The sequence below is a fragment of the Lepidochelys olivacea genome (genome assembly GCF_965140295.1).
Source record: "Lepidochelys olivacea isolate rLepOli2 genome assembly, chromosome: 2".
Taxonomy (NCBI): domain Eukaryota; kingdom Metazoa; phylum Chordata; order Testudines; family Cheloniidae; genus Lepidochelys; species Lepidochelys olivacea.
Window position 1 is genome coordinate 158,853,649 of NC_140412.1, and position 144,179 is coordinate 158,997,827.

A 144,179-nucleotide genomic window follows, 5' to 3' on the forward strand; every position below is an offset into this window, starting at 1 on the left:
GGTGGGCCCATTTTAGCGTTAAGGTGCCCGCTATTTGTGTCTTTTAAACCGTAGGTTTAGCCCGAGATCGTCACTAGATGAGGAGTCAGCAGGTTGGACGGTCCACTGTTCTGCTGACGAGGGGGCGGGTACTGCCTTCAGACAAGAGTGATGGATCCAGTTCTTGTGTCCCTCGATCTTTGCCGCTGTATGGGAGACCAGCAGGACGGTATAGGGTCCTTTCCACTTTTCCTGGCTAGGCTCGTCTTTCCAGGTATGAACAAGCACAGAGTCACCGGGCTGTAAGGAGTGGACGGGAGAGTCCAAGGGGAGAGGCTGGGAATCCTTGGTATACCTGTGAAGAGACAAGAGAATAGCAGACAGGTAACACATATACTGTGACAAAAAACAATTACCCAGCTCCCATTCCCCTGACAGAACCGGGGTGCCATTCATAGGCCATGCCCTTTCAAACATAATTTTAAAGGGACTAAGCCCTAATCTACCCTTACGGAGAACGCGGATACGCAGTAGGACGAGGGGCAAAGCATCAGGCCATCACAGTGAGGCTTCTTGGCACACTTTTGAGAGATGCCGTTTAAGGGTCTGATTGGTACGCTCCACTACACCACTGGCTTGCGGTCTCCAGGGCGTATGGAGTTTCCAGGGGATCTGTAAGGCATGTGAGATGCTTTGAATGATTTTTGACGTGAAATGTGTCCCGTTGTCAGATTCCATCCACAGGGGGAGTCCAAAGCGAGGAATGATCTCCTTAACAAACTTGAGGGCCACTGTTCTGGCCGTGCAATTACGGCATGGGAAGGCTTCTGGCCATCCGCTGAACCGATCCACTATGACAAGGAGATATTTGAACCCTTGGGTCCGGGGAAACTCAGTAAAGTCTATTTGCCACACTTGTCCGGGGCCTGGAGTGGGTTTTAGGCAGCTGGTGGCACAGGATGTCCCGGTCGGGGGTTATTCTTTTGGCAGACTAAGCAGTCCGCTTGTACCTGGGCAGCCAGGGGTCGGAGTCCGGAAGTGATAAAGTATTTTCCCATTAGCTGGATAAGTGCTTCCCTGCCAGCATGAGTGGTTTGATGTAGTTTCTGCAGCACCGGCCGGATCAGGCCGTTTGGTAGGAGGACCTTCCCTTGCGGGGAATGGAGCTATCCCTCCTTTTCCTGGAGACCAAGTTTGTCAGTTAGCTGTCTTTCCTCCCCAGAGTACTGAGGGGTTGGAAGCTCCCCTGCTGATGGGATAAGGGCATGCATATGGGCGTTCTCAGTCTGAGGGGATGGCAGGGTGGCAGCATGCTTAGCCTCTCTATCTGCCCGGGTGTTACCTCTGGCCACATCTTGATCTTTCCTTTGATGGGCTTTACAGTGCACCACCGCCACTTCCGAGGGAAGTTGTACGGCTTCTAGGAGCCAGAGGATTTGGGGCCCGTATTTGACTGGGGAGCCTTGGGCTGTCAGCATTCCCCTTTGCTTCCATAGGCCAGCATGAGCATGCAGCACACCAAAAGCATACTTTGAATCGGTAAAAACGTTGACCCGCTTTCCTTTTGACAGTTCAAGTGCACGGGTCAGGGCTATTAGTTCGGCAAGCTGGGCAGAGGTCCCAGCAGGCAAACCTTCAGCTTCCACAGTGTCATGGAGGGTCACAACAGCATAACCCGCCCTCCTTTGCCCATCTATTACAGTACTGCTACCATCAGTGTACCACTCATAATCTGCATTTGGGAGGGGTACATCCTTTAAATCCGGACGGCTGGAGTACTGGGCATCTATGATCTCTAAACAGTCATGTTTCTGTTCCTCTGTTTCTGGCAAGAGAGTGGTTGGGTTAAGGGAGGGGCAAGGCTGTAAGGTGACTTCAGAGTTCTCTAACAGCTTAGCCTGATACCGAGCAATCCGAGCCTGGGTGAGCCAAAGCCCTCCCTTTGCATCCAATAAGGCTCGGACCATATGGGGAGTATAGATTTGCATAACCCCTCCCAATGTTAGCTTCTCGGCTTCCTCAAGCACTAGGGCAGTAGCTGCAACCACCCGTAAACATGCCGGCCAACCCTTTGCAACCTGATCCAGTTGCTTAGAAAAATAAGCCACGGGACGTCTCCATGCTCCTAACAGCTGTGTGAACACTCCTAGGGACACCCCCTTTCGTTGTACATACAACTGAAACGGCTTAGAGAGATCCGGCAGGCCCAGAGTCGGGGCTTCCATCAATTTTCTTTTCAGGATTTTAAATGCCCTGTTAGCCTCTGGGGTCCAATAGAAGGGGTCATGATTTGCTCCTTTTACATAGTCGTACAGGGGTTTAGCCCACAGTCCAAACTCTGGGATCCATATCCTGCAAAAGCCTGCCATACCCAGAAATGCCCTGAGCCGCTTACGATTACTTGGGGTAGGAACTTGACAGATAGCTTCCTTTCTTTCGCTTGAAAGCTGACGCTCCCCTTGCCTTAGCTGTAACCTGATCCCTCTACCTCAGACAACAGAGTTCTCAGGAGGATATTACAGTTGTCCCAATCCGGCTTATGACTATTGAGGCACTCCTCAAAGACTGAAATAAACCGGTTTGGGTTCGTTGAGAATTCCCAAGCCTGTGTTTTAAAAGCTGCTAGGTCTATTGGATTGAATGGCACATGGGTGTAAACTTGCATGGTGGTAGCCTGACGTCTGTCTGCCCCTGGGCAAGCCACCACAGTCTCGGTAAGCAAAGGATAGAGTCCCACCGAGGGGGCAATCCCTGTAACCTGAGGCATCCTACCCTTATAAGGTGGGGGTGTGGGGGCCATTACCTAGTGGCCATGCCCCAGTGTCCCCAACAGCAACACTCTTTCCTTCCAAACAAGCAATTCTTGCCCATCATTACTCTGCCTTATATTTACAATCACATATTGATCAGTGCCAGGCCTATTTGTAGTGAAATAAAGAGAAGAGTAGAACAAGGGGAGCATACATTCAATCATGAGCCATTAGTAAGGTTAAGATTTTTGTCATGGTTATTTTTAGTAAAAGTCATAGACAGGTCACAGGCAATCAACAGCAATTCATGGAAGCCTGTGACCTGCCTGTGACTTTCACTAAAAATAGTGCGGGGGAGCTAATGGAGGGATGACTGAAGGCCGAGCCCTGCTTGGGGGGGATGAAAGCCTGAGCCCTGCTGCAGGGGTGAGGGTCCAGCACCCGCCCCACAGCAGCTGATGGCTCCAGGGCTCCCATGGGGCACAGGACCAGCAGCTCGGAGCTCTGGGGCCCCTGTTGGCTGACTGTACCAACCCTGCCACCCTGGGGCTGAAGCAGAAAATATCACTGAGGTCTCTGAAAGTCACGGAATCTGTGACCTCCATGACAGAATCTTATCCTTAACCATTAGGAATCAATGGTGGCCAGCTCCACAAAAGTGTACAAAGAGGAGCGGGAGAGGAAGCAAGAGCTTTTTTCCTCTATCCCAAAGCTGACCTTAGCATGTTTGTGCAGGCCTACAAACCAATGTTAAATCACCAGAGCTGAATCCCAGGTGTTAGGAGGCTTATTCCTTCACCCACTTACTTCCCTGGTCCTTCTCGCATGAACAGAGAGCAACAATACCCAAAGTCCAAAGATGCAAACAATTCAATGTTTATTGGGGTGAACTTCCAGCAAGCATGATTCCAGTTTCCTTCCTTAGTGTTTCCCTTCCCAGCTCTGACGCCACAGAGCCTTATCTGTGTCCCTGTTCCCATTTCCCCCCCTTAGCAAAACATGATTCCAATTCCCCACTCCCATTCCCTGTTCCCATTCCCCCCCCCCAACTTCCTGACTGACTGCAGACTATATAGTAAAACTTGAGTTCTGCTTAGCTATACCTTAACCAATCATTTTACTGAAATTTAACGAACCAATCCTAACATATTGTAACATGATTATTTAACCAATTATATCCCACCACCTTAATTAGTTTACACCCAGCAAAATTAATTATACAGCAGACAGAAACAATCACAGAACCAGACAGAGATTATACAGACAAACAATAGGGAAATGGGAACTACAATGATAGAACAACACAGAAATAAGGATTTCACATCCCAGCTATTGATAAGTGAGTTCTTGCCAGACAGGATGCTATCAGACTAAGTTTCCTTTTACATTTTCTAGGCACTTCCCTGTCTCTGGAGGTGATAGGCATTATCAGGACAGGATTGTATTCCTAACAGCCCAATAGCACCTTCTTTCAATGTGACTAGTTTGGAATGTGAGGAGGTGACCGGTCGCTTCCCAGCTTATGGCTGCCTTTGCTGCTTAGCCAAAGGCCTTAGTCTAAGCACATGGCCTCAGACTGTCGCAGTAAGAGAAGGCCCTTACACCGGCAGACAGTGATTTTGATTCTTTCTTTTATTCCTCTATAACTAGCTAAGTGATAAGAATACACCTAAATTCTTAGAGTATAGGCCTTTACAGCAGGCCTGAATATCTATATCCTAACAGCAGGCACTGTGATCACTTCACTGCACACAGATACTGCCTGAGGGGGATATGCAGAAAGATGGTGCTTGGAGAGACATCCCAAACCTAATTGATTAATTTTACATTAAAAAAAAATATAAAGGGGGAAGGTAGAATGTCTAGTTTAGAGCCGGTTGGAAAATGGGTTTCTTTTCCCATGGAAAATTTTGACTTTTCTGCGAAGAACTGAGGAAAATCCAAATAGCCAAGCCAAAAATTGAAATAGTTTAGTATGGAAATGCAGCACGGGTGCCTTTTGCTCCAATTCTCCTCTAGAGATTCCGTGGTCAGACTACATCTCCTATGATGCACAATGGTCTCTGCCTCTTCCTGAGGGGAGGCAGTGCATCATGGGAGTTTCTGGCTGTGGTGCATCATGGGATTTGAAGTCTTGCTGGGGAGGCCAGCCCACAGAGGAGTATTGAGACATGAGACAACCAAACAACAACTCCCATAAGGCACTGTGGTGATATCTCTGTCAAAATATTTCAGTTTTTGGCCTTTTGATTTTTTTTTATTTTTAAAAAAATAGAAACATTCTGTGCAATGCAGACATTTCTCATGAAAATTTTCATTGTCAAAACCCCCAATTTTGCAACAAAACCCAGTTTTGATTGAAAACTTTCAACCAGTCCTAGTTCCCCCTCCTATCAGCTGCCTGCTGCAGAAGTGCAGCCCGATTGCTTTTGCTGAGGCCTGGACCTATGCATAGTTGCCAGTGTTTTATGGAGTTTTCCAAGGTACATTTGTTCAAATAAGCTGGAGGCCTGGGTCTGCCAGGCCCCAGACATGGGAGGGCTGTGTGCACTTTTGGGTGAATTGAAGCACATATATAGTGCTTTACAAACATTAGCTATTTAATCATCAAACCATTCCCTGTCAAGTAAGCAAGCAAGCATTTTACAGATGGGGAAAACCAAAGCAGAAATGTCATGTGATTTGACTATAGCAACAGAGGTAGTCAGTGTCAGAGCCTGAATTGGTAACCCTAGTTGCTCAGCAGAGGTGCTGGTAGGCTTTCAGCACTCCTGTTGCAGTCAGTACTAGCCTGGGAGGCTTTGCTCCCCTACCTGCAGAGCTGTGAAGTAATCGGGGGTCCTCTGAAAGATGGGACACCTGTAGCAATGGCTTTCTCTGACCTCAAAAGCCAGCCTTGTGCTACCTTAGGGAGACACCCTGAGCCCCGGTGCATCCTGTAGAGAATGGGGAGGGGCAGAGGGTGGTGGGCTCTGGGAAATACTCTATGACAGTATTCTTCATTGCAAGGCCTGTGAGCCAGTGGCGGCTCCCATTGACTCTAAGTGCAGATCCCTAAATTCCCTCTAAGCGCTGCACGCAGCAGGCTATAAATAGCTGTACAGCAGCTCTAAAGGGCCACGCAGCAGGGACCTGGAGAGGAGAGAGGTAGGGACTGGGCAGGAACTGGGGAAGGGAGAAAGTTGGGGCTTGCAGGGCTGCTGTGTGCCTCTCCCCCGGCCCAGGAGCTTCTGTGCTGCCTGCCGGTAGGGAGAGGGCTTCGGGGAGTCCTCTGGCCCCAGCCCTGAGCCCCCTCCCACACCCCAAACCCCTCATCCCCAGCTCCACCCTAGAGCCCTCACCCCCAGCCAGAGCCCTCACCCCCACACCCCACCCTCTGCCCTACCCTGGGCCATCTCCCACACGCTGAACCCCTTGGCCCCGCCCCATGTGGCTCTCACATTGAAGATTTTTTGCCAAAGTGGGCTTCACTTCAAAAGCTGCTCTATGAGATTTTAAGCCCGGTTAACAGTAGCACTCATTACATAGTTATTTTATTGTTAAGCACTGACAATAACAAGTTGTACCTATATAGCTGCAATATTGTAACTTGGAAGAGGTGCGAGGTATCAATGGATTAAAGCTCTGCACTAATGAAACAAGTTTGTTTTTCAGCTATTCCTATTATTGATCAGTGTCACTTCATTTACCTTGCTGTGCAATACAGTTCACAATGGGATGGTATTGTTCTCCACTCTGCTCAAAGGACCATGCTGAACATCTCTGTGTAATCCTTAAACACTTTTTCTTGAAAGGACTTTGATTGCCAGAAAGGAAATCAGCACTTAGACCAAGCCCTGGTCTACACTAGGACTTTAGGTCGAATTTAGCAGCGTTAAATTGATGTAAACCTGCACCGGTCCACACAATGAAGCCCTTTATTTCGACTTAAAGGGCTCTTAAAATCGATTTCCTTACTCCACCCCTGACAAGTGGATTAGCGCTTAAATCGACGTTGCCGGCTCGAATTTGGGGTACTGTGGACACAATTCGATGGTATTGGCCTCCGGGAGCTATCCCAGAGTGCTCCATTATGACCGCTCTGGACAGCACTCTCAACTCAGATGCACTGGCCAGGTAGACAGGAAAAGAACCGCGAACTTTTGAATCTCATTTCCTGTTTGGCCAGCGTGGCAAGCTGCAGGTGACCATGCAGAGCTCATCAGCACAGGTGACCATGATGGAGTCCCAGAATCGCAAAAGAGCTCCAGCATGGACCGAACGGGAGGTACGGGATCTGATCGCTGTTTGGGGAGAGGAATCCGTGCTATCAGAACTCCGTTCCAGTTTTCGAAATGCCAAAACCTTTGTCAAAATCTCCCAGGGCATGAAGGACAGAGGCCATAACAGGGACCCGAAGCAGTGCCGCGTGAAACTGAAGGAGTTGAGGCAAGCCTACCAGAAAACCAGAGAGGCGAACAGCCGCTCTGGGTCAGAGCCCCAAACATGCCGCTTCTATGATGAGCTGCATGCCATTTTAGGGGGTTCAGCCACCACTACCCCAGCCGTGTTGTTTGACTCCTTCAATTGAGATGGAGGCAATACGGAAGCAGGTTTTGGGGACGAAGAAGATGATGATGATGAGGAGGTTGTAGATAGCTCACAGCAAGCAAGCGGAGAAACCGGTTTTCCCGACAGCCAGGAACTGTTTCTCACCCTAGACCTGGAGCCAGTACCCCCTGAACCCACCCAAGGCTGCCTCCTGGACCCAGCAGGCGGAGAAGGGACCTCTGGTGAGTGTACCTTTTAAAATACTATACATGGTTTAAAAGCAAGCATGTGAAAGGATTACTTTGCCCTGGCATTTGCAGTTCTCCTAGATGTAGTCCTAAAGCCTTTCCAAAAGGTTTCTGGGGAGGGCAGCCTTATTGCGTCCTTCATGGTAGGACACTTTACCACACCAGGCCAGTAACACGTACTTGGGAATCATTGTAGAACAAAGCATTGCAGTGTATGTTTGCTGGCATTCAAACAACATCCGTTCTTTATCTCTCTGTGTTATCCTCAGGAGAGTGAGATATAATTCATGGTCACCTGGTTGAAATAGGGTACTTTTCTTCAGTGGACACTCAGAGGAGCCCATTCCTGCTGGGCTGTTTGCCTGTGGCTAAACAGAAATGTTCCCCGCTGTTAGCCACAGGGAGGGGGGAAGGTTGAGGGGGTAGTCACGCGGTAGGAGGAGGCAAAATGCGACCTTGTAACGAAAGCACATGTGCTATGTATGTAATGTTAACAGCAAGGTTTACCCTGAAAGAGTGTAGCCACTGTTTTATAAAATGTGTCTTTTTAAATACCGCTGTCCCTTTTTTTTTTCTCCACCAGCTGCATGTGTTTCAATGATCACAGGATCTTCTCCTTCCCAGAGGCTAGTGAAGCTTAGAAAGAAAAAAAAACGCACTCGCGATGAAATGTTCTCCGAGCTCATGCTGTCCTCCCACACTGACAGAGCACAGACAAATGCATGGACGCAAATAATGTCAGAGTGCAGGAAAGCACAAAATGACCGGGAGGAGAGGTGGCGGGCTGAAGAGAGTAAGTGGCGGGCTGAAGAGAGTAAGTGGTGGGCTGAAGACAGGGCTGAAGCTCAAATGTGGCGGCAGCGTGATGAGAGGAGACAGGATTCAATGCTGAGGCTGCTGCAGGACCAAACCAGTATGCTCCAGTGTATGGTTGAGCTGCAGCAAAGGCAGCTGGAGCACAGACTGCCACTGCAGCCCCTCTGTAACCAACCGCCCTCCTCCCCAAGTTCCATAGCCTCCACACCCAGACGCCCAAGAACGCGGTGGGGGGGGGCCTCCGGCCAACCAGCCACTCCACCACAGAGGATTGCCCCAAAAAAAGAAGGCTGTCATTCAATAAATTTTAAAGTTGTAAACTTTTAAAGTGCTGTGCTTAAAGTGCTGTGTGGCATTTTCCTTTCCTCCTCCACCACCCGTCCTGGGCTACCTTGGTAGTCATCCCTCTATTTGTGTGATGAATGAATAAAGAATGCATGAATGTGAAGCAACAATGACTTTATTACCTCTGCAAGCGGTGATTGAAGGGAGGAGGGGCAGGTGGTTAGCTTACAGGGAAGTAGAGTGAACCAAGGGGCGGGGGGTTTCATCAAGGAGAAACAAACAGAACTTTCACACCGTAGCCTGGCCAGTCATGAAACTGGTTTTCAAAGCTTCTCTGATGCGTACCGCGCCCTCCTGTGCTCTTCTAACCGCCCTGGTGTCTGGCTGCGCGTAACCAGCAGCCAGGCGATTTGCCTCAACCTCCCACCCCGCCATAAACGTCTCCCCCTTACTCTCACAGATATTGTGGAGCACACAGCAAGCAGTAATAACAGTGGGAATATTGGTTTCGCTGAGGTCTAAGCGAGTCAGTAAACTGCGCCAGCGCGCCTTTAAACGTCCAAATGCACATTCTACCACCATTCTGCACTTGCTCAGCCTGTAGATGAACAGCTCCTGACTACTGTCCAGGCTGCCTGTGTACAGCTTCATGAGCCCTGGCATTAAGGGGTAGGCTGGGTCCCCAAGGATACATATAGGCATTTCAACATCCCCAACAGTTATTTTCTGGTCTGGGAATAAAGTCCCTTCCTGCAGCTTTTGAAACAGACCAGAGTTCCTGAAGATGCGAGCATCATGCACCTTTCCCGGCCATCCCACGTTGATGTTGGGGAAACGTCCCTTGTGATCCAGCAGAGCTTGCAGCACTATCGAAAAGTACCCCTTGCGGTTTATGTACTCGGCGGCTTGGTGCTCCGGTGCCAAGATAGGGATATGGGTTCCGTCTATAGCCCCACCACAGTTAGGGAATCCCATTGCAGCAAAGCCATCCACTATGACCTGCACATTTCCTAGGGTCACTACCCTTGATATCAGCAGATCTTTGATTGCGTGGGCTACTTGCATCACAGCAGCCCCCACAGTAGATTTGCCCACTCCAAATTGATTCCCAACTGACCGGTAGCTGTCTGGCGTTGCAAGCTTCCACAGGGCTATCGCCACTCGCTTCTCAACTGTGAGGGCTGCTCTCATCTTGGTATTCATGCGCCTCAGGGCAGGGGAAAGCAAGTCACAAAGTTCCATGAAAGTGCCCTTACGCAAGCGAAAGTTTCGCAGCCACTGGGAATCGTCCCAGACCTGCAACACTATGCGGTCCCACCAGTCTGTGCTTGTTTCCCGAGCCCAGAATCGGCGTTCCACAGCATGAACCTGCCCCATTAGCACCATGATGCATGCATTGGCAGGGCCCATGCTTTCAGAGAAATCTGTGTCCATGTCCTGATCACTCACGTGACCGCTCTGACGTCGCCTCCTCGCCCGGTATCGCTTTGCCAGGTTCTGGTGCTGCATATACTGCTGGATAATGCGTGTGGTGTTTAATGTGCTCCTAATTGCCAAAGTGAGCTGAGCGGCCTCCATGCTTGCCTTGGTATGGCGTCCGCACAGAAAAAAGGCGCGGAACGATTGTCTGCCATTGCTCTGACGGAGGGAGGGGTGACTGACGACACGGCTTACAGGGTTGGCTTCAGGGAGCTAAAATCAACAAAGGGGGTGTCTTTACATCAAGGAGTATTTCAGGCAGGACTTCACGGAGGGTTCCAATAAGAAATGGTGCACCTAAGTTATCGTTCTTATTGGAACAAGGAGGTTAGCCTGGCCTCTGATTGATACATGGCTAGATTTACCTCGCTGCACCTTCTCTGTGAGTGACTGCAGTGTGACCTAGAGGAATGAGTCCCCTAGACAGGGGAGGAGGCAAATGAGTACAAAACAAATCTGGTCTATTTCTTGTTTTGACCCACTCCATCTATCTTTTACATCTTTGGCTGGCAGCAGACGGTGCAGAAGGACTGCATGCCATCCACATCTCATGGCTGCTCGGCAGAAGATGGTACAGTACGACTGCTAGCCATCCTCATCTCTTGCCTGCCTGGCAGAAGATGGTACAATACGACTACTAGCAATCCTCATCTCTTGCCTGCCTGGCAGAAGATGGTACAGTACGACTGCTAGCAGTCCGTATCGCCTGCCCGCTCACCATAAGACGGTTCAATAGGACTGACTGCAGGACTAAAGAGAATGACCTGGTCAAGTCACTCCAAATTTAGTCCCTGCGCCCATGTCTGCCCAGGCGCTCCCAGACGACGTGGCCAGGAGCACCTCGGACACGACGAGGACGACTACCAGTCGTATTGCACCGTCTGCTGCCAGAAGGCAATGGGTTGCTGCTACTGTGTAGCAAAGCCGTACCGCCTCTGCCAGCACCCAGGAGACATAGGGTGACGGTTACCTGAGAGGGCTCCATGCTTGCCGTGGTATGGCGTCTGCACAGGTAACTCAGGAAAAAAGGCGCGAAACGATTGTCTGCCCTTGCTTTCACGGAGGGAGGGAGGGAACGGGGGCCTGACGATATGTACCCAGAACCACCCGCGACAATGTTTTAGCCCCATCAGGCATTGGGATCTCAACCCAGAATTCCAATGGGCGGTGGAGACTGCGGGAACTGTGGGATAGCTACCCACAGTGCAACGCTCCGGAAGTCGACTCTAGCCTCGGTACTGTGGAAGCGCTCCGCCGAGTTAATGCACTTAATGCACTTAGAGCATTTTCTGTGGGGACACACACACTCGAATATATAAAACCGATTTCTAAAAAACCGACTTCTATAAATTCGACCTTATTCCGTAGTGTAGACATACCCAAAGTTATCCGTCTCATCCTGCTGCTGAGAAACAAACTGGAGAAAACAGAGGGAAACCAAGCCTGGCTTCGTATCTGAAACCTGCCTGGTCAGTTAACCAGTGCTAAAAGTTGTCAGTCATGGAAAAAAGCAAGAGTTACATATTACCTCTGCTGCAGGGTCCCCACTTTAGGGACTGACATCGCATAGCTAACAAGACCGCAACCTCAGAATATGGTCACCATTTTTAAATGATGAAATTGAGACAATGATGACAATTCACATGGGCCATCTTTCTCTATCATTTTCACCCCCACAGAGTCAGGAGAGAAACAGTGTATCATCTACAAGGATGTCCTTTGCTACTGCAGCATTGAATAAGCTGAATCAGGCCACACACTACAAACACAGTGAGGATATCTTAGGATGCTTGAGGATGAATGCTACTAAAACTTCTATAAACTCTTGAAAGAGGGAAATGAGAATTACTGTTCCTCAATTGGCCACAATGGCAGAGATTAGTGTGGTATATTGAAAAGTGTGTTAAAGCTACAAGCTATCATTCTAATTTGTAAGGAGTTTCCTGGTTCTGCTTGTAGGCTAGAGGGCTCTGTCGGGAAGCCTGTGATCAGAGCCAGTTGGCAGAGACCGAGCGTAGAGTAAGGTGGGTTGGGTTGCCCCTATCAATTTTAGGGAGCTGCACGATGTCTCTCTGTTTTGGGGTTCTTGTCTGTTGTTGTTCTGAATTCCAAGCAATAAAGGAGAGTTATGTTGCAACCAGCAAGAGCATCTTATGTTTTTATCTAACTTTTTTCTGCATATGCTGTAAACGTAACACTTAGCACAATCTAACTCTAGCATGAAGGAAAATCCTTCCACATACCAATATTGGTTCAAAAGCATCTGGCTGCACAAGGTTTTATGTGCTCTAGGACCCATTCCCACACTTCAGTTTTAGGTCAGGAGTTCTCTGAAAGAGTATAAATTCAGGCAGAGCTGGAGAAGTCCTGAGCCTATAACAGATGCATTTTTGAGATTCATGCCTGGAATGAAACTACTAACAGAACTGAAAGTGAAAAGCTGTGCAGGGATCCTCCCAAAAGGCTCATAGCCCAGGGATCAAGGGTGAGCAACAAAGAGGTAAGCCCGTCTCAGCTAATTATTGGAACTTTTTGTAAGAGAGTATCACTGAATTCAAATGAATTTTCTCGTTTAGGGTGACCAGATGTCCCAATTTTATAGGGAGAGTCCCTCTATTTAGGGCTTTGTCTTAACTAAGTACCTATTTTCCCCAACCCCTGTCCCGATTTTTCACCCTAGCTATCTGGTCACCCTATTCTCGTTGGGAGAAAGACAACCCCAGACAAAATGGCATTGGGGTGGGCAAACCAATTCACTCATAATGGCCTTGTGGGGTTAGTGATCCCTGGGTGACAGTGCATTGCATACACTTACAACTACTACATTGTTTGTGACTGGAAGTGGGTGTGGTGAAAGAAATGGGAGAGCGATAAAATAAATAAAAGGTACTTGGTAGATATGGGAACTAGGGTTGTGCATGGGATGGACAATTAATAAAGCATAACACAGTGTTCCCAAAACCCATGTGTTGCTAACCCAAGTTAAAAGCTGAGTTGCCATGTCTTCGTTGCTCTTTTAATCCAAGTAGCTAGCTCAGGTTAGCCAACCTGAGTTAAGAACACACCTTTTTTTGCAATGTAGACTACCCCCAAACAAAATTAAATGATCCAAACAAGGATTCGTCCAAACATTTAGCAACTAGGACATCACACATATATGCAAACAATTACTTGGTGTGAGTGTCAAGTGCAGACACACAGGTAGAAGAGCTGCAGGACACTGGTGGATACAGTATCATATGTGTCCTACATTAGTACTATCTGCCAGACTCCCAAAACACCACAGTCTTTGCAATACAACCTAACAACCTATTTTAAAAGTCTTTCTTCACAAATTGTATTTTCCTATATACGTGCAGAATATCTATCTCCTTGTTTCAATTATTTTTACAGCTGAATATTTCCTTGTGGTAGAATAATTTGTGTAATAAAAGATGGCACACCCAAGTGGTGTATTAATACAAGGGAAGATGGGAACCAGAAAAATTTCTCCTTCTACATTTTCTGCTTTCTGTCACTAAGTATCCAATAACTTCCTAACCAGGCAATGTATTTTTCCACCTCCTTCATATGTTTTTTCTAGGGTTTTTACTATTTGCTATGTATATTATTAAAATGCAGGTTGCCGTAAGCTGTAACTTCAGGATCTTAGCATTGTTTCTCCTGTCCCTCCCTCTCACTTCTGATATCTAGGAGTTTCACTAATAAATAACTGGACATGCATTCCAATACAAGGCATGATTCTGAGCTCACTTACACTGATGTAAATAAAAAATGACTCAACTGAAATTAATACAGTCAAACTGGCCTGAAAACAACATCAGGGCCCCAGTATCCAGTTTTGCATTATCAAGTACAACTTTAGCTTTTATTTTTATAACTGTATTACTTTAGCTGACTCGACCTGGTAAGAAACTGTATAAAAGTATTTGTGCATTATGGAACTTGGGGGAGAGGGATGGGTGGGAAGAGAGAGAGAGATGAGGAGCTTGAGGGGAAACAGTGGACATTCAGTAGTCAAAAAAATTCACTCCTGGAGGCTCTTCCACATTATCCTTACTCAGGAAAATATGAGCTGTAATACTCAGTCGTCATATGTCCCCTCTCATGTTTTTAAACCTTTCCAAAGCTCTTCATCCTTATCAGCACACCACTGTCATCATCACAGTGGTGACTAGATATTCTGCAACCCGAGAAGGATGTGAAAGGAATCCTGCAAATATTTAGGAACTACCTGAGTGCTTTCTACCTATTGAAGTCAGTAGGACTTCTCACAGTGTGAAGCCATACTCCTGGTAGTGTTTTCAGGATCTGGCCTGGGCCAGTCACTAGTTTCTATTAAAAGAGATTTTCTTTTTAAGTGAAGAGAAAAGAAAGGAAGTTCAGTACTGTCAATGTAGAGTAAGCAATATTGTAAGCCCTTTACACTAAAGGAAAGGTGAGTAGAGAACGTGGCATTGATATTTCTTGGCTCTGAACAGATCATTTTAGTTTGTGTCCACCAAAGAGGAAGTGAAGTGCAATTTACAGAACACTGGCATTCAGCAGAAGCTGGTAGTACTGAGGACAAAATAAACTCAAGAACTGTTTAGTTTGGTTTAATTAGTCAATTACATGTGTCAAGATCCTATGTGACTTCCTGGAGCTGGACTGCCACTATGGTCCCTACGTTCATGACTTCTAGATTGTGTCACTGCAATGTGCTCTAGATGGAGCTACCCATGAAGACAACCCAGAGGCTACAGCCGATGCAGAATGTGGCTGCTCTCATACTCTGCAGTTTTAGCCGTGGGGAACATATTAGATCTCTTCTCTGACAACTGCACTGACTCCCTATCTGCTTCCAGGGGTACACAGTTAGTCTATGCAAAACATGTATATACTACTGTTACTCCATCCTTTCTTCCCTATTTGTTTTCACGTACTCATTGCATCTAGCCTTACCTTAGGGTTTGTCTACCTGGTAAAGTTGCACCAGTTTAACTTTAATTGTTTTTTGAACTGATGTCATTCAATTGGTGCAAATACCAGGCTAGACACCATTATTTTTCTTTAAAACTGGATTTTTTCAGTCTAGCTTGAACGGTTGGGAACAAACTTAAGCTAAAGCACAATAAGCCATTCTTAAACCACAGAGTATCCACAGAGGAATTTACAATGGCTTAACTAAACCAGTGCAAGTTTGTGTGTAGACATGGCCTGAGATTATAAATTCTTTGGAACACAGACCATCCTTAATAGTATATGTTTGAATGTCCCCTAGCACAATGGGGCTGAACTAACTGGGCACTGCTTTGATATAAATAATAAAGTTCAATTTAGAGTAGTGACAATCTACTTCTCCCCCCAGTGAGCTGTGACAACAAGTGAGACCAGGCCAGGGGCTTGAGCTGACAGTTCCCAGATTTCACACTTTGGGAACTGGTAGCTAGGTGTTCTCACAGGAGGCCCCTCAACTCTGGAATTCTTTCCCCCGCCCTCGTCTGTCTGTCTGTTAGGTCTTACCTGTTGTCCTAAAAGGTTATCTCTTTCCCCAGTCCTGTGAATCAGGTGAGTTTGCCAGGTTTCTCGGTGGGCAGTGCTGTCTCCTCATTGTGGGGAATATCTTGTTTCATTTGTCCCTAGTGAGTGTTTTAAATAACAGGTTTCAGAGTAACAGCCGTGTTAGTCTGTATTCGCAAAAAGAAAAGGAGGACTTGTGGCACCTTAGAGACTAACCAATTTATTTGAGCATGAGCTTTCGTGAGCTACAGCTCACTTCATCGGATGCATGCCATGGAAACTGCAGCAGACTTTATATACACACAGAGAATATGAAACAATACCTCCTCCCACCCCACTGTCCAGCTGGTAATAGCTTATCTAAAGTGATCATCAGGTGGGCCATTTCCAGCACAAATCCAGGTTTTCTCACCCTCCACCCCCCCACACAAATTCACTCTCCTGCTGGTGATAGCCCATCCAAAGTGACAACTCTTTACACAATGTGCATGATAATAAAGTTGGGCCATTTCCTGCACAAATCCAGGTTCTCTCACCCCTTCCCCCCCTCCCAAAAACCACACACACAAACTCACTATCCTGCTGGTAATAGCTCATCCAAAGTGACCATTCTCCCTACAATGTGCATAATTAAGGTGGGCCATTTCCAGCACAAATCCAGTGAGAAAACCTGGATTTGTGCTGGAAATGGCCCACCTTAATTATGCACATTGTAGGGAGAATGGTCACTTTGGATGAGCTATTACCAGCAGGATAGTGAGTTTGTGTGTGTGGTTTTTGGGAGGGGGGTGAGGGGGTGAGAGAACCTGGATTTGTGCAGGAAATGGCCCAACTTTATTATCATGCACATTGTGTAAAGAGTTGTCACTTTGGATGGGCTATCACCAGCAGGAGAGTGAATTTGTGTGGGGGAGTGGAGGGTGAGAAAACCTGGATTTGTGCTGGAAATGGCCCACCTGATGATCACTTTAGATAAGCTATTACCAGCTGGACAGTGGGGTGGGAGGAGGTATTGTTTCATATTCTCTGTGTGTATATAAAGTCTGCTGCAGTTTCCACGGCATGCATCCGATGAAGTGAGCTATAGCTCACGAAAGCTCATGCTCAAATAAATTGGTTAGTCTCTAAGGTGCCACAAGTACTCCTTTTCTTTTTGTTTTAAATAATGCGCTAGTACCCTGCTGTAAACAACTGGCTACATCTTGAATTTGAAATTCCTGTCACCTTATACGGTCCCGTCTCTCTGAAAATACAGTTAGCAAACAGAAAAAGTGAATACAGCATGAACCTGAGCAGATGTGCATTGAGTAAGAATAACAACAGTATGAGGAGCTGCTACAAACACATCAACATGATGAGTACAAACATAGTATTTTATTTTTTAAATTAAAAAGAAAATGAGAAACATCTTCCTAACACAAATTTAACACTTAGCCCTTTTTTCCGTTATTTCATTCACTGCTAGTCAGTTTCTCTGGACTTTGAAAGTAATCTGAAAAGCGCCTTTTTTTAAATTAAGTGAATTCTATTTTGCAAAATTCTTTATGATGTATAAAGAAGGCCTGGAAGTTATCTATGGTGTTTATGTTGCATGTGTGGGGTTTTTTCCTTCTGATTGCTGTTTATATCTTTAAAATATTAGGTATGTTAAATCTGATCTGTCCTGGTTTGGGTTTTACTAGCAGTCAGAACTTTTAGGCATTGGTATTAAACCCAAATATTTTTAAAGAGTTTGACTAAATCAAATCCCTTCCCTTTTCATTTCTTCAGCTGTCAATTTCTTGAGATGTCATAATTACACTTGTTCTAATCCCTAGTCAACCTAGAATGTTTCAGGGTAGACAAAATTTGAAATTCTGATGTAAAAACTAGCAGGGAAAAATACCTCTTTCAGGTCCTCTTTTTTCATTAAAAGGAAGGAGGTGGAGGGGATGGGGGGAGGGGAGAAGGCAAAGGCTAACTTTTTTTATGTCACCTTTAAGTTCTGACTCAGCCAAAATATTGGCCAAGCATTAAATAAGGTCCTTTCTACCTCCCCAGATTTAAAACAACTTTTTGTTTTTTGCCATGAAATATCAACCTGTATTAATTAAAAACAACAGTGCCGTGACAAATATTTAAATGGCCACATTGGAAAGTATGCATATTTTCTGCACTAAATAACATCAATAAGGGTCATTTTCAGAAAAAGATGTAGCAGTTCAGTCTAGCCAACAAACACCTTTGCAGAATAATCTTTATAATACGCTTCTGAGTGGAATCCTGCTGCTGTTGCTAGAACATTTCAAATATGCCAGATAACAATGTGATTACTAAATCATAATATGTAGGAGGCAAAAAATGTTTCCTACAAGTAAGGTGATCTCTTTGCCAAGTGTGCATTCCCCATCACCCTTTAATGTCTTTGGAGAGTTAGTCACTGTATTCAATTTCTTAAACCAATACAATTTACAAAGACCCCCAAATGGGAAAGGAATGACTGAGATTATGTTTTGCCTTGTATTTGATATGTGAAAAGTTACTTCTGGCTTTAAGGAAGAAAAACTCTTGGAAGTTGCATTCTTGTTGCATTTGTTAGCTTAACAAGATTAGAATTTGTTGAAGTGTTATCAGCTTGCAAGAGAAAGCAACATGTTGGTTGATCTTTAAAATAAAATAACAAACATGCCATTTCCAATGAAAATACAAATAACTTTTATATAACAGAGAAACTGCTGAGATATTTTTGTTTTTTGAAAATATTACTCTGGAATCCCAAACCTTTAGCTGATATGGATTCTTGATTGCAAATGATTAAGGATCTGAGTCAAAGCCTATTGAATCAATGGGAACCAGGCCCTACTTTAGCACCTTAAAATAAGAGATTTTAGTTTGTACATCCCTTTTTCGTTAAAGACACTTAAAATTTTAAACTAACTATGGTCTTCTTCAAATTTTGTAAGTTACATAGTTATTAAGGTTAGTCAAACCCAGAGAAGACAGTGAGGAACTTCAGAGGGACTGACTTAACCAAACTACCTGAATGCACAACGTGATGGCAGAGGAAGTTCAGTGTTGATGAATGTAAAGTAATGCACATTGGAGGGAGGGGGGAAAATCAGAACTCTCATGCCCCTCACTGGCTTTTAATTGAATTCTGTCGTTGTAAGAAAGGAAATGGAGCATCACTGTGGACAGCTCAATAGGTAGCTGCAGTCAAAAAAGCAAATTATGATAGGATGCATAAGAAATGGCATGATGAATAGTATGGAGGGTATTATAAGGCCATTGAATGAATGCGGCCTCATCTAGAATACTCTATGTGGCACTGCTCACCCCATGTCAAAAAGTATATTGCAGAATTAGAGAACCTTTAGAGAAAAGTGAGAAGAATAATTAGTGGCATGGAAAAACTCTCATGGGGGGGAGTGGAAAGATTGGGATAGTTTACCTTAGGAAGGAGACGAATAAGAGGGGATGTGATAAAAGTATATATAATAATCTCTCTCTTCTCTAGAGCATACCCTAAGCTTTTGTGCTTGCTAGCTCTCATAACACAAGAACAAGGGGATATTCAATGACATTCAAAGGTGGCAAATTCAAAGTAAATAAAAGGAAATACTTCTTCCACACAATGTATAATTAGACTATGGAACTCAATGCCACAGAATGTCATTTACCAAGATTCAAAGAGAGATTGGTCATTTATATAGATAAGTATATTAGTTAATATTAACGAGAGTGTTAGAAGGAAGATAAATACTCATGCTTCAGGGTTTAAACCAATCTCTAATTATTAGAGATTAGAATAAGAACTTAATGGGGTTAGTTTATCCTACATCTGCTTACTGTGGGGTTTCTTGCATCTTCCTTTGTAGCATCTATGGACCATGGGTCTGATCCACTATCCTCAATTCCTATGTTCCTATCTTATAGGAAATTAGATCATACCATTCCCAGCACATATATAAGCTTATACTGTAATGCACACATTTTGATAGGTCTGCTTTTCAATACCTTCATGATTATGTTGCACACTCTCAAGGTGATATGGTCCAGGCATTGTGATGTAATCCCTTTGCTTAGCAAATACAGGGAGTTGAACTTTCTCCTTTGAATCTGAAAAATGTCACCATTGAGCCTGAGCATGATTTCAGATTTACCTGATGAATTAGATCTGTGACACATGGCTTGTATGCACATGGACACATGCTCTATACTCGATGATATATCCTTGGTACTCTACGCTATATTTGTCAGACTGACATATGTACGTGTATTAAATCCAAAAATATGATGGCAATGCAATGTCATTGTAGAGGCTTTAAATACATGCAGTAAGTCAGAAAATTCAAATTTCTCACATTAACTGCTAATTGGCCTTCCTGTACACAGAACTGTGGTTTATTGTACTGTATATGGCATTGCATATGTGTCTTAATCTGCATGTGCAATATAGCTGAGTGATGGCTCTTGGCACCATAAGCTAATTGCCTTATTTTAGTGTATTTAAAACTTCATCAATAACCTTACATAAGCATAGTTTGTTGCATTAAATGTCATTAGTATTATTTAGGAAATTAAAGCAAGGGGGAAACATTGATGAGAAGGCAAAATAATGGTACCAATGCATTTCTTTGAGCACCATTAAAAGGTATTTCATTGTGCAATGTAGTGATCCTGTATGTGAAACAGGATGTTTTAATGCCATAGATCTATCCACAAATTCACCTAGAAATACATGATAGTCATGGAATAACATATTAATTTCAGAATTTAAGCATAGGTTTTCCATACTGATCTGTAGATGGGGCTCTTAGCTGTGCTATAGTCCCCGCGCTGGGTTCCCTGCATCCACAAAAAGCCTCAGTTGGAGATATGCCTTTTTCTGTAGTGTATATAGAACCACCTCTACTTATCCAGAAGTGCAAGTAGGGCGGTACCCACCAGTACAGTACTGGCAAGAGATTTTAGCAGGATTGGGGAACTGGAAATACTTGGGGCTAGGCCCCCCACCTCCAGAGGGGTTAGAGGTGGGACTGTGCTCTGCCCCTTAAAGGAGCAGAATGCGGCTAGGGAGGACATTCATTCTTTAAATGCCTTTAACAGCACAATACATATGCTTACAAACTTAAACAAAGGCTTTGTTTACATTTGTAAGCATATGTATTATGCTGTTACCTTGGTCAGGAGTCCTCAAGAGGGGAGCAGTGTGGGGGGTGTTTAAACAGTGTTTTTGACTCTTTCTCCCCCCATTGGTCTGAATTATCCATGACATCCATACTGCATCAAGTCCAGACCATTAGAAGAATGCCTCTGCTTGCACTGACCAGAGGATGTTTGGTTTCTGATGTCAGCCCAGTTCTGCAGCCTTATAGGAATCAGGCGTTGTCTCCAGTGTATATAGAATTCTTCTTTACAGCCAAACTAGTCTAACATGCATTTTGTTAACTGGAACTGGAGCAGCAAAACAAAGAAAACAAATACCTCATTTTCCAGCTTTGTGGGTGAGAGAACTATAAGTAGAGATTATAATGCCGGACACTGATGGCCTTAAACCAGCTGCCCCGGGAATCTGCCAAGAACTTTGCTGAAAATATATTCCTCATTTTAGCAATGGAGCTAAGACTTATCACACATCTGCCCACCTTTATTCGACTGAAGCTCCTTCTGATCTGACAGCTCGGGCATTGTCAATTTCATCCAGAACAATTTACAAACTTGAAACCTATTCCTGTAAACCCTTAATCATTTGATCAATCCCATTGAAGATAATGGGACCACTTTTGTGAACTGGTAGGAATTTCAGGAGTCTGTTCCTATAAAGGAAGTTGAATCCCCCATTGAAATGCAATGTTTGGGCACAATACCATAAAGCAGTTTAGGATACTGTTCTACTTAAAATTTGTCTTTTAATAAGTCATACATATGCTGAAATGGCTCCCCACCCAACTCCCATATAAACAGACTGAATATTACATATGGGGGGGGGGGAAGTGAGTAGTTAAACATGTTGATGTTTGTATATACAAAGGGGGGGATGCTGGAGGGGACAGGGAGAGTGTGGGGTCCCGGGCTAGGAACAGGGTGGGGAGGAGTCACATGGAGGGTCATATGGGGAGATCACGTGCCCCCCGCTTCTGTCCCTCCCATGAGTGCAATACCGTCAAGAAATGATTTCTACTTGCACCACTGTACTTGTCACTTCTAACCCCTTGCATTTTGTGGGGACTTTGGTTTTCTCAGGGCTCTGTGTCCCCTTTATAAAATGTTGAACTCCTAGTAACTGAGGGGCTTAATGAGAATCTCAAATACTAGGCAAGGAAATCTGTACAGAAAGGAACCTGTCTTCAGTTTTTCAGGGGACAGAGGATTAATTAAGATACTAAATTCTTATTAGTCAGTGCCCTTAAAACAAAGAGGCAGAGTCTGCTTTCTATGTACAGCACCTTTAAATGTAGAGGAGCTCCTTACCTGATATAGGGGCAGATGCCATTTTTTGTTTCATTTCAGATACAGAGTGATACAGAATGATTCACTCTGGTTTCTCTCTCTCTCTCTCATCCTCACTCCTGGAGATTTTATATTTGTTTTGTTTGCTTTCTTTTTGTTCTTTGTTGCTTTTCCTTAATCTGAAGCAAAGTCATCTGAGTGTAGTTGTATATATTTTCTCTTTGTATCTGGGAAACATAACTAAGTGATAAGGCATCAAGGCTAGGATTGTAAACCCAGAAAGAGTCCAGAGAAAATGAAGAAGCACTGTGAAATTTTCCAGTTAAAATGAACAATAAAATGGCAACGTAGCCCTTTATGTCGATAGGGAAAGTTTCCAGTTTAATTAAAGAGGAAAAATATGAAGCAAACAGAATGTTCAGAACAGTATTTTTATGCTAATGTTATCAAAGATAACAGCAAGAGATCTTTTTTCACAGCACCAATGGGCCAAGTGACAGCTGCAGTTCTTAAAGACTGATGTTTTCTAACTGGGTGAGATGGAGTAGAAGGGATGAACAGAGGTGCCTATCAAACATGGTGTAGTAGAATGGGGGCTTGATTCTCTACTGCATTATAGCACGTATAGTCATTTACACCCAGATTTGCAAAGGGAGTACACAGTGCTACCAAGTTCCAATGGTAATGTTTTACGCCCACTTTGCACAGCTGAGAATGACTACACAAAGTACAAGGCAGTGGAGATGTAAGCCCAGATTTTCTAAGGGAATGATATGTTGCATCTAAGGACCAAAATAGAAGGAGAAAATATATCTGAATTTCTGCCCTGACTTTAAAAGGCTTTCCACTGCCTTGTTCTTGGTAAATTTTTTTACAAAATCCATACAGATAAATATTGAGTATGTCGCCATGTCACTGTTTCTATACTGTTACACCTTTAAATTTCAGAGTCTTTTGTCTGTTGGAGGCAGATACCATTTATGAATTTTATTTCCAGCTGAGATGCAGGCCAATACAGAGGCACTGCATGCTGTGTTCACTCACAGAGACTTTGCTTTTGTTCCTTCTTGTAGGTAGTCATCTAGCCTGAAAGTATATGGTTGCGTATAGTGTCTTCAAACATAACAAAGAATTCTGGCAAGGAGGATGGGAGCTGAGGGGGAAGGCGAAGATATCAAACAAAAAAGGGAGAAACAACAAAAGAATGGTAAAATGGCCAGTTGTACAAATATCAAAAGTTTCTAGTTTCATAAAGGAGGAGGAAGAATTTGGATCATGTATTTTCAGAAAACTGAGCAGTAAAATGTTTCAAAGACTTTGCTTGTTGAGGTCTCACTGAGAAAAAGAATACACAGTGCTCCTTAATGATGGTTGATGCTTTTTCAGGTGGCCAGAAGTGAGACAAACTGACAAACACTCTTGCTGATAAGACAATTGAGGAATTGGGAAATATATGCTTGCTGCTTATAGATTCCCTGAAAACACTGTTTAGCATAATGGTCCTCTGTTCATTTCTGAGGAATTTTAAGCATTCTGTAGGAGAAATTCATGAAACATACTAGGCCTGCTGCTTATTGCATACCATCAAACATGTGAGTAAAATGCTTTGTGAAGACACACTTAACAGGGCATAAACAAAAAATGAGAGTAGAATCCTGCAACATCTTATTGCAAACTTTATTTTATCATCAAGGTCTATAGCATAGTCTAACATGCAGAAAACATGTAAGTTGTCAATTAGATTTGGTTTGCAAACTTTTCATGAAAGATAAACAGAATTGTTGATAGTGCAAATTATTGTCAGACATAATTATTATAAGAGAGGATGATTGATTATAAATCAATCAGCAGAGTAGAGACAGACCAGGTGATTTATTTACAACAGATTTACCAAAAATCTGGATGAAACTAGCAGAGTACAGAATTAACAAATTATGCCTCCTCTGTTGTGTCTACACCAGCCTACCACCAGAGCAGCTCCACTGGTGCTAGCAAAGGTAGGAATGGTAATATAGACAAGCCATGATACTAGAAATACCTTGTCTACACTAGAGGTCCCGTGAGGGCTAACCATGATGCAGAAGAATCCCCACATAGGAGTTTTTTGCTAAAATTCATGAATGTAGACTGGAGCTGGTTGGAAGAAGAGATTTATTTGCAGAAAAAATTGGTGAAAATAAAAAAAAAAATCTAAATTTTCCATGGAAAGTTTTTATTTTTCAGTAGAAATTCAAATATTGAAACATCAATGCCAGAAAGAAATATTTCAGCCAAAATATTTCAATTTCGAAATCCTGCAATGTCTGTTGCATGCTCCAATTTTCCTCTACAAGCCAGGCTTGCTGGTTTCATTAACTCTCCTCTGATGCTTCAAGGGAGATGTCAGCTTGGGACAATGGTCCATAAAGAAGAATGGGGACAGGAGGTAATCAAACTATAACTCACACGAACACTGTGGCAGAACTTTCAAATGAAAATATTTCAGTTTTTGGCCAAAATATTTTGGTTTTCAGACATTTTAAAACAATTAAATTCTCCATGGAAAGCAGATGCTTCACCAAAAATTTCATTTAATTGAAACCCTAATTTTCCATTGGAAAACAGTTTTGATGGAAAATTTTTGACTGTCTCTAGTATAGATGTGACAACCAGCCTTTTCACTGATACACCGGGTCTGAACCAGAGACCTCCAGAGCTAAAAGCAAGTACTACTACAGCTTGAGCTAAGGAGCCACGGTTCTCTAGCTGGGGGGCTGCAACAACTCCCCTCCGTGAATCAATACTGTGGGGGACCTGTAAGACACACTCAGCAATGAGTCACAAAGATACAACCTTAGCAGATTTGATTTTTAAGCTACGTTGACGTAAAATCAGGAGTGAAGTCCATGGAGTTCCAGTGGTGTAAAGCTAGCTGGCCCAGAAATGTCTAACATGTACAATGTGTTTGGTTTTGGTTTGTTTTTTAATAGCTGACCGAGCTAAACACAGCCTGTGAAGAAACAGAGTCAAAATGGATTTTGTTGACCCTCCAAATCACACTGGGTAGGCTCAGCCTGTTAGGGTAACACAGGGCCGGGTTAAGACCTTTAGAGGCCCTAAGCACTGAAAAGATTTTGGTGCCCCCCTATATGTAATTCAAAATAAAAACAATACTATACTGTAAAATAAAATTTTATTTTTCGAAATGACACAAAAACTTACATGTATGCTGAAATTAAAATAGCTTCTTTCTAGATTTTCTGATTGCAAAATTCTGGATAAGTTCATCGAAGCTGACTCGATGAAGCATGTCCGCTTCCATACACAATAGGGAAAGTGACTCAAGTCTGTCCTGACACATTGTTGTTCTCTGAGGGTTTTTTATTTTTTTCAGCTGAGAAAAAGAGCGTTCTGCGGAACAGTTAGTAATCATCAATGTTAGAAAAATACGTAGTGCGATCTCTACATTTGGAAATATACATTGTAGTCCATCTTTCAGTATTGTGTCATGAAGATCAATGTGACTGAATTTCATATTTCCTGTTTCATTAAACTTTGCGCATATATAACAGTGGAACTGCCGTACTTCTCCACAGAGATTCATGTTCAAGTCAACAGGGTATGAGTCGACTAGCTTTTGGGAACCTTGTGAATATTGTTCATCAGATAAGTCCATATCGTTTAGAAAAGAAAATCTACTTGATACTTCTTTGTACACTTCACCTCTCCTCTTCATATGAGCTTCAAGTGTATCAATTATAGTGTGGTAAGTAGGTACATGAAATTTGTCTCTAGGATTCAATGCTGTTTCTGTTGCACTGCTATCATTTGCTTGTTTTTTCCTGATTCGCTTGCGGGACTGGGCTTCTTTGTCATTAGTATCAGACAATATATCTTTTGATATGTCTTCAAATCTTTCGAAATCATTCCTCAAAGTGTGTAAGTAGTCTGCTAATGATTGACAGAGGTCTGCACATGTTTTCAAATCCAATTCTTTTTCTTGGAGAGCTTGACTTGTGTGGTAAAAGTGTTGTAAAATTTCATTCCACATGGTCAACGTGAATACAAATTCTAGTTCTTGCATCTTGTTTGCAATGTTTTCTGCCTCTCATATAGTTTCTCCCTTTTGTGATTGGTCTTCAGCTATACTTTCTAATGCAGCCACAATCTTTGAGTAGGACTCCAGAATTGCACTTGTTGCCACTGCATGTGCCTCCCAGCGAGTATGAGAAAGAGATTTCAACACACGATCATTGCCCAAATATGTTTTAAGAACTGCTTTTTTTGAAATATCAAATATCAAATATCAATTTTTTTCAAAAAAAGATCTCTTTTTTTTTTTTGGGTGCTCCCTGCTTTGCTGGTGCCCAAAACACATGCTTAGTCTGCCTATTGTGTAATCTAGCCCTGGGGTAACAGAACCAATGCCGAGATTAAACTCAAATCAAAACCCAACCATTTTTAAAAATACAAAAAATTTAATAGATTCATAGATATTAAGGTCAGAAGGGACCATAATGATGATCTAGTTTGACCTCCTGTACAATGCAGGCCACAGAATCTCACCCACCCACTCCTGTGATAAACCTGTCACCTATGTCTGAGCTATTGAAGTCCTCAAATCATGGTTTAAAGACTTCAAGGAGCAGAGAATCCTCCAGCAAATGACCCGTGCCCCATGCTACAGAGGAAGGCGAAAAACCTCCAGGGCCTCTTCCAATCTGCCCTGGAAGAAAATTCCTTCCCGACTCCAAATACGGCGATCAGCTGAACCCTGAGCATATGAGCAAGATTCACCAGCCAGATACCCAGGAAAGAATTCTCTGTAGTAACTCACATCCCACTCCACCTAACATCCCATCACAGGCCATTGGGCCTATTTACCATGAATAGTTAAAGATCAATTAATTGCCAAAATCATATTATCCCATCATACCATCTCCTCCATAACTTATCGAGTTTAATCTTAAAGCCAGAGAAATCTTTTGCCCCCACTGTTTCTCTTGGAAGGCTATTCTAAAACTTCACTCCTCTGATGGTTAGAAACCTTTGTCTAATTTCAAGTCTAAACTTCCCGATGACCAGTTTATATCCATTTGTTCTTGTGTCCACATTGGTACTGAGCTTAAATAATTCCTCTCCCTCTCCGGTATTTATCCCTCTGATATATTTATAGAGAGCAATCATATCTCCCTGCAACCTTATATTGGTTAGGCTAAACAAGCCAAGCTCCTTGAGTCTCCTTTCATAAGACAGGTTTTCCATTCCTCGGATCATCCTAGTAGCCCTTCTCTGTACCTGTTCCAGTTTGAATTCATACTGCTTAAACATGGGAGACCAGAACCGCACACAGTATTCCAGATGAGGTCTCACCAGTGCCTTGTATAATAGTACTAGCACCTCCTTATCTCTACTGGAAATACCTCGCCTGATGCATCCCAAGATGACATTAGCTTTTTTCACGGCCATATCACATTGGCGGCTCATAGTCATCCTGTGGTCAACCAATAGTCCAAGGTCTTTCTCCTCCTCCGTTACTTCTAATTGATGCGTCCCCAGCTTACAACTAAAATTCTTGTTATTAATCCTGTCAAGGTTCCTTCCCCACTCTGAACTCTAGGGTACAGATGTGGGGACCTGCATGAAAACAAGAAGAAGGTCAAGGAAAGTCTGAGCCCCTTACTGAATGGGAGAAGCAACCTAGTGACAGAGGATGTGGAAAAAGCTAATGTACTCAATGCTTTTTTTGCCTCTGTCTTCACGAACAAGGTCAGTTCCCAGACTACTGCACCGGGCAGCACGGCATGGGGAGGAGGTGACCAGCCCTCTGTGGAGAAAGAAGTGGTTCAGGACTATTTAGAAAAGCTGGACGAGCACAAGTCCATGGGGCCGGATGCGTTGCATCCGAGAGTGCTAAAGGAGTTGGCGGCTGTGATTGCAGAGCCATTGGCCATTATCTTTGAAAACTCATGGCAATCGGGGGAAGTCCCGGACGACTGGAAAAAGGCTAATGTAGTGCCCATCTTTAAAAAAGGGAAGAAGGAGGATCTTGGGAACTACAGGCCAGTCAGCCTCACCTCAGTCCCTGGAAAAATCATGAAGCAGGTCCTCAATGAATCAATTCTGAAGCACTTAGAGGAGAGGAAAGTGATCAGGAACAGTCAGCATGGATTCACCAAGGGCAAGTCATGCCTGACTAATCTAATTGCCTTCTATGACGAGATAACTGGCTCTGTGGATGAAAAGGGAAAGCAGTGGATGTGTTGTTCCTTGACTTTAACAAAGCTTTTGACATGGTCTCCCACAGTATTCTTGCCAGCAAGTTAAAGAAGTATGGGCTGGATGAATGGACTATAAGGTGGATAGAAAGCTGGCTATATTGCCGGGCTCAACGGGTAGTGATCAATGGCTCCATGTCTAGTTGGCAGCTGGTATGAAGTGGAGTGCCCCAAGGGTTGGTCCTGGGGCCGGTTTTGTTCAATATCTTCATAAATGATCTGGAGGATGGGGTGGATTGCACCCTCAGCAAGTTTGCAGATGACGCTAAACTGGAAGGAGAGGTAGATACGCTGAAGGGTAGGGATAGGATACAGAGGGACCTAGACAAATTGGAGGATTGGGCCAAAAGAAATCTGATGAAGTTCAGCAAGGACAAGTGCAGAGTCCTGCACTGAGGACGGAAGAATCCAATGCACCGCTACAGACTAGGGACCGAATGGCTCTGCAGCAGTTCTGCAGAAAAGGACCTAGGGGTTACAGTGGATGAGAAGCTGGATATGAGTCAACAGTGTGCCCTTGTTGCCAAGAAGGCCAATGGCATTTTGGGATGTATAAGTAGGGGCATTGCCAGCAGATCGAGGGACGTGATCGTTCCCCTCTATTCGACATGGTGAGGCCTCATCTGGAGTACTGTGTCCAGTTTTGCCCCCCACACTACAAGAAGGATGTGCAAAAATTGGAAAGAGTCCAGCGGAGAGCAACAAAAATTATTAGGGGACTGGAACACATGACTTATGAGGAGAGGCTGAGGGAACTGGGGATGTTTATTCTACGGAAGAGAAGAATAAGGGGGCTTTGATAGCTGCTTTCAACTACCTGAAAAGGGGTTCCAAAGAGGATGGCTCTAGACTGTTCTCAATGGTAGCAGATGACAGAACAAGGAGTAATGGTCTCAAGTTGCAGTGGGGGAGCTTTAGGTTGGATATTAGGAAAAGCTTTTTCACTAGGAGGGTGGTGAAACACTGGAATGCGTTACCTAGGGTGGGTGGTGGAATCTCCTTCCTTAGAAGTTTTTAAGATCAGGCTTGACAAAGCCCTGGCTGGGATGATTTAGTTGGGGATCGGTCCTGCTTTGAGCAGGGGGTTGGATTAGATGACCTCCTGAGGTCCCTTCCAACCCTGATATTCTATGATTCTATGAAAACCTCCTAAGCTTACTTTTACCAGCTTAGGTTAAAACTTCCCCAAGGTACAAATTATTTTACCCTTTGCCCTTGGATTTCCACTGCCACCACCAAACTTTATCTGGGTTCCTGAGAAAACGTAGTTTGTACACGTCTTTCCCCCCAAAATCCTCCTGACCCTTGCACCCCACTTCCTGGGGAAGGTTTGGTAAAAATCCTCACCAATTTGCATAGGTGACCACAGACCCAAACCCTTGGATCTTAGAACAATGAAAAAGCATTCAGTTTTCTTACAAGAAGACTTTTAATAGAAGTAAAAAGAAATCAGCTCTGTAAAATCAGGATGGTAGATACCTTACAGGGTAATTAGATTCAAACATAGAGAATCCCTCTAGGCAAAACCTTAAGTTACAAAAAAGACACACAGACAGGAATATTCATTCTATTCAGCACAGCTATTTTCTCAGCCATTTAAAGAAATCATAATCTAACACATACCTAGCTAGATTACTTACTAAGTTCTAAGACTCCATTCCTGTTCTGTCTCCGGCAAAAGCATCATACAGACAGACACAGACCCTTTGTTTTTCTCCCTCCTCCCAGCTTTTGAAAGTATCTTGTCTCCTCATTAGTCATTTTGGTCAGGTGCCAGCGAGGTTACCTTTAGCTTCTTAACCCTTTACAGGTGAGAGGATTTTTCCTCTGGCCAGGAGGGATTTTAAAGGGGTTTACCCTTCCCTTTATATTTATGACAAATCCCTAAATGCATGACCTTACACTTCTCACTATTACATTTCATCCTATTACTATTACTCCAGTTTACAAGATCATCCAGATCCTCCTGTATGATATCCTGGTCTCTCTCTAAATTGGCAATACCTCCCAGCTTTGTATCATCCGCAAACTTTATTAGCATACTCCCACTTTTTGTGCCTAGGTCAGTAATAAAAAGATTAAATAAGATTGGTCCCAAAACCGATCCCTGAGGAACTCCACTGGTAACCTCCCTCCAGCCTGACAGTTCACCTTTCAGTAGGACCCACTGTAGTCTCCCTGTTAACCAATTCCTTATGCACTTTTCAATTTTCATATTGATCCCCTTCTTTTCCAATTTAACTAATAATTCCCCATGTGGCACCGTATCAAATGCCTTACTGAAATCTAAGTAAATTAGATCCACTGTGTTTCCTTTGTCTAAAAAGTCTGTTACTTTCTCAAAGAAGGAGATTAGGTTGGTTTGGCACGATCTACTTTTTGTAAAACCATGTTGTATTTTGTCCCATTTACCATTGACCTCAATGTCCTCAGCTACTTTCTCCTTCAAAATTTTTTCCAAGACCTTGCATACTACAGATGTCAAACTAACAGGCCTGTAGTTACCCGGATCACTTTTTTTCCTTTCTTAAAAAATAGGAACTATGTTAGCAAGTCTCCAGTCATACAGTACAACTCCTGAGTTTACAGATTAATTAAAAATTCTTGCTAATGGGCTTGCAATTTCATGTGCCAATTCTTTTAATATTCTTGGATGAAGATTATCTGGGCCCCCCAATTTAGTCCCATTAAGCTGTTCGAGTTTCGCTTCTACCTCAGATATGGTAATATCTACCTCCATATCCTCTTTCCCATTTGTCATGCTACCATTATCCCTAAGATCCTCATTAGCCTTATTAAAGACTGAGGCAAAGTATTTGTTTAGATACTGGGCCATGCCTAGATTATCCTTGACCTCCACTCCATCCTCAGTGTTTAGCGGTCCCACTTCTTTCTTTGTTTTCTTCTTATTTATATGGCTATAGAACCTTTTACTATTGGTTTTAATTCCCTTTGCAAGGTCCAACTCGACTTGACGTTTAGCATTTCTCACTTTATCCCTCCATCTTCTGACCTCAATAAGATAGCTTTCTTTGCTGATCCCGCCCATCTTCCACTCCCTGTATGCTTTCTGCTTTTTCTTAATCACCTCTCTGAGATGCTTGCTCATCCAGCTTGGTCTACAACTGCTGCCTATGAATTTTTTCCCCTTTCTTGCAGGCTTCTGCAGCTTTGACTTAAAGTAATCCCAGGCCTCCTCTGCCTTTAAATCCATAAATTCTTCAGTCCAATCCACTTCCCTAACTAATTTCCTTAATTTTTGAAAGTCAGCGCTTTTGAAATCAAAAAACCCTAGTCACAGATTTACTTTTGTTTGTTCTTCCGTTCAGTTTGAACTGAATTAGCTCATGATCACTTGAACTAAGATTGTCCCTTACAATCACTTCTTCTATGAGGTCCTCACTACTCACCAAAACCAAACCTAAAATGGCATCCCCTCTAGTCGGTTCAGCAACTACTTGATGAAGGAATCCATCAGTTATCGCATATAGGAAAATCAGAGCCCTATTACTATTACTAGTACTCGTCCTCCAGTCTATATCTGGGAAGTTAAAGTCTCCCATGATCACGCAATTCCCATTAGTATTTACTTCATTAAAAACATGAAAGAGGGCTCTATCCATATCCAAATTAGATCCCGGCGGTCTATAGCACACCCCAAGCACGATCACAGGGGAGGCTCTAGTAGTTTTCTTCCCCAATGTGATTTTTGCCCAGACGGACTCTGTCTTATCCATTCCATCGCTTCTTATTTCTTTACACTCTACCTCATCCTTGATATACAATGCTACTCCACCACCTTTGCCTCTATTTCTGTCTTTCCTAAACAGCACATACCCTTCAATACCCGTACTCCAGTCATGACTAATATTCCACCATGTTTCTGTTATCCCTATAATATCTGGTTTCACTTCCTGCACCAGTAGCTCTAGTTCCTCCATTTTGTTACCTAGGCTCCTCGCACTGGTGTACAAACATCTTAATTTTTGCTGTTTGGCCTCGTTCACATTCTGTACCCGATTAGGCAAGGCCATTCTACAGCCAGTATGACCTATTAGACACAAGATCACATTTTTTTAGCATGTCCTAAATCCCATATTGGGTCACCAAATTGTTACATAACCTGATTTAGCTCCAGCAAAATTTAAGCTATGTGTAAACATACTTTTTCAACATAGTGGACAGCCCTGTATGTAGAAGGCCAGAAATGGCAGAGGTGTCAAATAATTCTTCTATCCCTTGCTATTTGGCCGCTCAGTCCAGCTTATTGGCAGAAGCTCCTAAACCAACTATTTGCTATTGCAGACAAGGAGTGTTTTTTCTGCCGTTATCAAATTATTCACAAATAACTAAGCTGCAGGAAATTCTGCCTGATTTTATTAGTTCATGTCTTACTGAGAGAGCATTCCATGTTCCTTCAAAGTGTGCGCAATGGGAAACCAACCCATTAACGGTGTCTTGCATACGCAATAGAGCCGGAGGGACAGAGATGATTTCCATGAGATAACCACACGTTAGGACTGTTAAAAATATGGAACGCAACCTTACATGTAGACACCGCTATGGTCTGTACTGTCAGCGTTTAGTTTGCAACTGAGCATGGCCATTGCTAAAAGACCATGATATGTCTCTTTCAAACATTCTCTGCATTTCTGTGTATTTTATTTCAGTTTTAAGGGAAAGCAAAGTTGTGTGCCTGCAGGATATTTATTTGTACAGGATATAATTATTGATGACGTCCTAGAGACAGATCATGTCTTGCCATTTATGAGTGTGCAAGCGTGCAAGGACTGCTCAGAGTTAGTGCCTACAGGACACTTGACCATGACCTTGCCCCCCAGCCCCTGGCCAACAGAGCTGGCTCCATATGGTTGGGAACTCAAACTACACTTTAAAAGGGTGCAGAGCACTGTTCTGGCTCCCCCTACTCCCTCCCAGAGGCATTGTTTCTACTGTACCTCGGGCACTGTACCTCAGGAGCTCCCATTGAGCCCGTGTATCTCACTTCCTCCCCGTGCTGCTGAGCTGTGCCTTGAAGGCAGGTTCCAGCCATTAAAGCTTGGAAAGGGTTTCAAAGTGGCTTACTTACTGTGTGGGTGGGTTCTTAGTTTGATTTACCAGATTAAATGAATAGCTGTTCTCTGGAATTTGTGGGGGCTATCTTTTTACCTCCCCAAAAACATAACTGAATATGAGACCGCAGCTTAGAATACAAGATATTAACAAAAACAATGAGGAGTCTTTGTGGCACCTGAGAGACTAACAAATTTCCTCCTTGTTTTTGCTGATACGGACTAACATGGCTACTACTCCGAACGATATTAACAAAACATAGTCTCAGCTCATATTGGCATTGAGTCCATTTGTACTGCTGTAGGGCACTAACGTTCTAATCAGTTTCAGCCTCATTTTCACTGTAAAATTACTCTGATATAATCACTGCTTTTCTTCTCTTGCTGTTATTTTGGTTCCAAAAAAGATAAAAGTTCTGTAGCTTTCATTTTTAATAGTAGCTCTGACCTGGCCTGGCTTCCTAGGACTGAAGTGTGTCCTGACAAACCAGATTGTTGAAGTTAATTATTAAAAAGGATACTGTCAAGCTATTTTGCTGACTTTAAGAATCCATTTTCTCATACTTGGTTATTATAACCTCTTGGAAACCTGAGATTGTTTATTTCCCTTCATTGTGGGTAGGCTTGCTAATGGGTTAGGTTCGTAATGTCATGTGGGTATGTATTCCAGATAGCTATGCTGCAGCCCGTAGCCTTTGAAACTTCATGGTGACAGCAGAATGGAACTAAGATCCTTCCAACCTCCTAAAGAGGAATCTGTCAGCTGGTGAATCAGCATACAAAAGCAATCACACATTTGCACTGCTACTGCCCAGTAGAGGGCAGCAGTACACATACACATTAGTTCATTTCTATTTTATGGCGATCAATGTCATTCCTTAGCTGAGGTGCTATAACTTCTTCTGGTAAGCGTAGATCCCGATCCTGCACATAAGGACATGCTTAGCTTTACAACTGTGAGTAGCCCTGTTGATTTCAGTGTGGTAGAAAGGTTAAGCATGTGCCTGAGTGTTTGCAGGATCTAGGGGTTTTAAAGTTATGGTGTTTTCAAAAAGTCCCTGCAGGATTATTTTGAAAAATACCTTATGTTTTGGGATTCACTGTCTCTCCACAACATCTTGGCCTACAAACTCAAGCTTATTATGTTGGCCTTGCTGAGAAGGGCCTTTTCATTTTTTTTTTTTACACGGGGAGTGTAATGGGAGATTACAAAGATGTATAATATAAAGATCTCATGGTGGGGTATAACATACTCCATGCTAAGGCTGGCACAGAAGGGACTAACTAGGGACTTACTAGAGAAATGATATAAGGGAAGTCAGGGAAGAGTCCCTAAGGGGAAGAGAAAACTCCAGTTGACTGCCCAGCCAAAAAGCAAAATCAGGAAGCATCCAGGGCAGGATTAGAAGCAGGTGTAGTTGGGCATTGATCACCTTGCTTACACTGAAACTACACCCATTAATTGCCTTTGTAAATTAAGGGCTGTTTGTTTTTCCCATGGCTAAAGAAAGTCATTGTTCATTTGCTGTTTGCTCCTTTTTCTGGCCAAGCTGAAGAACACACTGGGCCTGACTTCTTATACATTGAGCCAGTGTGGCAAGATGCCTCCACAGAACTGTGGGACCTTTAAGTGACAAGTTCAAGTATTTATTTTCTCCTGTGTTTGCAATTTTATTCTGAAACTCGTGGCTTTGGGTTCAGCCACACGCCTGCACCACTCTTTCATATGCAGCAACACTTAAATTTAATTTTTAAACTGTTATAAATCTAAACTGACTTGCTGTTGTCTCCAGGCTGTGCCGCTGCTGTTAACCTGAGCCAGATACAGCGGGGGAGCATGGGAGGGGGCAGGAGCCTGTGGGGAAAGGCAGAAAGGTAGGCGTTTGGCCGGGGTATGCAGGGAGGCATAGGAGGATGTGGAGGACTGGAATGAAGATGAAATGAGGGGGGTAAATGGAAGAGTGGCTGCGGCAAATGTTTGTCCCCAGTGATCTCAGATTGGGAGGGGACCTGGGGAAGGCAAGAGGAGCAGGAATATAAATCACAGGAGACTTGTAGGACATAAAAAGGGACTGAGGGGATGCAGAAAATGTGCAAAGATAGAGGAGTGGCATGGAAGGGGATGCCAGGAACGGGGGGAGAGTGAAATGTGCTATAGGTGACCTGGGGAGGGAAAGTGGAGGATGCAGGGTTTCGTAGAACATGTACCGGAGGGCAGGGAAGACAGGAGAGATACTTAGACTGTAAGCTCTTTGGGGCAGAGACCATCTTTTTGTGCTGTGTTTGTACAGCACCTAGCACAATGGGGTCCTGGAACACGACTGGGGCTCTACAATACCACCACTACCAGTAATAATAATGTGGATGGGAGGTTAGGGAAAGATGAATCCTTGATGCACAGGAACACTTTGTAAATCCGTATTTTTTTTTTAATATAAAACTTGAAGCACTTAAAGAATTTGGTGTCAACAACAGCCTCCCTTCCTTCTTCCACATGCCCTTGATACTTCACGTGTATAATTCCTTCTGTAGGAGGGGAATCCCCAGTAGGGAGGCTCATATGGTAAGTCAGAGCAGCCCTCCACCAGCCTGACTTAAATTTTTGTTGTTCATTTACAAAAAAATCAAACAAAACGCTGTACGGAAATGACCAACCACAAAACCTTTTGATTTGTCAAGAAAGGGTAAAGGTTAGAAGTGTGTTTCAGTGGAGTCCAGCTAAAACTCCCCCACAGCTTTCTTTTAAAAAACGATCAATGTCTTGAAATGTACCAGTATGGAATCCAGTCAGTTTCCCACTGCTATATCCTCCTTCTCCCACTATCTCCCCACTTGACTCTCACCACTCACTCAATCTTAATTTTGCTCTCTAAACCTGGCAGAAATATATAGCAAAGGTCAAAATAACGCACTACTAGATTATAAAATTCCATTTTCATTTAAGGAAGTCATTTCTGATGTTACAGTAGAGCAACAGCTCTGCTATAATTAAGGTTCTGTACCATTAACATACCACCACATTACTCATTGCAAACAAACTGTGTCAAATTCTCTGCAAGTGGAAACTGGTGCAACCAATGTGACAGTGTACATCTGCAGAGATTTTAGCACATCAGGTTTATATCGTTGTGCAATATAACTTGAACTGCATGCTCTGTATTCACTTCTATATATCTATCCCACACTAATGTTTCAGAACATCAAACAAGTCATTCCAATTCTATTCTTCTAAGCCACTACATATAATATCATAAGAACTTCGACATAACTTAGTGTTCTCTAGAACTATGTTTCTTTTGAATTTTTTACTGTGTATTTGATAAGCATTATATAAAATCTCTGTATTTCCATTACAGTACAAAATAGGAGCGTAACTTTAAGGCTGAGTGTAAAGTGCAAGTTGTGGGTGGTAATGGTGAGCGATGAAGGCTTATATTGCTGCTGGAGTCTTTAATAGTTCATTTCTAAACTCTTTAAAGTGTGGGAGCTTTTGTTTTTTGTTTTTAATTTGGAGCATTGTCTGGACTCCAAGGCACGAAGGGGTGCACACCTGGGCCCTTATGGGGCACTGCCCACAGGACCACCACAGAGATGTTTGGATTCGCAGGATTGAGCCAGATGTGGAAATTTCACCACACAGTGCCTGGTGTGACACCATCAGCCGTGGTTACTCTGGCTGGCACAATGGTCCTCAGTAGACTGAGAATTTGATTATGATGATTGGGACTCCACTGAAACACACTTTTAACCTTAACTCATCTTAAAGTTTATTTGGGAATATAAATATAAAATGTTATTAATTGCAATTTCTCTCTCTGAGGCCTGAGCAATTTTCCAGCTCTTGTTTCTAGTCTTGCAGACTCCTTAAATATCAGATCTTGTGTGGTAAGTTATTTTATGGCAAAGATGGTACTGAAATGCATGTTACTAATTACTGAGAACGAAGCATATTACATGAAACTAGCCGGAGAGAGCCTTGCCCAAAGGGTCCCACAGGGATACATGTGCAAGGTTAACGCTGATATTTCATGACTTACTTGTTTAACCATGCAACATTAATGGTCTCTTTATGTGTTTCGTATCGATGTATATTCTGTACTTGTGTGCACACGAGACATATACATTGAAACACTGATTTAGCAGGTTTACATGTGCAGTAGGTACCGATGCTCATCAGGGTAATTCCTCTACCCTGCCTGCTCCATTCTGGCTGGCAAGTATGGTAATGAAGAGCACAAGAATCCTGCACTTCGTTCACTTCAGAGAGCAGAAATATTTTATATTTTAATATCCCTCAGCTTAGAAGAATAGTTACAGTGATGGTACAACTCTATCACAAACACACCTAGCCCCTGCCCTTCGTGTTGTCAGCTATTGTGTTGTGTAAGCATTTTAACAATGCTGTAAACCTTGTTTTGTGAATCTTTCATGAGCTGGCAATTAAAGAATAAAAAACAAAACGGTAACTCTATGAACTCCTTCACTTTACACCAAGGAGTTCAAAGACCCTGACAAATTCTAATTCTCACAACACCCCTTTAAGATAGCTAAGTACTATACCCCTTTTATAAACAGATAAACATGGGCCCTGGCTACAGGACAGGAATATTTCAAATAGTTTTCCCGGCCGCTAACACTGTTTCAGCTCCACCAGTGTTAACCCCACTGGGACCCTGCCTGTGGATTGCCCAGTGTCTGCTGCCACTGTTTGAAGTACCATGTTATCTAATGCTGCTCACAGCAAGCCAGGATGCTTAAAACAATGGTGGCAGGTTTTTTAGTCTATGTTTATGCTACAGTGGCACAGCTGTGCCACCATAGCTCAGACACTCGCTACAGTGATGCAAGGGATTTTTCTGTCACTGTAGTTATCCACCCCTCTGAGCAGTAGTTTAGGTGATGGAATAATTCATCTATTGACCTTGTGCTGTCTACGCTGGGACTCAGGTTGGCTTAATGATGTCCCTCAGAGATGAGCGATGTAGCTAGGGCAACCTAACTTTTAGGCGTAGACGTTGCTAATACTGGTAATGGTGAACTGATGTTAGCAACTGGGAAAGCTCTGAAAAAATTTGCTTCGGCCAGGTCTACACTAAAAAGTTAAGTCAACGCAGATAGGTGATTCAGGAATGTGAAAACTCCACACCCTGGAGCAACGTAGGTAAGCCGACCTAAGCCCTTGTGTAGAGGACATTAGGTGGATGGAAGAATTCTTCTGTCAACTTAGCTGCAAGCTCTCGGGGAGATGGATTAATTACAGTAATGGGAGACTCCCTCCCATTGCTGCAGTGAGTGGCTACACTGAAGTGCTACAGTGGGGCAACTGTACCAGTGTAGCAGTTTAAATGTAAACATAGCCTGGGTATAGACAAGGTTTTGATGTTGTGACATTCCCAAAGTCACACAGTGAGTCAATGCCAGTACTGTGCTCTAAGTCGGTGGTTTTCAACTTTTTTTCTGGTGACCCAGTTTAAAAAATATTGTTGGTGCCCGTGACCCAGCGGAGCTGGGAATGAGGAGTTTAGGGTGTGAGAGGGGCTCAGGGCTGGGGTGAGGGCTGCGGGGTGGGGCCAGGAATGAGGGGTTCAGGGTATGGGAGGGGGCTCTGGGCTGGGGCAGAGGTGTGGGAGGGGGTCACGGCTCTGGGCTGGGGGTGCAGCAGGGATGCTAAGGCAGGCTTCCTGCCTGTCCTGGCACTGTGGACCATGCTACGCCCCGGAAGTGGCCAGCAAGTCCAGCTCCTAGGCAGAGGTGTGCAATTGGCTCCGCGTGGCTCTCGCCCACAGGCACTGCGCCCCCAGCTCCAATTGGCCGGTTCCCGGCCAATGGGAGTGTGGAGCCAGTGCTCAGTGCGTGGACAGCACGTGGAGCCCTGTTCTCTCCTCCCCTCCTTCCTCCTCGCCCCCCCTCCCCCGGAACCAGACCTACTGCTGGCCCCTTCCAGGGTGCAGTGCGGTATCAGAACAGGTAGGGACTAGCCTGTCTTAGCCGGGTAGCACCACCAACTGGACTATTAATGGCTCAGTCAGCAGTGCTGACCAGAGCCGCCATGAACCAGTGCCTTACATTCCACAACCCAATAATGGGTCACGACCCGTAGTTTGAAAACCACTGCTCTAAGTATGTAAACAGCCCTTTCCTTTTGTTACAAAGGCCACTGTCTAATTGACAAGGAAAATTCCTAGTGTGGGTGCATTTTATAGAGTCAGAAAGTATTTTTGCAAACAATACTTGTGCCACACCCCTTTACCATGGAATACATGTCCCAGAATGGAAGGTTCTAATCTGCATTATACTTATACTCAAATGAAATATCTATCTGCTAATGAGATTACACATATCCTGTACAGATACTGACTTCCAGCTGTATGGTTACCTCTCAAACATCCCATAGCACAAAAATATCCCTGTGCTCTGACTGGCTGGGGCCATTCAGAGCAACTCCCTGCTGGACTCGGTCTAAAAAACATCTCTCGGAGAACATTTTGAAGTTGCTGCTGGCTACATCTTCCACTAGCACATCCTTGAGCAGAGGCACATCATATAAGCTTCAGCCTTAGACTATGTCTACACTGTACTTTCGTCGGTAAAACTTTTGTCGGTCAGGGGTGTGAAAAAAACACCCCCGGCCAACAAAAGTTTTACCGAAGAAAAGCGCCAGTGTGAACAGTGCTATGTCAGTGGGAGACGCTTTCCCACCAACAAAGCCCTCCCACCCATCCGCAGGAGAGCTCTCTCCTGCCGACAAAGAGCAGCTACCTTGTACCTTACAACGGCACTGCTGTAGCGGCACAGCTGTGACGCTGTAAGGGGCGCAGTGTAGACACGGTCATACTCTCATTTGCAGCTTCAGAATGGTCCAGCTGTGGAGAATCCTGCATAGCTACCTCACTCAGCTATTTAATGGAGAGGTGAGGAGAAATTTGTACGACTACATTTAATACAAAATGAAATTTCTCGTTTGGGGTGAGGCCCTGGGCAGCAAAAAGGTGGAAGAGCAACTTCTGCCATAATGCTAATCTGAGTGTGCCTGCTGTTTGAGGAAATACAGGCTAAATCAACCTTAGTGGCCTTTGGTCTCCAAGTTCCATAGCTCAAAATGAGATTATTATACCATAAAGAGGAGACACCCTTAAGTTATCAGCGAACTAAAAAAGCACAACTTGTACTTGCACATTTATGATTTTAAATACTCAATGCATTGATTTACAGAGCATCTTGCTGGGTTTTTCCTTATTCTCCTCAATGCCCCAGTTGAACCTTGGGTTTTTTTAAGCCTTTTGAATCATCTCACGTCTTATCTCCTGGGCATTTCCTCCCTGCTGTTTATCAGGCTAGTTTTGACCTGCTGCACGTGCATCCCATTAAGGAAATGAACTTGCAGTATTTTTCCACCCCATGCCATAAAGCTAGCGCCCTGCCCATGTTGCATCCAAATATTTCAATTGCTTCACAGTGCACCTGAAAGCCAGGAGCGGCTGGGCGGCGCGGCCGGAGCGTGGGGAGGTGGTGCACAGAGAGCCGTTTGCCCGGAACACACGCTGCTTTGGTTGCAATCCCTTTGCCAGCAGCGTGATGGTTATCCTGGCTCCGGCTGCCCAACACAGTACGCACAGTCCGGGCCCTGCAATGCAACCGAGGGAGGCACTCAAGCAAAGGTTATCGGGGGGGGGGGCCCAAAGGGCGCTTCACCTTGTAACCATAAAAAAAGTACAGGGAAGAAAGCAGCCAGGAGAGTTAAACAAAACCCCGCGCCCCGGACAGATCCAGGCCGACAGCCCGGTCCGGCCTGTGTGTGCTGGGGAGAGCCGCGCAAGGCTGCTCTGGGACGCTGCAGGTTTTAATGAGCCAGGCTGTAGCCCCGCGGAGTCGGGGTGTCACTGAGCGAAGCCAGAGGGGCCGCCCCCCGGCAGTCTGTGGGGGGAGGGTACGGGAGGGGGTCTCTGAGGGCTGTGACTGGCCTTTGGGGAACGATCCCTCCCCCGCCCCCAAGCTCTTCAGGGGACAAGATTATGTCCCCGGAGCGCGGGGGCTCCCTGGTCTCTTGCCCGCCCCCGCTGCTCCGGCTCCAAGTTCCAGTCACTCCAGCCCACCCAGGACCCAGTGCCCGCATCCCTGGCGCGCAGCTGCCGCCAGCCCCCAGGCTCAGGCCCGACGTGCTCAGCGCTGCCCAGAGTCCCGGCTCGGCAGAGATCCCCGGCAGCAGCCCGGCTCCGCCGTCCGCAGCAGCCTCCTCCGCGGGCTCGTAGCTCCGCCTCTGGCGGCTCGGGGACAGCCCCATAAAGGCAGCCGCCGGCGGGCAGCGGGACCCGAGCTGCAGCATCTGCCCGGGTGCACCGCGCGCGGCGCCTGGCCCGTCCCGACCCCTGCCGGCCCCCAGCGGGGAGGCAGCAGCTGCCCGCGCGTGGGCAGGGGGATCGCGGCGCCTGCAGGCGCTGAGCCAGGGGCAGGGACCGCGGGGCACAGGCATTGCCGAGCGCCTGGCGCTCCCAGCCTGGGCAGTTCGGGGCGCTGGGCGGATGAGCTTGGAGATGAGACAGGTGCCCTTAGCCGAGGGGCTTCTGGCTCTTCCCGCAGCCCGGGCACAGGAGAAGAGCTCGGGGGACCACACAGCTGTCAGCGGACCTCAGTCCTTTCAGATCGTCGCTTTCAAATGGGGGCATGTGCAGGAGCCCTACATCATCGCGCTCTGGATACTTGTGGCCAGTCTGGCCAAAATCGGTGAGTCCAGAGCCCTGTGTCCATCTGCCCTGGCTGATCTCCCCCACTTTAAGTAAAAGAGGCTCGTTATCGCCTGCACTGTTCCCTTTTCTATACACGGGGGGGCTGTTTTACTGGATTCTTTGCCAGCTTCGTTTCTGAAGCGTGCCGTCCCCAGCGTTCAGCAGTGGGGTTTTGGCTATACCCGTGTATGACTCACGAGTGCATTCTCATTGGCTGGGACCATAGCGTTTGTATCTGATGCTTTATGAACGCACTCTTATTGTCATTGGTCCCGGGGAAAGTGTTATAAAACTAAACCAAGTGCGGAACAGGAAATCAAATTTGGTTGTCTATAAAACGACTGCACTTGCTTCTGATATACCTTCCACCCCTTATAACTGGCAGCAATGTTATATTAATGAAACTTCAAACAAATACTGCCAACCCACTTATCTGGAGCATTAGTATCCTCTGCTCTTGTTATTCAGTATGGTGTTACCTGCAGGAGAATGCAAAAGTTTAACCGTTTAGCCTATGTGAAATATGGGTCAATTTGTATGTTTTAACTAACCAAGAGCTATTGTTTTTCTGATCCATGTGACATTTCTAAAAGTGCAAGAGTTTCTCTTTCCATATTATTATTACTAAGGTCCAAGCAATTTTATGTTTGTTTGCTAGTGGGGTTTTTTTTGTTTGTTTTCAAGTGGTTTTTTGTTTGTTTTGTTTGGTTTTGTTTGCTTACTGGTTAGCCGAAATTGATGTTAATAGGTTGATGCTATTATCTGTGAAGGCCAATGTACCACAAACTGGATCTGGAATTTTGCTGTAATGTTAAACATCTTACATGGGTGATTCACCTCCAAAAAGAAACCGAATGCAAGTGCTATTGGCCGACTGAAGGGCCATCACATTTCACAGATGAATTTCCTTACTTGTGTTGTTAATAGTAATAATTAATAATACTTTAGATTATTAAAATTTAAAGATGTTTACTAATTTAATTCATTGTTCACTTTCAATGTAGTTTGCAGGTCGCTCAGATTGGAAATTGTAAACAGACGAGTCTCTTTCACTTTTTGGTTGGGGATACATTCTCACAATGCAGCAGTGTTTGGGTTGTAAACAGTATTTAAATCCAAACAAAATTGTTTCCATTAATATTTTAAAAATGAATGAAGGATATGAATGCCAGTTTCAGTATAACTTTTTAAAACAAAACTTAAGTTTGGGGCTTCATCTTCCTGAAAACGTATACGTAAACTTAAGATCTCTGTGAGAATAAAGTTATGAAACCTATCAAGAAAATGTACTTTGAAAGTGTAATCTCTTGATGAACAAGATACCTAAATTACCTGTAAAACGTAGAGTTTTGATTTGGTTGACTTTCATTGACAAGTTATATCAATTTGAAGAGACATAAAAACTGCGCAGTGACTGTTATTCAGTAGCCTTGGATACTTTTTGACTCTGAAAAAACAAAATCGGTGATTGGAGAAAGAGGTATAGGCAAAAGAGTAGCGCTATTGTCAGCAGATAAATTCAGAAATTACAAAAATACACCTGTTGCCAATTTGAGCCTCCTTTTCGGGGTACTCTCCTAGTAAAGTATTTTAGGGTTTGTGGTTTGTGTTGTTATGAACTGGCTTCTGTGTATGTGTACCGCTGCTCTCTACTGAATGGAATCAGTGCTGTACAGCTCTGTGTCATAAGCACTATACAGCTAACAGCTAGTGGGGATTCTCCTTTACTTTTGAAGCATGATGAGTTCTATTTCAGCCTTCACCCTGAAGTCCTGAGTAGATGGTGTTGTGCTGCATAATGGTGTCCACTAAGTCTTTGGTGTCCTTGGATTTTTTCCAGTATCATTTTAAGGCAGAGGCAAATAATTCAGGAACTGCATCTGGCTCAGTTTTTAAATGATTGGAGCTCTCTTCATTGCTACACAGATTCAGTGACCATTGGTGGTGGACAGTGACCCCAGATACTTCCCTTCTCCTCTCTGCTTGTTTTTGTAACTGTGTTTCACTTGAGGCGGTCTCTGGAGGGGCACTGAGCAATAACTGCATACTGTAAAGCACAAGTAGCACGTCTTGAGCTGGCTTAGCTGCTCCCACCAGCCACCAATCAGATGAATGAAATGCAGACGTGACCACTGCTGACTGGTGCAGACAGAGCCAGGGTGTCTGATCTGCAGACAGGAGTAAGTTTTTTTTTCAGAGAGACAAAGTGGGTGAGGTAATATCTTTTATTGGCCCAATTTCTGCTGGTGAGAGAGACAAGCGTTGGAGCCACACAGAGCTCTCCTTCAGGTCTGGAAAAGGTACTCAAGAGTGTGACAGCTAAACGCAGTGTGGAACAGATTGTTTAGCATAAGCAGTTAGCCCATATTCTAACAGACCATTCAAGGTGAAGTTTGTTTCAGTCAGATCAGCTGCAGCGCTGACTAAATGGGATGCTGGAAAAAGGGAGGTAAAAAGGAAATGAATGTTGTTGAGCAGGATTTAAGGAGGGGAATGGAAGAAAAAGACTAAGGGGGAACTCCCGTGGGTAGGCCATAGAAAGAAAGAGGAAGAAGACGAAATGCAAGCGGCAGACTTTCTGTCTTGCTCTGCTTCTTTTGTAGTGCCAAGGTAGCAGTGAGATTAACCTCAGCATCCTGGCTAAGGATACCGCCGAATGGTGGATTCTTGAGCAGACATGGAGCTGGCTCTTATACCTCCCTCCCTGTGGCCCCTGGTGCAGTGCCCATGGCAGAAGATGGGAGAGGCATTTTGGGGGTGAGTAGAAGTGGCTGGAGTAAAATGTGCTCCAGCAATCCCTAGATGGCGGATGGTCCCTAGGAGCTGCTCTAACCACACACCACACAACAGAACCACTAACCCAGGAACCTATCCTTGCAACAAATCCTGTTGCCAACTGTGTCCACATATCTATTCAGGGGACACCATTATAGGGCCTAATTACATCAGCCACACTATCAGAGGCTCGTTCACCTGCACATCTACCAATGTGATATATGCCATCATGTGCCAGCAATGCCCCTCTGCCATGTACGTTGGTCAAACTGGACAGTCTCTACGTAAAAGAATAAATGGACACAAATCAAACATCAAGAATTATAACATTCAAAAACCAGTCGGAGAACACTTCAATCTCTTTGGTCACTCGATTACAGACCTAAAAGTTGCAGTTCTTCAACAAAAAAACTTCAAAAACAGACTCCAAGGAGAGACTGATGCATTGGAATTAATTTGCAAACTGGATACAATTAACTTAGGCTTGAATAGAGACTGGGAATGGATGGGTCATTCCACAAAGTAAAACTATTTCCCCATGTTTATTCCCCTGCTCCACCCCCACTGTTTCTCAGACATTCTTGTCAACTGCTGGAAATGGCCCACCTTGATTATCACTACAAAAGGTTCCCCCCCCACCCCGCACCCCGCTCTCCTGCTGGTAATAGCTCACCTTAAGTGATCACTCTTGTTACAGTGTGTATGGTAACACCCATTGTTTCATGTTCTCTGTGTATATAAAATCTCCCCACTGTATTTTCCACTGAATGCATCCAATGAAGTGAGCTGTAGCTCACGAAAGCTGATGCTCAAAGAAATTGGTTAGTCTCTAAGGTGCCACAAGTCCTCCTTTTCTTTTTGCGAATACAGACTAACACGGCTGCTACTCTGAAATCTAACCAGTTTGGGGCTGGGGCTGGGCAGAGCAAGGGGGATCCTTAACAGTCCCATCTGCTGTACCCAGTAGAAAGCACAGCAGAGAATCTGTCCCATAAAATATTTTTTAAATTGCTTGATCAACTATCTGATGCCAAAATATTGCTCTAAAATATGCACCAATACGTTTGATTTTATTAAGGTGCTGCTAGTGACTCCATAGTTACTCTTCTGATGAGATCTGCAGGTATGGTGAGGATTAAATCCTTTTGTATCTATATATAAATATAATCAAATGACATGATTTTGTAGGATGAGGATTATTGGAAGTTAATGAATGGAAGGTGGGCAAGTAAGCTAAGTCTCTCTTCGCAGGTGGAAGTAACCATCAGTTTTATTTTCCCCACCAGTAGTGACACTGGCTTTATATGTATTTTGTGCATCTAATGGGCAAGCATGTGAGTGCATTTAGGACCTGGCCATTGTGATTCATATTTGTTTGCAGAACATAATGTGCCACTGACACGTTACTCTAGTGAAGAACTTTCAGAGTATTACCAAGTAAGCTTACATATATAATTGATTACAGTTTTTCTATCTGAAATGGGGTACTCTTCAAAAATGCAGAAAATTGCATGTGGTATTGCAGTTTTCTGGGAAGGATCCACTTTCCCATTTTCTTTTCTTTTCTTTTCTTTTTTTCTGCATCAGGGATACTTCTCCCTCCTGCCCAAGTTGGTACGATGGCAGGTATGGGGACAGTGTCAGCACTTGTCTGGCCTCCTTCACTGTTTCCCACGCTGCACACATTTTTCCTTGGATTGGTAGTGGCTGGGGACAGTCAGGTGGGAACAATGTGACGCAGCTGAGTGTGCTATCTCATATATCAAACTTAATGAGATTGGGTTCTATTCCTTTAAAAGGTTCCTGTTACCTGTTCTAGGATACACAGTGTTATCCTTTGGCCTATGGGATTTATTTCTTCTCATGAAAGGCTCCCTTATCAATATCCTTCGGCAGGGAGGCCAATAAACTCTTTATATGTGAGAAGTGAAACACATGAGTAGGACCATGTCTAGCCTAGAAAGGTTTCAGAGTAGCAGCCGTGTTAGCCTGTATCCGCAAAAAGAACAGGAGGACTTGTGGCACCTTAGAGACTAACAAATTTATTAGAGCATAAGCTTTCGTGAGCTACAGCTCACTTCATCGGATGCATTCAGTGGGAAATATAGTGGGGAGATTTTATATACTAGACTAGAAAGGGTTTGCTGTTATAGCTATGCTGGCAAGCCCTCCTAATGGTGATGCAGCTTATCTCAGCGAAAGGACTTCTTAGTCTGCATAACAGCTTCTACATTAGGATTCCTGAGTTATGCTGAGTAGGTGTGTGATTTTTTTCATACCCTTAATTGACATAGTTTTGTCTGAAAAATGTTTAAGTGTAGGCCAGGCTTAAAGTGAAAGACAAGAATGGACACTCACTGTGGGTTTTTTTTTTAAACACACCTTCCAGGTCTCTTTGATATCATAAAGAAACAAAATAAGCACACAATCTTCTCCACCCCTTTAAAGGGTAGGGAATGAGAACAGAAGACACACAATGGGAGAAAAGAATATTACAAAAAAGCCAGAAGTAGGAAAGAGACCAAAAACTCATCCAAGGGAGTGAGTACAGGGAAGAGACAATAAGCTCCGGAGAAAAATGGAAGCAAATTTCTTTGTTTCAATGCAGAGATTGTATTGCCAATTTCTTTTCTGCTGCCACTCTAACAGAGACTGTTATGTCATCACCACCAAAGAAAGGTATGTTTTTACTGCAGGATAACTAACGTGCATTAGCGAACTTGCAGTAAAATCCTAGTGGAGACAAGGTTTGGTAGTTTTTACCATGCTAGATGAGGTCAATTCTATTCTCCCGCCCATGGTTTACTTCAAGGTAAAAACTACAATGCCTCATCTTCACTAGAATTTGACAGTGGGATCACTAATGTACGTTAGTTATCCTGCAGTAAAAATCCCATAGTAAAAATCCCCTTACCTTTTTTGCGATGAAGACATAGCCAATGACAATGCAGTTGATTGCATGGTTTACCTTAACCACAAACAAGACAAGTTACCACTTTCACCTCTGCAATCTTGCACACTGATGTTCCAATTTGCAGGCCTTCTCAGGCCAGGTCTACACGAGAAAAGGTTTGCCAGTATTGCTATATCGGCAAACCCTCCCAGCATCAATGCATCTTATACCAGCAAAAAAGTGCTTTTGCTGGTATACTTATACTGGTTCCCTGAGCAAAATAAGCTACTGACCAGTGAGAGCACTCTTATGCCAGTGTAACCACGTCTACACTAAGGCTTTTGCTGGTATAGAAATGTTGCCCAAAAATCATATCCCTAACAGACATTTCTATACCAGCAAAAATTTTCTAGTGTAGAGCTGACCTCAGTCTCGCCCAATGGCAACAGGCGCAGAGCGGGAGAAAACTCACCACCACATTCCCTTCCCCAGCACCTTGGGGCTTTGCTTTCAGCTAGTGCTCTGGATGGTTTGGTGCCTAAGTGAAATTCAGAAAAAATACTTTGCTTCCAACATTTTTGAATCACTGTCATTTGAAAGAGTTTGGTAGCTCACTGTAGAGGGAAAAAATTCCATTAAAGCAAGCTCCCTCTGGGGACAAGATACAGCATTAGCCATCGTCACAGTCATAGTCGACCTGCTGTCTGAGCCTGGGACATTCAGCATCTATCAGCCGAGGAGGAGTAAGGAAAAGAGGTGTCTTTGTGAGGGGAGCATGGGTTCTTCATCATTATTTCACTGTACTAAAGTAACACCAGTGTTTTAAAGATGTCTTTTCTGAGACCCTACAAAGAGTTGTGGGGAGCTGCGGGGAAGCAGAGGTTTATACCTCTGGTCAAGCTTCACTCTTGTCCCTATAGGAGCATCACATCATCTACATGCTATTTTAACTCTATATTAGAAACTTAATTCATCCCAGAATATGCAAAAGTTCATTCACAGAGGTAGCTACATCCAAGATGTAGATTCACCTCCTGGCCTACACAGCCCTCCCTTGGGGATTCATTCATAGGAGCCCACTGGAGAAGGCTGCCTGGGTGATGTGTTGTCAAATCAATGCATCTCTCAGATGCTCTGCTCCCATGCCCTTCCCAACTGGCTGCGTCCAATTTTTTGGATGTGTCAGCCAACTCTATCTCCAGCAGAGCTTGAGCTGTGGGTATAACTGTAACTTTGTTTCAGGCAAATTTCCACTAGGGCCCTGTAGTCTGAATTCAACCAGCTTCTGCCAATGGAACCCATTTTACCTTAAACTACATCTTTAATTATTATGCATGTAAAAAAATTCCAAGTTAACTTGGAGTCTAGAATTCTGTTAAAAATAGGGAGGGGAACTTATGAAGGAAATCTTTATCAAGTTTGATTACCCCATCTTCTTAGCTTCCCTACTTAATGCCCCAGTCCTGTAAACACTTAGGTCCTGTCTACATGGGGGAGTTTAGAGAGATCTCCCAGTGTGTTGCAGCTCTTCCAGTACTAGCAAAATGGACCAACCACTGATGTTTTTACTATCATGTTGTCTAGATCTACCGTGAGTGGTGGGAAAAATGCAGAGGAAGGTATTCTTAGACAGAGCAGTTAAAACTGTTAACACCTGTGTTCCTGTGGAGAATTTCAAATATGTCAAGAGGTGGGTTAGGGAAGAAGCTGTAAAATGCAAGAGTCCAACAGCTCTAACTCCAGTTTAACGCCCCAAGGCAATTTCTTGGTCACAGGAGACATTACTCCCCCCATCAATGTAAACAGTCAAAACAAAAAAACTTTTTACTCCAAGTTTCTCTTCTTGGCATTGTGGCATAGAGACTATTAGTTTTAGTGACACTAGTGAATTAGTTAACTCAAGTGATTTAGTAAATTATAAAAAAACCAAAACAAAACAAACAAATACAAGAGAATAACTGTGATGGCCATTCTCTTCCTTCTCTGTGAAGTGTTCTCATCAGGAAGAAATGCTGAAAAATAAAAAAGGAGGACATGTTAGCAGAACCATTTTATTGTTTGGGGTGTGTAGGTTAAAAAGGAGGAGAGAGACTCCTGTGAAGAGGATACTGCCAGAGGCTGCAAGGGGGAAAGATACAGTATAGCCATTGTCACAGCCATGTCAGTCCAGAGGTTGATTCATTTGGTAAAGCACTCTCTGTGAAAGTGCTAAGAAGGAATATGGTTTGCATTGTAGCAGGTAGGGTGTGACTTTGTTCCCCGTGGGCTGAATTTTTCCATCTCCCAACCAACACTAAAATCTGGGAAGAGGCTAAAGAGGAACAAATCTGGTGGTCTATTGGTCCCTCCAAAAGTGATAAGTCCCAGCAGCTCCCATTAACCTTAACAAGACCTGGGGTTGCTCATCTCTGCTGTAAATGAGGCCATAAGTGAGGTTTCGCTCAGGCAGGTTCCTCCATATCATCTCTCTAACAATAGCCACGTGGTTATCTAGAAATACTTAAACTTGGGATTTTTTTTCTTCAGTTTGGTAAGTCACTGCTAGTTTCACACGGTTTATTGTACTATTTTATCATTGTACACAGTAATAATTATTTGCATTGATATTTAGAGTAGTTGGTTTGGCCTACATGTAATAAACCTTTGGCATTTAAAGAATTATCTTTGGACATGACATGTTCTGTATTTGAACCAAACTTTCTGAACCCAAGAGTAAGTCAGTGTCAGTGTAGGTCAGTGTTTTCAGTTTGAAGAACTGTGTACACAAGACCTGTGTTAAATTTACATTCTGTAAATGGATGCCCATGATCACATTTTGTTTCTATCTGACTAATTTAATACATTCAGGAGGATGCACTAAAACAATTCTCCTTCCTTTCCCCCACTTTCCTCCTCCCTCTGTACACACCAGCCTTGCAAATTGCAAGTCTTAATTATTTACAGTGAGGAGCAGGATATCAAGGCAGTGTAGCTCTACAAGATTCAGATTACATCCAACAGATAACACAGCAAATGCACAATAGTAATTTGTGTGAATTACATAAGGAAACAATGGCATTTAAAGGAGTGCTCTGAACTGAATTCAATTCAAGCATGCGTACCTAAGACAGAATCTCTGCCATGAGTTACTTTCCAGTTCCAGTATATAAAGTGAGTTGTGTCCTTTGTGGAACAATGGAATCCTTTTTTTAATACTGTAGTTTTGGGATTACTGGAACCATAAATTTACCATCTTCAGAGCTGATGCCATTTATTATTTAGAGTAATCTGCAGGTCTTGACCACAGGTCTCTGGCACAGTAGTGCTGCAAACCACAGAACTTTGGTAACTTTTCTTCAGGTATCACTTTGGTAGCCTTGCTTTTGAGAAGTGGAGTTACAGGAATCCATGGGTTTTTTCTTTCATGGGTTCATCTACTGATTTATGTTTGAGATTTGTTTAGTAGTGGAAGCGGGTATTTGCGTTTCTAGCTTCTGTTCCTTGGATCTGATGCTTTAGACTCACGTCACCAAAACGGCAAAGGAACCAAGAATGAAAAAAGCCAGTGGGTTTCACTATAAAAAGTTATTTAATTGAATGGTCTGGATTCAAATTAACATTCTTTACTCCTATTTCTACCATAGTTTCACCTGCACTGAAATAGGAGCTGCTGATGCCTTGGTAAATGATTGCCTCGCTTTTCTGTAATCTCTGGAAATTCCTTTCTATCCTATGCTGAAGTGCTAGGCTTTAGTTTCTCAGAGGAATATTCTTTGAGTATTGAATATTCCTTTACCTCTTTCAGAACTGTGGACTTTTCCCCATCTCTTTGCTGTTGTGAAAGCAAACCAGTGTACCAAAAGACTGTGCTACATCAGGACTCTCTTTCTTTCTAGAGATACCAAGAGGCTCTGTATTTAAAGGAGACTCAGTAAAAATGATCTTCACAAATAGCAAAGTCATGGTTATCTATTAAACTGTTTCTTTACTATTTCAGATCACTTTGTAGTCCTACTTGTAAAATGTTCATCCCAGTGAAAGCTGTGACTTGATACTACAGTTGTCTGTAAGGTAAAAGCATTGTAAAGTCATAAATACTGAGACTGTGATCTCTCAAGGAGGAGCCAAGATGGAATGCAAGACATCAAGTGGAAACATGTTTAATTAAGGCCCGAATATTTAGAAAACACTCAAGGAGAAGGACAACTGGATAACTTTTTGAAGGGCAAATGCCATCAGCCAGGTTTGAAGTAGGTGGGTCTAACAGTTGAAGTGCCCACACTGCTTTCCTCCAGGGTTGTGTTGTGGTTGCCACACCTACTGATGCTATCCAATTTTTATTCACTGCTGCCATTATAAGCTGAGGCCATGTGGACAAGAGCGGGTTGGTTACACTATGATGATTATAAACAAGGCCTGAAAAATCCACTGGCCCAGAAATATTTCCTTGAGTGAGTGCCACCAAATTCCATGTTCATTTACCAAAGGAAAAAAACACCTAGTCATTATGCAGTATTCCAACCCCAAGTGTTCAAAAATCATGAGTCAGGCCTCAAAATCATAATTAAAACAATGTTTTTGAAGGAGTGGATTGTTCTTTTTGCCTGCTAGCTTCTGAGCCTTTAGGTTGTACTTTGGTCATGTTTTTTCTGCACTTTCAGAGTTGTACACATTTTAAAAATGAAAGGAGAGATTCTTGTGTAATCACTTGACTCTGGAAGCTGGGGCTTTGAGAAACCACCCATGGAAAAGAAGCCCTTGAGGAATTCCACCATGATTTCAACAATTTCCATCCCATCATCAACCTCAGCCTGGACCAGTCCACACAAGAGATCCACTTCCTGGACACTATGGTGCTAATAAGCGATGGTCACATAAACACCACCCTATACCAGAAACCTACTGACCGCTATTCCTACCTACATGCCTCCAGCTTTCATCCACACCGCACGATCCATTGTCTACAGCCAAAGCTCTACGATACAACCGCATTTGCTCCAACCCCTCAGACCGAGACAAACACCTACAAGATCTCTATCAAGCATTCTTACAACTACAGTACCCACCTGCTGAAGTGAAGAAACAGATTGACAGAGCCAGAAGAGTACCCAGAAGTCCCCTACTACAGGACAGGCCCAACAAAGAAAATAACAGAACGCCACTAGCCATCACCCTCAGCCCCCAACTAAAACCTCTCCAACGCATCATCAAGAATCTACAACCTATCCTGAAGGACAACCCATCACTCTCACAGATCTTGGGAGATAGGCCAGTCCTTGCTTACAGACAGCCCCCCAACCTGAAGCAAATACTTACCAGCAACCACACACCACACAACAAAACCACTAACCCAGGAACCTATCCTTGCAACAAATCCTGTTGCCAACTGTGTCCACATATCTATTCAGGGGACACCATTATAGGGCCTAATTACATCAGCCACACTATCAGAGGCTCGTTCACCTGCACATCTACCAATGTGATATATGCCATCATGTGCCAGCAATGCCCCTCTGCCATGTACGTTGGTCAAACTGGACAGTCTCTACGTAAAAGAATAAATGGACACAAATCAGACGTCAAGAATTATAACATTCAAAAACCAGTTGGAGAACACTTCAATCTCTTTGGTCACTCGATTACAGACCTAAAAGTGGCAATTCTTCAACAAAAAAACTTCAGAAACAGACTCCAAGGAGAGACTGCTGAATTGGAATTAATTTGCAAACTGGATACAATTAACTTAGGCTTGAATAGAGACTGGGAGTGGATGGGTCATTCCACAAAGTAAAACTATTTCCCCATGTTTATTCCCCTGCTCCATCCCCCACTGTTCCTCAGACATTCTTGTCAACTGTTGGAAATGGCCCACCTTGATCATCACTACAAAAGGTTCCCCGCCCCCGCATCCCGCTCTCCTGCTGGTAATAGCTCACCTTAAGTGATCACTCTTGTTACAGTGTGTATGGTAACACCCATTGTTTCATGTTCTCTATGTATATAAATCTCCCCACTGTATTTTCCACTGAATGCATCCGATGAAGTGAGCTGTAGCTCACGAAAGCTGATGCTCAAAGAAATTTGTTTGTCTCTAAGGTGTCACAAGTACTCCTTTTCTTTTTGGGAATACAGACTAACACGGCTGCTACTCTGAAACCAAGCATCATGAGACTCACATAAAATCTCAGGAGTTGGCCACGCTGCATTGGTTGGGAAGAAAATCTTCCAAATGTAAACCAGCTGTAAACCAATGCAGTGCTGTCTTCCTTAGGCCTTGTTTTAGCAGAAAAGTTGTCTCACTTTAACTGTACCAATGTAGTTAAAATAGTACAGTGACAGTCCCTAGTTTGGACACAGTTAGATGGTATAAAGGTGCTTTGTATCAGTCTGGCTATTCCCATATGGGAAGGGGATCAGTGGCGTAGCCAGGTGGAGAAAACAGGGGGAGAGGAGATTTAAAAAAAGGTGCCACCGGCTTGTACTCACCCGGCGGCACTCCGGGTCTTCGGCAGCACTTCGGCGTCGAGTCCTTCACTTGCTCCGGTCTTCGGCAGCACTGAAGGACAACCACCTCCCGTCGCCACTGCAATGACGCCAAAGACCGGAGCGAGTGAAGGACCCGACACCGAAGTGCTGCAGAAGGCCCGGAGCGCCTCCTGACCCGCCGCCGAAGACGCGGAGCACCGCCGGGTGAGTAAAAATTTAAAAGGCGCCAAAGAATTAGAAAGGCGCCACTTCTGCTCGGTGGGGGAGCAGCCGCTGCTTCGCTCCCCGCCAGCTACGCGACTGAAGGGGAATAAGCTGCACTGATACTCCTGGTTTAACTGCACCCGCAGCAATATTATACTGGTACAGCTGCATCCACACTGGTGTAACTATATCATTAAAAAAATCATACCCTTTAAACGAAATACTTAAAATTCTGTGACCAGACCTAAGTCAGCAGAGCGACTGCTCCAGTGTCATCTCCGAGGCTGATGGGTGGGAGGAAGGAGCTGTCTGTCGCTGTTGGATTGAAGGCCATACAAGCCATATTGGAATGGCATGTAGGGCTCGACACATGAGGCTCTCTTCTGGGATGGCAGGGTGGCCTCCCCCAACACAGCTGCCTTGTCAGCGAGCTTGTGTTTATTTGGGTCTCCCATACAAAGGGGCCTGCTGCCACTGGTCTTCAGGCTGGCTTAGTCTGTAGGTCCCTTCCAGCAGGAGGGAAACCTCAGCACCACTTTACTGTAGCAGAGACTGTGTGAGAGAGGGCCCTCCTATCACTTCAGTGGAGGACTCCTTCTGGGGGGATGGGAGGGGCAACATACATTGATTTATTGAGCGGGAAGCTGCCCACACTTATTTACTGTGTGGAGGGAAGTATAAATTGTCTTGTTGGTAGGATGGCCCAGTATCAGGGGTTAAAGTAAGGGGAAATTGGGGGGGAACAGAGCTCCCCCTACTGTGTTAAAGCAGAAGAATCCCACCTGCTCTCCCTGGCTTGAGTAAGCTGCACTTCTTCTCCTCCTTGGCTAGTTCAGTGCAAGCTCCATCCCTTGTTTCAATCTACTTAAACCACTGCCCAGCATTACCCGATGTGTTGGGGATGGCAGGAATTGACTGGAGTGCGTAGTAAGAGGGACATTAACTGGGGGGCTCAGAATTCATGCCCAAGTGATGGATACCTGAGGAGTAGAGGCATGTGTGGTTCTGGAAGGAGTGTTGGGTAAATTTCTTAGGCCTTAGTTATGAGAAGTTAGCGGAGTGGTAAATCAAGGGACTGGGAGTCAGGAGAGCTGGGTGTAAGCTCCAACTCTCCCATTGACTTGACGAATGACTCGGCACGCCATCCCTCTGTCTCAGTTTCCCCATTTGTAATATCATTTCATCAAAAAATGGTTGTTTAAAAGCAATTTGGGGTTATTTGGATGAACGCCCCACCAGTACAGTTATGGTGACCCTTGCAGCCACTGGCCGTGGTTTCATCTTCTCATTACCTCACCTCCTTTCCTCCCTCCACTTTGCAACAGAACATACAACTTTTAACGCTGTCCAGGTGGAGCAATTGGAAATGGATGTTTCCAGCTGCTGAATTGCTATTGTGTTGAAGTAGATGGTTGGTGAGTATGGGATAGACTTTTAGTCAATGGTTATCTGTTTAAATTGACTATGCTAGATGATTATTAGTGACGGATGGATTTTTGTAAAAGTGGGACTAGTTTGTAGCACTCTTTCTTATTTTGGCAAGTTATTGCTTGTAATGCTCTGTGCACAGCCAGCCTGTGCTCCCTTGGAAAGAGGGTCATTAAGGTGTGTTTATTTCAATGTACATTTATGCAGTGCTTCATTACTACCATGACAGGTGTTATAAAAAAAACTCACCAATCGATTTATAGACTGACATGACTGTTTAAGTGACATGCACCATCTTTCAAATTCTGGGTGTCCAGATGCATAAAATATTGCACAGTCAAATAAAACCAGTTGCATTCATTTGGATGTATTGATCAACAGGAAAGAAGGTAGGGGTTGGGGAGGAGGGGGTAGAGGGAAAGAAGGGTTATATGAAAGGACGTGTTCTCTTGTCAGTGTAATGAAACATATACACTGCAATAAAAACATTGTGGTATTGGTATATCAGAGAGAAGGAAAAGAGAGGGGAGAGCAGTATTTCAATCCTAACTTCCTTAAACTCAGGATCCTTGAAAATACGTCATTTTTTTCACTAAAAGACATATTTCTTAATTTGTGCTCTTAATTTGCTAATAGAGAAGAGGTACATGTTGGCCTCAGTCATTAACATATCTATAGGTCACTAAAGGGACCTTATCATAAATCTCTGTGTGACATCTGTAAATACAGCTATGAATTCTGAACTAGTAGCATGCAGCAGCATTGCAGGATTTCTACCTTTGACTCTGTAGGGCATTAAGAAGGCAAGCCAGTTTCTACGCCCACTTGCACACCCTGGCCTCAGAGGGGCATGGACAGTACCCAAGCTTCTATGTGGTACTATGATACATGTGCTAACCAGGAGTGCTTGCTGCTACTTTTTGAAAGGAGCAGGAAAGTGTGCCTGGCATTTTGCCTCTGCCTGCAGTGGGCTATTCTCCCCTGCAGCAGCAGCAGCAGGATGGTCCCTGGACCACACAAGCAGTCAACATCTATCATTTCCTCTAATGCTATGCTCAGGATCGTTTCAAATCAGGAAGCTGCTTTCCCCAACCGTCACCTGCAGCCTTATTTTAGTTTGATATTTTTAAGGGATTATACTACTCATTGCTTTTCGTACAGTTTTGTGAACATGCAGGATCACATCACCAAGAGCAACTTTGAAGTAGCTCCTTGTTTGCCAGGAGCTGAGTTTGCAATGGGTTATTTGTTTTCATTTCTTCTGTGTATTCTGTCAAAAAGCTTTTAATGCAGATTTTAATTCTTCAGTCTTTCCTTCAGAATACACTGTGCGGTTTCCCTCTCTCAAAAGCATTGTCTTCAGGTGTGTTCTCATTCTTAATGCTTTCTGGAGTGCCATCATGAGGTCTTTCTATTTTGGGGACTATGATTATTTCCAAGTTTTTCAGAACTCATTTTGGCATTTACCTGTGTGTGAAACCGCTACAGCACTGAATTGAGAACTAAGACCAATTCTAAACTTTTCAGACCTGTCTTCTTCTCACTCCTGATTTCCCTTGGTGTAAGTTAGTCAGCTGTCTTTAGCAGAGTAATGCTATTTATACACCGGTGCAAGGAAAGGGAGAATCAGCCCCTTTCTGTAATAGAACTTCTGCAATTAAAAGCCTAAGGGCTGGTCTACCCTGAAAAGTTACATCGGCATAGCTGCGTCTCTCGGAGATGAGAAAAACCCATACCCCTGAGAGACCTACCCCCATGTAGACCGCTCTAAGTTGATGGTAAAACTCTTCTGTTGAACTAGCTACTGCCTCTTGGGGAGGTGGATTTACTACAGTGATGGGAGAACTCCTCCTGTCGCTGTAGTTAAGTGTCTACATGGCAGCACTGCACCTGTGCCCAGTAGCATTTAAGTACAGGCATAGCCTTATGTAACCCCAGACTTTTCAAGACAACAAGTATGAGAGATTTCCTATACAACTAGAAAGGTGCCAGCTAGCCACCCCAGTTGTCTTTGTAGTCATGGGATACACTGCCACGTAACGGATCCTAGTTCTTGTTCCCTGGTGTGCAGGAAGCTCTATTGGTGACAGGATATAAAAGGCTGGTAGGAGAGAGTATTGATCACACTGCTTTCCTGTACTTGGAATAATAGCGACACCTGGAGAAAGGCCTACAATCCTTGCAATACTTTATTAAAAATAATTAAAATAACATGGCAAACTCCAAAACAGGCTAGTGGACATCGAAATGAACTTGACAATAGATAAATATCTGCTACCTACAGTTAAAGTGAATCATCTTTCAACCATGCTATACTTCTGTGTTCAGATGGGTACACTGTGGCCTGCTGGAAGAGGGTGTTACTTTTCAGTTCTTGCATGTATTTGTCCTAGAAAAGGGCTGCCCACATTTGCCATATCTCTTGGTTTTCATTACTACACAATAAATGAACCCTATTCGCAACCGTTGTGTTCCCAAGCCTTTCAGAAATATAAGTACACCTTGTTTTCATACCAGGAATTTTTGTACTGTAGAAAAAGGTAATTAAGTGAAAAGCTATAGCTTTCTTTCTGAGCCAAAGCTGTTCATTTTGAGCACATAAGAGCCAAGTTAAGCCATTTTAATTCTTCAGTCTTTCCTTCAGAATACACTGTGCGGTTTCCCTCTCTCAAAAGCATTGTCTTCAGGTGTGTTCTCATTCTTAATGCTTTCTGGAGTGCCATCATGAGGTCTTTCTATTTTGGACTATGATTATTTCCAAGTTTTTCAGAACTCATTTTGGCATTTACCTGTGTGTGAAACTGCTACAGCACTGAATTGAGAACTAAGACCAATTCTAAACTTTTCAGACCTGTCTTCTTCTCACTCCTGATTTCCCTTGGTGTAAGTTAGTCAGCTGTCTTTAGCAGAGTAATGCTATTTATACACCGGTGCAAGGAAAGGGAGAATCAGCCCCTTTCTGTAATAGAACTTCTGCAAATTCAAGTTGTCGTTTGTAGTAGAAGCATCATACCAAATCCTTACTACTACAAACTAAAAAAATCCTTTATCTTAATTTTTATAAGTTAAAATGAAATCCCTATATTTCCCTGAAATAGGCTGAACACACAATTCCTCTGTTTTAAGGGATGTGCCTAATATCCCTCATCCCATATCAATACAGAATCCAATTTTCCTATATTTCAGCAAAGTATGATAATGTTCTAATATTGTACGACTTTGTACTGCGTAATGATTTTTGTACTACGCATAAAGCATTGTGGGGTGCTGTCCCTTAATTAAGATAAGATGTGTCTTTCATTTCACTGAAACAGATGGTTACCCTACTCTGAATTCTATTTAGATATTTCTTTCTTGAAACTAGCCTGAGCTAGGGGGGTTGAGTTGTAAGCAGCTTCAAATCCAGCTTTAGTCAGTTTTTCTTTTTTTCTTCATGCTGGCAGATAAAACTTAAGTTTTATCTCCTTGTCTACTTCCTATTGTGTACTTTGCAAAGTTAACCGTTCTCATCTCCCAGATATATACACTAGGAAATTATAAGTACCAGAGCTCCAAGACTGTGTCTACACTACAGAGATTATACCTGCATATATATATATGTCAGAGTAGCCTGTAGTGTAGATGCAGCCAACACTGAGAGAAACGGTTTTTCCATAGGGGTAAGATTACCACTCCTCAAGTGACGGTAGCAAGGTCAATGGAAGTATTATTCCGTTGACATAACTGTGTCTGCACTGGGGATTAGATCAGCATAGCTATGTCAGAAGGGGTGTGTCAAGGTTCCTTGCACACTCTGAACTCTAGGGTACAGATGTGGGGACCTGCATGAAAACCCCCTAAGCTTATTTTTACCAGCTTAGGTTAAAACTTCCCCAAGATACGAACTATTTTACCTTTTGCCCTTGGACTTTATTGCTTCCACCACCAAGCGTCTAACAAATATATAACAGGGAAAGAGCCTGCTTGGAAACGTCTTTCCCCCCAAAATCCTCCCCAAACCCTATACCCCCTTTCCTGGGGAAGGCTTGATAAAAATCCTCACCAATTTGCATAGGTGAACACAGACCCAAACCCTTGGATCTTAAGAACAATGAAAAAGCAATCAGGTTCTTAAAAGAAGAATTTTAATTGAAGAAAAAAAATAAAAGAATCACCTCTGTAAAATCAGGACGGTAAATACCTTACAGGGTAATTAGATTCAAAACATAGAGAATCCCTCTAGGCAAAACCTTAAGTTACAAAAAGACACAAAAACAGGAATATACATTCCATTCAGCACAGCTTTTTTTATCAGCAATTTAAACAAAACAGAATCTAACGCATATCTAGCTAGATTACTTACTAAGTTCTAAGACTCCATTCCTTTTCTGTTCCCGGCAAAAGCATCACACAGACAGAGAGAGCCTTTGTTTCTCCCCCCCCCTCCAGCTTTGAAAGTATCTTGTCTCCTCATTGGTCATTTTGGTCAGGTGCCAGTGAGGTTATCCTAGCTTCTTAACCCTTTACAGGTGAAAGGGTTTTTCCTCTGGCCAGGAGGGATTTTAAAGGTGTTTACCCTTTGCTTTATATTTAGGACAGGGTGTGGTTTGAAATAGCTATGGCAATCTAACTTTGAAGTGTAGACCAAACCAAAGTAAATAGCCACCTTCTGACCCCATGGCTATTTTCTATGGAGTGTACCAAATTTTGCAACATAATGCCATTGCATAATTTACTGTTCTTCCTGTTATTGTCTCTATGTTCTTCACCTTTCTGTGTAAGACAATGAAGGAGATATAAGAGTTAAGTTAATAAATTACCTCATAAGAATAGCCATAAGTAAGTAACAACAATGTTCAAGGGCGTTCAAGAATAGCATCGTCTCAGACATATGTGGAACAAGAAATTAGAAGGGCAATGTTAAGTGGGCCACACACTGCCCTGCTTCAGCCTGCAGGAAAGTAAAACATGCAACTAGATCTCTGAGTGAGAATGTGCAGCGTTCAAGCGGCATCTCTTCTTCAAGAGGGAGGATACAGCCAGTCAGAGCAGCAGATCTTCAGGGTATGCAGAGACTAGCTCCATGCTTTCCAGGTCATTGCTGCATATCATCCTCTCCTTTGCTCAGCTGCTGGCCTGCTCCCTCCTCCCTTGCATTGCAGCTGCTAAGGGAGCTATGCTGCTAGTAAGAAATGCCCTTCTCCCATATGCCTGTGCTCTGTCCCCTCCAAGAGGGGATGATATAAGGCATAGTGGGTGGATAACCGAACTGTCCACCAGCATTAACTACAAGGAGGATTTCTACCCATCCTAATAAGGCCTGTTCCCCATCTCCTGACAGAGCTGTGAACTACCAGCCTTTGCATGGAGCAACTTCCATGGTCCCTGGAGCCATGTAGGAGTGGCCTACAAAGAGTTGCGCCTCCTGTGTTTGGGGGTATTTTGTTTGTCACTCTGCACAGCATGTGGTAGAGGAAAGTGTGGGGCTTAAAACAGTTTTTAACATGATGAGATAGTTTCATCTCAACCATCAAAAGCAGATCAGTTGCACACCGTGTGTGAACACCAGCTTAGGTTTCTGAAATGGTCATTTGAAAACCTGTTCATCTGATTAAAATCAGGCCTTCTCCATGTCAGGCAACACCTTCATTATAATGGTCTCTCAGTGTTTTGAAGGCTTGTAACGTGCTTGCTAGCACTCACTTTAAGTAGAAACTAGGCACACAAGTTTTCTTTAAATCTCTTATATTAGAGTAAGCAAAATAATTTGAGTCTTAGAGCTAATGATAGGTGAGTTAGAGGGTTGGCTTGAAAGAGCATGCAAACGTTTACATGCTTATCGGAACTGTAGCTACACTTTTCAAACCTCTTGTATCTGCAAAACTGAGTTGGCTATCTCATGAGAGCAGGCTTTCTTGCAGTATTTTCTTCTTCTGCTTGGGTCAGAAATACCACGGGAACAACTGCTCTTGCAGTGTCTGCTTCACGTCAGATCTAGGATGTGTGAAAATAAAAGAATAACTGTGGGGAAAGTTATCTGAACTCTTTTAAAAACGCACAGGTTTGTTTTTAATTTTGAGCAATAGCCACTTGATGTTGGTTGGTTTCTTGTGCTCCCCCAGCTAAACTTGATAAGCCCGATGCTGATTTCACCGTCAAGGCTGTAAATCAGGCATAACTCCATTGTAGTCAATGGAATTAAACTGTTGTAAAACTGGTATTTGAATTTGGCTCATGGTTTAGAAGGCAGTTTTCTCTTATTGGTATTATGCTTTCCATGCCTTCATATGAATTACTGTGCAGGTCCTTGAGCTCTTTTGCCAGGAGTTGAGGTGATTTATAAACTAAAGTACTGTTAATATTATTAAACAACTTAATCTTTAATTATCACACGTTACCCTAGTAATCTTGGCTGACCAAATCTTCCCCAGCACCAACCAGAGGAGCTGGGTTTATCTCCGGAGCATTACACTGAGGCTGGAGTATGTAGAAATGCTGCCCCATCCCATGCCTTGGAGGAGCCTTAAGGTCAGCTGGTGACGGCTCCTGCAGCCCCTTAGACTTCTGTAGCCCCAGCTGCTCCTGCACCCTCACTCACTGTGGGCAGTGGACCTGAATAGCAGCAGATACTCACGGTCTGAGGAAGAACAGGGAGGTTCCGCACAGAGTTGTAAGATGCGGTATGCCCAGGGTGGAGGATTTTCTGCACTGTGCAGTAGGGTTTTGGGATTCTTTATTAGATTATACAACTTGTCTTTACATTAGAAAAGCTGCTTCTGTACTTGACCTAGTAACTGGTTTCCATGCAATTCCTTATTTCAATGAACAAAGCAAGGACATTTCTAAGTTAAAGCATATGTGGCGTGGGACGTCAGACACCTTTCTAAAATGTATGCAGAATGGAGTGGGTTAACTAGAATTTCTTTGCATTTCTTTATTTTAATTGGCCCCTGTAATATTATTTAAATGTAGCTGAATGTGTTTATTAAAAATAAAGCTAAACATTTGCTATTAAAAGTGATTCAGCTCAGTGTGCAATTTAGTTCTAACGATAATTTAAAGCCAAAGGGGTTGCTACGTATAACTTTAACAGAGAATAAATTCCATTTTGTCTTAATGTTCCTGAATGCCATTTTAATTTGTATTGTAAGATCAGCTGATGCATTTTTATGGAGACCTCAGGCAATCGTTTTAGTTTAAAACAGACTTGCTGCTGATGCTATTACCACTAATAATGCATAGTTACTGCAGACCTTTTAACATTAATTAGAAAGGTTTGTAATAAAATCAAAGGCTTTTGTTATCCTCTGGCACCACAAAGGAGCTGTAGCACATAATGTTATTTAGCTTTAGTTTTTTTAGTTTAGGATCTTCCTGAATACATTAAGCTTATATTAACTCTCTGGTTGTTGCTTAAACACTATTGTGAAGGACAAATATTATATATTGAGCAAAAAGATTTGGCTACATTCCTAACACCTTTGTTTTGGAACTTAAAACTGGTTGCTAATTTTTTTCCATCCTATAACCCATCCTCTGCCACCTTTCAAGGGGTTTCTAATGTGTGTTTTGCTTTTATTTCCAAACTTCTTGCTTTCTTTATTTCTTGAACACCTCTGGTCTGCTCCATGATGGCCAGATTCTGCTATACTCCAGCCTGGTCTACACTTAAAAATTAGATTGACCTAGCTATATCGCTCAGGGCTGTGAAAAATTCTGTGCCCATAGTGCCTTGATTAGGTCAGTCTAAGCCCTAGTGTAGCCGTGGTGACGTTGACGGAAGAATTCTTCCATCACCTCTAGCTATCACCTCTTTGAGAGGTGGATTACTCACATCAACAGAAAAACCCCTTCTGCAAATGCAGGCAGCATCTACACTACAGCACCATAGCAGCACAGCTGCATCACCGTTGCCATGCTGGTGTAGCGACTGTTGTGTAGACATGCCTTTACTCTGGTATATCATTACAACAGGACAACTCATTCAGTGAAGAACTACTCACTTAACAGTAACAGAATCTGTCCCAGACTGCTTAAACCTCATTATAACCTTGAACATTCATAGGGGTAATGGTTGCCTGGTCACACAATCCATTGGCATTTGACTTCGGGGTAAAATGCACACATGGCCTTCAAGACCTATCAAATGGGGACCTTGACCTGCTGATCCTAAAATGTTTGGTCACATTTTTAATTGCTAATGTATTTTGTTAATTTGTTCACCCACAGAGAAGAGTGACCCAAATCTTCAATGTAATGAGCTCATTACAATGCAGTGTGCATTTTAAATCATGATCAAAAGCGTGTGGCAAGGAATAAAGCCCTGATAAGCTGGATAAAACCAAACTCTAACCAGCTCATAGAAATGAGTCTACTGCAAAGGACTTCATGTCTAAATGCCCTAAACCCCGTGAGTGCTAAGGTAGAGGTGCTCAAGGTTGAACACTGATAGTATTACTATTTATTGTCATTTATATTTTGGTAGTATCCAATGGCCAAAATCAAAAGTAGGATCCCATTGCATTGGCTGCTAGAGAAAAACATAAGGCGGCTCAATTTCTTTCCCAAAGAGACTCGAATCTAAACTTTCCATTTTTTATTACTTTTAGTAAAAGTGTAACCTATTGATTGATGCAGGAGTTTAGCTGGTACTTAAATACTATTGATTAGGATGAATGAGCAACATGATTTTTCTTCACGGATATTGGCTAAAAGCATACAGGAAGGTCAGATTAGTTCATAGAGGTGGGGAAGTAGCAACAAAAGATCGCATGGAATCTAAATGAAAAAGAATTTGAATTGAGAGGACTATAGAGTAAAATCTGTACAGATTCAGTTCATAGAAATTCATAAGATAGAAGTTATAAGAATCCAAAGAGACCAGCAGGATTATACTACCAGCCTCCTGATCAGGAAAAATGATATTGAGTGCACAATGCTGAGAAAGATTAAAGAGGCAACTAAATCTAATAAAGTAGTAATAATGGGTAACTTCAGTTACCCACATATAAATTGCTCGAATGTCTCCTGGGGACACAATGTATAGAAGCAGTTTCTCAAGACCTTAAATCTTTGCTTCTTTGAAACAGCTACTTCTAAGGCACACAAGAGGAAAAGCTGTTCTTGACTTAGTCCTAAGTATACCGCATATAAGTTGGTTCAAGGCATAACTACAGTTGAGCTATAAGAGTGAGCACAACAGAATTAAATTGGACATCCCTGGGGGAGAGACTGCACCAAACCCTAGCACTGTGACATTAAGCTACAGAAGAAAGGATTTTTAAATAATGAAGGAGCTAGTCAGAAAGGTCCTAATGTCAAAAGTGCAGAAATTAAAATCCTGCGATCCATAGGAATGTAAGACATGGTACTGAAGGAACGTTGTGGGCACTGATTCTAGTCCCCTGTTACGGCAGACAGCCCCATCTTGCAATCCCGTTCATAAACTTGTCAAACACCATCTTAAAACTAGTTAGCTTGTTTGCCCTCACTGCTGCTATTGGAAGGCTGTTCCAGAACCTCACTCCTCTGATGGTTATAACCTTCTAATTTCCAGCCTAAAATTTATTCCTGGCCATTTTATACCTATTTGTTCTTGTGCCAACACTGCCTGTTAGCTTAAATAGCTGTTCCCCTCCCTTTTGTTTACCTTCTTGGTATATTTATAGAAAGCAATCATATCTGCTCTAAGGCGTGGTCTACACTGCAAAATTAGGTCATCATAAACCGCCTTGCGTTGCCCTAGTTGTGCATATGTCTCCCAGTAATGTAAGTGCCCTGTTACAGCAACACAGTAATACCACTTCCCCAGAGACACTGAACCATGGTCTACATACTGAGGTCAGTACAGCACGAGTGTGGATACTGAGTTCCTGACGTTGACTCTCACAGTCCTCCGGCAGCTGTCCCACGATGCCCGACACTGATCGTTCTGGTCACAATTGTGAATTCCACTGCCCGGAGGTCATGGAGACTGGAAACCCGCGCCATTAAAGCCCCACAAATTTTTGAAATGTTTTTTCCTGATTCTCCAGTTTAGTGAGCACACCTAGCAGCTCTCCATTGTTGTGTGTAGCTGCCCACACTGGCTACACACTCCAGACGTGCTCCAGCTTGAAGTAGACAGATATTGGATCTCCTGGCTCCGTGGGGAGAAGAGGCTGTGCAAACACAGCTACTGACCAGCCATAGAAGCAAGGTCATCTAAAGCAGATTGCATGGGGGATGCATGAGAAGGGGCATGACAGGGACCAGCAGCAGTGTCATATGAGAGCAAAAGAACTGCATCAAGCATATCAGATGGGCAGGGAGGCCAACAGCTGATCTGGTGCTAAACCACAGACTTACCACTGTTACAAAGAGCTACGTGCCATACTTGGCGGAGACCCTACTACCAACCCGCAGATCACTGTGGATACCTCTGGGTATCCCAGGCTGAAGTATGGCTAAATAGGAAAGTGCATTCCTTCAAGACAAACAGATAATCTTCAAAAACTGGAGATCCATCCCAACTGAAGTCAATAGAAGGGATGCAACACATTGCATGTAGGGTGGAAAATGAGACGAGCCAAGAGGGATTTAGGAAAGCAAATGGCCCAGAAGATAAAAAAAAACAAATAGGAAATTATTTAAGTATGGCAGAAGAAGGAAGCCTGTGAGAGAATCATTGGATCTGCTGGGCTACTAGGGAATAAAGGGAGCCAGGAAGAATAACAGTACTGTAGAGAAGCTGCATCAATCTTCACCAAAAAGAAAGTTAAGTAGGTACCTTCTTTTTTTCTAGGTAATTAAAATAAGGCACAATCAGAGTTTGAGATGTCAGAAGAGTTAGTGCTGGAACAAACTGATAAACTAAATAGCAGCTGATGCCTAGAACCAAATGATAAACATCTACAACTTCTAAAGGCATTTAATATTGAAGCTACGAAGCTGCTAACAAAATTACCAATTAAAACTGACTACTATACCGAAGGATTGGAGGGCAGCCAATATTAGACCCATGTAAAACAGGTGCTAAGGGGTGATTCTGGGAACTACCCAAAAAGCCTTACTTCAGTACCAAGTAAACTATTTGAAATGCGGATAAAAAAAGAGAGAGAATACGACAGAGACAGACCAGCACGGCTTCTGTAAAGGAAAACCACATCTACTATAATTCTATGACCATGTCAACAGAAGAGTGGATAAAGAAGCGCTGGCTGATATAAATGTGTTTGGACTTTCAAAAAGTCCTTCATAAGAGGTTATTAAAGAAGTTTATTAGCCACAGGATGAGATGTAAAATCCATGCATGGATTTGAAATTTTATGAGACACAGAAATCTGTGTGTGGGAGTAAATGGGTAACTTTCAATATGGCACAGGTGAATGGTGGGTTTCTCCAAATGTTTGATACTAGATTCATTGCTGTTTAGTAAATACTCATTAATAATCTGAACAAGGGGGTGAGCAGGAAACTACAAAATTTGCAGATGACACACAATTATTTAGGTTGTTCAAGACTCGAGAAGACTGTAAGGAACTCCAAAGGGACCTAATAAAGCTAGGTGAATGGGCAGCATGCTGGCATATGAAATTCAGTGTTGACAAATGAAAAGTTTGAAGACATAATCTGAAAGGCTCATTGCTAAAATTAATCTTAGAGACTCAGGGAAAAGTAACCTATGTTGACAGCTCAATGAAAATATCTGGTCAGTGAACAGTGGCAGGTAAAAAAAAGCAAACAAAAGAGTTAGCGTGTAAAATGCTGGACAGATGTAGAAAAGAGAGGACTTGTCCCGAAGGGTATACAATTCAAAGAATATGACATGCTTCCTGAAGAGAGTGCGAGGGGGAAGAATTTCTTTCAGTACTTTTTTTTTAAAGATGCTATAAAGGGTGTGAAATGGCAATATTTTGACATATTATATGTATTTTGGCAGTGAGGAAATCTTGTTACAGTTATTTTTAGGAGAGAAAAAAGGAGAAACATCACTTTCTGTTTTTATACACAGAAAAATCTTACTTCGATCAATAAAACTTTCCAACTTGTATACAATGGATATAAGATAACAGTTTATGCACTGTTGAGCTGTATTAGGGGATTTCGTACAAGACTTCCTGATCAATGCCTTAACAGGAAAGCAAAAGATGCTATCTGAAGCAAAGCATAATCTCAGACTATTTAGGGCTTGATCCTGCACCCAGTGAAATTAATGGAAGCTTTGCCCGTGGTGTCAGCCAGAATCAATAGATATAATTATAGAACCAAATTATAGAACCAAGTCATCCAAACTTTTTTGTTTAATGAATGAAAACTATGGTATTCATTAAATACAGCTGTTAGATAAAGAGGTTATTTATGAATGAAAACCTACATTGGGAAGGTTATCCTTAAATAAACTTTTATTTGTATGTTAAGGAAGAATAATGATTGAAATGGGCAGGAGTTGCATATCAGCTCCTCTTTAGCTATTTTGTCAGGTAACTTAGTCCTCTGAGATATAATTAACCCAAAGAAAAGTGTTAACATTTTCAATTTTCATTTTAGTCAGTGAATGGAAAGAATCAAAAAATCTGTCTGTTGCATGATTTGCTGCAAAACTGTTGCAAACTATCTTAGTGAGCAGTGAACAGCTTGTTAAATGTTAAGTTCCTTTACAAGTTTCCATGTGTATAATGCATTCTTAAAGTATGCTTAAAAATAACTAGCCAAATTATCCTTAAGAACTTCTTTCTCAAATTATTTTACTTTCCTTTATGAGCCTGGAGAAGCTGGACCCACCTAGAACTTGTCGCTGTTTGTCTGATTTTTGCCAACTAATTTAAATTTCACAGTCCCTTTCCTCGGATCCCAAAGGAGGTGTAGGGAAAGCAATAACTCTACATTTACTTTGTGAGATGGTCTGTAGACTTTTCTTTCTAAAAGGCCCCTTCTTCTCTGATGCTCAACATGCACAGAAGTACAGTTTAAACACTAGCCGGTCAAACCCTGTCTAAGCTGACTTAGCCCATACTGGTTGAAAAGTGGATGTTTAACTAGTTCAGCAAATACCATTCCCAGGCAAATGTGGATAGGGCCTAAATTATCAACATTAAAATTCTAGGAAGTCTTACGAGTTCCATGTGTACTGTGGTGTCTACCAGGCAAGGGACCTGGCTACAATATTGTAGTTCTTGAGCCCCTTCTCCTGCACTCTTAAAATACGAGGGGCATAGTTCGGTGCCAGGTTTCACCATGTAAAGGCACTGCCATAGTGGACCTGGGGGTAGTTTTACATTATGGGTGCTAAGGGGACACTGCCACTTTACTGCTGTAGCACCATAGTGTCGAACGCACAGGGATGAAAGGGAGTTTTCCATTGATGTGGGTAGTCTGCTTCCCTGAGCGGCAGCAGCAGCTAGGTCAACGGAAGAATTCTTTTGTTGACCTAGCAGCATTACAGCAGGGACTAGGTTGGCTTAACTGTGGCACTCAGAGAGGTGGATTTTTCACACCCCGGAGTGCTGTATCTATGTCAACCTAATTTTAAAGTGTAGATCAGGCATGGGTTCCCCAGTGTGGCAGAAGTTACGATGTAAAGGAGGCCTAAGAATGATCAGTGCTTTGAGAGGGGGAAGAAAGAGAATCAAACCTGACACGGTTCTGCAATTGCTGAAAGACAGAGAACAGAAATAGGTAGAGCAATGAGGCAGTGTAGCTTGCTAAAGCCAGGTTAGACAAATCAGTTTTCCACAAAATCATAGGTCAATGCTAGCATTTAAAGCAGTACTTCAAAACAGTTGGCTTTCATTTATGATGTTCTGCCAGTGACTTTAAATCAAATTTCTTTTTCTAATTTCTTACTAAGATTAAGGAGGTGTTATTCATTCTTCTTTAAAAATCATAAGGGTATACGTGAAAAGCAGTGCATAGGATATTAGCTTTATTGTGAATCTCATGGCTAAAGATCCATGCAACATTTTGAATATTTGCTAACTAGCGTTTACTATTTTTGTTTCTTTCACCAGAGAGTGACCTTTCTAATTTGTACAGTATACTGGAAACTAGGACTTGTTTTAAGCAGTCTTTATACAACATTATCTGTACAGAAGATTATAATTTGTGTTAATAATAAAAAGTGAAGATACTATAAAAGTAACTTTTCATCAGTTTTGGGTGACTGAGGCCTGGTTTACTCTAACAAGTTTTGTTAGCATAGTTGTCAGTTGGGAGTGTGAAAAAATCCCACCCGTAACCAATTTAGCAATTCTGGCAAAAGCCTTAGTGTAGACAGTAATATCTATAAAAGTGTTTTTTCTGGTATACCTTATTCTATTTGGGGAAACTGTATAAGCTATACCAGTATAGCTTACTGGCAAACCTTTCCAAGTGTAAACAAGGCCAGAGTTAAAGGGTCCATGAAAGTGACAGAACACAGAGGTTAACACTAAACACAAGCTAACCTACAGAGATTTGTCGATGCATCACAGTACTTGACTTTAACACAATTGTTGACCTACTGCTGAGTGTCTATGCAGAGTTTGCTTTGTGCATGAACTGAATTGTGTGTGAAGGGTTTCTGTGTACTGAAGACTTAGGCCTGGTCTACCCTAGGTTATAGTCCAAGACATGATTATTATCAGACAAAACAAAACTGCATTCTAACACAATGTGACACTGCCCTGGGATAACATACTGCCATGCAACAACTTAAGCAGGTTGTGCTTCACAGCCTCTCAAAATGGAGCTGAGCATGGTTGGGTGGAGGATGGAGAAAGAAGAGGAAAGAGGGAAGTGCCTCTGGCAGAAATCCCCCTCAACTCAGAGCAGCACCAACCCATTGTGTCTTCCTTTGACCCAAATCCCACAATTCTCGGTTGCTGCAAAGGATTGTGGGACATGTGGATTGCAGGTCATTTTTTGGTCCAAGAATACAAAGGGATTGAGAACCTCCACAGCAGACCAGAGTATGGTGAAATAATGGTGTTAACACAATTTGTAGACAGAGACAGCAGTGCTGGGGGTATTGGGATAAGCTAGCTACTGTTATTTTTACCACCATGTTGTCCAGCCTTCTCTGAAAAGTCTTGAACTGGCAAAAACACTGGAGGCCATGTACTGAAATCACCAGGCTAATTCAGATTTATACCCAGGAGTGCAGAGGTGAAAAAAATAACCTACTGTGCTACCTAGTTGTCCCCAGCCACCTGTGTACAGAATAGCTACAACAGGTGCATCATTAGAATAAGCAGAAATTATTTCACTATTAATTCCTTACAGAGTTATTTGTCTGTGTGGAACTGCACGCCATCCTCCTTGGCACCTGCAGAACTGCTGTAATTCCATCCTACCTGTAGCTTCAAATGCAAACTATTGTCCGGAATTGTTGGCTGGGAGTTCACCATTTAGGTGAATGAAAGGCAGCTTACAAAAGCTAGTTGTCAGAGCATATGGATCTCTAATTCAGTTTAAGAGCTAGATGCTGATACCTTTACTCATGGTGAATAGCACCTGATTCAGTGAACGTTCCCATTGACTTCAGTGGAATACTTCTGGAGTAAGATGCTACTCAGTGTGAGTAAAGCTGTCAGACTGGCCCTATGAAAGGAGTGTATTCCCATTAACACAAGTTGCAGTAGATCCAGATGCATTGTTAGGGGGACATATTTCAGGATAGTGAGCTATTAAAATGGTATGACGTTTCTTGATTAAACTTTAGAGGGAGATGTGAGGCATGAGGACAACTCCGTTTTTCTAATCATCTGAAAAATGCAATATTTGTCCAGAAAGGCATAGCTTGAAGTGTGGTGTTCTCGTGACGTGGAATTTGCACCCTTGGCCAGGGAAAAAAGGCTGAGGCCTTATAGGTGTGAGTATGAGCTCAGACTTTGCAGCTAAGTTCCAGTTGTAAAGTCTAAAACCATTGCATGATATTGGAATACTCATGGCATTTTCCTCTTGCGCATTGAGACTCTCATAGAGGTTTTGACTTGACTCTGTCTGTCTTATTCATACTGAACAGTATCTTTCTATGGAAACAGTCTATGGGGTTTCTTGTGTAGTAAAGTGCTACTCTACAGGAATAAGTGTAGTACAATCTGGCCCCTTGATGGTTAAGGATTAGATTTTCTCTTGGGCTGCATGCCAGTTCAGGAAAGTAAAGGGGAGTAAGGCACTTCCCTTGCCTCTCCTTTACACCTTTGCTTTGGATAGGCAGCCCTTGGTTCTAGACGCACAATAACAAGTGGCCTGTGTGATCACTTACTTCCCACCCTCACAGATCAGGTGGAGGGGAAAGGATGAATCCTTGACTCTACCGCTTACTGTGCCATCCAGCACCGCTGAGGCAATGGGGAGGGGGTAAAAATCTACTGCTGGCATAAACCAGGTCTGGTATAGGCTAGCAGTTAATCACTATTTTAAGAGCCTGGAGGGAAATGTGGCTCTGTGAGCCTGATTCCTTCACTGCCGTGCTTTTGGGGCACTGCAGCAATGTACCACCAGGACTCACCTTTAGAGAGGGGTCAATGTTCATAGCAAAAACAGCGTGCAATTGGAGATAAACTTTTCCAAGTGCAAAGGAAAGTTTCAGCTGATATAAAATATTCTGTTCACTGGGGGGAAACTGTTCCTTTATTATATCTATCAGAATTCTATAGAATAGTGAGGATTTAGCAGGAAGTCCAGTGGCTATTTCACAATATCAGGTTTTCAGATGTCTTCAAAATTCTTGTTCCATACTTTTAATTCAGGGCATTTCTCAGTCATGTCTCTGTCTGAAAACATAGCAAAAGGGAATCCTGACCCAAGTAAGTCTGGCTCAGCAAAATTTATTTTCAGGGATAAAGAATGTAATCCTTTCTCCTTAATGTAATAAATTGATTGATAATTTACTGACTGGAGATGCAAGGAATGGAGGGAATGACCACCACCAAAAAAAAAATCCTTTGAAAACCTGAATGCCATGATTTGTAAACATAGAGCAATGGTTTTCAGGGACTCTCAACAATCTGTGAGGCAGTGCAGCCTTCATAACAAAGAGAAGATGCTAACTGGGAGGGACACTGGTTTTCTTTATTGGATTACTCAGGTTGTGGAAGGTACGTTCCAGCTGTTGAATTAATGGCCCAGATGCTCCTCAAAACTGACTGTTTCAGCATGTTTATTGAGCACAGTTTGCCTCCTTCTCCCAGTGTTGTCACCTTAATCCAGTTTTAACCTGGTTTGGGGTCATCCACATAGGCAGGAGCAAAATGTTTACAACTTGGTCTATTTCACAGGTCTTGTCTACCCTGGAAACTTTAGGGACCTCTGCCATTGTTACACTCATCCTGGTGAATCTACACTGGTGCTAGCCGTGGTGTGAGCACTGGTATAGGCTGGCTGCTGTCACTGTTACAATCATGTCACCAATCGTTGCATACCTCTGCAAGGTGATGGGGGAAGATTTTTCAATACATCTTAAAACATGGAGTCCTGACTGTTTTTTGTACTAATTTTCAGCAAACTTGGGCCCAGTTGTGTGCTAGTTGAGCAGAGTTATAGGTTGATATTAACACCATGAGAAACTCCGTGGTTTTGATTGAGTTTCAGATGAAAGTGAAAAGCTATATATGAGCTCAGCTGTATTCAGCATGGGTTAGGATCACAAGTAGTCCTTGAATCAGGGGTGCACATCTACCGTTAAGCCAAACTGAAGCAAAGGTTCACATCAACTCCTCCAAAATTGATTTGCTGAGATTCCCTCAACAGTACTTCATTGCCAAACATCTCTAGTACCTCCCATTTATCTTGCTCCATCCTAGCTCAGAGATCTGGTCTCATTCTCCTCTCCTCTGTTCCTTTCTTATCTAGAACCAGCCCTACTAACAACAGCTGAAATATCAATCAAATTATGTTTGCATTTTGATTCTTTCACATTTTTTCTCTTTCTTTGCAGTTTTCCACTTGTCCCACAAAGTCACCCGCGTGGTTCCAGAGAGTGCTCTGCTGATTGTCCTTGGCCTCTTCCTGGGCGGTATCGTGTGGGCTGCAGACCACATTGCCTCCTTCACCCTTACACCAAATGTATTTTTCTTCTACCTGCTGCCACCCATTGTCTTAGATGCTGGATACTTCATGCCAAACAAATTGTTTTTTGGAAACCTTGGTACCATCCTTCTGTATGCTGTAATCGGGACTGTGTGGAATGCCGCCACAACAGGCTTGTCTCTCTATGGTGTCTACCTGAGCGGAATAATGGGTAAGCCTGATTCTCAAAAGAGTCACTGCTAATTAAAATGGGTGCTGGCTGGTACATTAGTGGTGCATTATAGATAACAACTCTTTCCCGCAGAAAAACACCAAGTATTAACTTGGACCATTTTCAGGTAAATGAAACTTCAGAGTGGACAGAGTAGGTACTTGAACTTGGGTCTCCAACTTTGCAGGAGACACACACCACCCTACTTACCTACACATGTCCCTGGACTAAAGAGCTAGGGTTTCAAGCCAAAAAAAACACATGTTTTGACACAATCCCATGTTAAAAAAAATATTCCAAAAGGATTTTTTTTGTTCCAGTGCAGAACGAATCTCAAAAGTTGCTGCAAAACAGAAAATTATCCTCCACTCAGATCTAGTATTAATTAAACAAGGGCCCTCTAAGTGTATTCATATAATAGGTCATTGTTTCAACATTTAAAGCTAGAAACCACCCTGCTAGGGTAAGATTGAAGACCTGTAATACCAAGTGGCATTTGCAAGGGGCATTTTGCCCATGTAGTACTGATGAATGTGTAACGTCTCTGAGGTGATATGAGAAGTATACATAGCAACAGCTGTTACATCTTTTTGTGGAGGTGTAGTAGCACCAGGTTTGGACCACTAGCAACTCAACACCAGCAAATCAGAAGACCACAAGGGGGAGTGGAGATGTGGCTGCACTGCTGTTCAGATGTGTCTCCTCCAGGGTGTGTAGCACATCTACCTGTTAGTACCTCTTACTCATGGAGCTCAGGCACCATGAATCTGGAAGCTTTCTGCTCAGGTGCAGAAGGGGTGGTGCAGGAGGTTTCCTAATGCACCCACAGAGGAGCAAACAGAGGTAGTCTGACCCAATATTGTTACTCCACTAAATAACTTCTAAAGTGAACTCTGATTCTATAGAGGGGAAAATGTACCACGAAGGAGCACGATTAAACATAAAGGGTCAGAAATAGCCTCAAAGGTTGTTCCCACCATCCATGACAGATGAAATAACAGAATTTTTGGGTTCAGATTTTGATAGTAGTGCCTGGGATTTAGCTACTTATTTTCCATTAAATGTGACGGAAAACATGTGGCTTCATTCCCTGCATTGCTTTGAAAACTCTATCTAGAGGTCTAACAGAGTAGAACCACAAATTATGTAGCTAGATGTTTCTTTCTTTTTTTTTTTTTACGTTTATAGGCACAATTGATTAAATCAACAATTTTGCACCAGCAAAATTTGAGATTTTGGTTGTTTTTTTAATTTCGCTCAGATATAATTTGCCTTACCATTTTTAATCAAATATAAAATCTGTGTACCTTTCAAGGCTTTTGAAGTTGGTCAGGATCTGTTTTGTCTAATTTCTCTGTACTTTATTTAATCTAGTGTGTCTCTGGTGCGTATCACTATGGTGTCTGAGTGCCAAAAGTGATAGATTTCTGCAGCAAGAACGTCCTTCTATAAGAACAGGTTCATAGTTTTAATTGTTTGTTTGGAAGAATGTACTTTTGCTCACCCCAGTGCCTTAACTTTGTAAAGCAGAGATAAGCAGAGGGCAAACGAACACAAGAAAACTTCCATTGTCTTAGCTACAAGAAAGAAAAATGCGAAAGCAGTTCCACATGATGCATGCCTGTATGGTGATCTGGCAACCTCTGCGAAAAAAATATTCCTTGCAAAGGAGAGCTGGAAGGAAGGAAGGAATTTGTTGCCTCTAAGGATCTGATTCCATGTATTTATCGAAAACTTGGATTAGCATTCTGACAGGTTTACACTGGCTTCTGAGGTTACAGCAAAGCTAGGCAGCCATGTTGCTAGGATTGTAAGCCTGATGGCCATTTCTCACTTGCCTACTATTGTTCTGGGTGTTTGTGCTAGGGTTTAATGCTGCTGCTTAAAAAAAAGGCATTATTGTGAAGTTAAATGGATGAGATTGCCTTACCTTGTTTTGCAGTAGACCTACACTCCCATGTAAACAAAATTGGTTTATTTTTTGCACCTGAAGATAGCTGTGGGGGTGGCTGTAACATACTGGCTAGCATGTGAGATACCTTATACCTGTACTGGATAGAATGTGACTTGATCACATCCTGTAATTATTTGTGATAGGATTACCCTTTAGGGGCTGGAGGCCTACAAATAGAATATATATCAAGCAGTGTTGTCAGACCTCTGGCCCATAGATCAGATCTGGCCCACTTAATGTATTTGTGTGTCTCATATGTCCTATGTTCACATGCTAAAGAATCATAGCTTATTTTTCTCTTTTTCAAGAATAGAAAGTTTCTAAACCCTCGTGATTGTGCTTGATTCCAACGTGAACAGAGCATCACCCAGGCAGTGTTGTCTTTCTGAGTTTGAAACAATGATCAAGAGCTGTGAACTGCCCTGTTTCTCTCCATTAGCCTCAATGAGGTGTAACTATCTATAAAACGTAATGACGATACTTTAAATGTCATAATTAATTTTTTAATTGATGCTCATTATAGGTGCTGGGATGGTGAAAGGGTTGGGATTTAAGTCCACACCAAGATGGGAATGGGGAACTGCTTCAGGGAAGGAAATGCGGAGGGAAGAACAGAAGAGACACCCAAAGACAGTAGAGGGAGAAAAAAAAGCAAAAGAAGGATGGGAAAGGAAGTGAAAAAATGGGCAGAAATGGTTGTAGTCTTACTTATCAGAATATTTTCCCAGTGAGTGATGCTGAATGGCACAATAAGATGATGACTAAATAAAAATACGATTGATAACTAGAACATGTAATTTTTTACAAATCATCAAAACATTTTGAAATTTCAAAATTGTTTCCATTTTGCAGGGCTTGTAACAGACCAGTTAAAAGGAGTTCTGACATTTTTAATCAAAATTTGTCTTGAAAATGTCATAAAAATGACTTTGTTAATGAAAAATTCGGGTAAATGTTCTGCAAATGCAATTAAAAATATGGAGAATTTTGGGGAAAAGGAAACACTTAAGACAAAAGTTTGTTTTAAATAAAAGGCCATTTTCAGCACCCTTCCTCCCCCACTCCCCCCAAAAAAGAAGTGTTCAAAAATTTTAACTAGCTACAATAACTGAAACTGAGTTACAATATAAAGGCCATATTTCCCCCTTTATCTTTGTGCAAACTCTCATTGACATCAATGGGAATTCCACTGTGGACTGAGGGTAGGTTGTATAGTCATAAATGTCTTCCACATTTAAATCACAACTTAAATCACAGTTAAAAATGGGACTCAGCTCTTTCTATTGAATAGGTTTGACACTCCTACAGCCTGCAACAGCATAAGCATCACAGTCATCTGTAAACGGATGGGCCTGATTGTTTAAACCATTTAAAATGAGACTGCACAAAGAACTAGATAATATACTGTATGCACCATATTTAACTGACAGGATGATGTATTATGACCTATAGATCTTTTTTCGGTTCTAATCTCAATTATGGAAAAGGCCAGAGAAGCCTGTCCCTGAGTCAAACTATGTCACTCGCAAATAGAGATAAGTAGGACTTGAATAGCTTACGTGATACCAGCTAACCAAAGGATTAAACCTAATAGCCACATGCTGATATATAAGAAGGGAGAGAAGTCTGGGTATGGTACCTGCAGAGAAACCCAGCTCTCCCACTCCAGCTGCTGGGGAAGGAAGGGTACTGGGATTCTTCTTAGTTCTTGGAGCTAGTTTGTGGATTTTACTTCTCATGTTATCCTCTGTAGAGTAAGTGCCTGGGAGTATTTTGGGGTTGTTATTTTTTTTTGTTTGTTTTTACTTCAAATATTATTATTCAGGCAAACAAAGGTGAAAGTTTAATATCACTGAATGTATGGATGTATATCCATTGAAAACATAGTTTTGATAAAAGCAACAACAGAAAACAGATTATATGTTTCTTCCAACTCCCTTGACAGATGGAACTAGTAATTGATTAACTCTGATCTATTCCCCAATATGAGAGCATTTCACCTAAACTGGATTACACAGATTTCAATTTAAATGAGTGGAAACACCTGTTAAATATGATATTCAGTGTCCTTAGTTAGAACTTGTACTATGTGCAGAAGACAAGTACAGAACAGGCAAGAAGATCAAAACAACAATGAAAAGGAAATGCTACTTTAAAAGTACATTTGGAAGAAATATAACTTAAATGTTAAACTAGTGCCCACTGTCACCCTTGCACATTCACATGAAGGAAAAAAGGAAAACCAATCGCAAGTCATGCTGACTGTTTCCCCCCCAATCATAAAACCAGCACTCACACTGTTGCTATTACTGGTGGAACTACATGGACAGTGAATTCCCACTTAATGAATTCTAATTATGAAGTTTAGCAATGTAGACAAGGTCTTAGTTTCCTGGTGACTTCCAGAGTGAAAATTGTTCTATAATTCTTTAGTGACAGTGCATTGAATTAGAGGGGATGGGTGGTAGGTTTGGTAGCCTAAGTAAAACTCAGGTTTAGCAATCCCACCTCTCTTGACACTATTTTGTAATAGTTACAGATGTGCCCTAACCTTCCCATCAGTATTTGCTCACTAGCTTTTGGAAGTTCTTAAAGAATGTAGTAGCAATCAGAATTGGTAACATATAAAACAGATAAGAGATGTAGGTGAGCCAATTCATTGTAAAGGCATTTGTTTTACAGTGTCCTAATATCCATAGTTATTGCCATTGAGCTATCTCTTCCTTAACCACAGCAAGCAGGGTAAGAATGTTACTGAATCTTTATTTGGAGTCAGGTGCAGGGCCAGCTTCAGAATTTTCTGCCAGGCCTGAAAGTATTTTGCCACTGACACCACCCTGCTACCCAATCACACAAGCCCCTCCCCCCCACCTAAAAAAAAAAAAAAAACCAGACTGTGACCCGCCCCTGCTCACTGCCAGTCTGTATAAATGTGAATGAAGACAACTGTCTCCATTTTATAAATAAATAGAATAACTATGTGCTTCTGAAAACCAGGCAGGTCTCCGTTCCCGTAATCCTTGTCAGCTTTACAGAAAATGATATTTTCCTGCTTCTTGGTGATGGGATAGAGAGATGGTGTCTATTCCTTTCCCATCTTCTTTGCTGCTGCCAGTGGGGGGTGGGTTGTGTCTGGTACTCTACCCAGCCTCCAATTTTGGGTCCTCCTCCTGGGTGAATAGCTCCATGCATTTTGTAACAAACAATCGAAAGTCAGTTTCTCATTCACTTACCTGCCAGTCCCTAAATACTCTGGACTTGAAGACACATGCTCACCAGAAGGAGAGACCCTGTGAGCCTGGGTGAAGTGTGCCCACACTGCCATGCTACAAGCAATACCACAGCAAAGCCACAGCTCTTCAATGTTCATTACCAAATTGTTACTCCCAAACTAATACGTCAGTTCTGTCCCCCTCGCCCCAAAGCAAATAACTTCTGGTGCACATGTACACCAATTACTAAAATGGGCCTCTGCACCATCCCTTTCAATAAATGGATTCTGGGCTCTGCCATGCTTCCCCCACCCTTCTTGAATTTTGGACTCCCTGCAGTTAATAAATACACCCCCACCCCGACTCCCATTAATTAATTCAGGTGCCTTCCTCTGCCCATTAATGAATTCTGAGCCCCAGATAAATGAATGAGACTCCATACCCATTTGTACAACTTCTCTGGAGCTGCATGGTTCTAGGATGTGCCAGGAGACCCTTATCAGGAATGTCAGCTTCTCTGCATCTCTCCCTTCCTCTTTAAGGAAAAGTGCGAGTGCCACACTTTTTTCTTGCTCCTCTCCTGCCATTTGCAAAGAGCAGAGGTTGGCTCTGCCATGCCACACTCTGCCTCTCCCTCCCCTCCTGAGGCTCTTCAGGAGGCTCCTCTGCTTCCTGGCCACCCCCTTACCTCCTATGAAGGACCAGGGTTGCTCTGCTCCTTTGGTCTTCCCTGCAGAGCAACCAATTGCTTGTCAGTCCACTTGCCTGGGCAACATTTCCAGTCTCTCTAGGCTAGCAGGTGACTTGGCTTTTTAAACACCGAGTCATCAAACACAACAGATTAGGGACTTGGCTGGCTCCCTGCATGGATGAGGTGCTAGTGACATTAACAATAAAACTCTGGCCTCACAGTTTGGCAAGTAAGTGAAGGAGGAAATTGTTTTTAAATATTTCATTTTAAAATGCATTTATTTGTAATTTCTAAGGATCTTCTATATTCTGCTGACCTTCCAGTTTGAGATGCTTGCATTACTGTTCCCTGTCCTACGGATACACTCAGAGGCTATCTGCTTCCAGGGCTATCAATCTGGAACCTTTGTTCAGCATGAAATTACTGTGCTTTTATAGAAGAACTAAATGAAGTTAATTTCCTAGGTGAGAACAAAAACACTGAAATAAATGTTGAGTTAGTCTGATACCATAATCAATTTTCTTGAGGGTGCCCAACCATGTGCTGCTTACTCACATAAAACTCACTTTGGCTTCAGTAGGAGTTTTGTCTGAATAAGAAGTCCAGAAATGTGCTTTGAGGACAAATTCTGCATTTAATTACATAGAATCAGGTCAAGGGAGTTGCACCGAAGTAAGTGAGAGCAGAATTTGGCCTGTGTCAAGGTTCCTTCCCCACTCTGAACTCTAGGGGACAGATGTGGGGACCCGCATGAAAGATCCCCTAAACTTAGTTCTACCAGCTTAGGTTAAAACTTCACCAAGGCACAGTCTTTGCCCTTGGATTAGGTAAAACGCTGCCACCACCAAGTGATTTAACAAACAGTCAGGGAAAGGACTACTTGGAGTTCCTATTTCCCCAAAATATCCACCCAAGCCTTTACACCCCCTTTCCTGGGGAGGCTTGAGAATAAACAAGATGAGCACAAGCCAGCCTTGGATTTTTAAGACCCCAAAAAACCCAATCAGATTCTTAAAAAACAGAACTTTATTAGAAGAACAAAAAAAGGTAAGAGAATAACTCTGTAAGATTAGAATGGAAGATAATCTTACAGGCAGTCAGATTCAAAACATAGAGAATCCCTCTAGGCAAAACCTTAAGTTACAAAAAGACACAAAAACAAGAATACACATTTCCTCCAGCACAACGAATTTACAAGCCAAAACAAAGAAAACCTAATGCATTTTATAGCTAGATTACTTAGTAACTTTACAGGAGTTGGAGGTCTTGCATCCTTGAGCTGTTCCCGGGAAAGGTATCACACAGACAGACAAAAGCCTTTTTCCCCCCCTCCAGATTTGAAAGTATCTTGTCCCCTCATTGGTCATTTTGGGTCAGGTGCCAGCGAGGTTACCTTAGCTTCTTAACCCTTTACAGGTGAAAGGATTTTGCCTCTGGCCAGGAGGGATTTTATAGCACTATATACAGAAAAGTGGTTACCCTTCCCTTTATATTTATGACAGCCTGTAATGTAAAGAGTGTGCTACTAATTTGGGGCTGATTGCTTCAGCACCATAAGGAGATTCATTTTGCTGGTGGTTTTATATATCTGTAAGTTTTTTGTTTTGTTTTCATAGGCCAACTCAAGATTGGGCTGCTGGACTTCCTTCTGTTTGGCAGTCTGATAGCTGCGGTGGACCCTGTGGCTGTACTGGCTGTGTTTGAAGAAGTTCATGTCAATGAAGTTCTGTTTATTATCGTTTTTGGAGAATCGCTGCTGAACGATGCAGTAACTGTGGTAAGAGGATTTCATATCCAAGAGTCACCCCAGTTCTGGAGGGTTTATTCTGAACTAATATGTCCACCATGGAATAAAGTGGCATATTGTCTGTGGCTCTCTGCTCATGTGTCAGCTACCACACGAAAGTTCTACTGGCATTGCTTGTCCTCCTTGTTTGCAGACATTTTGTTGCAAGTATTAATTATCTGAATATGAAGAGGGCATGTAGGTCACATATTATGTTCCTGTTCCCTGGTTGGATAAATATAACTCTTAAAATCAGGTTTCTGGTGCAAATACTTTATTTGCCATTTCTAGTCATCATGACTATCGTGATTTACTAAATTTATTTCCTGAGGTTTTGGGGTACCTTCTGACAGTTCTTCGAACTGCTTGAATTTATTCCCAAAGGAATCTCTACTTTCATTTTTTAAAAAGTTTCCAGACCTGATGGTTTCAGGGAAAAGTTTTAAAATGTGACCCCAGTGCATTGTAAAGGCCCAGAAACCAAAAAGCATATAAACAGAACTTAAAATGCACTGGTTTTAAAAATCTCATGATTTTTGAATATTTGGGGTTGGCAATACTGTGGTCAGCAGTTGGATATCTATAAATATCTGTGAGGACTACAATGTAGAGTAAGAAGAGACTTACAATACAGCCTAGCTAACTCAAGTTATTTCTGTAACATCTCATCACTAGCCCTGTTTCTGTAGTAATGAAAGTGTTATAATAATGCCCCAAATAGTATCCTCAATTTCCAAAGCACGTTGTTTAATTTTTGCCCAGAGTCCCATTTGGTGCTTACCAAATTAGAATTCTCTTTGCTCCAGCCTACATTTTAATTAAATAAACACTATATCAAAGAGATGTTTTGATAACCAAATTATTTTGCTTTTAATTTCTTGGTGCTTTATTTTGCCTATCCACTCCCTTTTGGATGCACAAAATCTAAAATATATATTTTTTAACCCACAAATCACCCTCTGTGCTAAAATGATAATTATAATCCATTAAACTGCAGAATTTATCATGATTCTCACTTTTCTTCATCTTTCTTTACTGTCCACGCCTTCTTTAAAAAAAACTTCCATCAAGCACTTAGCTGCTACAGTGATAGGCTCTATGGAAGACCCTTGGACACACAGGCAGACAAAACAGCCAGTTCTTTGGATAGATATATTCTACAGATTTCATTTTTATCATATTTTGGCCTCATGTTATTTGATTATGTATTCTCCAAACAGTTTTCCGCTTCAAAATAAATGGATTTTTTTTTACCTCAGTCTAACAAAATTTCAGGATTTCCCAGACCCATGCATGTGATGATTTGAATTTGCTTGATTCAGGAACAAATGCTAAGAGAAGCTACTTTTCTTTCTAGGTGCTGTATAATGTGTTTGACTCTTTCGTTGCAATGGGAGCTGATAACGTGACTGGGGTGGACTGCGTAAAAGGCATTGGTGCGTAGAATTTAATTATATGTTAATCGTTGATAAGTCTGCAGGACTGTAATAATAAATCATTGTAACCCTGTCAGCTTATGGCCTTTTGTAGCAGTGTGGGATTGACCACAGCAGCACCTCCTGCTGGCCATTCTGGAATTAGCTCAAGTCCTTCCATAGGGCGCCCTCCTCCGGTGGTGTCTCCCCTGCTTTCGGAGGAACCAGCAGTCTATAGTCCAGCCACTCGCCTTGGTGGCCTGCTGCAGTCACCAGTCTAGTCCCTTGCTCCAGAGGCAAACTGCAGTCTGTGTTGGCCACTTCCCTCAGGGCAAGTGAGAGCAGCCCTAGCACCTTATCTGCCCTTCCTCCAGGGCCTCAGTCTGGCAGCAGTCAGCCAGCCAGAAGCTCCTTCTGGTCATGGTCATGGTCATGGTCATGGTCATGGTCATGGTCATGGTCATGGTGCTCCTAGGCAGCCAGTCCTTCTCCCTAGGAGGCCAGGGAGAGACTCCCTCTGCTTTGTTGAGCAGCCCTTTATATATGGCCCCTGCTGGCCCTGATTGGCCACTGCAACAAGTCACGTCCCAATTGGCTCACTCAGTGAGCCCTCCTCTAATTGGAGGGTTCTGCGCAGGCTCCCTCTGACCTGTTTTAACCCTTCCTCTTCCTGGTGTGGGGCAAGTGCCCCACAACACCTTTACACACCCTTTTCCTTCCATCTCTAACTCTGAGGTTCTGTGGCACACCCCAGAAGAAGAAACCCACAATTGTACCTCCTCAATATTTGAGAACTGTAGCAGAAGAATTTTCCTCCTGAGTAGCAGCTCTGGGTGTTGGGCTTGGCCTCTGAAATCTAAGCAGTAGTTGGGTTAGATGGTTAAGACTACCTGACTTGACAACTATGCATATTTTGTTCATGATTCTGCCCTACCAGCCCTACCCTTTTGGAGCCCTTCCAGCAGAATAGCTCCTTTCCTGTAGTAGGAGGGCTTTTGTAGCCACAGCATGGTAGTGAAAGGGTTATATAGATATATATTCCCCATCTGTTTTAAATAATCAGGATTTGACAATGGTTACCAAGCAATGTTGTCCAAGATGTTGCAGTTCTTTCTCATTCTAAGCATAGGGAAACACTGTATCATTTTATATACCACTCTGTCAATGGTAACCCATGCATATAATTTTGTATGTGGTTTGGGGGAAATTTGTTTTTGTGGCTTAATGGGGAAATTTGTTTGGGGCAAACTCTTGGATTTTGAGCAATCTCACTGTGGTGACCTCTAACAATAAATAACCTTGTGTTTCCCTGAAAATGCTGAGAATTCCACATTCATACAAAGCACTCAAAAGTGATAAATATGTGTTTAGGGTTTTTTTTCAGGTAGCTGAATTATGTCTCAGAATGATGGGGATCTAGCACCATCCCTCTACATCATTAACCAATTGATAGGAAAGCCAGTAATAATTAAGACAGTTAGATGGTATTGATTTTTTTAAAAATCAGTTTAATTTGCATTTGTCCTTGTTTCAGTGTCTTTCTTTGTGGTGAGCCTGGGAGGAACATTTGTTGGCATTGTCTTTGCGTTCTTGCTCTCGCTGGTCACTCGCTTCACCAAGCATGTCCGAATCATTGAACCTGGATTTGTGTTTGTGATCTCATACCTGTCCTACCTCACAGCAGAGATGCTTTCTCTTTCTGCCATCCTTGCGTAAGTCTTTTATTTTATTGTTCTCCCTGGCAGTACTGGAGACGGAGTGTGGTTTTCAAAATCAATGAAATGTTAGACTTAAAGCACAGAGGCAAACTAGAGAATATTACACGTGAAAAAACAAAGACCTGGTCTGAAAATCATGATAATAAGTAAGCAATGGGTTACAGATCTAAAATACAGCCTTGAAAAGGGGTGAGGTTTCCAGGGTCCGGTTTGCAGTGTGAGGGCCCTTATTGTAGAATATACTTATTTGTTGGTCCCATATATGAATGCTAGTGCTTTGATCGTAACTGTTGGTATCGATTCAAATTTTCATTCTGCCACAGAATTTGTGATTAACACAAACATTTTCTAAAGCATGAGTCAAAGGAGAGTGTTGCTCTGACACGCTGTGCTCTCCGCTTACAAATTTTAAACTGCCAAATTTTATATTATTCTTTTAAACTTTCTCCACATGGCCAATTCTCCAGCAATCAGCTAACTAGATGTCAGGACAGGCAGAGTAAATTTGCCTGCCCTGTATTGAATCCCAGCGTGATTTTTGCCCGCTGCTGTACATTGGTTCTGAGCATACCTTCCATCTCAGTTTTGTCTATCCACTTTCAGTTGTTATTAGCCGCTACTGTTTCACAGGCTCTCAACCAGAGCAATACCATAGCCAGTATTTTCAAGATCTGAAAAATCTACTGCAAATGTCAACTTAGGTTTATATCTAATGTAAGCTTTAAAGTATTGACTGTGAAATAGTATGGAAAGTTGAAAGGCAGAAGAAGCTGGAGTTTTTTTATGATCTAATGAAACATTATTTTAGGGGGTGGGTGTTTATGGTATGTTTTCTTCATAGTTCAGACTCTACAGTATTCATTTAGATGCATTTATTTATTTCAAGAATACCAATTGGAAGCTTTTTTTCCCTGTCTGGCAACTGAAGTAGAGAGAGAAATACATTGCAACAAATATTATTATTCAAAGAACTGATGGGCTTCTTTTCAGGATAACTTTCTGTGGTGTCTGCTGTCAAAAATACGTCAAGGCTAATATTTGTGATCAGTCTTCTACCACCGTGAGGTACACCATGAAAATGTTGGCAGGTGGATCTGAAACTATTATATTCATGTTCCTGGGAATTTCAGCTGTAAATCCAGACATCTGGACTTGGAACACAGCTTTTATACTATTGACTTTGGTCTTCATCTCAGTGTACAGAGTCATTGGTAAGAAAAACTGTCATTCAGTTTTTGTAGTGTTGATGCAAAACATATTTTCATGCTATATGGGATCATGGCATTTAGAGGCTTGTGTTTTTTGATATGCACCCATAGTTCTCAGTAATCTCAGTTGAAGTTATTACTACCAATAGTGGGTAGGAGAATAGATTCTTTAGTAAGCTTCATCACTTGCTGAAATCATAGACAGTTTTAATAAGATGTTTCAGGTAGCGCACCTGAGTTGCCCAAGGATTAATTTCCTGACTTTGGTGGCACTGGCAAATCTCTGGATCAAACGGACCTCATGCTACAACTTCTACCTAAACAAAAGACTTGCACTTTTTGTCAACCATCTCTTTACTCCTCCCTCTTCCCTTAGCTCTTTTAATTCTATAATTAAGAGATTATATTAAGCTAATTTTATGTTTGGCTTCAAGCTTGAGACATGGTGATGTAAGGCCCTAAACAATCATAGCTCATATTCACTGGTATATGGTGCAAGAGATTTCCAATGGCTGGTGAGAAACAAAGAATGAGAGCCGGTGCTACTGCACCCATTTGGTGTACTGCAAAGGAACAGGGATTAGCTGTTGTTTTATTGGCACGACATAAAGGGTTCACTTTCAAATACATCAAATTCCAAATGATGAATAAGAATTTGCTAGGGTGTAGCTTATGTTCAAGTCTGTACTATTTAATCATTGTGTTATTAAGTGGCAAAAAAAGACAGCCATGTAATATGATAAAGTACTCCTTGAGCAGAATGTACACACGCACATTCACATACACTGACACCCAGGAAAGCATTAAACAAAACTTGGCTCGTGAAGGTTCAAATACCTCCAGTTCAAAGAAAATACAAATAAAACCCTATAACTAGATGGTTGCTCTTGCCTTTTTGGTTGGAGCCTCCTGGCACATGAGTGGAGGGTCTAACCCTTTGTCCTTCCAGATAGCATTTCTGCATAGCAAACTGATATAGTCTAATCAACCACCGGGGTTGTGTGCTGCTTCAATAAACTGTTGCATCCTTGACTGTTAGCGTTTTTGATATAATCCTGGGTAACTAATGGTGTTGCTGTATTGCTGGAATATACACAGGGGCTCTCAGTAAGAGTCATCATCAGTAACCAAAATAAAATTTAAAAATATCAACAATGACAATAAGTGTCAGTGAAGTAATTAAACTAAATGGTTGATTAAAAACACTGGAGATATGGTGATGTCAGGCATTACATAATTACAGCTCATGTTCTTCTGGAGGAACCACAGTGGTGACCTGAATTTCTTTAGAAAGATCCCTCCCTCCAGCAGGCGTGGGTCACAATCTGCACTCCTGAGCACAGGGACTACTCCTGGTGAGAAGTGCACAGAAGGGGAGGGATGCCTTCCTCTGCTGCCCTACCACAGAGGGGAGCACACAGTGGGTGCACCCCTGTATGGGATGATGAAGCAGTTACTTCCTCTGCACAGCTGGAAGCTCCATGAGGCATTGTACCTTCTTGAGCTTCAAGACCCCACCAGGCTCTTGCAGAGGGATACACCTCTGCAAGGACACTAATGTAGTGCGTTGGTGTAATGCCACAGTTTAGACCCCAAGACACAATGGTATGCAATCAAAAAATCTGCAGTATGACATGTTAATGGTATCACATTGCCTCCCAAAATCAACCCCGTTATAGCATCACTGTCTTCTTGAAAATAACAGGGTAAAATGTTATAAATCATTTCTTACTGCACTGCAGATTCTCCTCTACTCGTCTTCCTCTGTTAAATTTCAAGTACCGCCACCCAGGAAGCCAGCCTGATGATATAATAGTGCATTGTGTTGCCATCAAGGGATGTGAAATGGGGTCCTTATGGACTATGGCAGTGGAGAGCTTAAGAGATATAGGGTGAAATCGTGGCCTCACTGAAGTCACTGGGAGTTTCACTGGTCATGGGGGGTGGGTGGGAGGATCCCAGAGCTCAGGCTCCAGCCAGAGCCCTGAAGTCTACCCAGCAATGAAACAGCCCCGCAGCCCCAGCCCTGTGAGCCCAAGTCAGCTGCGGTTTTTCTTTGCTGTGTAGACATTCCCAGTGGGGCCAGAATTTTGCCCAGTGTTCCCAAACTGCAGGAATATCACTCCTGAATTAACCCTTCTGGCCAACGCTCAGAGCAGGGATGCTGATTGCTGGAGAGTGCTGCATCCTTTTCCTTTGGTTGGAAGTGAGGGGGATGGTCACAAGGATGCAGGACCTTAGAACCTACTGAAAGGAAGAGAGTAATAAATGTAACAGAGAGTTTGTTTTTAAAGGAAGATGGTTAATCTATTTCTGTTACACTTCAGTGAGCCTGTGACTTTTGTTTTTATAGGTGTAGTGATACAGACATGGGTTCTAAACCACTACAGAGTGGTCCAGCTGGAAATAATAGACCAAGTCGTAATGTCGTATGGTGGACTACGGGGAGCTGTTGCTTTTGCTCTAGTCGCACTTCTGAATGAGAATAAAGTGAAGGAAAAAAACCTATTTGTCAGCACAACTATCATTGTTGTGTTCTTTACCGTTATATTCCAGGTAATTCAATTACTTGATTCTGCTTCTTAAAAAGAGGAGGAGGAGGTCCAAAAGGTATGGACGTGCCCCTCCATTTAAAGCAGTTCTCAGCTGCAGGTGAGGTACTGTTTCAGTGAGCCAAAAACATAATTGGCTCTGTAATTTTAGTAGCAAAGATCCCATTTTATGTTTTCACGTGGCCCCACAGGGGACAAAACACAATTTGCTGTGTGCTAAAAACTGTTCAGCCTTAACAACTGCAGTGTATTAATAGAGCTCAGGTGACTATTTGAACGAGTACCCGCTGAATACCCAAGGGAAGCCGCCTTTTTACTGGGAGTTCCAAATAGTAAACTGCTTTACCATACGCACATATGCATGTTTTTAAAAGGCATAAAAAATAAATGGAAAAAACATAATTCTCCATGAAATCACAATTTCTGACGAAATAAATCAACATTTGCTTACGTGGAACTAAGCTGACTGACACCGGCTAAGGATCTGGCTCAGATAGATTATAATGTTCTTAACGTGTCAGAATTTCAGAACAGATTGAGAGTAGATTTATATTCTCGTAAGATGATTTTGAAATTTTTATTAATGTCTTGTTATCTAGGGTTTGACAATCAAGCCTTTGGTACAGTGGCTAAAAGTGAAGAGAAGTGAGCAACGAGAGCCCAAACTGAATGAGAAACTCCATGGCAGAGTAAGATTGTAACAGCAATATTATGGGGGTTTGTGATTGCAGTAGAGATGGTCAAAAACCAGGAAAGAAAAAACGATTTTCCCTTTTGACAAAAACTAATTTCAAGATCAAAATAATTGCTACCAGCTCTATAATTAACTGGCTTGCCCAGTTGTTTTCTGGTCACTCTTTGCATTGCTTGGGGGGATGCCCAACAGGCCAAGTTTTTACTTCCTAAACCCTCAGGGGATGGGAGACAACTTGCTCAGCCTTGTGAGGCAATGGTGCCCATGATCCTTCATCTGGAAAAATTAGTGGTTGGAACATAGGGGCTTGACTTTGAGCAGGTCGATTGAAGCATATGAAAATAAGTTTACTGTAGGACAAAACTTAAACTCTAAATATTGGTTTATCTGTGTACGGGACAATTACCGGGTAGGCAATTATGAGAACATATAACTTGCATGTTACATAAACAGTAGTGTATAGTCTAGTGTAAGTGCTAATTTACAAATTAGCACAGACCGATTTCTAATCAAGACTGAATGCTGTTCACACCCCATATGTCTTGCACCTTTGCAGTCCTAGAATTTGAAGGACTCTTCATCTTCAGATCTCTTGAAATTCACCTTTAGGAGAAGGTCCTAATACACTTTTTATATAACTTCTTCCTGTACTGAATATTTTCATAGCGTTCAAGACCAGAAGGGACCATTAGATCATCTAGTCTGACCTCCTGTATATCACAGGCCATACATTTCACCCAGTTACCCCGGTATTGAACCCAATAATGTCGTCTGCATCATTCTGATAGTTTTAAAACTAGAAGTTACCTAGTGTGAATTAGTAAGTTATACTATGGATAAGTTATACATGAGGGAAAGGCAACCAATTAAGCATGTTAACAGTTCAACTCATGAACTCAGTACTTACCTGTGTCTGAAAATTTAGTGAAAACAAGAACTCCTGATGTGGCCTTAAGTTTTTCCATTAGACAGAGTGCCAAGTCTGACAGGTGTGTCCCATCTACCTCTTCCTCTTTGGAAACCTTAGTCTGGTCCTGTGAATACTACTGTGGCCCCCTGCTGGATCCTTAAGTTTCAGTGGACTCCAGTTCTAATGCTACTGAATACATCTGATCTTGAGCACACTTTTGCTTGTCAGCTGAGATGGTGTTTGTCTTCAAGAGAGATGAGAGGAAAGCTTACAAAATACTCATAACAAAGGCAAAGAAGGAAAAGAACACAAAACACCCAGAAGTAGCCTATATATTTTGTTCTTTCCAAGTTTTCCGCCACATAAAATAATACCTTCCAGGTGTGTATCTGTGAAGTACCTTTGGTGTGTGAGTAACAAGTTGAGGGCTATGTTATGGCATTAGCCATAGCCCTTCTTTAGATGCAGTGCAATGCTGCACTACTACAATGTGAGTTCCAGGAGGGATTGTGTCTCAGGGAAGCACAATACCTCCAGGAGCACCTAAGAAGGGCACTCAATACACCACCCCTCAAGATAGCATAGTATACATTCCCAACCAGTGGTAATGACGTACCTGACTTATCATATCTTATTCTGTACATCCCTAACTCTCTGCTATATATATCTGGTGAGGTGATATTGAGCTTCATGCATATATTATATTCAGCAGTAATGCTCATCAAGTGCACCAGTCATGGTGTGCACTAATCTAAACCTATCGTGCTGTAGATCTCCAAGAAATCAGTCAGATGTTCAGAGTAAAGATTGAGAAGGCATAGAAACAAAAAGTCAAATTCTGCTCTCAATTACACTGATGTAAATATGAGTCAGAGTAATTCCGCAGAGTGGAGTTATGCCAGTGTAAATAAGGAACAACTGAGGACAAAGATTTGCCCAAGATGTTGAGTGTTTTACAATGAGAATAAAAGAGAGTTGGTACTCACACTACACTGAGGGAAATATTCATTCTCAAAGAGTATGGCAAGGAGCTAGAAGCAACAAGAAAGAAACCTTCAGCTGATTTAGAAGAGGCACATGTCGTGCACTTCTGACAGCAAAAAGGAAGGAGATGCAAAAGTGGGATTAGGATGAAGGAGCAATAAAAGTGAGAGTTAACAAAATAGGATCTGATTCTCCTCTTACTTAGATTCGGGTAAATCAGGAGTAATCAGTGAATAGCACTATTGTAGAACTGGATCTGTAGGAAATTGAGATGCTAATCTCAGCACACTCATGTAAACAGGAAGTAATTCTACTCTATTCATAACATTGTTCTGGATAGACAGCAAATCTGACCCATATGAATTAAGCTATTTTATAGCAATGCCCTTAACTTCCACACCATATTAATTTTATGTTCCTTTTCATAGGCTTTTGATCATATTCTTTCTGCTGTTGAAGACATATCTGGACAAATAGGACATAATTATCTGCGAGACAAGTAAGTGGTGTTAGCTTCCCTTATTTTACTGACCTGGGATAGTTAAGGAAATGGGAATGTATTAACATAGTGATAGCTTTGCTTACATCTGTCTGATGAGCGAAATGGGTATTTAGGGAATAACTGAATGGAGACAGCTTGGGTAACACTGGTACTCTCCGCCCCTCCCCCCCCCACTTCCCACTCCCTGAATTTCTGGAGTTAATCACATTAGCTAAAAACCACATTGTTGCAAAAATGTGCATTATCTGTGCAGTCAGTAACCATTTAGATTATTCAACAGGAAGATTTTTTAAAATTCTAATATACTTCTCAACATTGATCCAGTTTGTTTACATTTTTGCATTCCATTCATCTTGGAAAATGAAACAACACTAGCTATTTTCATTGATTTCATCACTGTGAGAAAGACTCTAAGGGCAATTCACAGATTAAACAACATTGCCCTCCTCTGCTTCAATAATCATTTCCTGGAGAACCAATGTTGTCTATTTTGGATAGGAAATCCCTTTTGTAAACGATGACTTTTAAGTTTTTAGGCTATCCAAGTGAAAGGTCTGGGATGTTACCACCATCTTTTCAGTTTATAACAGTAACTGGTTGATAATCCCCAGTGGATTTTGGGGACTGTCCATCTCCCACCAATGGAACCTTTTCAGTGTCACAACTAAGGCCCTGGATTAGGCCTTTGCAAATGTCATCATCCATATCTAGGGATCTATGCCTGTGTAGAATTACTTGAGAGATGGCCATTTGCACAGGATTTGAACTGAACACACAATTTTAGCCCTGCTGATACCAACTTTAGGAACCATTTTTGTGTGTGTGGGAGAGGATGTTAATCTGTTCCAAGTTGAAACACACAAATGTTACCTCCTTGTTGTTGCCTTGGACAACAGGTTCTTCAGCTTTCGAATATTTTCACAATTTCATTTCAATTATATATAATGGATTATAATGAAGATGCTCTGCAACCATGGTGATGGGCAGACTTTGAGAACTAGAACAGGGAAGGAAAATAAAAGGAAAGACTATTATAACCTGGAAATGTAGTTTCTTAGCCCTGGTCTACACTAGGACTTTAGGTCGAATTTAGCAGCGTTAAATCGATGTAAACCTGCACCGGTCCACACAATGAAGCCCTTTATTTCGACTTAAAGGGCTCTTAAAATCGATTTCCTTACTCCACCCCTGACAAGTGGATTAGCGCTTAAATCGACGTTGCCGGCTCGAATTTGGGGTACTGTGGACACAATTCGATGGTATTGGCCTCCGGGAGCTATCCCAGAGTGCTCCATTATGACCGCTCTGGACAGCACTCTCAACTCAGATGCACTGGCCAGGTAGACAGGAAAAGAACCGCGAACTTTTGAATCTCATTTCCTGTTTGGCCAGCGTGGCAAGCTGCAGGTGACCATGCAGAGCTCATCAGCACAGGTGACCATGATGGAGTCCCAGAATCGCAAAAGAGCTCCAGCATGGACCGAACGGGAGGTACGGGATCTGATCGCTGTTTGGGGAGAGGAATCCGTGCTATCAGAACTCCGTTCCAGTTTTCGAAATGCCAAAACCTTTGTCAAAATCTCCCAGGGCATGAAGGACAGAGGCCATAACAGGGACCCGAAGCAGTGCCGCGTGAAACTGAAGGAGCTGAGGCAAGCCTATCAGAAAACCAGAGAGGCGAACAGCCGCTCTGGGTCAGAGCCCCAAACATGCCGCTTCTATGATGAGCTGCATGCCATTTTAGGGGGTTCAGCCACCACTACCCCAGCCGTGTTGTTTGACTTCTTCAATGGAGATGGAGGCAATACGGAAGCAGGTTTTGGGGATGAAGAAGATGAGGAGGAGGAGGAGGTTGTAGATAGCTCACAGCAAGCAAGCGGAGAAACCGGTTTTCCAGACAGCCAGGAACTGTTTCTCACCCTAGACCTGGAGCCAGTACCTCCCGAACCCACCCAAGGCTGCCTCCTGGACCCAGCAGGTGGAGAAGGGACCTCTGGTGAGTGTACCTTTTAAAATACTATACATGGTTTAAAAGCAAACATGTGAAAGGATTACTTTGCCCTGGCATTTGCGGTTCTCCTAGATGTAGTCCTAAAGCCTTTGCAAAAGGTTTCTGGGGAGGGCAGCCTTATTGCGTCCTTCATGGTAGGACACTTTACCACTCCAGGCCAGTAACACGTACTCGGAAATCATTGTACAACAAAGCATTGCAGTGTATGTTTGCTGGCATTCAAACAACATCCGTTCTTTATCTCTCTGTGTTATCCTCAGGAGAGTGAGATATAATTCATGGTCACCTGGTTGAAATAGAGTGCTTTTCTTCAGGGGACACTCAGAGGAGCCCATTCCTGCTGGGCTGTTTGCCTGTGGCTAAACAGAAATGTTCCCCGCTGTTAGCCACAGGGAGGGGGGAAGGTTGAAGGGGTAGTCACGCGGTGGGAGGAGGCAAAATGCGACCTTGTAACGAAAGCACATGTGCTATGTATGTAATGTTAACAGCAAGGTTTACCCTGAAAGAGTGTAGCCACTGTTTTATAAAATGTGTCTTTTTAAATACCGCTGTCCCTTTTTTTTTCTCCACCAGCTGAATGTGTTTCAATGATCACAGGATCTTCTCCTTCCCAGAGGCTAGTGAAGCTTAGAAAGAAAAAAAAATGCACTCGCGATGAAATGTTCTCCGAGCTCATGCTGTCCTCCCACACTGACAGAGCACAGATGAATGCGTGGAGGCAAATAATGTCAGAGTGCAGGAAAGCACAAAATGACCGGGAGGAGAGGTGGCGGGCTGAAGAGAGTAAGTGGCGGGCTGAAGAGAGTAAGTGGCGGGCTGAAGACAGGGCTGAAGCTCAAATGTGGCGGCAGCGTGATGAGAGGAGACAGGATTCAATGCTGAGGCTGCTGCAGGACCAAACCAGTATGCTCCAGTGTATGGTTGAGCTGCAGCAAAGGCAGCTGGAGCACAGACTGCCACTGCAGCCCCTCTGTAACCAACCGCCCTCCTCCCCAAGTTCCATAGCCTCCACACCCAGACGCCCAAGAACGCGGTGGGGGGGCCTCCGGCCAACCAGCAACTCCACCACAGAGGATTGCCCCAAAAAAAGAAGGCTGTCATTCAATAAATTTTAAAGTTGTAAACTTTTAAAGTGCTGTGCTTAAAGTGCTGTGTGGCATTTTCCTTCCCTCCTCCACCACCCCTCCTGGGCTACCTTGGTAGTCATCCCCCTATTTGTGTGATGAATGAATAAAGAATGCATGAATGTGAAGCAACAATGACTTTATTGCCTCTGCAAGCGGTGATTGAAGGGAGGAGGGGCGGGTGGTTAGTTTACAGGGAAGTAGAGTGAACCAAGGGGCGGGGGGTTTCATCAAGGAGAAACAAACAGAACTTTCACACCGTAGCCTGGCCAGTCATGAAATTGGTTTTCAAAGCTTCTCTGATGCGTACCGCACCCTCCTGTGCTCTTCTAACCGCCCTGGTGTCTGGCTGCGCATAACCAGCAGCCAGGCGATTTGCCTCAACCTCCCACCCCGCCATAAACGTCTCCCCCTTACTCTCACAGATATTGTGGAGCACACAGCAAGCAGTAATAACAGTGGGAATATTGGTTTCGCTGAGGTCTAAGCGAGTCAGTAAACTGCGCCAGCGCGCTTTTAAACGTCCAAATGCACATTCTACCACCATTCTGCACTTGCTCAGCCTGTAGTTGAACAGCTCCTGACTACTGTCCAGGCTGCCTGTGTACAGCTTCATGAGCCATGGCATTAAGGGGTAGGCTGGGTCCCCAAGGATACATATAGGCATTTCAACATCCCCAACAGTTATTTTCTGGTCTGGGAATAAAGTCCCTTCCTGCAGCTTTTGAAACAGACCAGAGTTCCTGAAGATGCGAGCGTCATGTACCTTTCCCGGCCATCCCACGTTGATGTTGGTGAAACGTCCCTTGTGATCCACCAGAGCTTGCAGCACTATCGAAAAGTACCCCTTGCGGTTTATGTACTCGCCGGCTTGGTGCTCCGGTGCCAAGATAGGGATATGGGTTCCGTCTATAGCCCCACCACAGTTAGGGAATCCCATTGCAGCAAAGCCATCCACTATGACCTGCACATTTCCCAGGGTCACTACCCTTGATATCAGCAGATCTTTGATTGCGTGGGCTACATGCATCACAGCAGCCCCCACAGTAGATTTGCCCACTCCAAATTGATTCCCAACTGACCGGTAGCTGTCTGGCGTTGCAAGCTTCCACAGGGCTATCGCCACTCGCTTCTCAACTGTGAGGGCTGCTCTCATCTTGGTATTCATGCGCCTCAGGGCAGGGGAAAGCAAGTCACAAAGTTCCATGAAAGTGCCCTTACGCATGCGAAAGTTTCGCAGCCACTGGGAATCGTCCCAGACCTGCAACACTATGCGGTCCCACCAGTCTGTGCTTGTTTCCCGAGCCCAGAATCGGCGTTCCACAGCATGAACCTGCCCCATTAGCACCATGATGCATGCATTGGCAGGGCCCATGCTTTCAGAGAAATCTGTGTCCATGTCCTGATCACTCACGTGACCGCGCTGACGTCGCCTCCTCGCCCGGTATCGCTTTGCCAGGTTCTGGTGCTGCATATACTGCTGGATAATGCGTGTGGTGTTTAATGTACTCCTAATTGCCAAAGTGAGCTGAGCCGCCTCCATGCTTGCCTTGGTATGGTGTCCGCACAGAAAAAAGGCGCGGAACGATTGTCTGCCGTTGCTCTGACGGAGGGAGGGGCGACTGACGACACGGCTTACAGGGTTGGCTTCAGGGAGCTAAAATCAACAAAGGGGGTGTCTTTACATCAAGGAGTATTTCAGGCAGGACTTCACGGAGGGTTCCAATAAGAAATGGTGCACCTAAGTTATCGTTCTTATTGGAACAAGAAGGTTAGCCTGGCCTCTGATTGATACATGGCTAGATTTACCTCGCTGCACCTTCTCTGTGAGTGACTGCAGTGTGACCTAGAAGAATGAGTCCCCTAGACAGGGGAGGGGGGGAAGCAAATGAGTACAAAACAAATCTGGTCTATTTCTTGTTTTGACCCACTCCATCTATCTTTTACATCTTTGGCTGGCAGCAGACGGTGCAGAAGGACTGCATGCCATCCACATCTCATGGCTGCTCGGCAGAAGATGGTACAATGTTTTAGCCCCATCAGGCATTGGGATCTCAACCCAGAATTCCAATGGGCAGCGGAGACTGCGGGAACTGTGGGATAGCTACCCACAGTGCAATGCTCCGGAAGTCGACTCTAGCCTCGGTACTGTGGAAGCACTCCGCCGAGTTAATGCACTTAATGCACTTAGAGCATTTTCTGTGGGGACACACACACTCGAATATATAAAACCGATTTCTAAAAAACCGACTTCTATAAATTCGACCTTATTCCGTAGTGTAGACATACCCTTATAGTGCTACTTGAGGATGGAAAATCCTTTCAGCCATGGCCTTAAAGCAAACTCTCTCTTTCCCCTCTGTTCAGTTTAGCACTGCTGCAGTAGGACTGAAATAGAGAGCATGGAGAGACCAGAAGTTTGAGCAGAGCATTGTCCAAACCAGCTTTGAGGGAATCTGGAAACTCGGGAATCTGTACAAATGTCATGTGTTAGGGTTTGTTCCATCATAATAGATTACATTTGTACACCTAAGATAATATTTAACGCTCCTTAACATAGCAGAGTAAAGAGAGATTTCTGTTTGTTCATACAATGACGTTTTTAGGAGGGGTCTCATATAGAGAATACCCATTTTCCCTTGGGTAACAAGGAATCCTGTCCTGGGTTTGGGTATTGGGAATGAATTTCTGACGATGAGAAAATAAGAGAACATTTCCTCAGACATGGCGTGTTGGCTGTGATGGTGATGAAGTTGAAGCTTTCTAAAGTTGCAGGCCAGACAGAACCTGACCACTTTGATTAGGAGGGGGGGGTCTCCCTGAAAAAGGAGGAAAGGCCCGACCTAACCTAGATACTTGGCTAACTGTTAGCTTTGGTGACCAAGATCTCCTGAATAAGTGCAATCTCAAAGTTACTGAGAACAGGCACCACCTCAATATCTGAGAATAATTCACCGGGGGGCATGCAGTGTCTTCTCAGTGGGGCCAACCTACAAGACATTGGGTAAAAAATCACCCATTACTGAAGATAAACTCTTTTACGTAGAAAGAAAGAGATTTTTAACTTTTACTGTGAGGTTTCCTAAAGGCTCTTAAAGATACAATCGAAGAGTCATAAGTAGAAAATTAAAATGGCATTATTCCCTGATGCATGGCATATCCTATTTATTTGGAAACTAGAACCATTTTGTATATTCTAATCACAAACCTCTTACTGCAGTAGCTGTGCCTGGTAGTTGCAACTCTCAAAAGTTTGTTGTGAATTGTGTAACTCCATATAAGGCTTTTCCAAATGTGCTTTAAATAAAGCAACAAAACATATTTCCCTGTGTTTATTATCCGATAAGGTGTATAACAATGCTTAACTCAAAGGAACAGCTGTTCAAGCAAAACTAAAAATGCTAATTATCATTTAAATTGATTGCTGCCGTTAAAAATGTTTGTTTAAATCACTAGGTGGTCCAATTTTGATCGGAAAATCCTCAGTAAAGTACTGATGAGAAGGTCTGCTCAAAAATCAAGAGACCAGATTCTTAATATTTTCCATGAGCTCAACCTGAAGGATGCTATTAGCTATGTGGCTGAGGTACTTTTAAACATCTTATCTTACACACTGTAACATCATATTTCTTTGTTTTAAATATTGCAGCATTTCTCAACTTCCATGTATTAGGAGCGCTGAATCAAAAGCAAATCTACTTTTATGGTGAAATGGTATTTGAAGTGCATTGTGTCCCATTCTTACCTATTTATGTGATTGTGGTTCGTTGTATTACCTCTAAATTCCTCAGTGCCACTGGGTCCTGTATATGTCAAAGTTCTCTTCTGGTAGGTGTCATTTAGGAGTTTGGCTTCTGCCTCGGCATGCGTTGCGTAGTACCATGGTTTCATGGGAATTATGCAAGTGAGCATGTGCTAGTCAGCATGTGTAAAGGTGGCAGAATCTGGCTCCCTGTGAATAATTAAACAAGCTGTGGCTGAAGCAATAGTGTGCTTTCCAATGATGACTTGTTCAGAAATTAGCATTAGAGTAAGCAGTGCAGATGGCAGCTGCAGACTGAGAGCATCTGGGGGCTAGCCTCAAGGTGGAGCTTATTTTTGTAGCCAAATGAACTACAAGGTTGAAAAAGAGCTGGTTTTTTGTTTGGTTGGTTGGTTGGTTTTTTGGTTCATTAGCTTTCCAAAAAACTAACACCAAAACACAAAACGTTTTTGCTCCACCAGCAAATTCAGTGTTACTCGTGGGCAAAATCCAAAATCTTTTGGAATGGTTCCCAAGCTTTTTCATTTTGTGAGCCATGTCACAAGACAACAGTCCTTTTTTTTGGACCAGCTCTTCCTGCTCTACTATGTATTTGTTGGTTCTCTAATTGTTTAATTCTGCGGAACACCAGGAAGGAATCCAGACACCACAGTCTGAGAACAGCTGGCCTCTCAAATTCCTACCAATCTCTGGATACCAGCAGGCCAGAAAATCTCCTTGTTGTTCTCCCCAGCCTACCCCGTTAGTCTCGATATTGAGCAAGAAGGCTTTGTTGATCCGCACTCCTATGGCACATAGGCAGTCTTCAACTAATAGCTAGAACCTCATCTAGACTAAGAGCTTAGGTCAAAGTGTCTTGTTCTAGTTATCACACACAGAAAGGTTTCAGAATAGCAGCCGTGTTAGTCTGTATCCGCAAAAAGAAAAGGAGGACTTGTGGCACCTTAGAGACTAAAAAATGTATTTGAGCATAAGCTTTCATGAGCTACAGCTCTCTTCATCGGATGCATTCAGTGGAAAATACAGTGGGGAGATTTATAAACACAGAGAACATGAAACAATGGGTGTTACCATACACACTGTAACGAGAGTGATCAGGTGGGAGTGGGGGGGGACCTTTTGTAGAGATAATCAAGGTGGGCCATTTCCAGCAGTTGACAAGAATGTTTGAAGAACAGCGCGGCAGGGGGTGGGGGGGAGGAATAAACATGGGGAAATAGTTTTACTTTGTGTAATGACCCATCCACTCCCAGTCTTTATTCAAGCCTAAGTTAATTGTATCCAGTTTGCAAATTAATTCCAATTCTTGTCAACTGCTGGAAATGGCCCACCTTGATTATCACTAGAAAAAGGTTCCCCCCGCCCCGCTTTCCTGCTGGTAATAGCTCACCTTACCTCATCACTCATGTTACAGTGTGTATGGTAACACCCATTGTTTCGTGTTCTCTGTGTATATAAATCTCCCCACTGTATTTTCCACTGAATGCATCCGATGAAGTGAGCTGTAGCTCACGAAAGCTTGTGCTCAAATATATTTGTTAGTCTCTAAGGTGCCACAAGTCCTCCTTTTCTTTTTACACACAGAAAGGCCTCCAGAAGTATAACTGCAGATGAATATCCACAAAAGGACATTTCTGCCTGTGACCAGAAATATCTGTAGCCTCATTTCATGCATTTAAGTGTCATGGGTATCATTTAAAAAACATTTCATGCTTCAATCAGTAATAGTTCTAGCAGTAATATAATTATGAACCTCATAGTCAGGTACCTTAAATATCTGATTTCCTTTTCACTGTAATATTTATGTAGGTGTTTCTATTTTCAGATGTCACAGTGATTTTTCTAATGCCATGGAACGGTTCCAAATTGCTTAGAACACAGATTACTATAAATTATGCATAGGTGATTGTACAGCACGGAACATAGGTTTTCTTCACCGTTGTCACAGGTCTCCTGAGTGTCCTTTCCAGCCTCAGTAACTGACCGCAGCCACTCCAGGTCTTCTTAACCACCACTGTGCTCTATTATATATTACATTTACAATCAATAGCCAGCTTCCCCACTTGCTTTCTGGGGAAAGGTACACTAGTAGTTTGAACAGCACCCAGTCCTGCCTAGTTGTTCCTTCCTTCAGGCACCCTACTCTCTCCAAGGCTTCCCTCCTGTCTGCCTAACTGCTGGGAATACTTCCACCCTATTAGCCTCTCAGCTGTATTGCCACTCAGTTAATTGGCCTCCTCTGCCAACTGCTTGTTTTTCAATCAGAGCTCAATTAATATAAACTGGCAGGGAGATGAGTGACAGGGTGTTAAGTGAGCTTCTGGCTCAGCACGCCGTGTTACAACCGTGTTTAAGCTTTCTTGATTCCTTTTCTGTGCATGGACATGTAAAATGGTCATGATAGAGCTATAGCTGACAAAATCACAATACATTAGCTTTGATCTTAAGAATAATGTACTTCTGTCAGTGGGAGAACTATTTTTCCACAGGTGTTCTGTTCACCGCTCATTGAAACATAGAATCAAGTCCAAGATCTCTGTGCTGCAATTTAAAGCCATATGTGGGATTGCCCCTCACTACCAGAGAAATTTTTCTCCTTCTGGGAGCATGACTTCACTCACTAGCTACAGTCCACCAGAACAATGAAAATGTCAAGTAGCAGGGGACACTGGCGAACACGGGAGACCAAAGTTTCACAGGAATTCACTTTTGTATCACCATGCAAAAGTGAAAGCAAAGCTTTTCAATTTAGCTTTAGTTCCTCGTGCATGCATACATTTAATGACTAATCAAACATTTGGCTAGAAAGAATTACTGCTGTCATATCTTGGAAGGTGTTCAGCTAGCACAGATATGGGTGCCAATATAAGAACCTAAATAGGTAGATGTTTGCAGGTGACTGACAAGGTGTTAGATGAAAAATGTTGTCCATTCTTGAAAGTAACCCTTTATATAGTGGAAAGAGGAATTCAAACTTTTTGTGACTCTCACTGAGGGCTTTTAGAGGTGCAGGGTACAATTTGCAGAAGATAAGGAGAAAGTGTATAACGTCCCTTTAAGTCTTCAAATTAGGGCCGTTAAGTGTGATTTAAGTGGAGTGGCTTTGGGCTGGCCCTCTGTACAAGGTTGACTTTTGCCCCAGGGAAATAAACCACGTGAAAAAAAAGAGACCTTATTTCTGTTACAAAAGAACCAGGAGAAAGTTGTATTTATGTGCCATTTGCCTACAGAAGCTTCAAAAATGATGCCATCTTTTTTTATGTTATGCAGTTTAGTCCTGGGTATAGCTGTGTTAACATCATATACCCTTTGACTGAAAGCCCTACCATTAAGCTGTCATGCACCTTATTTGTTTCTGTGAACAGGGAGAGCGTAGAGGTTCCCTGGCTTTTATTCGTTCTTCAAGTACTGACAACATGGTCAACGTGGACTTCAGCACTCCTCGACCAAGTACTGTAGAAAACTCTGTCTCCTGTTTACTGTAAGTAACTTTTTTTAGGGACTATTTTTGTTTAATTTTTGAGTTATATATGATTAAATACAAAAATTGGTGTTTACCCCAGTACAAAATGAGTGTCACATACTCCCCTGCTGACTTGGTTGCTTTCTCTTCTGATACTGATAACAGAGTGATTTTCAACAGTGACGGGTACGCTACACTGTTCTTTCTGTGCAAGCCCATTTTATTCTTTAGGTAAAAAGCATTACAGAGGAAACATATTAAAAACAAATAAAGAACCTACACGCATGCTAATAAGGGTTCACCCCGGCCCTAACATGGACTCTGGCAGGAGCAGTCCTTCAAACCCCCACCCAAGGGGATTCCTTGTGGTTACAACTCACCACAGCTTCAGCTCAGAACAGGCCCCCAGTCTTATGGGGCTGCAGTAGGCCTACTTCTTCCAACTCCTTCCCAAAAGGCTAGGGCTCTCCATGGACCAGGGGTTCTGTCCATTTGCTGGATCAGGAAGAAGGCCCTGAGCCAGTTTACAACCAGGCTATTTATCCAAAAATCCTTTCTTTGTCTTTCTTGGTTAGGGTGACCAGACAGCAACTGTGAAAAATCAGGACAGCAGGTGGGGGGTAATAGGCACCTATATAAGACAAAGCCCCAAATATCAGGACAGTCCCTATAAAATCAGGACATCTGGTCACTCTCTTCTTGGTTCATGAAGAATCCAGTTTGAACTAGTATATACACCTCTCTCCACGGAGTGGCTTCAATGGCTGATAACAAAGGAAGTATATTAGCATCCTCCTCACAGGTGCCAACTTTCTAAAGTGCCGGGGGGTGCTTGACCCCCAGCTCTGCCCCAAGGCCCCACCCCCACCTTGTCACTTCCCACCACCGTTCCACCCTAACCCCGCCTCTTCCCACCCAGTTCTGCTCCCTCCCCCAAGCATGCTGCATCCTTACTCCTCCCTCTTCCCCGCAGCGCCTCCTGCCTTCCGCGAAACAGCTGATCGCAGTGGGCAGGAGATGTGGGGAGGGGGGAACGCACTGATCTGCGGGGCCCACCAGCGGGTAGGAGGCGCTAGGAGCGTGGGGAGAGCTGATAGGGGAGCTGCCGGTGGGTGCTCACCATTTTTTCTCTGGAGCTAACCATGGAGCACCCATAGAGTCGATGCCTATATTCCTCCTCCTACTGGAGATTACATATATAGTCATTTTTTCACCTTTGCGGAAATCAGAAGCAGCTAAATGATTTTACACAAACCTTCCAAACTAAAATCTCCTTTGGTCAGAGACCGAGCATGAAAATTTTATCCCTATGGGTGAATTTTTCAGAAAGTTCCAGTGTGTAAGAACAGGGGATTATCATTCATACAGTTTTGTATCCCTCCCTGTAGCCAGAGCCTTGTGTGTTACGTGATACCAGAGCCACAGAATCCACCCTTTACCATAGAATTGTTGTTCAGAATTCATTTTTTAAATGTTGTAAACTTTCTTTCTTTTTCTTTTTTTTTGTAAATTATGAGACATATTTCCTGGTATGCTTCAGCAGTTTGTGTCACTTCCATTATGTAAAGCAGCTGTAAACTGGGTACAACCTGCCAGTTAAACCAGATTTATGGCTGCTTTGAATTGCAGAGTGGTGAATTAGTTGCAATGTATCGATAAAGCTGGCCCTATACTTTTAGCAGCCGGCTATTGGTGAAACTAAGGCTTTGTCTACACTAGTACTTTTTGTCGGCAAAACTTTTGTCAGTCAGGTGTGTGAAAAAAACATAAGTGTCACCAACAAAAGCGCCAGTGTGGACAGCACTATTCCCGCAGAAACATGCTGCTTATAGTGCTGGTTGAAAAAAGGTACGCCCATTTGCTGAAAAATGTTAGTGGAAGAAAGTATGGGGGAGGGGGAGGATTCTTTTTAAACGAGAAAGTGGTATTTTCCCTAAAATTTAAAAACAGACATTTTTGCAAAATTTCATAATTGTTGAAAATTTTCATTTTGGGGAAAAAATGATGAAAATGAAGTTTCCACACAAAAAATCACAGATATTGAAATCCCATGTTTCAATTCAAAACTTTCATTGAAAAAATGCAAATTGTCTCTAGCTATTAATGTGCTTATCCCTTAATACCAAACTGCTTCCCATACCTTGGGCCAGATGCTTCCACAGTTACTCGCACTGAACAGTGTCACAGTTTCAGAGTTTAACTGCACCTTTGACACACACGCACCATGCTCTTATTCGAAGGCTCCCACATAAGGTTTCAGGCTCCCAGCCATCATATCTCAAGGGTGGAGCTCTGCATCTCTCTCACTCCAGAGGAGGGGTTTAGGTTCATGGTCCTCTGCACTGCAGTGTGATTTCCCCAGCAGGTCTGACTGGGGTCCAGCACCTGTTGTTAACCTTTCTCCAGGGGCTACAACACAGTGACCAACTAGCCTTCATAAAACAAAATACATTTATTGTTAGGGTAAAGGCATTACAGGGAAAACATAAAAACAATAAACATTCCTATATGCATGCTAACACCTTACCAGAGGTCACCCATCAGTCTTATGGGCCCCAGTAAGCCAAAGCCCTAGTAAGCCAAGGGTTGCTCTGCCCCACCCCTCCCTTGGACAGATGATAGTGTCCGTTTGCTGAATGAAAATAAGGCTCTGTGTTAGTTCAAATTCAGCCTTTTTATATCCAAAGCCCTTTCTTTGTTTGGGTCTCTGGGAAACCTAGTTTGAACCAGTATATGCAAACACCTCAGAGGACGGTGTACGGTGTTTCTCTGGAGTTGTTTACAATCCCCAGGGTGATCACCCCATTGTGTTTTTTAGTTCCTGGAGGAGCTGTGCTAACTCTCCCCCATGGAGCAGAACACAATCAGATGTAAATATTTAATAGATTTAATACATTGGTCCCCAAAGATGCTGCAAAATCTGTCACAAGTAGGACCTTACTTCTTGAGTAGACCCACTGATTTCAGTGGATCTACTCGAGGAGTACTGGGGCTGAATAAGGATGGTAGAACTTGGCCTCTTCTGTCCCCTCAGCTGCTGCCGAAACCTCCAGCTTCTCCTCTGATAGCTTCTGCCCTGCAGTTATGCATTGTCAATACAAACATCTGTGGCATATGAAAAACATAGGGGCAGAGTAAAAAAAAGAAAAAGCATGCAATACTAACATAAACAACACAGAAGAGACTATACCAATTGTATTATCATTTGCATATTTAATTCAACAAAAATCTCCTTGTTTGAATATTCCTGCAGTTGACACCAAATTTCCCATCTGGTACACAGGCATGCCACAAAAACTATAGAGATATGCAGGACAATATTGGTCCAACTTTCTGCAGCGTACATGGGTCTTGCCTACAGTATTCACTACTGGGCAAATTCAAGAGGTTTAGTCTCAAGTCACCTTTTCACCCTTTAGGAAAGAAAAATTCACACATTTGTGAGAAACAAATGGCACATAACATTTATTGGCATAAATTTAACTGTGATGTAAACAGTGGCATCGGCTACTCATGAGATGCAAATTGGTCTGACCACAGATGTAAGCGGTCAAGTACTACTGAATTAGGTATTCCCCGGGTATAGAAAACGAGTGTGACTAATAGCATAAGGATGGATGACCTAGCTCAGCGGTTCCCAAAGTTCTTTCTGCCAAGGATCTCTTTGGCACCTGACTAAATGTCCCAGACCCCTTTCATTATTTATACATAAGTTTCATGTCATTATTACTCTATTAGTTCGGTTCGTTTTGGCACCTCCAAAAATACACACACAAAGTTTAGTTCACTGGTCTCAGTTATTTCAGGGGCTCAGTTCTCAGCTTCGCCATAGAGTCCTGAAACCCTATACACGTACCTTTATCTGAATTTCTGTTTCCCCTAAATGTGGGTATTAATTGTGAGTGTTGTGAGTCTTGACATCTGTGGCAGAAAAAGTACTACTAAACCCTCACAGGGAGCGTGTAGTCCTGAATGGGCAAGTACTGGCATGACCAGGACGCCCCCACCAGCATGACCTCCCATGCACAGTGTGTGAGAAAAACGGTGTCCTCCATGCAGCAAAAGTGCCAGAAAGCTGTTCTGGCAGGTTCTGGCCCTGTCTCAAGGAACAGACCCCCGCATAACCCATAGCAGACCACCCAAAGGTCTGGGGACCCCACAGTGTGGGAACCACTTAGCTAGATTAATAGACCTTCCATCCTGCAGGTGCACAAGGATGGGATGTAAGAGTAAAAGAAGCAAACAGGCATAAGTTTATCAGATAAAGCAGATGATCAATCAATGCTAAATTGTTGCAAGTTGCACTAATTTGTCATTTACCTGCTTTTCCTGACCAAATTACATGATCACTGATGTTGTTGCTGAATGTGCCCGGAGGCTACCACCAGAGTTGTGCCCACTCACTCTAGACTACACTTGACCCATGATGATGTTTACTTGTTTTTATCCCATCCACACTTACCTTCATGTTTAAATATATTGTAGTGCATACTTTTTTCCCTCCAGTTAGTGATCTAGAAAAATGTTGTATGTATTTTAATATTCTGCTTCAGGAGAGAAAATGCCAGCTCGGTTTGTCTTGATATGCAAGCCTTAGAGCAGAGGAGAAAAAGCATACGAGATACAGAGGATACCGTCACTCACCACACGCTGCAGCAGTACCTTTACAAACCCAGACAAGAGGTAAGAGCACAGCTGCAGTGATCACCAGGTTTTCATTTGGCAGCCAGAAGAAACAAAATGCAGAAAATTGGTGGGAAACTCAAAATCAAAGGACAAATCTGCAAAATCAATCATTGACTGAAGATGGGCTCTGATCCTGCATACCTTTAATCATGTGAGCAGTCCCTATAACTGATTTCAATGGCACTGCTCAAATGAGAGAAGATTGCAGAATTGGGCCCCAGATCTGTTCTGCTGGTGGGTTGTTGATGGCCTGAAAGCTAAGTGGGTGGGTGAGGGTGAAATGAAGCATGTGAACTGAAGGAAGTCGGAGCGGTTTGATCCAGACCTGTTCTAGCCAGTGTGATTAATCTGAATGACTTTCAATCAATATTTTTCAAATTACCATACTTCTATGTAAGAAGGAAATAATTAACTACCTGGGATCCTGTTAGTGTGTTGACTTGTAATTAATTGTTTTTTGGAATCAGTTGTTTTTGACAGTTGCCTTGGTGCTGAGCCCCAGTTTGCATTTCTATATAAATAAATGTTCTCTTATCTTCCTGGCTACAGCACATACATCTGTACAGTCGGCATGAGATCATTCAGAATGAAGACGAAAAACAAGACAAGGAGATTTTCCACAGGACAATGAGGAAGCGCTTAGAGTCTTTCAAGAGTACCAAACTAGGAATAAACCACCCCAAAAAGCTCAACAAAAACCACAAGAGGGACCGGGGCCAAAAAAGGGTAAGGGGAATGCACTTAGGGCCAGGTCTCACCTGCCATTTACCCAGACAAAAGGCCTGGTGCTCTAGAGGAAGCATAGGGTAGTTTCAGCTCCCAGCATCAATCTCTTCCCCGTGGAAGCTCCTCAGAGGGAGTACTGGCGATTAAGACCCAAGCCAGGGGAGAGATCAAAATGTGGGATGAGTTGAGGGGCAGCACTGGGAGGTGGCATTATACCCTCACCAATCTTGCGGAACGTACCCGCCATTTCCCTCTGCACTGTGGGACCCTTCTTTTGGACGTGAGGGGATTCCAGGTCCAACAAGCACGGTGCCAGAAGGGTTGGCTCGGGTCTCCATGGAAGTTGCTGGAACTCAAGGGAGCTGATGGTTTGAGGCAATGAAACTCCAGCTTCTCCTGCATGGAGGAAGGAGGGACAAATCCAACCTGACTAATTGCAAAAGGATTAGGAAACGCTGCCACGTACCACTAATAGAGTTGTGTGTCTGCACTAACGTCAATGGGAGTTCTATGCAAAAACAAAATAAAGGCTTAAAATATCTAGGCATGGTCACCACTGCATTATTCCAGTATTATGTTGGTGAACTCCATTTCATTGGCAGAAAGCTGGGAAATCAGGCTCTCTGTATCTACAATATGTCCTGCATGGCGATCGCTGTCTGAGGTAACTTGAAATGTTTTACTTTTTCAGAGAACTAGTAATGCCATACCAAATGGAAAAATACCTTCCGAAAATCCAGTGCAAGATTTTACTTTGAAGGAAAAAGGTAATTGCACTGTCAAACAGTAGTTAACCAGATTTTTTTTAATCAGCTTGTATTTTGTTGGAAGAAGAGTGTTCTTGTGAAATTTCATGGCAGGAAAAAAAACTAAGTTGACATTAACAAATGTACTACTACCCATGTCACATTTCCCCCTCTCCGTGCCTAAAACAGATGCGTTTGGAAGGAAGTAATCAACATTTAAAAAATAAATATATTTTCATAGACAACTTGGTGACAAGCTGAAATTTAACCTACTTTATAACTAACTAACATTAACAAAACCAATGTTTAAAATCTTGAAATCCTAAAAATAATTGGAGGCCATCATAAAGAAGGCCACAACATAGATAAAATGTCAGCTACTGACTCATGACATGCTACAGCTAACTATGGCAATGGCTTTCTTTGTGATCCCACGGGTACGTACATGCGCCCATCATGACTTGCCCAGGCATCTTGTAAATATCAGTACTTTCTCTGAAAGCAGAGCAAGCAGGCTGGAACAGGAAGCCAGCATAACATGTACATGAATGGAAAGACAGTATAGCCAAATATTGTGCTGACCCTAAATGCAACCCCAGTGACTACAGCACAGAATTTGGCCTTGCAAATCTAACTTTGGGCTTACTAGCGTTGGGAGTGTCCCTAACAAAAAAAGGAAAGAAAAAAACTTGCACTTTCAATTTTGCATTTAAAGAAAAAGATCCTTTAATCTGAGTTTCAGCTGTCTCTTTGCAGGTGCTGTTGCACTTGCTGGAGTCCATCACAGTAAGTTGCATCTGATGCCACCTGCCATGGCAAGTTATTATAAGGCATTGAGTTAAATTCTTTCCTCAGTTACCCATGCAACCCTGCTGATTTTAAAGAGGGCTGTGAAGTAGTGAGGGAGGGGTGTCAGAATTTTCCTCCTAGCTTTCAAAAAGGAATCGTGTGGGTGTGGGAGGTAGAAACTACGGTCTGCAGAAACTCTGAGCTCAGGTATTTGCTCTCTATCAGTTTATTAGCATTTATTTTTATTGCCAGCAGCAATATATTGGCTGAATAATATTTATACTTTTATAGCTCCTTTGATCTTAAAGTGTTTCCCAAACATTAACTAATTAGGCCTTCCATCACTCCTGTGTTAAGGCATTTTCCATAGAGGGGTTAATAAGGGATTTAATGTAGGGGGATCATTTCACCTACCACTGATATGGAGCTGCCTCTGGGGGGAAAACACAGCAGGTGTTTAACCACATACAGCAGCACTACATAGTGGTTTGGGTTGAGAGGTGGGAAAGAACATCATAGCCACTGCAGGGGGGAGTGTAGATTGGCAGGAATTAATTAACCAAGTTTGAAATGATCCAGGACACTGGTATTAACCCCTTTATGAAAATGCAGTGGGATCTTCAATTACCACAAGTTGTCAGGACCTCCATTTTGTATCCCATTTGAAAGAGAGCGCCTCGAGCAGCACAGAGACCCCTGACGCTATGCTCCAGCTTCCTTTCAGCACTGGGGTAAGCAGGAAAAGGGCCACTTTCTGAATCAGCACTTGCTGCAGTTTGTAAGCTTTTCCTGCAGCTCTCCTATCCAAGTACTCATCTAGCCCAATCCCCTTTAGTTTGGAAAAGCAAACATAATTACAGCACAAGATACTGATGCAGGAGTGAACCAGGAATCAAATATTAGTGACCTGATAAACTGGAAATTAGATGTGTACAGAATTTAGTTCTAAAGGTACAATGATTGCTTTCAAAACGTACGTTTACCCAGATTTACATTGAAGATTTACTATGCAAATCTTTAATACTCACACTAGCATCAAGAAGCTACCAAATAACACTTTGGGTCAAATCTTTTAGGAATCTCTAGTGCACACTGATTTTTTTTATATTTTCTTCCAGATGTGGAATTTTCTGATCCAGAAGAAAATTATGAATCTCTGCATACGGGCAAAGGAGTTGACTTTTTAGCTAATGTCACTAAGCAGAATTGCACAGATGCTACCTCTGGTAAGAAAATAGATTATAAATGCAGAATTTTCTTCAATTACAAAGCAGTTTATTGGATTTTTTGTTAATAGCTTTCTACTGATGATATTGACAAAGGTTGTGGTCATGACTGCATAACCTGGCTGTGAAATGACTGATCACTTCTAGAGACAGGAAAAAATTATTCTAGAGTTGTCCTGATTTTCCAAGTCAGCCAGTATTCAGCCATTTTGAATTGATTTCTGCTTTGTCAGGAATATATACGTCAACTTGACTCAAATATGTTTTCTTCGTTTCCTCTTGATGAGGAATGTCTCTCCCCAAAATTACTGTGTCCTGGGGCCCAGAACTGGCAATAGTTAGTCCAGTATAAATTTAAATTCCAATATTATTCTAGTGACCCTGCAGAGCTAGAAGCAGGGTCTTTCCATCACTGGAGATTGCCAGCTTTCCAGTGGGACACGCAGCTCTTGCTTCCAGCCTTGGAAAGTTCAAAGACATCAGATTTTAAAACAGTGACATGTTCATGTCTAGAAGAAGCTATTTTAGATAATGTTTACGGTTTTAAAATGTGTTAATTTTCCCTCTCTCTAATCCCGGTCCAATAGGACTCACAACATAGTAGTTTGTTTTCTGTAACACGTGGCACGTGCAGGCTATGTGAAGGTGCAGTGTAGTATAATACTTCTGTTGGATTCATTTGAATATAACCAAACTCATTCTGATAGAACTGTTCTAATACACCGCAACCCGAGGGATACTGTGTTTAGGGTGCATATAAAGTAGCTATTAATGCTCCAGAAAAGAATGAGGTTTCAAACAGGACCTAGACTGTGATTTTTAAAATGTTATTTTACGGTTCACCACGTGCAGATTTGATATTTGTTTTAAAAGGGCTTTGTTACCTGTTTCCACACATACAAAAATGGTACTTTTGACTGTTTTGGCCTGTTTCTCCTCTTGCACACATTTTACACTACTGTAAATCCACTGACTTCAGTGGAATTATTGATTGTCAGAGGAGAATCAGACCCCCATCCTGTTATATACTCTTACTATGTGGGTTTACACTATAAGTTCTAGGAGACTGGGGAGCCAAATTTACCAGTATCCTCTGACTTTGTTGTGCTGCTGTAGTGATGCCAAAAAGCCATAAACCTGTCTTAATGGGCTAGTTAATCCAGGCGTGAATCTCCTTTGCATTACTGGGGTGATGCAAAACAGCTGGTCAGTCTAGCCCTAGGTATCAATCTTTCAAATATGTTTAATTTTTAAATTGGTACATTTTACAACAAACTAGAACTGAGCATATTTGGTATCATTGATTTAAATCCAATCAATTTGTTTGGATAAACTGTGCATTTAGGTTTTTCTGTCGGCAGAGCCTTCAGCCATAACTGCCAATGATAGGTCTTTTGTCGGTTTGTTTGATTTGTTTTTTAATCAACTGAGACTTTTAAAATAGCAAAATGACCAGCAGTAACCAGGCATGTGATCAGAAAGTTGAAAAACTATATTTGTTTATGTTTTATTACATTATGGCCATATTCCTGGGCTAAAGATCCTATTTGCTGCCAGTTATGTTATTTTCCAACTGAATTTATCACTCATAAACTTTTGTAGGAATTGATAATCCAGTATTTTCAGCTGATGATGATCAAAGTATCTACATGAAGTTCCCTCCATGGTTATCTGATGAAGATTCTGTAGTACCATCACAAAGGGCCCGAGTACAGTTACCGTATTCTCCAAACAACTTCAGACGACTCACCCCGTTTCGCCTCAGCAATAAATCTGTAGATTCCTTTTTGCTAGCAGATGGCCCAGAAGAGCGACCCAGAGCTTTCCTCCCAGAAACAACGCATATGTAATATTTTAAAATTGACCTTCATTTTTATTTTTAATCAGTCTCTCTGTCGGTTCTGGCCTCCTGACAGCTTTCCTTGTCTTTTTTTGTCTTTTTCAAGTATCTTTCTCTTCCTTGATTTTTCTGCATCTGAACATCTGCTATTCGGCTCCAGTTTGAAACTTGTACTTTTAAAGAAAGTTGGTTATCTTTATATGTTTAGGGCCAGATCCCTTGCTGGTGTAAATCATCACAGCTGCTTGGTCTACACCAGACCTTTGTCTGGGTTTCAACATTTCTTGTGCTATTTTAAAACCAAAAACATTTCACGCACTTGTAGGTTATGTACTATTTGTTTTTCCTGGTTTTATTCTGTTGTATGGCTTAATCAAACTATTTATATTGTGGGACCAATTCTGCCCATTGCTACAGGGATGAAACTCCCGCTGAAGTCACATCACATGAGACTGAATTCAGATTTAACCTAATATCTCCTAAAGTGATAAACTCTTGTCTTCAGTAACTTCAAGTGGGCCTCATCTTTGTTATGTGTTTGTACAGTGCCTAGCCTAATGAAGATGGAGCATTTAGCCACAACTAATAAATAATACTAATAGCCACAGCAATACATTACTTAAGATAAAGTTTAAAAATCAGGTACAGCTTGCTATAAACATTGCATTTACTTTGTATAGGTGGTGATGACTACATAAGGGGCAACACCTTGGGGAAGTTAGACCCCCCCCATTTTTATTAGAGCACTGACATTCATTTCACCATAAGAATGGCCATACTGGGTCGTATCAATGGTCCACCTAGCCCAATATCCTCTCTTAGGACGGTGGTCAATGCCAAGTGTTTCAGAGGGAATGAACAGAACAGGCAATTATTGACTGAGCCATCCCCTGTTGTCCACTCCCAGCTTCTGGCAGTCAGAGGCTAGGGACACTCAGAGCATAGGGTTGCATCCCTGACCATCTTGGCTAATAGCCAGTGATGGACCAATTCTCCGTGAACTAACTTACTTGTTTTTTGAATCCAGTTATAGTTTTGGCTTTCACAACATCCCCTGGCAGTGAGTTCCACAGGTTGACTGTGCATTGTGTGAAGAATACATCCTTAGGGTTTTGAGTTGAGTTTTAAGTTGTGTATTTATAGAAAGCTTTACCTTATTTTTAAACTTTAAGTAATATTTTAATGTAGTTGCTCAAGACAGTAAGTTGTCACCTCTACAGGTTATCAGTTCAAATCTGAATTCAGCCACATGTGAAATGAATATTTTAGTTTCACTTTAATCCCCCAACACAAAATCAGCCCACAGTTTGAGACATTTCTATAACCGGCACAGTCATTGATGTAAATGGGATGGCTTAGGTCACAATTCAGTCATTATAACACAAAACCTAGGCAATGCAGAGATTTAGCAACAAAACACAATAAACACGGGCATGGTCTATGGTGGAATAATTAAACACAAAGACAAGGCCTAGTGTCATCTCTGAACCAGCAACTGAATTATTTAGATAACTTGAGGGTGCTTCCAGCTGAGAAGGAGAGAACCATATTCGAATAAATGAGCCGGAAACACCCTCCTATTAATATTGTCCTAAAAAATATATGTACGTATTTAGAGCCTGACTGGCATGTGCATTTACTCTAGCTTCATGCCTTTGGAAGAGATCGTTAGCCACCTGAGTTCAAAGGAAACACAGAACGCAAACTTTCCTTGGCTCTGAGCAGTGCAGAAACCTGACTGCAATGGAGTTTCGTCGTCATCTGAAATGGAGTAAAAAGAGAAAGTTACATTTCCCTTTTATCATGGCTCATATCTGATGAGCAGCAGTGATGCCTTTAGCTCAGTCCAGGTAGTGAAGTATGATGTGTCATCTTCACCAGTGGAGTGGAGTTCAGCTGTGTTTTGGTCTTATGTTTTGTTTAGCCAATTTGCAATTATAAGTCTTCTTATTATTTAAAAAAATAGCCATTTGGAGTTACTGCTAGATAAATGAAATAGTACTGGAACTACTGTGTGGATTAAACATATAAAAAACGCTATCCCAGACTTTAAACGTATCTCTGACACTCACATCACTTGTTCACATGGAAACTATCTGACACTTTCTTTTTCACTGGAAATATTTACATATATTGCACAATATTGACTTCTGTCTCTTATGACCTGCTAAACTTCTATTAACCTTTGTCCTTTATTCCATTCTATTGCCTTGATTGTTACTGAGTTTATAATTTAGAATAATACAATGGTATGTAATGGCTTTTTGTGCAGATAAATTTGTGGGGTATATTTACAGTCACTGCACTTTGACTGTGGTTTCCCTCAAGGTTGCAACTGGGAGTGAGTTTGCTGGATAAAAGTAACTTGTCACATGGGTTAAAACAAGTTTAAAAAAGAGTAAGGTCCAAGCAGCCTCAGCTTTATTGAAAAGACCTTACAATGATCCCTTTAAATGCATCTTATATGGTAAAACATTCCAGTGTAAAAATAGCATTGGAACCCAAATTATTTAGAATTCCGTAGCTGATCCTTACAATTCAATACTCAAGGCAACATTGCTTATAAAAAGAAATACATTTAAATGGCCACATGATGGCACTGTCCCCTAAGAATCTGGAACAGGCTGATGATGCACTTGACAAACACTGGGCTAAATTCTTTCTTGACTTCCACCCTGGGCAATTCCATTAGCTTCACTAAGGTTGTACAGGGTGGGAGTTGGGGGCAGAGTTTAACCCACTGGCTCTGAGAACAGATTTACGTTCCTAAAGAGACATTACCTTCAGCAAAATAGCAACAGCAAAGGGATGGATCTGAAATCAATATTTCAAATGAAAATCAAGCTTGTACAAGAAGTCAATATTTACATACTTCTGTGTTTAATTTTACCAATGTAGGTGACACGAGCCATAGTGCTGCAGTGACAGGATACTCTTTCTCAGATGAGAAACTGCTGCCTTGGAAACCTGACCAAGCAAAACAAAATGCCTCTGTTTCAGAGAAACCCCTCCACTTCATTCCATCTTGCCTTCAAAGGCCCTGGGCACAAAGCTGTTCTTCACTGGAAAACCGAGGAAATACAACTCTTTCTACTATCTCAGAGCACATGACTTCTTATGACCCAAACCTAACAGAAGTCTATTGGAAAGCAGTCTCAGATACGAATAACAAACCACCTGTCAATTCAGGATATTGTTCTGAAACTAGTTATGAGCCAGTGAATTCACAACAAGACAATTCTGTAGCTATGCAAGAGAGGCTAGAGGAATCTAACCCTAAGGAAAACCAAGAGAAGAAAACTTTGCTTAACGCACAAGCCCACTACAGATCTGCCGCAGCCAGGCGTGTACAAAGCCGACGCTCTTTTCATAGACCAAAACCTTTGCAACATCCCAAACTTCAAAAGTTAGCATCTCTTCCATCATCTTGTCACATCCCTCCACATTCTCTGGAACAAGAAGAAACACAGCTTTGAGCCTGGACTTACCTAACAGAAGACAAGTGTAGCGAAAATGGACAAAGTCTCTGGAAAAAGAGAGAGAGAGTGAGAGAGAGAAACTCAAAGCATTGAGACTTTTTCTAGTACCATTTAAAGAAAGAGAAAGAAAGAAACACTGGGGTCTACTTTTCTGCTGGACATACACTAGTAATTCCTCATTCACATTAAAGGGACTTATGTGGTTGAATCAAGTTGATAACGATGCCTCCATTTTTCATCTAAACTGTTACAAAGATAAATTCTGAGGGCTATAATGAGAATCTTTTCAAAAGGGAAACCGATGTTGGTTTTCAAATTAAAAATAGTTTTAATTATGCCATATATTTCCATAAAACATCATTAAGGCAATACATTGCATCTGTAACATTAATAATGCAGATCAATATTCATGCTGTGTGAAATTGCTATATATGAGGCCAATGGTTAAATCTCTTGCTTGCTAAATCTATTCCGGTTGAAATAGATTAGTGCCTCTTTATTAAATGTGAAAGCTGAAGAAGAAATATTATCCTACTGTTGAATTTTTGTATCATTGTGAAAAGCTAATTTAATTGTAGATTTTTTGATTCTCTATTGTAAATTCTTGGGGTGAAATCTTGGCCCCACTGAAGTGAATGGGAATTTTGCTGTGGATTTCAATGCGGCCAGGATTTCACCCTTGTTATCTGTTTTAAGTGGTGCTGGGAATTAAAGAATGTACAGAGATAGAATAGAATTATAATTTACATGGTCCTAAACATCTCATTTATATTCTTAATTAAGCTGCTCTTGTTCAAATAGCCTCAGTCCCACAAAAGTGAAGACATAGGTGATTTATCTGGCGACTTAGGTGTCTTCCAAATTATCTGTTAAGTCTTCCTATTTATACATAACCCTCTCTGGATATTTTTTGGGAACAGTGATTTTCCCCTATACTGTCATCTTCTGTGTCCTTTGACACATTGCATAGGTGCCATGATGACTCAGGATGTTGCTATTTTGTAAGTACTGTATACCGACATTTTGGCTATACTGTATATATATATTTGTAGATATTCGGAATTAGAGTTTTTATTTTCCATTTTTTTTGCTAAATGACGATCATTGAGATTCTACCAGATCTCCTCTCCTTACAAGCCTGATCCAACCCTCAGTGAAGCCAGGGAAAGTTGTATTAGTCCCTGTATGAAAATAAAGTACAAGTGAAAGGCTCTAAGGACTTTATATTTCCATGCAAGGCTTGAACTAACCGTGCATGTCAGATGGCTCCAGGCTTAGTTTAGCAGCTTCATATACAATTTCTTCCTCTGTGGTGACATTATATTCAGTATAGCCCCAATCCCAAGACTGTGAGGCAGATCCTCAGGCGGTGTAAATAGTCATAGTCCCCATAGGTGCTTTTAAAAATCCTATTAGGCACCTATCTGCACCTTTAGGCACCTACATTCTTTTAAAAATCTGGCCCTACATGCCTAATTAGCTCATAAAAAGGGGACTTACTCGCCTAAATCACTTAGGCACTTTTAAAAGTTTTAACCCTATAGCTAGAACTCAGATGTTACTTCAGATTCTATGGCCCAGATTTTCAAAAGTGGCTTTTAATTCTGGCTGCCTCCATGCTTGGGTGTCCAACTTTAGACACACTGGACACCCAAAAAATAAAACAAGTGGCAGCTTGCGGAAATGCTGGCCCTATACCTTTTTTCTGTCTGTGGCCTCTTAGCTGCTAGTGGTGATGCTCAGATACCATGAGAATGGACATTATGTAGAAAACTAGGTATATAAATAACCTACTCCATAGGGACTGGATTCAAATTACCAGCTCATTGTACACAAACCATCTAGTAGTTCTGTTTTCTTTCAGTCCTCCTGTAGCCCAACATTGACCACCTAGCCAGCCATTCTTACTCTGAATGGGGAATATCATCTTGCTTGGAATAAAGTCCTTAGAAACCATAGCAGGTCTAGCACCTAGGTGTATGATTTGATGTCAGTGTAATTCTTTGTGAACTGAGTAAATTATGATGTATTTTTATTATTGTTTTGGTGCAGGGAAAATATTTTGTAACCATAGTTCTGGGTATTATTAATAGGCGTGATTACTGGAATTTTACTCATCCCTGTGATGAGGCATGTGGATCCTTTCTGAACGCCACACTTAGACTGACCCATTATACAGCAAGAGAAACACTTTGGGCCACATTCTCCAATGCCTTGCACCTAGAAGAATCAATTACACTCACAAAATCTTCTCCCCAGTTAACCAAGTGGCGAATTTTGATTTCATAGCATTTTATACCTATTGTGCCCAGGTGTAAGTGACTATACAAGATGCTAGGCAGTGGAGAATCCGTTCTTTATTCTGAATGTTTTTGAGCCACATTCACCAATAGGCTCTGGCTGCTTAGCACTGCTCTGCTGATGCAAGAGCAACCTAACTGGCCAACTCAGCCAGCATGGTGGCTGTTTGCATCGCTGGAATGGCACAAAGCAGCCAATGCATTCTGGTGAATCTGGCTCAATATTTTTAGGGTATTTTTCATAGTCCCAGAAAGGCAGCAATTGTTCTGTCGTATCCCAGCATAATGCCTAAGAATGAACAACAGAATAAGTCAGATTCCATTTCCAGATGCTGGTTTTCTATGAAAAACATTCTTTTCCTATTACTTTTGTGCAAATTTCCTTGCTATGTTGTAGCAGTAAGGAATGGAGCATCACACATTGACACTGTAAGGAGGCCTGGACTCTAAGCTACATTTTCAAAAGTGCTCACAAACTATCTGTACACATGCAAACGTCCGTGTATACCTGCAAACCCTGATTTGCCTGTTTGTGCTTATGCAAGGATGGGGACTCTTGAATATGTAGTCTTATAAATTCATGGTGTCACATCCTGTTCTAGCAAATTGATATAGCACACAGGATGGGTAAACAAAACCATCTATACAAATACAACAGGAACTGGAAAAAATAGGAGTTTGTAAGCTTTGGTGTGTGTTGCAGGCTGTAGCCCCAATATCAGGGGTTCTCAACCTGAGGGTCAGGACCCCTCAGGGGGTCGTGAGGTTATTACATGGGGGGTCGTGAGCTGTCAGCCTCCACCCCAAGCCCTGCTTTGCCTCCAGCATTTATAATGGTGTTAAATATATTAAAAGGTGTTTTTAATTTATCTGGGGGGTTGCACTCAGAGGCTTGCTATGTGAAAGGGGTCACCAGTACAAAAGTTTGAGAACCACTGCCCAATATAGTTTGCTGAGATATTAAAAAACAAACAAACAAATGTTAACAGAATTTTACCAACAGAAATCACAGAAAGACATTTATACAAAAAGCATCTAATTCTCCTTGTGTGTACTAATGAAGGTTTGCCAGCGTAGCTATAGCTGTACAGGCAAACCCTCTTAGTGTAAGATACAGCTTATATCAGTTCCCTGAACAAAATAAGCTACAAAAACAGGGCCTTTTTTGCAGGTGTAACTGTCTGTACAAAGATCTTTTTCACATGTGTAATGGACATTGCTGTGAAGAAAAAACTTCAAGTGTAGACAAGGCCCTACTCTACTGTAACTTCATTGACTTTCATGGATTTACTCCTGATTTACACCAATATTGATGACAGGAGAAATAGGCCCAAAGAGTGTATAGTCTGCCTCATTTCAGCTCCATAACCTTTCTTGTGCACTTTTGAGTTGCAAAATATATCCATTTGGTGCAGATATTGAGCAAGATCCTCAGCAGCTATCAATTGGTGTAGTGTCATTAACTTCAATGCAGCTACCCAAAGGTATACCAGCTGCAGATGTGGCTCTATTCATTATGAGTGGTATTTTCCTAGCTCTTTTCACTTTAATTTCATAATGTAACCTTCATGATTTAAGCAAATAGTTAAACCATAAAGTATAAATAATAGGTCTGATTCCTTGCACCTTGTCTAGTCAGTTTCATCTGAGAAAAATGAGTGTGAAATGCTACCAAGTCAGGATGGATTTTGTATGGTAATAGTGACTTCCCAAAGTGCAAAGCAGTGAAGAATCAGGCTGTAAGGACCAGCTTTTCAGCTGGTAAATCCGCATAGCTCTGTTCAGGCTAGTGGAGCTGCTGCTGGTCTACACCAGCTGATAATACGGCCCTTCTGAATGTGTTCTCTCGTAGAAAGAAATATACTTTGTAGTCTGTGAGGAATTCCACGGACACTATTTATTGAGTGTGTATCTATGGCCTACTCTTTTGTACAAAGATCAAATCCATAAATATTTGAGATCTTTTCTACAAATTTCGCTCCAGAGAGGATTTTTTATGTTTATTATGCTGCACTATTAACCTACTAATGTTAAAAAAAAAAAAAAAATAGGAAGAGTGTAGTCTGCATTAGGAGGTAGTTGGCCTCTCTGAGCGGTGAAGATACTTGTATGAAATGCTATTTTACAAATGTATGTGATCTAATCATTTTATGTAATACAAGTTGGAAAATGATGTGCCTTAAAATGTCATTCTCTGGACAGCTTCTGTTTGGAGATTTCGTGTGCACTTTCCAAACCGTGTTAGTTTCCTTCTTATATTTTTAAACAGTAAATTTGCTCAACTAAAATGCCTTTATAAAAATGTTTTAAAAGCACATTACGATGAGAACTTCGGCAATAAACTGTATGACTTTGGTTTGATCATGCTACAGTTGAAAAACTGGTTTATGTAGCAAGTCCATCTCTGATAAATCTTTACAAAAACACTCCAGCATTAAAAATAATTCACTGAAACACAGCTTCATTGTTCTGGCTATTTTAAAGCTTATACTTTGCATGCACTACTGGTGAGAAGAATGCGGCTACTGTTATGTAGGCAGGTATAATGTATCTGATTCTGCTTGAACCTCTTGATCAAATGCATGAGAATTAACTGAGTCACAGATCTAAAAATTGTCTATTCAGTTTGAGAAAGGCTGGGCATGTGAAAGCCACTTAAACTTGGGGACACTGTTTGCACTTTCCTAAAGGCTGTGCTGAGACTCTTTCTACACCTACTAGCCTCCTCTATGGTTTCTTTAAAATTAAAGTATGATAAAGTGATCATTAATTTCTATCCCCAATCCGAAATATTTTACAACTGTGAAATGGAGAAAACTGACTAGGCAATAGTACTGTAGAAAAGGACTTGGAGTTATAGTGGATAAGAAAGAGAATGTGAGTCAACAGTGTGATGCAGTTGCAAAAAAAAAGCTAACAACACTCTGGCCTGTATCAGCAGGAATGTCATATGTAAAACGCAGGAGGAAATTGTTCTGCTCTAAGTTAGCACTGGTAAGGCCTCAGCTGGAGTACTGTGTCCAGTTCTGGGCGCCACACTTGCTGAAAAAAGTGAACAAAGTGGAGGGAGTCCAGAGGAGAACAACTAAAATGATAAAAGATTTAGAAATCCTGACTTATCTGGAAAGGTTAAAAAAAACTGGGTATATTGTCTTGAGAAAAGAGGACTGACAACGGTCTTCCAATGTGTTAAGGGCTATTATAAAGAGGGTGATGATCAATTGTTCTCCATGTCTACTGAAGGTAGAGCAAGAAGCAATGGGTTTAATCTGCAGCAAGGGAGATTGAGATTAGCTATTAGGAAAAACTGTCTATTATCAGGGTAGTTGAACTCTGGAATAGGCTTCCAAGGGAGGTTGTGGAATCTCCATCATTGGTAGTTTTTAAGAACATGTGCGATAAATACCTGTCAGGGATGGTCTAGGTTTACTGGGGGCTGGACTAGGTGACCTGCCAATGTCCCTTGCAGCTCTACATGTCTATGATTCTAAGTGACAACACTGTGCTACTTATCAAAGATATCATTTATAAAAACCAGGGCTTGTCAATTAATCACAGTGAACGCCTGCAATTAACTGAAAACAAAATTACCACTTTTTTTTTTAATGTGTTAATTGCATACCTCTGGGTGGGGAGGAAGGCATCGGTGGCTGGCGACGGAAGCCCCAGCCCACAGCTCCACAGGCGATGGTGGAGAGGGCGGCCTGAAGCCCCGCACCGGGCTGGAGCCCTGAGGGCTGATCTATGTTGTGCTAGCCACAGTGGTCCAGTAGAGATCATGTGGAGTTTCATGCACTCCTCTCCCTCCTCCTGGCACCTTAAGGTCTCCTGGGGCCCTGGGCCAGATAGGGTTGCCAACTTTCTAATTGCACAAAACCAAACACACTTGCCCTGCCCCCCGCCTTGCCCCTTCCCTGAGGCCCCACCCTGCCCTACCCCTTATCTGAGGCTGCGCCCCCACTCCATCCCCCCTCCCTCTATTGCTCACTCTCTCCCACCCTCAGGCACTTTCACTGAGTTGGGCAGGAGGTTGGGGTGCAGGCTCTGGGGTGAGGCCAAGGATGAGGGGCTTGGGGTACAGGAGTGGGCTCTGGGCTAGAGCCAAGGGGTTTGGAGTGCAGGAGCAGGCTCGGGGCTGGGGCAGGGCAGTTGGGGTGCAGGGGGGGGTTCTGGGTCCAGCTGGGAGTGTGGGCTCTGGGGTGGGGCCAGGGATGAGGGGTTTGGGTGCAGGAGATTGCTCTAGACTGTAGCCAAGGGGTTCGGAATGCAGGAGTGGGCTTAGGGCTGGGGCAGGAGGTTGGGGTGTAGACGGAGGTGCTGGCTCCAGCTGGGAGTGTGGGCTCTGGGGTGGGGCTGGGGATGAGGAGTTTGAGGTGCAGGAGGGGGCTCAGGGCTGGGTCAGATGGTTGGGTTGCAGGAGGGGGTGTGGGGTGTGGGCACCAGGAGTTTTGGTGCGGGAGGGGGCTCAGAGCTGGGGCATGGGGTTGGGGTGTGGGAGCGGGTTCGGGGTGCGGGCTCCAGCCTGGTGGCACTTACCTCAAGCAGCTCCCGGTTGGCAGCACGACAGGGCTAAAGCAGGCTCCCTTCCTGCTGTGGCTCCACGCTGCTCCTGGAAGCGGCTGGCATGTCTGGCTTCTAGGCACAGGGGCAGCCAGGAAGGCTCTACACGCTTCCTGTGCCCACAGGCACTGCCCCGCAGCTCCCATTGGCTGCGGTTCCCAGCCAATGGGAACTGTGGAGCCAGGGCACGGGCAACATGTGGAGCTTCCCTGATCACCCCTGTGCCTTGGGGCTGCAGGGACAAGTCAGCCACTACACAGGAGCTGCACAGAGCCAGGGCAGGCAGGAAGCCTGCCTTAGCCCACTTTGCTACCAACCAGATTTTAACAGCCTGGTCAGCAGTGCTGACTGGAGCCGCCAGGGTCCCTTTTCGACTGGGTGTTCTGGTCGAAAACTGGACACCTGGCAACCCTAGGGCCAGAGCAAGTGCGGGGGCCTCAGCTCCAGAACCATCACCCCACCCCGACCCTTAAGTCTACTGTCCTCCCGTTCCATTCCTTCTGCCTGTGGCCCCACCCCTGTTCCGCCCACGGTCCCACCCCATTCCACCCCTTCCCCCATGGCCCTGCCCCTGTTTTACCCATGGTTCTGCCCCATTCTACCTCTCCCACTGCAGTCCTTCCCCCCCCCCATTCACTCCTTTCTGCCCCCACTGCACCCCAAGACCAGAGAAGCTCTGTCCCACTGCCACAGCCCTGGGGCCACAGCAGGGAGTGAGAGCTTCTCCAGTCCGGGGACCACAACCGGGGTCCAGTGCTGGGGCTTTCTCCACAACCTCGTGCTTCTGCCAGGGACCGGGGTCAGGGCACTGGGGCTTCCCCTGCCCCACCTGCCCAGCACTTCTGCTGGGGACCAGGGTCAGAATGCTGGGGCTTCCCCTGCCTGTTCCGCGGCTTCTGCCAGGGGTTTAGGCTTCTGCCACCCTGCAGCGGATTTCTGCGGTGGCACCCATTTTTCTGGGGGCCCCCAACTGACCAGGTCCCCTGGGCATGGGCCCCATAGGCCCATTGGCTAGTCTGCCACTGCCTCCCTGCCCTTTATGTGGAGTGGGCATGCCAGCTTTACACAACCTCACCTGATGTGTCAGAGGAATCTTGACTTCATGTTCAAAGCAACTTTTGTGCTTGTGAAGGAAGGCGTGTCCTGCCCCTTTAAGGGACAGGCTGGAGTCTACAGCAAAACAGCATGGATGTAATCAAGGAAGCCCCTTGCCCAACCCTGGGGCTGGGCTATTTAAACAAGAAAAGGCAACTGAGTATGAGAGAGGGGGCTAGAAAACAGGCAGGTGGTGGGCTCTTATCTCTCCTGGGTTTGAGTAGTCTGACTGGACTCAGACACTTCAGCTGTTGATTTTAAGGTTGGGAGCTCTGAACCAGGGCCCTAAGGTAAGGCCTTATGAACTTGTAAGACTTCTTCTTCCCTGAGGGTTTCTTAAAGACAGCATATTGGATTTGTTAGTCTGTTTTGGCTTCTCCTTATCTGGATTTGATTCCTTACAGTACTAATTCCTGGTCAAGTCACTTAATTTCTCTCTGTTTAATCTGCCCCCCTATGAAACTCTGGCTAATAGCAATTCTTTGCCAGGCTGTAACATTTTCCCCTGTAGCCCTTGAAGCACTTTATAAAGCTGGGTTAGCATTATTTGCCTGACTTTACAATTGGCAAAGTGCAATGGGAGCACTCCTGGCCCCAGTGATGTCTATGCTACAAACTTCCTGTCAGGCCTCTGGCAAAGCCACTTGCCTGTTACCATCTCTGGAAATGGAACCTGTGCCTATATTCCCTGCCCCTTAATGGGAATGCAGCAGGATGTGTCACTTTACCAGATTGCCTTTTGCTTTTGAAAAGTAGCTTGGGGCAGCTTGATGATTAGTTAAAATATTCTTGGATTTTTTTTTTCCATTGGCTTCAGTGACAGAAATTCATATCCAGTATTCAAGTGGTGTAAATCTCTGGAATGCGTTAGTATTCCTGGTCTTGACAATGAGGGCCAAACCCTTCCTGGTTTGAATACTGTGCTATAACATGACTTTGCAGAGCTGAAAGAGGGAAACAAAGAAAAATGAGCTACTTAAAAAAAAATTATAAAAAGCCATTTTAAAGTCTCAAAACCCCAGTCTGGATTATTCTTCTTGTCCAGAGTTACAGCAGGCGATTAAAATCAGCCTTAAAGTTCCGAGCAAGTTTCTGTTATATCTGTGAAGAGTCTACTACCATCCTCCCCCCAAGCTGGGGGTGTGCAACAAGAACCCTGGCCCGCTAGCTCCAAAAACTACAGGTATCTACCAGACAAAGGCCTGCCTTTATTAACAGGTTCCAGAGACGCAGCCATGTTAGTCTGTATTTGCAAAAAGAAAAGGAGTACTAGTGGCACCTTAGAGACTAAATTGGTTAGTCTCTAAGGTGCCACACCAATTTAGTCTCTAAGGTGCCACTAGTACTCCTTTTCTCTATTAACAGTCACTTCTAAAAGGCGCTATGTCTTTCCTGAGATGCAGTGCACTGCTAGAGAAAAGCCTGCTCACTCTGATATATTGGGCATGATCCTGCAAGGCACTGAGTACTCAGGCTCTGATCCAGAGCACAGCACGTAAAGTACTTCAGTAATACTACGTACTCATTGGATCAGGACCACAGTGCTCGGCGTGTCAAGGCCCATTGTGTCGTATCCTGTTTCTGGCAAGTCAATGGCAAAATCTCAGGTTGACACTGAGCCTGAAACTACCACCCCTAAAAAATAATAACTTTGCTTAGTTATTGATACTTAGGGTTATTATTTCACCCTAGCAACATGTCCTAAGAGAAACCAGGACAGTGTGTGAATCACCCCCCAGTTATGAAAAGTGGCTATGCCAGAAGATGGTGCTGCAAGACTAATCTAGCCAGCATATACATTTTTGCAATACCTAGCATTCAAATCCACTTGCAAACTCTGGTATTCTATAATCTATTGTGGCTTGATTTCTGATGCTTTATCACTAAGAAGTCTCCAAGATATTTGTCAATGTTTGTTTAAAAAAAAAAAGCCTAATTTAAATTAATATTTTTAAAATATACAAAAATGTAAGTAATCACTTACCACTAGAGCTTGGAATCCTTTGCTTCTCCGAATTGAAGACTCTAACATCTTAAAATATTTTTCTGGGATAATGTCAATAAACAGTTACCATGGTGGTTCCTAGTAACCACCTTAGGCTCAGCTCTGTTACCAAGTTCAAAGTTTCTCAGTAGCCAAGTCAAATATTACATTAGCTCATTTTGATCCAAATCCTATTGAAATCACGTGGAGTCTGTCTGTATATTGACTTCAATGGGATTTGGGCTTAGAATCAGGCTCTGCATCATTTTAGATGTCCCTTTCAAAAATCACAATGTGATTCTGCCCCTAAGTGCTTTCTTTATGTATATATTTTAGTGCTAAGTGTTTGCTAAAACCTTTACAGGAGATGTGAATAGAATGTTTCTGTTCCAAAGATTTGTCAGTCTGTACTGATAACTTTCAGAGATGGGATGGAAAATGGGACACAACAAAGAAGCAAAGTAGTTGAATAGCAGAGTTTCACACCCATCTAGTGTCTTTTATTTATTAGCATTTCTTTGAGGGAAGAACTTCTTTTAGGCCTTTTGACTTAGGGAGGTACTTGAAGGTATGGACTAGTGGAAGCATTGCAGATCATGGAAACAAGCTCTGACGTAGCTGCAGAATGCCAGGCATATACAGGCATGTTAAAACCTCTTGGATATTATGTCTTCATATCAGGTGGTGGAGAGGGGAAGAGAATAAGAATAATGGAAAAAAAAAAAGCTTAAGATAATAAAAGCTGTGGAGAACTGGACTTCTGCATTCTTGCTTCTGGTTAGTGCTAGTCATGAAAAATACCAACTGCATGGATGTAGAATCATAGAACATCAGGGTTGGAAGGGACCTCAGGAGTTCATCTAGTCCAACCCCCTGCTCAAAGCAGGACCAATCCCCAATTTTTGCCCCAGATCCCTAAATGGCCTCCTCAAGAATTGAACTCACAACCCTGGGTTTAGCAGGCCAACACTCAAACCACTGAGCTATCCCTCCCCCCTGATATATGGGATATATGTACTTCTATCCCTTGTGACTCAGATTTCAAAAATGGACTCCAACTTTGAGTCTGCAGTCAACTACAGGTACAATTCTGTGCTCTAGTGATGTAATTTTGACATTCAAATACTTGTTTAGGCCTTTGGCATGAGAAGGTAGACACTGAAGCCAAATCTGTATGTGCAGAATTTGCATGTGAAACACTGCCAGACCCCAGGTGGCAGCGGGCGGGATTGAACCTGGGACTTCTGGAGCTAAATGCATGAGCCTCTATGGCAGTGGTCTTCAACCTTTTTACGCACAAGATCACTTTTTGAATTTAAGCTCAATCCGGGATCTACCCTGCCCCTTCCCCGAGGCCCCACCCTACTCACTCCGTTCCCCCACCCTTACTCACTTTCACTGGGCTGGGGGAGAGAGTTTGGGTATGGGGGGTGGGTACAGGCTCTGGGCTGGGGCCAAAGGGTTTGGAGTGGGGGGGGACTCTGGGCTGAGCCTGGGGTAAGGGATTGGGGTGCAGGAGTGAGGGGTGCAAGCTCTGGGAAGGAGTTTGGGTGCAGGGGTCATGTGCACCTAATTAGGTGCACCTAATTTCATAGAATCCACTGGAGATTTCATGAGTTTTACTTTTTATTAGTGTCATTTATAGTTTATAGATCCAAAACCCTTCAGGGATTGTCACAAAGCAGTGTAACATTCTTAACTGTGGGGTGTGCATTGGCGGAGCCTGGGTGCAGGAGTGAGGGGTGCAAGCTCTGGGAGGGAGTTTGGATGCAGGAGGGGCTCCGGGCTGGGGGTTGGGGTTCAAGAGGGGGTGTGAAGTGTAGGCTCTGGCCGGGAGGCACTTAACACAGGTGGCTCCTGGTGCGCAGCGGGGTTCAAGCAGGCTGCCTGCCCACCTGCTGTGGCCCCACGCTGCTCCCGGAAGCTGCTGGCATGTCCTGGAGGGGAGAGGGGGCAGCGGGTCTCCATGTACTGCCTGCACCTGCAAGTGCTGCTGGCCAGTGGGAGCTGCAGAGACAGGGCTGGGGCAGTGCGCAGAGCCGCCTCGCCCCACCCCACTCCACCCCTCCCAGGGGCCGCAGAGACTTGCCAGCAGCCAGCCGCTTCCAGGAGCAGCATGGGGCCGCCGCAGGCAGGCATCCTGCCTGAGCCCCACTGCGCCGCTGGACTTCTAGCAGCCTGGAAATCGCAATCGACTGGCAGAGGCTCCAGAATTGACCAGTTGATCACGATAGACAGGCTGGTGATCACTGCTCTATGGCATGAGCTAAAAGCCATATGGCCCTTAGCTAAGGCTGTAGAGCAGACTCCTTCATCTCTTTCTGAGGTCTGGGTGCCACTAGATGGGACAGAGCACCACATCCCCAGAGGTGTGTGGGTTACATATGCAGGTACTACAATGTTGTGCTCAGTGTTATGCGTGCATTGTTATGTGCGCACAGTTAATTGTGCCCTCAATTTGGCATCTGTGGTTGATTGCTGGCACAGAGTTAGAAGCCAAGGTGAAGCCAGATTGAAAATATAGCCTTACATCAGTACACTGGACACATAATCACTGGGTGATTTTTGTGGCTAGAATATGAAAAAGAATACGTTTGGAAGGCAATCAAATGCCCATTGATTTGGGCTGGATAGGACCCTTAAATATAATGTGTGATTGCACTGGATAAGCTTGAATACTAGTTTTCGAGTTAGGTAATTGTTCATTAAATGTGTGGACTTCGACTTAAATGAAGGTGACAATACCGAGCCTTTATTCATCAGCCACATGGTGGCAGCATCAATGAGTAAGGCGATTAATTTCACCAGTTCCAGCTGTATTCTTCTCACAAGCCTCTTTATCATTCGTCATCACTTATCTTGGTATCTGCACAATCATGTTGCAGTTGGCCTTCACCAGCACAACCCCAGAATCTGTCAACTTTGCTGATTATATCTTGGTTTAGATTATAAACCGTTAAGAGCTGTGACACATAAGGCCTGATTACCCTACAGTAGTGGAACACCAACTTCAGTGGAGTAATTCGTGAGTTACTTTAATGTTGGAGGAGACCTGAGCTCTGTGCTTTAGTTGTATGCAAAGCACCGTGCAAGCTTATGGTGCTGTGAGAATAAATAAACAATAGCTATCTACTGTGGATGGTACACTAGAGAATAGTATCCAGTTGCTTGTATTTTTACTCCCCACCAGGAAAGTGCTAATGCCTGGTTCAAGCTGGCAAGGAGTCTTTTTAACTTTAAATTCTGTTCTCATACCCTGGTGTAAATCTGGACTAGCACAATTGATTTGGAGTAGTTACATCAGTGTAACTAAAAGCAGGGTTTGGCCCATGGTGTGTGTGCGTGATGATTTATTTAAGGATTAATCATGTGTCAGCTTCTAATCTCCCAAATAATATTTGACATTTTTATGTCTTACTGGCATAATCTACAGTTTCTCCTTCAAGTCCACAATGATTTAAAGCAGTTGCTGGTATCCCAGCTTGCTTTCATCTCAGTAGTGGATTTGTGCTGTGAATTCTTTTGCGTATTGTCTAAGTTCTAGTGCATACAGCTTTTAAAACTATATGATGTTTTCCTGCCCTACTTGGTCTTCAGCCTTCCCCCCCTCCCCCCCTTTTCCTTTAACCTCATTGTGTTACCTAGCAGGATGTAGTACAAAGTTTCCTTGGCTGCTGCATACATTACTACAGAATGTGCATGAAAAGAAGAAACTTGGGCTCGGCATTCCAAACCCAAAGTTACCATTCTGCTATTCTTGCTGTTAAGAAGTCAACATGCTTGAGACTACTATGTAGATGCACAACCAGAGCTGAGGGGAGCCGTGCATCAACAAGGTGACTGGTACTGAAACCACTGTTAGTCTAATGGATTAAAAAAGAGATCACCTTCCCCTCACTTGAACACTGGTTTCTAATATGGATCTGATTTCACAGAAAGGGGTATTGCACAGAACAAACTAAGGTAAATCTATATGCCAAGAAATACAATTCTGGAAGGGGTGGGAGGGGGACAGAAAAGCCTGTTTTGAGGGACTGCACAATGAGGCTGATAGAACCTGTGGCCAGGAGCCTCCAAGGAATTGTACTGATTTCACAACAGCCCACCCCACAGAAGGCCTGGTGGGATTAAATACAGCAAAAAACTGACAACTGTAGGCTGTTGCTCTTATTGTTAAGTGGTGACATTCCAGGGGACTTCATCTCTAGAAACCTCCCACGCCCCCACTGGCCATTTCCTTGGCCCTGCAATGTCAGTCTTCCAGGGCCAGGTCACTCAGAGGTTTGATTTCCCCCTTCCAGGGTAACAAGGTCCAACTGTGAGGCCAAATAAATATCTAAACTAGTAATTCTTCTGTTTCTCTTGAGATGCACTGAAGTTCTCTGCTTCTTAGCCCTTACTCCTTGATCCTGCAGAACATCTCTTAGCCTGCTTCCTCCTAGCAGATCTTCCCACTACCTACCCTTCCCAGGGACTCTGGCAGCTTCCTTCAGGTATCTCCCTGCTCCCTAGAAGCCCAGTTTCAGCCTCCTCCCCCTAAGCCTAACCTACTGGGTGGGGGGTCTCTTTCAGTACTGACTTTCCCAGGCCCTTGTTTCAGTCTCCTCCCCAGATTGAAGTCACAGTTCTATTTAAGTAGCCCTCTCTCTGCTCCCCCATAACTGGGGTCAGTTATTATAATTAAAACACAGTTAGCTGGGAAATTGCTGTCCGGTCACAAGCAAGGCTGACAGGGGCTTGCCTTATAGGGCCAGCCAGTCTGTGGCACTAGTCACCGTTAACACTGAAAAATTAAGCTTGTTTCATATACTGGGCACAACAATGAGTCTGTACGGAAAAGCCACGCTAGTATATCTGTATAAAGACAAACACTGCTTAGTAGAGTTTGGAATAGTGAGACAGGAAGTCTCATGTGGAGTTGCAGAACAGTCTGCAAATGCAGAGGATCGAGTGTGCAACCTTTACGCAGAACAAGATGCAAAAGGTATTCTTAAAGTTGCAGAGTTGAATTGAATACATCAGTGATACAGCTCCCAGCGTACTGCCAAATTGTATACATGATGTAAAGTCCCGTTAGCACCAAGAAGTAACATTTGAGCTGAACTTAACCAGATGAGAAAATGAAATGTTGAGTGCCTACAGACGCTGATTGGGTTCGCAGTACAATCAGTGTAATTAAACCAACTGAGTTAGGGATTTGAATAGATCAAAAGAAAGTTGAAACACACCATCAAATCTGAGCCCTACCCACTTATGACACTTTCTTGATGTGCCCAGAAGTTGGAGTCACTTTGTTACCTTTCTGCTTTAGCAAAAGAGACACTTACTGATGTTAAACTGCATGCCAGTTCTCTGACACTCATGTCTGTTAGCAACCCAGACAATCTCCTCCAAAGCTCCACCCGCCTTTTCTTTGCCTTGCCGATAACACTTGGTGCACCCCTGTTCCTGAGAGCCCTGGAAGAGCATTTCCCCTGGAATATCCAGCCCCTGCCACTAGATGCTCTCAGAGATTACCAATTTAGCTTTCTGCTGAGAGAGACTACCTTGTTTGATTCAATTAAGAATTCACATTTTGCTTAATATTCCAGAACTGAGATGGACTTATAAAACAAGAAGCTTATTAACAAAAAGAAATGTAAATGATATAAAGCAAGGATACTGGAAATGGATATGGTTATAAATAAAACCACAGTATAACACGCTTCTAAGAGACTAAACATAATAAATACTGTAAGCTTTTGAACCCAGGCATAGGAGTCCCCAGACAGCTGCTGCAGCCTGGCCTCCACAAAGTTAGTAGGACTACAGCCTTAGCCAAGGCACCACCCATGAGAGCCCTGATTAGAGGATCACTGGCCTCCACTGATTGGTCCAATGATGCTATTTAAGCCAGAAGGAGAAAGAGGAAGCTTGTCTGAGCAACATGGTGATTTTCTGTTGTGGCTGTGTTGGATCCTGTTTGTGTCTGTATCCAACCCGGTGTATGATCCCTACTCTGCTCCTGCACCCACCATGCTCCAGCCTTGTGCTTAATCATTGCCTCTCCTCCTGCCTTTATGCTTCACGTCTGATCTTTAATTACCGGTCCTGCTTCTGACCCTGACTCTGGCGTTTGGTATCTGACCTCGGCTCTGACCCTCAGCTTTGATGCCTCGTTCTGGCTCTGGTAATTGGCAGTTGATTCTGGCGCTGATACTTGGCTTCATTCCCCAACCTGGATGGCTGCTCTGCCGACTAGTCCTGACTCCTGCTCTGACTACTAGACCAGACTGCCTACATTCTAGGCCATAACCGCAAGCTTCTCAACGTCACTATCCCCAGGGTCTAGCTTTCATGGATGCACAGAGCGCTGTCCTTTTTGGTCCCTCAGTGGTGGAGAACAAAGGGGTTCTCCCCCCCCCCCTTACAATCCTGAAAACCCTTGAAATGTATCCTTTTGAAGTGTACAGTGCCAGACAAGATCCTTCTTCCCCACTGCTTGTGCCCCCATGTACTGATGCCATGCTGTTTTCTCATCATCTTGCTAACTTGTTCTTCCTGTTTACCTCAGATGCAAATGACTTCCAATTGTATTTTTTTTGTCCTGCTTTATTTACATCAGCCATCTAGGCAGACAAACAAATCAATATTCCTTTGTCTGGCAAAGATTTACCTATCAACCCTACCTGAATACATGGTTCAAATATTTCTAATACATACAATTTTTGAATGACACCCATGTATACATCTCACAGTTCTTATGATATGATATAAGCTTTCATTTAATGTCTCCTACCCTTCTTTACTGATACACTATGACAGAAATGTATTGGGTGTGGTAAATGTATCAGTCCTGATAAGAGCTGCTTTTACAGAATAGTGAACCCTTTGCCTGTTAGCAGTTAGGGTCACACCAATGAGAACCATTGAGATCTTAACTAGACTTCCAAATGCAAGGGTGAGTTCAGTTTTAGTAGGCCCAACGCTACAGAAAGTACAAAATTATTTATCTTCACTGTATCATGATCAGTGAAACTAGAGTCAGAGGGCCCACGTTCCCGGGAGGGACTCTTATTGAAGGGACACCAGGGGAACGTGGGGAGTTAGACATGTGGACAGAGCAGTCCACAGGGTTTAATAAAGTTCCACTTGTTCAACTTAAGCTGCAGTCAGCATCACACTTTGTGAATGAAACTTTGTCTTCTCCTTTTGGTAGATACAGGTTTAAGTAACTTCCCTTCAGGATTGCCTCAACACCTGAACCATACCAAACCCCCAGATTCTTAATCCTTGAAGATTTGGATGTGGTGAAAGTAACTGTTAATGACTTGTTGAAGACATCTAAACAAAACCAAGCAGGACACTAATTATCTCTTTCTTGAGAACATCTAGAATGCTCCTATTGTGTTCATGTATTGACAGAAGTAACCCAAGCCCACCTAGTCACTAACAATTAAGAGGAGCAGTAAACCACAGGCTCCAGGCAGTGGATCCACCTCAGCAGTTGAACACGACACAACAGAAGGGACTGCTTTGGGAATGTTAAGTGCTTCTATGATCAGAACGCGACTGCTATATAGTTGCTTACAGGTGTCCAATGTTCTGCATTAGTTTGTGGTGGTTATTCTTGACTGATCTTATTTTATTTGCATTTTATTTTCAAATAAAAAATGGAAGATGTAACATTAGCCACTAGTCAGTTAAGCATAACTTCTGCTATGTAACAGGTAAAGGCTTTTGTGAACATGACCAATATCATGTAAAAGCTACCAAGAAATAGGAATTCTGATACAAGACTTTTTTTTTTTTAATAATGTGTGGAACTCTTATTATATCAGCTTTTCATAGATCTGTTTTAAAACTGTTGTCCTGTTATACTAGACTAGAAAAACCCTGGATTTACACATGTGGTGGTTTCACTTTGCAAGAGTGTGCGGGCCTTTCATTTCACACGGCTTCAAACACATTGAATTTCAAATTCAAAACAAAATTTAAAGTGGAAACTCAATAAAAATTACTGACTTTTGCCTGACTGGAGTCAAAATCCTGCAATACCAATGAGTCTCACATATTGCACCTTTATGCTGAAATCCCAGCCTGGTCTGAGGTTTGAGTTCCATTGAGAATGTTGTACCTAGCTGAAAGGAGGGGAAGAGATTAGGTTTTCAGTGACTTTAATTTGACACTGTAATGGAAGCACAGCTGGGTAACATAAGTAGCCACACCGAATACAAGGTATAGCAGTCAATTGAGTCAGTTGTTTCTATACTAATTAATGTGTACATAGAGAGGCTGGGTCTCTTGGAGCTGCAGATAGGAGAATTTTGGCTTACATAGTACACTCTTGGCTTTAATAGAGGTCTGACTCATAGGAAAGTTGGTACAAGACTGATATTTACTTATTGGCCCAGTTATAGACATAAATCAGGGTTACAAAAGGTTATACGTGTCATTTGGCAGGAATCAGTATCCACTGACTCTATGGGCTACTGTTGCATCTTTGTTTGTCTGCGGGATTTAGGTTGTTGGGTTTTTTTTCCTTTGACCAAATGCATCTAAAACCATAAACCAAAAATAACACACAATTAATAATAAATACAGAACTCTGGAACAGAGGTATATTAAACATCAGTCAGTAAGCGCTGTCTCTGAAACGATTCAGTACGTTGAACTATGCTGCAGATGCATATTTTGGGTAGCAAATTATTACCCCACCTAGCAGTGATAATGCGAATTTTCAATCCTTTTTTATCCTGGCTTCTCATTCATTCCTCGGAAAGCGACTTTAGATGATGCTTCGTGCAGCAGTGGAATGGTGTTCTTGGTTCCAGTTCACAATGGTTGGAGGGTGGTGTTTGTGACAGGGCCAGTGAGCAAAATTACAAATAGGGTTTTGTTCCCAACTATTGACAGTTTTGTGTGTCTGAGAGAGAGATTCTCTAACCCCTGTGCAAGAGACATACCACTGTCTCCAAAACCAGTGAGGTGGCAGAGTGCATACTGGTTTATGCCATATACTGCACCTTTTCTGGCCAGCCTTGAACTCTCCAATTCCCTGGTGAATGTTCTTTTGACACTTAAGACCTTTTATATTTTTGCCATAGCGATTATTCAGACGCTCAGCCAAATCAGCCAGATCCCACTCCCACGTGGTACCTAACTTTCCCCCTATCTGAAGTGGGGAGAATCCTGACCCACATTCAGAAAGTTTTTGATCCGCTGCTCTTGCTTCCCAAGTCCCTGCCCTCCTTGCCCAACCCCAGCCTCTGCCCTATTCCCCAAACTTCCACGCCCATGTTAGTGCCTGTCTCACCACCCAGTGTGAGGTTTGTATTCCCCATCAAAAGCCCAAAAAGAGGGGGAAAAAACCTTGAAATTACAGCTTTCCTCACTGCTAATGGCTAACAAACCTAGCAGGCCTGAGGGCCTATTTTTGCAAGTGGAGCTTGTGAGTTGGAGTCTCTTCCTGGCTTACATGACCTGTGCATCCCTATAGTGAGGGTGGGGATGCAGAATGAGGGCAGCTGGCTTCAGCGGTGTTATGGAGCATGCTCAGTCCATGTGAGCATGCTGAGTACAAGCCAAGTAGCAACTTTGTGGCGGAGGGTGCGCAGGCAGGTGACCCCACATGCCCCCTGCACATGTCACCTCTGCAGAGAACTCTCCTCCAAGTGTGGACTCAAGGGAATGCTGTGCTGCGGTGTATGTGCCCTGCAAGATACTGGGCAATAAGGAAGAGGAGTTGGAAATTCTCATTGAGGAGGGGAAAGTGGGTAGAACTGGGAAACCTGAGGGGACCATGTGTCTGACTGGAATGTTAGTGACGCTGGTGACAACCCATATAGGGAGGGGAGAGAGGATTAAAGTGCTGGGCTTGGTGGCTCTGGCATTATACACATCACTACCTGTTTAAAGTTCTTGGTTATTGAGAACCTCAGGACCTCGAACAGACAGGGATCAATCTGCTAACTCACACAGCCCAGCAGGGGAACTAGTGCGGGGCTGGTAGAGTTCACTGAATCCAACCCAGGGAGCAGGTTCAGTTTCTCCTTTAGCACCTGTCTGTGACTTGTGGGAAGACAATTGGGTTAGCATGGAGGACCTCCTATTGGGAGACAGACCGGGGGAGAGGGGAAGGTCTCACATAACCAGTAGTAAATCATCCTTGGAGATTTAAAAAATTATAGATACTTTTCTAACACTAAGTTTTGAACCCAGCTAGGGGTGACTCTATCGTGGACCTCATCGCGGTGAAGAAAAATGAAAAGATCACTGGACTGGATGTCAGCAGTTGCCCTGGGGCCAGTAATCAGGACTTGACAGTAATCAGTAAGGACCAATATAGGACAGCCCTAACCAGCCATATTTACATTTGGTGTATTGAAAGGGCTCAATTTCCAAAGCAGCTCTCTTCCCTCCTAGGGTGGCAGTTGCCCCATCTCAGGACTTGGCACTCCAGCCAGGCCAGTTCCACACTTCTCCCCTTCCAGGGTAGTCCATAAACAAAAGCCAGGGAATCAACACCCAACAACTGGTTTAGCCATGAGGGGGAAATGCCTCCCTCTCTGGGTATAATAGAAGGAGGTCGTCCCCCCACCTTCCCTCAGGGAGGGACCTTCAGGCAGTTGCTGAGGGAGCGCTCCTACTTTCCCTCAGGACCTGCAAGGTAGAGGTCCTTCCTCTTGCCTGGTCTACCCACAAGTGAGCTGTTCTGCTCCCTTTTAAATCCTCCCCCAGTCTGTGTATCCCCTGCAGGTGTGTTGGGGTGGAGCTGGCTGAGGCCATGGCAGCTCCTTAACCCCTTCTTGCCCCTGTGTGGTTTGTATTCCCCATCACAAGCCCAAACAGAGGGGAAAAAACCTTGAAGTTACAGCTTTCCACACTGTTAATGGCTAACAAATGTAGCAGGCCTGAGGGCCTATTTTTGCAAGTGGAGCTTTTTATTATATTGGCTACATTGATCTAATGTTGCAGATGCATGTTTTGGGTCACAAATTATTACCCACCGAGCAGCGACAATGTGAATTTTGAATCCTTTTTTTATCCTGGTTTCTCCTTAACTCCTTGGAAGGCGACTTTAGATGATGCTTCATGCAGCAGGCATTCTTTTGCCCTGTGTGGTCCTGGCTTTTCAGTTGCCGGGTTTGGGAGGAGAGCTGGGGAGAATCCACTCTGCTGCCTGCAGAAGGCTGCATTCTAATCCAAAAGTTTGTTAATTTTCCTCCTGATTTCCTTCGCCTTCCAGGAGGGGATGGTCAGACGTTTTTCATGGAGCATGAATTCTAGATGACTTTTTCAGATTTCTGGGTAGAGAGAATTTTTATAGACCACCCTCCTCCTGTCCCCGGTAGCTTAATAAACCTTTGCACTCATTGATGTGCTGTTCAAACACAATTTCCCTGAATAGCTCCTCTGCATACTTTGATGGGATCCCACCATTTGCCTAGAAAATTACTAGGTTTTCCAATATTTCTAAAATATTAAGGGCTTCCCCTGCCACAAACAAAGTCAGAGCCAGTATTGGTAAATGTCCTCAAAATGTATCTTCAGCCTACCCTGTATCAGCCAGATCTAGCATCTTAAATTTTTTGTATTGATTTAAAGTAAAATCAACAGATTGACGCACAGTCAACCTGTGGAACTCTTTGCCAGAAGATATTGTGAAAATCAAGACTATAACAGGGTTCAAAAATAACTAGATAGCCATTGATGAACCTATTAGCCAGGATGGGCAGGGATGGGGTCCTTAGTCTCTGTATACCAGAAGCTGGGAATGAGCGACAGGGGATGGATCACTTGATTATTACCTGTTCTATTCATTCCGTCTTGGTCACCTGGCATTGGCCACCATCAGAAGACCAGATACTGGGCTAGATGGACCTTTGGTCTGACCCAGTACGGCCATTCTTCTGTCCTTATATAAAATCAGTGTTACTCATATACCTGTATCAGTTGGGCTTGTGCATGTGTGAATCTTCCAAGGGCAGAAGTGAGATGGAGTGTACATGAGAGTTTATGGAAGAGTGATAGAGAAGCATTCCACAATGTTGCAAATCATGGCCTTGTGGACAGACAGAAAGCAAAGTGGGGGATTCTTTCTCTCCTCTCCCTCCTCCCCCATGGCAATACAATGAATCTGTTTCATTCCAGCAGTGGTCCAGAAGTAGAAGGACCATGTAGGAGCTTTTGGAGATAGGGGCAAGGAGGAGCACAGAGCACCTTGCTTTCAAAAGAGCCAAGGAGGAGAGGGACACGGTCCATGAAGAGAGACTGCTCCAGGGGCTCCTGGATGAAGAGAGGAGGAACAGGGAGCAGGACTGATTGCTCAGGGAGAGAATGCTGGATATGGGAGCCAGCAGGGTGGTTCATCCACCTCCTATCACAGCGCTAGCACCTGTGCATGGGCCAGCTGCAATGTCTGCAGGTGCGCAGGTCCATGTAGACATGACAGTGGAATGGTGTTCCTGGTCCTGGCTCACAATGGGTGGAGTTTCTAGCAGGGCAAGTGAGCAAAATAACAAATAAGGTTTGTGTTCCCAACTATTGACAGTTGTGTATCTGAGAGAAAGATCCTCTAACCCCTGTCCAAAAGATGTACCCCTGTCTCCAAGACCAGTGAGGTTGCAAAGCGCATACTGGTTTATGCCATACATGGCTCCTTTTCTGGCCAGCCTTGAACTCTCTCATTCCCTGATGAATCATCTTCTGGCACTTAACAGCTTTTATATTTTCACTGTAGCGATTATTCAGATGCTCAACCAAATAGGCCAGGTCCCCTTTCCATGTGGTGCCTCACTTTCCCCCTCTCTGAAGTAGGCAGAATCCTGACCCACATGCAGAAAGCGTTTGATCCTCTGCTCTCATTTTCCAAGTCTATGCCCTCCATGCCCATGTTAGTGCCTGTCTCACCCCCCAACCTGCAAGGGCTCATACACAGTCTCCTGCCAGCAAACAGAAGCTGCCCCTGGCTCTGGAGCTGCAATCACATGTCCTGAGCCCTGGTCTGCACCATGTTCACCATCTCTGTCCCAGGTGCAGGATGGCCTCTGGTCCCTGCTCCCTCAGGCAGCTGGGGCTGCTGAGATACGGGAGGGGTTGGCAGAGCGTTAGAACAGCCTATAAGGTTAAGAAATGGCAGGGAGAGTCTTTTCCCTGCATGGGACATTATATTGTCTCTCTGTGTGCAATCCTTTCTTTCCTCATCCTGTACTTTGGTTCCTGGACTCTGCCCAGAACCCCAGCTCCCATCCCTAGCAGCTTGGCTGTTTCATACCCTGCTGTGCACCTAAACTTCCCTGTCATTCTCTCCCAGGGCCTTGTCCGATGTGCTCTGCCTGGCCCCTTCCTGGCTTGTCCCTGACCTTTAAAGGACTATCCAACCCCCTCCCAGGCCTGCTCCACTTGGGGTCTCTCGCCTGGCTGAGCACAGCATGCCCTTATGTCTCCCAACAGGCCTGGATCCTAGTCACATGCTGCTTCTTGTCACGTGACCCCCACACTTATTCCCTTCACCTGGGGAGTTGCAAAACCTGAGCTAGGTGCAGTTGAGCTCCAATTCCTTTAATGGCCATTTCACCCTGGGACAGGTTGAAACTGGGACAGGTTGAAACTGGAAACCTGTGGGCTAACAGTAACTGTTTGCTATGAAAGGTGCTGAAGACACAATGGCAGAGGAAATCCTTTGGAATAGATTTAAATTATTCCAGCTGAAAGTGAATGAAGGAAAATAGGCCCAGAGTTATCTGCCTAGCAGCAGAAAAATGTTAAGGTCCGAAAGGACCATTATGTCCATCTCGTCGCCCCTCCTGTATAACTCAGGCCCTAGATGTCACCAAGTGGTTCCTCCAGCAAACCCATGATATGTGGCTGAGCCAGAGCACATCTTTTGGAATGACCTCCACATGCATTAGAGCCAGCTGGCTGACAGAAAATCTTTCTTCTGCAGTGACATGAAGTTAAAGGAACATGGAGAAGAAGAAAACGTCTACTTGGGCAGTGACTGAAGTTGGAGCAGAGAGGCCAGGATAACCAGGGCTAGTACCCAGGACTGGCTATCAGCAGACCTGCCATTTTCTATTCTCTGTGACCATGAGCAAATCTCTTTGCCGCTGTGTGCCTCAGTTTCCCCAACTATAAAATAGAGTTAATCAAGGTTTCATTTATTCTCCCCATTTTACAGGATGGGAGGCTGAGAGACAGTTGGGGTGTGTCTACGCTATCGGTCTATAGTGTATTTGTAAGCCGCTGATCCCCATGTGTTGTTCAGAGTATATGGAGAACACAACTCCTAAGCGTGTGTGTGTTCTGTGCTTAGCCACTATGGAACAATGGGGCTGGACGGCCTTCTCTCACTGTGCAGTCTCTCAAGGACTAATTCTTCAAAAATAATTGTTATCCGTGAACTGGAAGCTAATACAAAATCACTGCTGATAACATTGGTAGGTCACAAAATACTGGCAGAGTGGTAATTAATGATGAGGAGAGGGCAGTGATCCAGAGTGATCCAGATCTCTTGGTAAGATGGACCCATTCAAACAAAACAAGTCTGCTAATTTATGAAAAACTGAGTGTAGCATGGGGAGCAGCCTCAGATATTTTACTGTGTAGCCAACTTGCTTCCCAGAACGAACACTCATTGAGTGGGGTGATCCACAGGGGGTAGCTCAAACATCCAGTATGGCTGGCCAGGGGCAGGACATTAGTCCTGAAGGGGAGGGATGGGTGTGGCAGTGACATCACAAGGGACTTTGGCAGGACCCCAGCCTATTGGTCAAAGGTGGTGGGGAGGTGGTGACCTCACAGAGATGCTGACATCAGCCAGGCAGGACAGGGGCACAGGACGGGGGGCAACCTCAGAGACCCTTGTGGCTTTGCCTCAGCAAGTCTCCTTTTCAAGGTCTCCCCTTGAGGATTGAGAGAGAACTCTGGTTCACGTACATGAACACTAGGAGGACCCTCTTTGGAGTTTTCTCCTTTCCTTTTTCTGATTCTGCTAGAAAACAGACGTCTCTGTTTAGAAGGTAAGAGCTTTTGAGAGGTTTGGAACCTATTGGGTGTCATCCACCTGATGCCAGCTGAATTCTAGGCATGGAAAACACTAGCTTAAGGTGGCAGAATTTTATTCCCCACATAGGATTTTCTCCCTTAGAATCACTGGGGACATTGGGGTTTCTCCTTTTTGGTTTCCCTTTTCCTCCATTCCTCCCTCCTTTCTCTTCTTCTCTTGCATCCTTTGTCCTTTTCCCCTGTTCCCTTCCCACCACTAGGAGCGGGGGTGTGTGTGTGTGTTTGGAGTGGGGGGAGGGGAGTTGCTCTCCAACCTCTCATTGTGGGAGGCCCTCACAAAGGGGTGGGGCTGGAATAGAGCTCTGAGAGCAATCCCCTCTGGTGGTGACCTGGGCCATCTTTGGGCCATCTGGCGAGAACTCTGAACCTCCTGCCTCTCAGAGTCTCAGCACTGTTTGGGTAAGCACGGGATTATTGAGAGGGAGGAGACTCAGGTCCTTTTGTTCTCTATTAAGACCAAGCAAACAAGTCCTAACAGATCATGTATTTGATTACTCTTGCTACTTCTCTCCATTCGTTGTCTGTGAACGGGTTCATGATTCTATCTCTCATGGTCTAATTCTTCCAAAATACTTACTGAATGATAAGGTTTAATAAAGTCATATGCAAACCCATACTTCTAGGAACAAAGGAGTCAGGCCGCACTGTCAGGGACTGTCCCCTGGAAAGCAGTGACTCTGAAAAGGATTTAGGGGCCTTAGTGGGCAAGCCGCTCAACATGATCTGTCAATGTGAAGCTGCAGTAAAAAAGGTTAAAGCCATCCTTGGATGGATAGAGTAGTGAGTATGGAAAGAGAGGTGATCCAGTGAGACTTATGTTGGAATATTGAAGCCAGTTCTTGTGTCCACATTTTGAAAATGTTAAACTGGAGAGGATGCAGAAAAGATTCATATTTGAGTGATTGAGACAATGGCTTATAGTGAGACATTGAAAAAGCTCAATCTGTTTAGTTTATACAAATGAAGATTGAGAGGTGAGTTGCTTGACTCCCTGGAGAGAAAATGCTGTGTATGAAAGGGCTCTTTTGTCTAGCAGAGAAAGGCATAACAAGACCCTGTGGCTGGAAGCAGAAATCAGAAAAATTCTCATTAGAATAAGACCCAGATTTGTAAGAGGGTGATTTATCATTGAAACAAACCACCAAGAGAATGGATGCATTCTCCATCTCTTGGTGTCTTCTAATTAAGACAAGATACCCTTCTGGAAGATGCTTTCATCAAAAAAAAACCCCAAACCCAGCTCTTCTGACATACAAGAGATCTAGAATAAGCAGGGGGGTAGATTAGATGCTCTAATTGTCCCTTCTGGCCATACAGTCTACTAATTTATGAAAACCTGAGTGTCTCATGGAGAGCAGCCTCTGATGTTTTACTGTGTAGCCTGCTTGATCCCCAGAATGAAGAGTCATTGAGTGGGGTGATCCAGGAGAAGCAGCTCAAACATCCAAAGGGGCTGGCCAGGGAAGGACATCAGTGCTGCAGGGAAAGGATGGATTTGGCAGTGACATCACAAGAGCCTTTGGCAGAGCCTCAGGGTATTGGCAAAGGTGGTGGGGAGGTGATGACCTCACATGAGACCCTGACATCAGCCAGGCAGGACAGGGATGCAGGGCAGGGGCAACCTCGGACATTCTGTGGTTTTTCTGTAGCAAGTCTTCTTCTCAAGGCCTCTCCTTGAGGACTGAGAGAGAGTTCAGTTACACATACACAAGCGTGAGGAGGACCCTCTTTGGAGATTTCTCCTTTCCTTTTACTGATTTAGCTAGAAAACAGATGCCTCTGTTTAGAAGGTAAGGGCCTCTGAGAAGTTTGGAACCTGCTGGGTGTGATCAGCCTGGTGCCGGCTGAATTCTAGGCACGGAGAACGCTAACTAGATTGAGGTGGCAGAATTGTATTCCCCTTCTGTGGTGACCTGTGCCATTCTTTGGTCTATTTAATGAGACCCCTCAGCCTCCCACCAAAGTTTCAACACTAGTTAGCTGAGCAGGGGGATATTGGCAGGGAGGCGACTCAGGTCCTTGTTGTTCTCTTTTAAGACCAAACAAATAAGTCATAACCAATTATATGTTTGACAAATTTTGATGCTTCTCTCCGTTAATTATCTCTGAGCAGTACATGATTCTCCTAACATTCTAGTTCTTCTAAATTACTTGCCGAAGAATTACTATGAATAATTGTTGGTTTACAGCTCATTTCAGAGCACTTTATTTCTGATCATTCAGTGTATGAAATTCAAGATGTGATGGTTAGTTTGAAAGGCAGGACTCCTGGGTCCTATTCCCAACTCTGCCACTGACTGGCTGTGTAACACTTCTCCTTTCTCAGCCTTAGTTTCTCCTCTGTCAAGTAAGGATAACAATCCGCTCCTACCTACCTCACGGTGAGTGGAGGATGGGGCTCCATTGGAGAGTGTCATTAGGAGCAGTGCAGAATATGAGGTGTTCGATCATGTTTAGTTACACCAGATTATGAGATAATATAATAGCTGGAAGGTTCTATTTTATTATTAGCTCAGACTGAAGCATCTTGCCTAATTTTCTAGATCAGTGTCTCCTCTTTGTGTGCAACGAGACAATTTAACACACTGTGACAAACAGGAGATGCTTTTGTTTTGCAACAAAATATTTTTGCAAAGAATTTTCATCCAACTTATTATGATTTCAAGAAACAAACTGGTTTAGTCTGAATGGGATTTCCTGAGAGAAAATGGTTTCCATGAGAATGTTCTCACCATCTGGATTCCTGGGCTGTATCCCTGCCTCTGGGGGGTTTCTTGTCTGTTAGTTGGAACAGGAGTCAGAACTGGTGTCTGGCTCTGGCTCTGCCACCACCTGGCTGTGTGGGACCTTGGGTAGGTCGCGTCCCTTCTCTGTAGCTCAGGATCCCCATCTGTCCCATGGGAATAAGGACAGTTCTCTAACTTGGTGCAGCAGTGAGCCTGGGTGAGATAAGGGGCGTTAAAGCCCTCTGTGAAGGAGAAAGGGGTGTTTCCAGGTACTGAGTGCCAAGGAATTCTAAATTCTGCTAAAATGGCTGGTCTACAGAAACAAGAAATAGTTTGGGCCAAATTATAATCATTGTCTCTTTTAGCACCCATTCAGGAATTTGACTCCCACTGAGCCATAGAGAGGTGGAGCAATTTGCCCAAAGTCCCACAGGTCAATAGGAAAACCAGCAATGGAACCCAGGAGTCCTGACTCCCAATCCCCTGGTCCTGTCACTACAGCAGAGCACGCTCCCTCTCAAAGGCAGGGGGACTGGACATGAGGGTCTGGTTGTAATGGCCAGCTGTGGGAGGGAGTGTGCAGCAGTGGTTTGTGAAGGCACCTGGAAATAAGGACAGCTGGGTCCCATCCATGGCTCTGACACTTGATGTGACCCTGAGCCAGTAGCTTCCCCTTCCCAGGCCTGTTTCTCATCAGTAGGGTTGGGGTATGTAAAGTGCCAGGATGTCAAGAGCCAGGAGGCGCTGTCACCCCCGCACTAGGGAAGTGTCCTGCACCCCCTGCTGCTGGCTAAGTTTCTCCGTCCCTTGGCAATAAGACAGACTCTTGTTTTCACAGTCAGTTGATCACCCAGTGTCATCACCCTGCCTGCTGGCAGGGCAGGGTAACTCCTCAGGTCACCACCCTCTCCAGCCTGCCTTGTGCTTGGAGAGTGAGGAGGAGGGTGAGGGACAGTTGGCAACCCTGA

The 144,179-nt window shown here is 43.3% G+C and overlaps 1 protein-coding gene across 2 annotated transcripts; it reads left to right on the plus strand.

Moving 5' to 3' along the window:
- Nucleotides 1-41,839: 41,839 nt before the first annotated feature.
- On the plus strand, nt 41,840-115,008 carry SLC9A3 (solute carrier family 9 member A3; the record flags this gene model as incomplete). 2 transcript variants are annotated; one of them, XM_084622030.1, is made up of 17 exons in its annotated part: nt 41,840-42,071; nt 73,717-74,019; nt 81,493-81,653; nt 83,020-83,098; nt 84,612-84,789; nt 85,786-86,006; nt 88,357-88,559; nt 89,155-89,244; nt 91,572-91,642; nt 98,237-98,366; nt 101,909-102,024; nt 106,560-106,689; nt 107,242-107,418; nt 108,110-108,185; nt 110,072-110,179; nt 111,782-112,025; nt 114,918-115,008. In XM_084622030.1, the coding sequence occupies exons 1-17, from the start codon at nt 41,870-41,872 to the stop codon at nt 114,919-114,921; spliced, it is 2,493 nt and encodes an 830-aa protein (XP_084478156.1). In that variant the 5' UTR covers nt 41,840-41,869. The 2 variants fall into 2 exon arrangements, with proteins under 2 accessions (XP_084478156.1, XP_084478155.1); XM_084622029.1 differs by lacking the exon at nt 114,918-115,008 and having other exon boundaries at nt 111,782-112,029.
- Between the last annotated feature and the right edge of the window lie 29,171 nt (nt 115,009-144,179).